Source organism: Notechis scutatus, chromosome 1 (genome assembly GCF_049901735.1).
Source record: "Notechis scutatus isolate UNSWTSFEM ecotype Mainland chromosome 1, rNotScu1.2, whole genome shotgun sequence".
In the NCBI taxonomy this organism is placed as follows: Eukaryota; Metazoa; Chordata; class Lepidosauria; order Squamata; family Elapidae; genus Notechis; species Notechis scutatus.
This window is the reverse complement of record NC_142009.1, coordinates 58587243-58721376: the sequence shown is the minus strand read 5'-3', so window position 1 is coordinate 58721376 and position 134134 is coordinate 58587243. Positions and strand designations below refer to the sequence as shown.

General features: G+C 38.4%; 4 protein-coding genes, 1 long non-coding RNA gene and 3 other non-coding genes across 8 annotated transcripts in view; 7 read left to right on the top strand and 1 right to left on the bottom strand.

Annotated features, from left to right (window-relative positions):
- The first annotated feature begins 12528 nt into the window (after positions 1–12528).
- PPP1CB (protein phosphatase 1 catalytic subunit beta) lies at positions 12529–47058 on the top strand. The gene is made up of 8 exons (XM_026681698.2): positions 12529–12672; positions 24250–24381; positions 27515–27745; positions 27941–28045; positions 39943–40014; positions 40816–40967; positions 41443–41577; positions 44118–47058. The coding sequence occupies exons 1-8, from the start codon at positions 12621–12623 to the stop codon at positions 44220–44222; spliced, it is 984 nt and encodes a 327-aa protein (XP_026537483.1). The 5' UTR covers positions 12529–12620; the 3' UTR covers positions 44223–47058.
- An 8878-nt stretch (positions 47059–55936) lies between these two features.
- SPDYA (speedy/RINGO cell cycle regulator family member A) lies at positions 55937–74404 on the top strand. The gene is made up of 7 exons (XM_087965278.1): positions 55937–56057; positions 61981–62233; positions 62801–62859; positions 63900–63985; positions 69654–69825; positions 72966–73254; positions 74199–74404. Exons 2-7 carry the CDS (start codon positions 61999–62001, stop codon positions 74270–74272), a joined length of 915 nt encoding a protein of 304 aa, XP_087821404.1. The 5' UTR covers positions 55937–56057; positions 61981–61998; the 3' UTR covers positions 74273–74404.
- TRMT61B (tRNA methyltransferase 61B) lies at positions 74334–82319 on the bottom strand. Its single transcript, XM_026681726.2, has 7 exons — positions 80762–82319; positions 79622–79724; positions 78232–78422; positions 77834–77925; positions 75630–75850; positions 74710–74778; positions 74334–74560 (listed from the first exon to the last, which is right to left on the bottom strand). The coding sequence occupies exons 1-7, from the start codon at positions 81566–81568 to the stop codon at positions 74457–74459; spliced, it is 1587 nt and encodes a 528-aa protein (XP_026537511.2). The 5' UTR covers positions 81569–82319; the 3' UTR covers positions 74334–74456.
- Positions 82320–84511: 2192 nt separating this feature from the next.
- Positions 84512–116229, top strand: WDR43 (WD repeat domain 43). Its single transcript, XM_026681738.2, has 18 exons — positions 84512–84909; positions 89184–89318; positions 89763–89881; positions 92732–92852; positions 94097–94236; positions 94760–94862; positions 97165–97229; positions 98039–98210; positions 98537–98623; positions 107169–107291; positions 108179–108319; positions 108682–108768; positions 109443–109474; positions 110188–110251; positions 111104–111217; positions 112728–112797; positions 114980–115032; positions 115124–116229. The coding sequence occupies exons 1-18, from the start codon at positions 84538–84540 to the stop codon at positions 115268–115270; spliced, it is 2145 nt and encodes a 714-aa protein (XP_026537523.2). The 5' UTR covers positions 84512–84537; the 3' UTR covers positions 115271–116229.
- On the top strand, positions 91026–91103 carry LOC113423534 (small nucleolar RNA SNORD53/SNORD92). Its single transcript, XR_003372394.1, has one exon. It is a non-coding gene; the product is annotated as a small nucleolar RNA SNORD53/SNORD92 (small nucleolar RNA).
- On the top strand, positions 92963–93047 carry LOC113423513 (small nucleolar RNA SNORD53/SNORD92). The gene has a single exon (XR_003372392.1). It is a non-coding gene; the product is annotated as a small nucleolar RNA SNORD53/SNORD92 (small nucleolar RNA).
- On the top strand, positions 99005–99079 carry LOC113423538 (small nucleolar RNA SNORD53/SNORD92). Its single transcript, XR_003372395.1, has one exon. It is a non-coding gene; the product is annotated as a small nucleolar RNA SNORD53/SNORD92 (small nucleolar RNA).
- Positions 116230–130456: 14227 nt separating the features above from the next.
- The window catches only part of LOC148132816 (uncharacterized), a 6367-nt gene continuing 2689 nt past the window's right edge, over positions 130457–134134 (top strand). The window contains exons 1-2 of the long non-coding RNA XR_015749510.1: positions 130457–130572; positions 131324–131408. This is a non-coding gene — a long non-coding RNA (uncharacterized LOC148132816). The remainder of the gene's footprint in view (positions 130573–131323; positions 131409–134134) is intronic.

Genomic DNA, 134134 nt, shown 5'->3' with positions numbered 1-134134 from the left:
TTGGTGCGCTTATGCACGCCCCCTACAGACCTCTTAGGAAAGGGATGAGGTCAATGGTAGACAGTCTAAGGTTAAAGTTTTTGGGGTTTGGGGAAGAGACTACAGAGTCGGGTAGAGTATTCCAGACATTGACTACTCTATTGCTGAAGTCGTATTTCCTGCAATCAAGTTTGGTGCGGTTTACTTTGAGTTTGTATCTATTGTGTGCTCTTGTGTTGTTATGGTTGAAGCTGAAGTATTCATTGACAGGTAGGACATTGCAATGTATGATTTTATATACCATGCTTAAGTCAGACCGAAGACAGCGTAATTCAAGGTTTTCTAGTTCTAGAATTTCAAGTCTGGTGGCATAAGGTATTCTACAACGAGTAGAAGAGTGGAGAACTCTTCTTGTGAAATATTTCTGGACTTTCTCAATTGTGCTAATATCAGATACGTAATGAGGGTTCCAGACTGATGAACTGTATTCGAGTATTGGTCTAGCAAATGTTTTGTATGCTCTGGTTAGTAGTGTGATATTGCCAGAGAAAAAGCTACGTAGGATTAGGTTAACAACTCTTAATGCCTTTTTGGCTATGTAGTTGCAGTGGGCTCTAGCACTCAGATCATTAGAGGTGAGTATTCCAAGGTCCTTTACAGAGCTTGGGTCATCAACAAGGTCTTGACTATTCAGCTTGTATTTTATTTTCTGATTTTTTTTGCCAATATGTAAGACAGAGCATTTATTTGTTGAGATTTGAAGTTGCCATTTGTTTGACCATTCGGATACATAGTCAAGATCTTTTTGTAGGGTAGCAGTATTGTCTGTAGTATTGAACAGCTTTACATCATCAGCGAAGAGAACGCAATTGCTCTTAATATGATCACAGAGGTCGTTTATGTAGAGTATGAAGAGAGTTGGTCCTAGAACACTGCCCTGAGGGACACCACTATTGACAGGTACTGGATTTGATAGACTCTCCCGATTTTGACCATTTGTTGTCTGTTTGATAGGAATGCTTCTATCCAGTTATTCAGTTGTCCAGATATACCATAGGATTTTATTTTTAGGAGTAGTTTGTCGTGTACCACTGAATCAAAGGCTTTACAGAAGTCTATGTAGATTGCGTCTATTGCTTTGCCCTGGTCGAGTTGTGTCGTCCATATGTTTTTGCAGTGTAAGAGTTGCAGATTACAGGATAGTTTTTTTCTGAAACCAAATTGTTTATTGGAGAGTAGGTTGTTTGTCTCTAAGTGGAGGATGATGGATTGGTTAATAATTGATTCCATGACTTTGCAGGTGACGCAGCATAAGGAGATTGGCCTGTAATTTTCAATTAGGCTTGGGTCTCCCTTTTTGAAGATGGGGATGACTGTGGCTTGTGACCATAGGTTAGGCAAGGAGCTGGTCCTGAAAGATTTTTCAAAGATTATGCTTAGAGGTTTGGCTATGGCAGTGGATAGCTTTCTTAAGAAGTGGGCACATATTCCATACCTTTCTTAAGAAGTAGGCACATATTCCGGTCCAATAGATAGGGATGGTTTTAGATTGCGTAGTGATTTTTCAACATTTTCTTCTGTGAAATCGATATGTATTAGGTCATTGTTGTTATCTGTGGTACGGTTAGGAAATACTGGGCAAGATCCATTGCTGTTTACAAATACTGAGCTGAAGAATGTGTTAAAGATGTTGGCTTTAATGGTGTCGTCGTTGCAGTCTTTACCATCAGGTCCTATCAAGGGAGGGATGGACCTTGAGTCTTTTAGTTTGTTGTTTACAAAATTGTAAAAAGCATGGGTGGAATTGGTGCTTAGAAGGTTTTCTTCTTGTTTAATGTGATAATTGGTGCATTCGGTCTTTATCTGGTGGCATAAGTTTTTGTATCGGTTTTTGAAATTGGCAACGTGACCAGATTTGTTTTTCCGCCAGAGTGATCTCTTTTTGGATTGAAGTTTCCTTATTGATATGGGTAATCTTCTTTTTTGTTTTGTTTTGGGAGTTGTTGTTGGAACATATAGTATGATGACTCTTTTGATTTCAAGTAAGAATATGTTGTAATGGTCTTCAACGGTATTGCATCCAGAGAATAGAGATTGCCAATCAAGGGATGAGAGGTCGTTGTCTATAAGTTCAAGAGATCTTGTGTTAGGTAAGGCTAGTTTAGAAAAATCATTGGTATGAATCACTGGCTGTGAGTTTCTGAATTTGTACACTCCTTTTTTCCTACTATTGATACTTAGATAAATGATAGTTGTTTAAATAACTCTTGTTCATTGAAATGTGGAAAGTACAGTAACATGCTTCTTTTGAACATTCCTTTATTAATTGATAATTATGCTCTAGGAAGCTTGAGACCAAATTGATTGATGTTGTCATTATAGAAAACATAAAAGAATTGTCATATATTATACCTTTTACAGCTTTCAAGAACGATCAAATTGTTGGTTTGTAATATATTTAATATATGATTAACATTTGCTAATTTTAATATATTAATATTTTTATCACAATATAAAGCAAATAAAGTAAGATGATGTCAAGCTTTACTTGATTTATTTAAACTCAGGATTAATCATGACAGCCATTAAGAATTGATTCATGGTGCAATTTTCAAATCAATATTGACTTACTAGGGATCAATGAGCCAATAACAATGAACCAGAACAATGTGATGATCTCACTCTATTCAGCTGAGAGGTATTATTTGTCAGCAGGAGCCATATATTCTCCCTAAAAAATTAATGAAAATACCAAAAAGCTTTTATTTCAATTTCCTGCTGATACCAAAAAGACATCTGAGAGATGACTATGTATCTACCCCTCTGTTTAGGCAACTTCCTCTGGTCCTGTCTACATGACATGGACAATTGATGAGCCCCCTCCTAGTCAAAACTCAAAGATGCTGGGAGAAATTCATTTCCTATCATTCTCTCTCTTTTGCCTCCAAAATGTTTTTTAAAAACACAATTGCACATTTAGTATTAGCATTACTGTAGAAGCTATTTAGCTAGTTGGTTTTGGTCCTTTTTTTCACCACTTGTGTGGCTGCAGTGTATATGTGTCTGCATGTGAAAAAAGGAGGAAGAAAATACTACCCTGACAAGAGATGGACTGCCTTGAGAACCCGTTTTTGCATGTTCTCTACATGTTTTTATTAGTTGCAAAGTCATGTCTGACCCATCGCAACCCCACGGACAAAGTTCCTCCAGACCTTCCTGTCCTCTACCATCCCCCGGAGTCCATTTAAGCTCAATACAACAGTGTTTCTTAATTTTGTCAATTTTAACATGTGTGGACTTCAATTCCCAAGCCTGCTCCTAAGGAATTCTGGGATGGATGGATGATTAAATCTTCCAAGTAGTTCTCACAACATGGGAGTAATTAGTTGAACTTTAGGCAAGACTGGGTCACATAATGTTGATCCTTACCCACATCACAGTTTATGTATCCTGCAAATAGGACCAATATGCCTGTTTGATTTGTGCTTTTCAGACTAGTAGTAGGTTTTTTATGATGGGTCTGGAGTCTGTTATCTCACATCAAGAATGAAAAGGGCACTGTTCTCTGCTACACCACCAGGTCTAGTTACTGACATTATTTAATTCCATGGCACCATCGTTACCGAAGATTTGGTAAGTAATTCTTCTGTCTGACTTGTGAAGGTATAAAGCAGTTAAGCAGCAATGTATACACTTCATATCACAGTCACATGTGAGATGTATGCTTCAGTTGTGTGAGTTGCGACATCACAAGCAACTATATCATTTGTCTCTCGAAAGTATCTTTCAGGAAGCATATTCATTCCTCAGACCGGCAGCACCAGGGTATCCAAACTCACTGTAATCTTACAGTACTACCAAAGTACTTCCAGGCAGCATGTTAATAGTTCCAATCCTCTGTTGTTTTTTACAGGACTAGCAAAATTAAGGTAAAATGCTTACAGACTGACAGTATCTCTGTCCCCCCCCCCCAAAAATAAAAAAAAATAAACTGTTCTCCTGTTTACAGAGCCACTATATTCCATTACTATATTCCACTATATTCCATTCCACAATGCTGTGCTTAACTGAGAAGCATGTGTGGGAAAAGAGCTTTGTTTGTTTGCTTTTTAAGAAATATTAAATATAACTTTAAATATAACTTTTTCAGAAACTGAAATCCCATAGCTCAGCTAATATGTCTTTCTGAAATATAGGCTATAACTGGATGATTCACTTTACTCCTACATTTCCACACCAGCAAAAATCAAATAAGAGTTTATTAAACTTGCACACCACTGAATTCTCAATCCCTGTGCAGGGAAAAAATGAAAAATTTAAAAAGAAATAAATTAAGGCAGCAGTTATTGATAAACAGCTAAGGTAGCAGCAGTAGGTAATTCTTGTACCTGGGAGTTATACTTTATTTTTTAAAATCTTCAGTTACAACCAGTGATGATGTCACTAAAATGGGGGTGTCACTTTTGCTGAGATGGGTAATTTAAAAATAAACTTTTGTCCCTTAAAAAAATCCTAAAAATTATCCTGAAACAAACAAACTCTGAATATTTTGGTTCCTACTAATTCCAGAGGGCTTCATGCCAAAATGGAGTGCTGACAAAGTACATGAAGGCTGTGGGTTGCAAATCCCTGTAATGGCAACAAAACTTATTCCAATGTAATGCATATTCCTTCCCAACTAAGTTCCTTGTTGGGAAGAAGAGGTTGAAAGTACTTGCTTTTATTTTGTACTCAACTATAGTTTATTATGTCTGAACTTAAGACAATGTATGTTGAACTGTGATATGTCAAAAATACATTAAATTAAAATTGGGGTCCACATCCTGGCTGGCTAAAATTAATCATAACTTAGTTTTGGACATGGATACCTGAAATAAAAATGAAAGCAACTCTTCATTCTTATAAGAATATGAACCAATAGGAGAGTCTAGCACATGGCCATAAATGCTATGTACAGTAGGACCTCATTGAAACTGGATAGATTCTTCAATCTTCCTCACCAGCAACCATTATGATACTACTGGCATTATGATACTATTATATTGCATTACAACAAAATAAACTTCATCCTCTCTTTTATTTGTGCCTTTCAGTCAGTGTTGATTCCTGGTGACTGCCTGGACAGATCTGTGAAGTTTTCTTGACAAAGGTTTTTTGGTGTTGTTATTGCTTCTTTCCTAGGGCTGAGAACGAGTAATTAGCCCAAAGCCACCTGGCGGGATTCATGTCAAAAACAGGACTAGAATTCACAGTCTCCCAGTTTCTAGCCTGATGCTTCATCGCTACACCAAACTGCCTTCCATTTATCCCCTATCAGATAGTATCTAACATAATTATATGAGCATATATTGTAACGGTCTTCTGCCTTATTTATTTTCAGACTTTCCGCCAAATAACTCAAGGGAAATACCCGATTTCCTGCCTTTTTCCTCTAGTTACTTATGGAAATTACTCATGAAACAGGTGTTTGGAATTCAGAATTTTAATTTAATTTTAAAACTTACGGTTCCATGAGAACTTGATAGGTTCTATGAGACTAAAAAAAAGTTCACTTGAATGCAGCAAATTTTATTTCCCCCCTTTTATTGTGTTGCTTGATACATTTGACTTCAACTCAGACTTTAATACATCAATATTTGTATGATTAAAATTATTAAGATTCTATTATTTAAAAAGTGTAAAGTACTTTTTTTTAAACTACAAGTAATCCTCAATTTACAACAGCTCATTTATTGACCCTTCAAATTTACGATGGCACTGAAAAAAGTTACTTATGACCATTTTTCACTTACAACTGTTACAGCATCCCCATGGTCACGTAATCAAAATTTGGATGCTTGGCAATTGGTTCATATTTACAATTGCAATGTCCCAGGTCACATGATTACTTTTTGTGACCTTCAGACAAGCAAAGTTAATACCAGATTCACTTAACAATCGTGTTACTATGCGGTTGGAAAAGATGATAAAACAACATATAGAGTTAAAACCTGAGATATTTTTGTTAGGGATAATTGATACCTGAAAGTTATAGCAAAGAAAATACATATTTAATTATTCATGTATTAACTGCAGCTAGAATAGTATTTGCTCAAAACTGGAAAAGTGAAAAGATTCCAATAGAAGAGAATGTGATTAGGAAAATATTAGAATGTGCAGAAATGAATAGGTTAACTGGCAATTAATGGATTGTAACTACAAAGAACATCCAATATTGACAGACCACTTTTGTATTGTTGCTATGAAAACTTGTGAAGTCTTGTGAAGTCATTAACAATCAAGTTGCCTCAAATAAGTCTCTTAGCTTTATGCCAATTGGGCTCAAGGCTCTAAAAACAGAATGAAAAACAGGGAGCCTTCCGGTTTGTCGGCTTCGCGAGCGGCAGGGATTTGCGACTCTGAGCGATCCCTGCCGCGCTAGCCGCTTTTGGTGCTCCGATCCGGACGGGTCCGGAGCTAGGCTACCCTGCAGGGGTAGCTGAAGATAGGGGGGATCCGGAGAGGGGTTTGGGGGTGTTGCAGACCCCCTCCCCGGCCGGCAGAACTCCCTTTTCCCAAGATGGTGCAGCGGCGGTCCGCAATGGCCGCCACAAAGAAGCCGGCAGCTGGGCAAGTATGCGCAGGAGGAAGAGGAGAAAGCTTTTGAGAGTGAAAGTTTTTTTGGTTGATCCAGGACTCTAAGATACATTTAATATAATTCCTGGAAATGATGGCTTTTTGGATGATTCTTTCCACAAGAGAAAATAAGCGGCAATTTTGAGGTGCTGAAAGGAAAGTTTATTCTCCCTCCCGACGGAATTAATAAGTGGATATTGAGAAACCTGTTTGTTTCAGGTAAAACTAGCTTTATGGGATAAGTCGGAAGGGAGAGGACAAAAAATATATTCATCTGGTTTGATTTTGTTGGAGGAGATGCCTTAAGGATTTGAAGACAGAAATATAACTCCAATAAGGCTTCAAAATATAGATTTGGACTTTCTTTTTTCTTTTGTCTGATACTACCCCTGGAAGAGAAAGGGAGAATTTTGTCTTGGCTTGGATTGATTGAGGATTGTGGATTTTGGGATTGTTTTACCTTTTGTTTGGAATATCTTGGTTGGTGTAAGAAGAAAGAGGGAAAAAAGAAAAGAAAAGATCTATAATGGCTTTTTCTTTTGAGGAACTGAGGGAAGAATATGAGCAAACAAAAGCAGCCGGTAAAGATGGTATGGAAAAAGCCTTCCTATTTTTAGAAATGGCGCTGGTTAACTATCAACAAACAATACAACAGATGGAGGCAGAAGAACAACAAGAAGAAGAAGACGAAGACGCCATCTTTAATGAATTCCAAAATTTAACTAAGAAAGAAGGAAGGAAGAAAGCGAGGAAAATGAAGGACTTAAGATCTAAAAAAACATTTAAGAAAGAGAAAAATAAGATGCAAAATAAATATAATGATAGTAAACAAAAGAAAAAGGGAACACAACAGAGAAGGGATGCCAGCAAGGCAGAGGCTAGAAGAAGGGGGGGTAGGAGGATTTGGTGGGGGAAGAAAGAAAGGGGAAAGGCGGAGAAAAGCCACAATGTTTTGAAATTAGATGGGAAAAGAGGAATTTTTTTTAGGGACAAAGGGTAAAGTACAATTTCCTTAAAAAAGATTTTGCAAGGTACATAAGATGGTATTGTAACATCTGTATTAGAAATAGAAAACTAGAATGGCTTAAGAGTTAATAAGAAATTAAAATGTTGAAATGTTTAATAATGATTGATTTTAAAATGTAATAAAATATTAAAGGGAAAGGCAATGGGAATGTTATAAGATTTAATATTTAGATTTATTATTTAACTATGTATTTAATCATTTTGGATTTATTACTCTGTTTTTATTGTTATTAAAAGAAAAAAATTAGTAGATAGAATGTACCAAGCAGAATCAGATTGGGTATTAGGTGTTATTTTAAATGTTAATCTAATTAATTTAGGGGGAGGATAGAAAGGCATCATACTCTGATTAGTGATTTCAGGAGAAATTCTTTTTTTTTTTTTTCATTATAAGGAATGAGATAGAGGGATAATAAAGAATGGGCAAAAGATACAAATATAATGATTTAAATTAAGATGGATTAAATAAGATAGAATTATGAAGAGTGAAATGTGTAGAGAAGTTTATATAGAAGATATAGAATGGTAAACAAAATAGGTAATGATATGTAAGATGAGCATGAATATAATTGAAGCCCATATAAAGAGAGGTACCTGGGGCCAAGTTACTTTCCTAAAAGAATTTTTATATGTTTGTTTGTTGTGTGTTTATGTTTTTGAGAGTATTAATAAAACCTTGTAGAAATACAGAATGAGAATAATGGTAATCAAGTCAGAAAGAAATAGATGAAATAATAATAGTGAAATTGAATAAGAGTAAAGAGAAGTAAAGAGAAATTGGATAAGAGGTATTTTTATGCTCATATGGAAATGGCTTAAAATAGAATTGTATTGTATAAAATAAGGTTTTATCTGACTTGTAAAATTTATAATGGAAAAAGGTTCAAATATGTAATGGTTGATGATGATTTGTTTGTCTTTGAAATTAATAAAATTTGCTTAAAAAAAAACCAGAATGAAAAACAGCATTTACTTTTCTCCTGAGTTGAAGGATGACTATTTCAATAAAAGCCGAATTAGATGAAGGAGACTATAAGAAATTTAAACATAAACTCACACAAAAGCTATTCAGTGTCTCATATGTGATAAGCAATAAAAACTTGGCACACAAAGGTAAGAAAAAGATAAGAACACCTTAATGTTTATGTAGAAAAGAACATTATAATTACTGTTTTAATAGTAATGAGAAAAATCATTCCAATAAATATATTTTCTATTCAATTATTTATACTAATCAAAATTTCTTACTCATTTACATTACTTTAGTCACATCCCAACTTACTGGTCAACTATAGTTGTAACTAACTATAAACTTAGTTATTTAGGCCTTTATAGATGTGACAACTATCAGCTATATAGAATACCTTCCAACTCTGTTATTTTGTATTCTGTATCTACTATTCATAGGCATTGAAGTAGTAAAACCTATGGCCATCTTATTTTTTATTTAGTAACTTATTTTCTTTTCATTTCTCTTTTATCATTCATGTTATTTACAGAATTAGTGAACAAAGTATGTTTTAGACTAGCCCATATCTGTAAACACTGCCACAAACTTTCATATATTTATGTATGTCCACTAAGATTAATATGAATTACTGTAGTTTAAAAATGAAACTGATTTCCCCCCAGAAACACAATTCTATTTATGCCATTACAGCATAGGTAAGACAAGGAAACTCAAATATGTAAATCAATCTTTTCAGCCCTCATTCGGAATTAATGTGAAAACTGTTCAGAATTCTATATTCAAAATACATTAATTCAGAACTCCCAATATTAACCTAACATTGTCTCTTAAAGAATAGATCTCACAATGAACTTGGATAATGCCTTTTGTAAGAATATAGTATGTACCATTATTTTTGGGAGGGAAGAGAAATATTAAAATTTGAGTGTTATTCTTACCCTTCTAGGTTCTGTGCCCTGACAAGCAATTGTATAGTCCTTCTAAATGTTGGCATACTTTCAGTGCTTTTCTGTGCCTATCACAATTCTTACTCTCAATCATCATCAGCAACCTTAAAAAAAAAACCCAATGTAGCAACATCAACAGTAATACTCACAGGATCCCCAATGATCCTTTTGTCATCGTAATTGTGCAGATTTATAGTGGGGCCATTGTAGTTTCTGGTTAAGTCCAGCCCCTAACATGTGTTCATTTGATCAGTGCACACATAAGGAGCCTCTGTCTATCCTGTACTCTTTGTTTATCTGATACATGTGCACTGTTGGCTTTGGTTGTGCAAGGATAAATGAGTCTTGACTAGCTGTGGCAATAAATTGAGTGCTTTATATTCACTAATAAAGTTAGCTGTGCTTCTCATGGTCTTGGATTATATGTAGTGATATCATGAAGCAAAGGGTTTATATCCTGCAAAGACTCTATTTCTGCAATCTTATTCAGCATTTCTTGTAAAGGTACAGTGAAATAAATATTAAACGGAAACATTATTTCCTTATATTGCAAAATGAGGAAGATTATTTTGAAGTCAAGATTGTATGGACTCTCCCTATCTCACAGAATTCAAAGTATGGGAGAGTTTGCTTGGCAGTTCAGTCAAGAAGTCAATTGCTTCACAGAATCAGATCTATAGGCTTCAAAGTGCTCTCTTCTCTTTTGCAGGCATGTTATAGGATTATTAAATCTGAACTACAAAATCTGAAAAATTGCTGGAAAATTGCTGGAAAAAAAAAAATTGCTGGAAAAAAAAAAAATTATCTGTAATTCTACCTCTTTATTCCCATTCAATGGATGTCTGAGTTTGCCCAAACTCACAGTTTTAGCATTCACTTTGAGAAGAATACAGATTAATATAATTCTTTTATTTCTTTTCTTCTTCAGCCATGCTTTGTCACTTTTGCTGACAATGTTTTACAGGAACTATCTTGTTTTGTAAGTTTTTCCATCTGCAATTAAAAGGGGCTACCAGATAAGATAATAAATCTGGGTAAGAAAAAGAAAAAAATGTTGGAAGATCTAAATATGCATCAAGTATTTTGTACACAATGTTTTCCTATTTAAGATAATTGGAGGAGAAATAAGAGCAACATAACAATGTGAGTGGATAATTCGGCTTTCAAAGTAGTGCTTGTCTCTGTCCAATTAGAGTTCTTGTGTTTCACCTAGTTGCATTGTTAATAATTGTTATTTTGCCCAATGGGCTTCCTGACAATAAGAGAATTTGTTCTCAAAGAACTATTCACATAGAAATCTATTGCCAGAGGTTCTGAATTCCTTGTTTTTTTTAATCATTTGGTCTATTGTTCCATTTCTTTTGTGTTAGAGAACATTAAATGCTCTGCATTATTGCCAGATTTTCTTAAAGCATCAAATGGGTATTTTTTAAAAAAACAACTTGGTATTCAGTGCTAAACAGGAAAGCAAAGACAAACTACTTGTTTTATTGCCAAAAAAGCCAAATGGATGCATCTCTGAAATCATCAGAAGATAAATTCATCAGAATAACTATTGTTATTGGACAGTGGGTGGACTCATGGATTAAATGGCCTCTTTCTAGGATTCTAGAGGAATTTAGAAGAATACATTTTAATGTTACTTTCCTGTAAAATGGGTTTTCTTAAACTCTCCAAAATTCGATTGAAATAATTTGTACCTGTTTTTTGCTTAAAATTAATGATTTCTTATACTCACCCTTACTTTTTTGCAATAGAAAATATAACTGTTTTTATAAAAGCTGTGCTGCCAATTTGGAAAATGCATCCTGTTATCCATCCTGTACTGAGGCAGAATTTTGATAAGGTCAGTTGAAAAACTACAAAACTATTTAAATCCATGAAAAAGGTGGAGTGGAAAAGTGTATCAGATTTGCTTCCTCTAATGGTGGAAAATCTTCAAATGTATAAATTGCTCATATCATGTGCAGGAGTGGCATTACACAACACTAGATATGTTTCCAAAGCTTATAGGGAAGAACACAAGCACCTACCGATCCTCATTGTGCACAGTAGTCCCAACCAGTTGTTGCACAACTGGAAGCCTTGAAATGAAGCTTTACTTGGTACCCCAGTAAAAAGAGCATGCGGCATTTTACTAATAAAGCAAATAAAGTTTCCACTTTCGAACTCCAAACATCTAAGATTTTGTAGCGAGCCCATGAAGAGCTTTTTCTACTTAACCAAGGTTTCATCCAAACCATCTCAGTTAAGTTTGCGCCCATGTAAGAGTGCCTCAACTTTTGAGCCATTCTCCCGAGAAGCCAGAAAACAAGACCCTATTCAAAATTCTTTCTCTCTGAAAATACATCAAGGGTAAGGAATATTAGTTACGGGGGTGGGGCACAACAAAGAACATGTTTTTGAGCGATCAAACCGAATCAACAGCTGCGATTCTGCCTCTACCGAGACTAACACCTCTTTCCGAAAAAAATTGGAATTAGAGTAAGGATTATTGAAAAACTGTAAGCTCCTCTGCAGCAAGTAGGCATTGTAGGAGCCAAGTACAACTCCACTTCGATGTTTTAAAACTCAGGCCCGACCTTCCCGTTACTAGGATATTAAAACCGAGGGCAAGAAGGGGGAAAGGTAGTCCAAAACAAGCCGCCTCCATGAGCGGCGGCCCTTGAGCCTGTTGCGCTTGCGCAGGCTCTTCTGGGGGAGGTGGCCTAAAAGCCGCTTCAGCCTTTCGGAGCAGAACCTGATACTCCCGCGCAGTTGTTGACAAGAGGCGCGCGCTTGTGGAAAGGAACGAAAGGCGCTTGCGCGGAGAGGCCTAAAACCAGGCAGGAGGGTGGGGAGGAGGAGCGGCGGTCTCGCTTTCGCCTCCTTCTTTGCTCCCTCCTCCCTGCTCAGCGGCGCTAGGGAAAGAGAAAGTAGGACGGGGGTCCCCGTTGGGCTGGGCGCTTTCGGGGGCTGCGCTTGGAAAGGCTGGAGCCGCGGCCGGGAGGGAGGGATCTGAGAAGGAGCTGTTGCTTTCGCCGACGCCGCCTCGGTGAAGCGCCTTCTGTGTTTCCGCCCGGGACGAGTCCATTGGTTACAAAATGGCGGACGGGGAGCTGAATGTGGACAGTCTTATCACCAGGCTTCTAGAAGGTGCGTGTTGGCGGGTCGGAGGGAACGCCGAAGGGTGGGCGGGGATCTGCTTCTCCTGACTTGAAAGACGAGGGTGCATTTTTGGCAGCGCGGGGAGCGAAGTTCTTCCTCGAGGGTGGAAGCGAGGCGGGGAGCCTGGCGAAGGGCAGCGGGAGGGGGGTGCGGGTGCGGAATGCTTGTAAGCGGACACATGTATTCTGCCTGCGGGAGGTGGCCGAGAAGGTGGTTGGATGGCCCTGTTCCTCTTGTGAATGCTCTCTTGATGGAAGCCTCCCTAAAATCTTCCGTCGCTTTGCTGGAGCGCGGATTAGGAATATAGCTTTCCTTAACTCGAAGGGCCGTTTATCGCACACCCGCCGCCTCTCCCGAAGCGAGGCTGGGGGTGCAAAACCTCCCAAATGGGCAAGATCCCCCACCTCCTCAGCGAGCTTTCTAGGTAGCAGCCTTCGCGCTCTCCTCCAACCGCCACCACTACTACCTCTCGGTTCTTCCAGTTGCTACGACGAGTCCACTAGAAAAGCGCAATATAGGTAAAAAAGTAGGAGCCGCTTTTACAACAACAACAACAAAACAAACAAAAAAACGCCGGCTTCTATCTCGCCACACCCATTAGCTGCTGCCGACCTTAAAAGTAATATGTAGGCCGTGGTTGAGGGGAGTTACCCTTTAATGTAATTCAGACTGCTATACACTAATCCCCAAAGAATGGGTGGTATTATCTGGCATCCAGCACGTGAAATGGACCTCACTGTATAAAAACTGAGGCTGTAATCCCAGATGCTTTATAGTACCATACATGCACTACAACAATACCATCACCGGTGTACAGTATTGATAACATTAATCATACTTTTTATGTTGGTAGTGTGTAACCACCACCTAAGAATTTCTTTCTATGGTTATCCAATATTTTACTGTACTGAGAATTTATATTAACTTTTTTTTTCACTTTACAGCAACTGAGTATATTTTTATATATATTTATACCTGACCCTTTTTTACATGCCATGTCATTCACCTAAAAATTCTGCTTTTTGCTTAGATGCTTTTACATTAAATAAAAAATACTTAGAGGACTGTACAACATAGAATAAAACTGGTCATTTGAATTTCAACCAAAACGTTTATAGTAATTTGTACAGTAAAAAATAAACATTTCAGTAGAATTTTTTTTACAATATTCACTTTTCTTTATTGCATGATATACTTTAGTGCAATTTAAAGCATAGCATATCTATATTGTAGATTTTTGGTGCATTTCTAGTTAATCTTGGTTACCTCCCAACTGGTAGTGATGAGCACAGCCTGTGAGAAAAGGCTTCTGTGCATGAGTCTGCTTAATATAAGGTTAGGAGCCTGCTTTGCAGATGCAATTTTCTATATTCTGTAAGCTGAACTATTTGATATTGAGGTAACAACTTTAGCACCACCTATATTTTGTTATTCTAAATAGTGTTACTTAGAAGCCTAATTCAGCTGTTCTGAGGTTACAGATAGGGATGAGATGCCATCTACTGAGGACAGGCATCACATAGCACATGATTTAGACATGAGTAGGCTAAGGAAAGCAGAAAAACAGAAGCCATGCTAGCTTCCCACGGCTATGAGAGAAAAGTGATTATATTATCAGGCATGCAGCAGTCTGAAGCAAATTAAAGGATTGGTTTTGGATTGATGCAACAAAATGTGTGATTTAGGATACTAGTTGTATTTCTTGAATGAAAGGTAACGTGTCTACATTTAAAATAAAATGTGTAGGTTGTCAGTAGTTACTGCTAACTGAAGATACTTAGCAAGATATTTTACCTAACAAAAGACGTTATTGTAAGCTTGACTTAGATAAAGAATTTTTTTTCACTTTTTAGAACAGTGAATCTACTTATTTTCTATATTTTATTACTATTTACATTCATGGCTGAATTTATTTATTGGAAGATGCAGTCTGAGAAATTAGAAAACTTTTTTTCAAGGAACTCCTTATGTAAGGAAAACCAATGATGCTCTGATTTGATATTTATTATTGGTATTGTATTAAGATACATTATATCTGGGAATGACTTCAATATTTTTTGTTTTACAGTTTTGATTGTCCTATTTTGGAAGAGCACAATAAGACAATCAACATGCATGAAAGACTGAAGCACACATGTCTGAGGGTAACTAAAGAATGGAGTGTTGTAATTGGGGGGCGGGAAACAGGTAGGTAATAGGGAGGAGCATAATGAGCATATCCAGAGGGAATTCTCTCATAGTTTTAAACTTGAAATACCATGGAATTGTTAAAAGAAAAATTAGGGGGGAAAAACAGCTTCATAGTTCATGGTCACAATACATGTCAATAATGACTAAATGGCCTTTAAAAAGTTAAATTCCTTAGAGGGTAGTTTTTTTAAACAGCTATTAATTCTAATTGGTTTGTGTAGTTTTTCTTTTCATGGGCAGTGTTCTTTTGGCCATCATAACAAGACAAAGCTATTACTTGATTTTGGTCTTCCCAGCCCCATTTAATTGATAACCATAAAACTACATGCTGAGCTAGGGAGATTTCTGGTTTGATTCAGCAGGGCTATTTTTAAATATATGCCAGATACAACATATGTCCTATACCAGCTTTGTTTTTTTTAATAGTTCTAGGCATAACTACAACAATTGTGTTCAAGGAAAATAGAAAAAAAAATCCTTTTTCCATTATGCTTTATAGGCTAAATAGCTCAGGCTTACGTTATTTTTTGAGTCAGAATATTGAGGTGTTTAGATTTTGGTTAGTTTGGTTCTTGAGAAGGGAAATAGAAGAAATGGTGCCTCCCTTGAATTGGTCTAGCTGCCTGTATATTTTATACGAAAGCAAAAGAACAATTTTGTTTTCACAGTTAATATTAGTGGTTAAACTATACTGGCATTTTTTTAAAATTAGTCTTTCTACTTTCAGAAATTTGTTTCAATTTGATAGGTTAGGATTCAAATTAGCTGTAATTCTGACTTCTAAAATTATAAATTATTTCAAAGTGACTAATGAACTTTTTAAAAGCTTTATTGCCATTTTTGTAAAGTTTGTACAACCTATTGAGCTAATTTAAGAACTAAATATCAACAAGGGCAGTTCATTGAAGTTTCTAGGAAGCAATGCATTACTGCAGGACTCCAAATGCAACATAATTTCCTAAGTCTAGTTTTTTTAGCTTTCATTACATTTGTTATTCCTACTATTAAGAGGAAATAAAACACACTTTTTTGCAGAAAAGACGGCTAAATGTTTTATACAAATCCAGTGATTATCTGAAATGTCTAATACGTAAACTTAATCTGAAATCTTCTTTCATTAACATATGTTTTTCCTGATATGTGAGAAATTAGCTTTGAAAGTAAATTTGTATTGGTTAATAAAATTGTTTATACTTTCACGGATACATTTTATACCTCATGTCCTCTATAGCTTGTAGTATTGTAAATATTTAAATGCTGTGTAAAAAACAAATCTGCTTTTATGCATGAACTTTTAAAATGGCAAAACTTCCATAATCAAAACAAGTGGTGGATTCTAGTTTAGAAATATTTAGGGGCAATTTTGCTGTTTACTTCATAATATAATTGATTCAGCATTTTTTAAAAAGAAAATCCCATTTTGTATTGGAGAAGAAGAAGTAGGTGTATAATGTCTTCCAAGTGGACTTCATCTTCCATTCTATTTAGGAGCAACTGGAAGTTATTACATACAGTATTTTGTCTTAAAACTATCATGTTTTTGAGCAAGGCAGTCAGTTGCTAGTTCAGATTTTCTCTCCCTGTAAATTCTCATAGTGGTACTTAAGTGTTTTCTGTGTCTTAACTCTTCTGAAATACTGGATTTGTAATAAAATAACTGTTTCTTGTAAAAGTGAACATATACAGTACACTGAATCTTTTTTTAAAGAAGCCAATTGGGTTTTTTTTTAATCTGCAGAAGAATCAATAGTCTATTATCAAAAGTGACTATTCCTGCCCAATATGTCTGGCCCTGTTATGCTAGTGCAAGATTTTGGTACTTAGTTGTGTACTATATTCTCAGAAATATGCTCTGAAAAGAATGAGATGTCTTTCAGAATATCTATGGGGTTGTGTTTTCTTTGTAGTCTTGTGGGTGGGATGAAGAAGCACTTAGCTTACATTGGAAATACTCCGAAGTATCTAAAAGTATTGAGTAGTACGCATGTTTTTCACATTTTAAAATCAATTTTGCTCAAATTTAGGACTAGTGTATTAGTTTTAAAAATTCTACCTATACAGGGCCAGCCTGAACAAAACAATTCAGTACCTGCATGAGTTCCACAAAGTAGCATAATTAGCATTTAGAAAAGAAAAACCATGGATCTGTGAACATCTCGCCAGTGCCGTCTCCAACAACAGCATCTGAGTTGCTTCCGCTTTTCCTCCGTCCCTGTCCCCGCAACAACAGGGGAAAAAAACATTTTGAGGTACCTGGGAGTGCCGCGTGCTGCATTTTTGTTTAATCCTGAGCAGCTGGTTGGGCGTGAGAAGAACCGAGCAAGTGTCTCTACCGCTGCTACCCTTGGTGCTGCAGCCTCGGGCTCTGAAGTTTCCAAAAGTTCCAGTGTGCAGCCTGTTCCTGCATTCCAAGTGTGCCCAGGCCGAGCTGCAGCTGTCCCCCTCTCGCCAGCACCATCTCCAACAACAGCGGCGGCAGCGCCGGGAACTATGGAAGTTACAGAGGTGGCTCCGCCGCCCAAGAAGCGGCTGGACTGCCATTTGTCAGAAATGGTGTAGGGTCTCCTGCTTGGGCAGGAGGTTGGACTAGATGACCTATAAGGTCCCTTCCAACTGATTATCTGTTACCTGTTATACTTTTCTTGAGCATTTAGTGAAATTTTGCTCAATGTGTATTGTTGGTTTTCTGCTAGACTTGTTTTTTTTGGGGGGGGGGTTGCTGGTTAAACTCCAATTTCTGTGTTTTTGAGAAAATAATGTTCTAAAATAGTCTATTTCAATGTTGAATAGGGGATTATTATATATATAGATTTTGAATAAACAACTATTTTTAAAGAATGTTAGTTGAAAATCAGAATAGCATGGACAGAATATGGAACGGGAGTGCACAACATATACTGGACAACAAACATGCATACAGTGGAGTGCAAACTGAAATGAGGTATTGTGACCATGAAGAACGTTCCCAAAAAAGAGAGTTGTTCGTTTCTCTTCGATGTTGGCTCTGTCACACCTAGAATATTGCATACAGTTCTGGCTATGTTATTTTAGGAAGGCCATTAATACTGGCATGTTCAGAGGAGTTCAAGATGATGAGGGGCTTTAAGTAAAAACTTACAAAGAAGAGTAGAAAGCATTGGATATTTTTAGCCTGCAGGAGATAAAACTGAAACAGGATAGAAGAGGTAGACTTCGTGAGTGTGATTTTAGGAAGCAGGCGAGAAATAGTAGGTTTGAATTGCAAAGAAAGAATTTTTTATTGAATGTCAGGAAAAAATGTAATGGAAAAACAATTAGAATAGGGTAGTGGTGGTTTCTGTTTCATTAGAGGTGTTTAAAGGCTGGAAGGCAGTTTGTCAGGAAGCCATAGTAATGACTTCTTTAGAAATTGTCTTCAATGAACAAAAACAATAGTAATAAATTTCATCCCAAAAGCTGAACTCACCCAAAGAAGCTTTTTTCTAAAAAAAAATAAAATAAAGGATAATTTGATGTTGAAGATGTAGTTTTAAGAGAGAATTACTTAAAAGGAGCACTTTCTGTGAAATGTTCCTAAAATCTATTTTGCAATTTTTTTTATTGCTATTGTCAGATAGAATCCAGTTTGAGAAATTATACTTGACAGTTTCCCTTCAGGTTTGTTTTTATGGAAATCTTTTGTTGCCTCCCTGAAACTTAATATTTAAGCTTGTGATAAAAATGCTACCCTCCTTAACTCCACATTGTGCAGGAGCCTCAACTTGCTGTACTCCCCTGAGATGGTTTTTTTTTCTTTACTCCTACTTCAGAATATATTAATTTTGGATATAAGTCAGGTTTTCATTTTAGGACTCATGAACAGTGTGTTGCTTATAAAGCAGATTTTTTTGGCTTTATTTTCACTTTTTTTCTATAACTAATAGCTCAAATTCAAAAATTAGTCTTTGTGCTATATGTGAAAGAAAAGAATTAAGCCTATATTAAATTGCAATTATGAATGGCAATAAAATACACCCTCATCAGTATAAGTATTTATGAAAAGGGCTAATATTGTTAGCAATAAGAACTTCATTGTGAGTGTTTTATAGTAGTACATTAATAATGATGGCTTTTGTTGAAGTAGTTTTTCTTAGAGAGATTGGAAGGATGAGTTGGAGATACTAAGTAACGATAGTTTATGGATATAAAACTTACATTTGAGTATATTTTTTATTTCAACCATTGTATAAACAAGATGATTTTTTCTGTTGACCGCTGCACACGTTATTTTGATGGGCAAGATTGCATTCATGTAAAACTAACAAAATATCGTATTTTTCGGTGTACAAGGCACACTCCCCCCCCCAAAGTGGGTGGAAATGTCTGTGCGTCTTATACAGCAGATGTTGCCAAAGCCCTGCCCACCCACCGGCCCCCGCCTCCCAACAGTTTGCCTCCTTGCAAACAGCCTGGTCAGCTTTAGCACAGCCTGATTTAGCACAAGCAGCTGATTGTCGGTTGGATCTGCTTCCCAATGATCAGCTGTTTCGGGCTGCAGGGATCACCATCATCTATTGCCGCCTCCGGGCAGCGGGATCAGAACGGGTGGAAAATGGGGAGCGCAGAGGCGGCAATAGGCAAAGGCAATCCCTGCCTTTTTGTTGGCTATTAGTTATTAAACATACAGGTAGCCCTTGATTTAAAACAACAATTGGGACCAGAATTTTCGTTGCTAATGAAGATGTTGAGTAAGTCACACCTGACTTTACAACTTTATTTGCCAGGACTGTTGAGTGAATCATTACTTGTTAAATGAATCATGCAGTTAAGTGAGTCAGGCTTCCCCCATTGACTTTGCTTGTCAGGCTGTCTGGGAAGGTTGCAAATGGTGATCACATGATCCTGGGATGCTACAACTGTTGCCAAGCGTCCGATTTTAATCATATGACCATAGGGATGCTGCAATGGTTGTAAGTGTGAGGACCAGTTGTAAGTTACTTCTACTATGTAGTGAACATTTCATCTTGACAACTGTCTGTTTTTCTCAGAGAGAAGTGTGAAGTTCTTTAATTCTGCTATCACATTTAACTTCATAGGCAGAGTAGTTTTTAACATACCTCTGTTGTTGATTTATCAAGGTCAAATTTCTTATCTGACTGTCTGCAAAAACAGGTCATTACTATTAGTAACTATGCCTACAGGAAGATTTGGAGGTGGTGGAACCTCCCTATATATAAACCATATAAAAAGCTAGTAAAGGGTAATACTTAGCTACACTGTCATATTTTCTTGAAGTACACTTTTTAACTCCAAAGCCAGTTATTGCATTACTAGCAATGAAACATATCTTATAATCATAGTTTCTTACTTTTAAAAATGTGTATATTTATAATTTTGGATTGGTAATAAAATATAAAATACACCATTTCCCCTCAATTCTTTTTATTTTAAAATTGGAAAGTCAAAGCCTGCTTAATTCATTATTACTTTCACAAGCTGGAAAATAATGGTTCTTTTATCATCTAAAAGTTTTTTTCCTTTGGAATAAAGTTAGTGACAGTATTTTTGTAATTAAACTTTTCGGTCTTACCAAATATTAGTCTCCTCTTGGAAACCTAAAATGGAAACAAGTACCCTCCCAGGATAAAAGAATTAATAACTGTACTTATTGCAGAAAAGCTAAGAATTCCACTGACAGTTGTGTGTAAATGCAAGTCCTGTTTACAGTGAAATCAATGTTCTTGTTTCTGTTTCTCTTGTCCACACTACAATGTGTAACAGTTGAAAAACCAGGATAGGGGTGCAGGAGAGATGGCTTTCACTTGACTCTTATTTGCCCTTATTTTGATAGTGGAGTAATCTGGTATTAGGCTCTTTACTTATGACATCTGAGAAATGTTTCTTAAAATATAAATTGAGTAAAAAGAACAGAAACAACTTTTTTTATTAGTTCAGACTCCCATGAGGCAATAACTGTATTTGAAATTTTTGATATATCTTGGATGCTCCCAAATACCTACTCTGATGTGTTCTGCATAAAAAATGTTCCCCAAAGCAATATTCTAGTTTATAGATTGGCAAGATTTAAAGAAAAATAAACTGTCTAAGAAGTGTTTAATGTGAAGCAGAAAAGGCTATGAGTTCCAAAATAGAAAACACTATGGATCCTATAGTATTCTATTTCTTCTGCCCTTTTGCATAAGTTATATTTTGTTTAGATACTGGATAATAGCAGAAATGGGACCTCAGATATATAATCATTTTAATCAACAATATATTAGTTTAGTCTAACTTTTTATTTGTATACAGTTTTTCAATAACACTAGCATTATTTCACATGTAATTTGAAGCTTTTAAGTAGTTCATTCCACAGGAAAAACCACTGGTTTTATATTCTTTTCCATGGCTTGCTATTAATACACTAATTTTATGAGATTTACTTTTATTCCTCTTCTCCTTTTCCCCATATCAGAAGTAGGGACCTCCTCTTTGGTCTTCTGTGGTCAAATTAAAACAAATGGTAGCTTTTGCTAGAAAAAAATGACATGGATTTATTTGGAAACAGGAGTTAATTTTTAAGCATTATGTAAGATCAATATTTAATATAAAGAATAAAAAACATTGCATTCAGATTTATGGGTTACAATAATATCTCTACTGTTAGGCTATTTAATGGTGTGAGAGACCAGACCCACACTGTTGGGTGGAAAAGAAAAGGCAAGTGTTTAGAATAATAGTTGATTTTGAAGCCAGGATATAAACATTAAACAGACATTACTAAGTTTTTTGGAAATCTTGGTTCAAAAATAGTATGATTTCTGCAGAATTGTGTTTCCTCCAGCCCAGTAAATCAAAATTTTACCCAAATGACTTGGAGTTCTGGAACATTTGAGTTAGGTTAACATCCATACATGATATTCTTCCGACTAAAATCGGAATTCCGATTTTTTTCATCAGCGGCCGGCTCCTTTTGCATCTGCCTTCTTCGCTCACTGTCCCACAAAATGGCCCGGACTGCGGGAGCTACATGCTTCCCTTTTTCCTTTCTTGCAGCTTGAACTACCTGGAGGAAAGGCGCCGAGACACCTAAGGTGCCAAGACGCCTCAGGCTCCGCCTGCGAGGGAGCCTCTACGCACTGGCTGTGACAGGGCTCCAGCGAGCTTCTCCCGCTCTTTGCGGCGGCTCCGAAGGCTTTGCGCCCCTCCCTTCCCATGCGGTCCTCCTGACCAGCTTGTGACTCACTAGAGCGCGAGTGGGGTTGCGTGCTGTGTGTGTGTGTGTGGTGTGTGCCGGGTGCGGGGACGCTGGCAAAGGATGACGCATCTTTCCGTTCGTCGGGGCCAACTACAACAGGCGGAGAAGCCACTCTTCCCCCTTTGTTGCCAAAAGCAACAGAGGCGCCAAGGCTCGCTTCCTGTTCCCGCCAATATTGCCCCACTTTCACTCTTCTTTTCCCACACACGCAGCCGGCTTCAGGTGATTTCCTCCACCCCCTGGCCCCGAAGGAAGCGTCTTTGGAGGCAGGGCGGGAACGAAAATGCTCAGCTGAGTGGAAGAAGAAAAGCTTATACTTTCCCAGGAGTTACAGAGTGCAGAGACAAAGGCTCGGGAGGAAAAGAGCTTCGTTCAGCTATTGTTAGCCAACCCTCCATTGTCCTGAGGGAGGCGGCCAGCGACGAACTACACGGATTACTAAGCAACTGAAAGAAATGCTGCTTCGCTCAAGTGACAGATTTCTTAAGGCAGAGGGAAGGCGGTTTCTCTTTAGGAAGTTGGATTTCACTGCTCTTTGTGTAGCTGTGTGGGATACCTGTAGCGAAGATTTGGCCAACAAGACTTAACGTTGATATTACTTCCTCTTCTGTGACTTTAAAGGTCAAATAATAGTTGCAGCCCCCAACCCACCATCATAAAAGATAAGGCATATTGCACTGCCTGAGCTTCCTACTTTAACATGTGTGGCACCTAAGTTTGTGGCACCTTAAAGAACCAGAAAAATGTTATAGCACCTTTCATAGAAGAATGCTTCATGGTTGCAACTACTCCACATTTCTGCAACATGGTCCCCTCCAGCTGTTTTGGATTTAAAAGCAAAGAGGGCCAATCTGGAACTGAAGAGGAAGACAACTGTAGCCAAAAGACAGGCCAGACTCAAAGTTATGCTATCAGCTCAACTAGCTAGAAAGAAGCATAGAGAAGCAATGCTGATCAAAGGAAAGGGAACAAAGAGAAAGTCCAATTAGAGGTGAAGCATTGTGGCTGTTTTTCTGTCTGTTAAGCAGGGTTTGTTTGTTGTTTTTGTTTGTTTGTTTTATTTTTTAAATGTGAAATCCTTTGCCCGAGAGCATTCTCATGGTGTTTTTTTATTATTATTTTTTGTCAAACAATAAAACTATCATGCAGACTCACCTTGAAAAATCACTTTTGATTACTTTACTCTGCTAAAGCTTCAAGGGGGCGTTGCCAATTTAATTCCCACTGGGGCGCTGCGCGGACAGTGGCGGGTGCTTAGGCAACCCCTGCATCCCTGGCTACTTTTCAGATTTTTTTTCCAGAGGGGAATATCATGCCTGAACATCTGAGACAGGAATTGTACCAGAATGAAATTCACAAAGTGGTGGTTTTTTTCCTCCAAATTTGGGTTGTGAGATTTGAAATCAAGTATTTTTCTCCATTTTTATTTGTGGGAGTCCTCATAATTTTATTGTGAAAATGTGCGAATGCCAAAAGCTTTTCTTTTAAAAATCGAACAGTATTTGTGTCTATAGTAGAAGCTTCTGCATTCCGGCAGCACTTTGAATACTATATTTGCATTTCCTCGAAACACCATAATCAGGTTGAAGATAATATCGCTATTAGTATCACTATCACAAGAATTAACTCAGTGACTGCAATAGTTGCAGAGTCAATAAATCTTGATTAAGATACAATTATAGAAACTCTACATTTGGGGTGGTATGGTTTCTAAAAACCTCATTATTTCTATATCCATATGCCTGTGGAAATGTAGAGAACATAGCAGGTATAACTACCTGGTTAAGCAGGGGATGTTGACTTTTAGGCAGTCCCCAGATGAGGAACTTCCGAATTAGACAATTTCTAGCTATGAACAGACTGCCTATTACTAAAAATTTCAGCTTGTGTTCTCCTTAAACTGACAAAGCACTGAAGATGTACAAGAACCACTGAAGCCATGAGTTTCTACACACAGCCTGTTTTCAACAGTTCCTAAAAACATTGTGTCTTCAGTGCTATCTACCTTTTTTTATTAATAGGCAGTGTTTGTAAGTACAAGTTCCAACTTAAATAACCAATTTGGGTTAAAAACAGGAAACAACTCTTGACCTGAGAACTGTCTTTTTCCTTGACATTTTAAGAGATTCAGAATTTAAATGTTTTAATACTTTGACTTGCAGTGCGAGGATGTCGCCCTGGAAAGATTGTGCAGATGACAGAAGCTGAAGTTCGCGGTTTGTGTATAAAATCACGAGAAATTTTTCTTAGCCAGCCCATTCTCTTGGAGCTAGAGGCACCACTGAAGATCTGTGGTATGTGCTGATTTCTTTCATTTAAAAAAACCTTTAAATTGGATGACAAAATTTATCAATGTTGATGATGGATTTAAATTATATAAAGAATAAACACAACAAAACATTTCACTTAGTTTTAAAATTAAATACAATCATTGGAATCTGAATTAAAAGGTAAATTAAGAACTAAAATGTATAGCATTCTGTGCAGTTATTTTGCAGCTATGTGTTTGGGATCTTCTGAATACCCTCCTCTAAAGAAGCTCTTTGTCTTTTGATCAAAATATCAAGAATGGCAGACAGTTTTGAGACTTGGAAGGTATGACAGAATGTCACTATAATAGCTCTCACAATAAACTTCATTTTCCTAAATTAATACATAGTACAGAGAAATCTGTTACTTGCATTCATCTTTGTAAGTGGTCGGAATGATTGCGGTGTAGAGTGACATAGTACAAATAAAAATAGAAAGTAGAAATATTTAATCCTAAATTGCATTTAAAATATATTGGGTTTGCTGGGCTTGTTTTTTGTTAGGTGTAACTAAATGCTAATACCATAAAATATATTTACTATTTTGGTTGCATTATGGAATGTTAATTTTAAAACTTCTGTTATTTATTTACTATGTAAAAAAAAATCCATAAGTTTAGAAAACAAAACTCAGGGAAAAAGAGGTCCCTTAAATTTAATCAGATCTTTAAATCTCCATTCCTTAAAAAAACCTACTTATGATGAAAGTTAGACCCCAGGACTTTCAATAAAAATTTTAAAAAGTTTATTAAGGGTTTTTAAAAATAAATTTACAATGTCAAGAGGATATGACCCAAATCAGCTGGTGAGCTCTAATGGTAAAGGTTCATGTTTCAGAACTTGACTCACAAAGAAGCTGGAAAAGGGGGGCAAATCTTATGGCTGTTTTTCCTACTCTCACGCCTTTTGGAATCTTTATCTCCATTCTGGGATAATTAGCAAATGGAAATCAATATTTGTATTTGAAAGGAAGAAATTACAAGAAAGTAAGCATACACACAATGGGGAATAAATATTGAAAGGAATGCCTTGATACCTTGCTTGTGGCTGCTTAGATATAAAAGAAAGCTTTGGGGTGAAATTGATTAAGACCTGAGTACTAATCAGGGGTGCAAAGCTGCGCTAACTTTCTGTTAGCACCTTTCAGGGAAGTGTGCAGCCTGTATGGCAAAGAAAAGCAATTTAGAAAGCAAGAGTTTATCCAAACAATCTCTGTCCCCTGCAAGAGAGGAAATTTTGGGAATGGGGAAAAGGGGGAAGGAAAAAAAAAACAGTTCAGGCAGTTAGGCACAGGATAGCCACCTTGAATTACTTATAAAGTAGTAAAGGCAGGATCAAAAGACTAACAAGTAAATAACCACCACAAGTCCACTCTGACTCAAAGGCACAAATAAAAAGGGAAGGATGAAGTTTATTTTGTTTGTAGAATGAAGTTGTAATGCCATTATAATGGCATCATAATTATTGCTGCTGGGGAAGATTGAAGAATTGATCCAATTTAGATGAAATCCTACTGTCCTTAGTATTTATGGCCATCTGCTGGCCTCCCCTATTTTTTTCATCCTCTTATGAGAAACAAAATGAGAAGAAATTGCTTTAATTTCCAAGTAACTATGTCCAAACTAAATTATGATTAATTATAAATGGGTTATCTTAACCATCCAGGATGTGAGCCATAGTGTGAAGCTGATGTGCTTCAACACACCGTACATAGTTCAACATACAATATATTGTCCGAGTTTTTTTATTCTAGTAAATTGAGTTGATTAAAAAATACATGTACACACAAATAAAAATAATAGCATGAGCAGCTGTATACAAGAGTATAAAATACTGAAGTTAGTATGATGTAATTATGAACAATTATAACATGTCAAATGCTAAGTGAAACCTGAAAATACCTTAGCAAAAGGATTGCTTATAATTGTTATCTGAAGAATGTGATATGAATGTGAGAAATACATCAAATTCAAAATCAATTATGGTTTGCTTATGTTCATAAATAGATTCTATTTACAATTTAATATCACAGTTTTGATTATGTAGATTTGATTACGTGCTGGTATTGCAAAGGGAAAATTGACACATCTTATGTATACGGTTGATGTTAACTGATTAGCAATTATACACAACTGAATACTCTTATGAAAGCTTCTGTAAAAGGGGAAAGGAAGATGTTCTATTTTAATAATTTAGTAAACTTGTGTGGTGCCCAACTAAAGACTGAGGCTCACAACAATCAAATTATAATAAAACCAATGAGACATCAAATAATGATAAAAGATGGCAAGTTCAGTGAAGCAAGGGGTCTCTCTTTCCCTTGCCGAAGGGCTTGGTAAAAAGCCAGGTCTTTACAGCTGTTCTAAACAGCAACAAAGTGGGGCTATCCAGGTCTTAAGGGAGCATCATTCTATATCCAGTCTAGTGAGCAAAACAATTTAGAAATTATTTGCAAGATAAAAATTCAGATAAGCAGAGTCTTGAATTGCCCTTGGAGCTTGTTAGGAATGTAAGTCACCTAACAGCTATTTGGGTTGGAAATATATAAACCAGGATAGACATTTTAAAACTGTATCTTTAAGAAAATGCAAAAAACTGTAATTGGGTGTGGTTTCTCAAAAGGCCATAAGGTGGAGCCAGAAACCTGGGTTATTTAGTCTTAGTAGAGAGTGTGAATGAGTCTCTGTTTCCTTCTGTTGGAGAGTTTTGCTGTTCCTGTATTGACTGTTATTCTTGGATTTGATGTAAGTCTGATACTGAACTGCTTTTGACACTGGACTTTGTTATTAGATTATCCCTGGACTGAAAACTGACTGATCTAACCTGTGAATGACTTTGGACTGTGTTTGAACTTTGCTTAAACCTTTCTGGAAGTAAAAACCTACATTTACTGTACAGTGTATCTGTGTGCTGTGTGTGTATTATTCAAACACTACTCTCAATACGTCTCCCTGTATGCGCTCATTCTCCTAATGGGGAATTACCTCAACAGAGCTTATATTAATTATTGGAGAACTTGAGAAGCAAGATTCTGATTTTTTTATTTCCAGTTGTTTAGATAATTGTAACCTGTACAGCCTCAAGATACTTGTAATACAACTTTTCTTAATTATTTTAGGTGACATTCATGGCCAGTATACAGATTTACTTCGATTATTTGAATATGGAGGATTTCCACCAGAAGCTAACTACCTTTTTCTGGGAGATTATGTGGACAGAGGCAAACAATCCTTGGAAACTATCTGCTTGTTACTTGCGTATAAAATAAAATATCCTGAGAATTTTTTTCTCTTGAGAGGAAATCATGAGTGTGCTAGTATAAATCGCATCTACGGATTCTATGATGAATGTAAGTAAGACTTTCTGTAAATGTTTCTCTTCTTTGAAATAATTGCAATATTTTGAAATGCTTGATGCATTTATGGTTCTTCAAGTTTGTGACGCATCCTCCTGGAACAACACATTAGTGAAATACTTGAGCAATTCATGTGATATAACTCTGAATGATCATGCTACAGTGTAAATATTCTTCCAATTTTATTAGGTAAACGAAGATTTAATATCAAACTCTGGAAGACATTTACAGACTGCTTTAATTGTCTGCCTATTGCAGCGATAGTAGATGAAAAGATTTTCTGCTGCCACGGAGGTAAGGAAAAATCCACTTTTATATTGATGAAATCATTTTGTTGTTGAAAGTTTAATAAAAATATACAGAAATGTTTGATTTCTTCTTAAACAAAATGTGAATTATATGATCACCCTATCCCTTAAAATACCAATATTTTCCAAGAACTTGCCCAAGAAAATGTGATAAATCAGAAATTCAACTACCTCCACGGGGAACATAAAGCTTGCAAACAGGGCATGGCAGTTTAATTCATTTTCTCAGTTGTGAAGAAAGGTAGAGGTTATAAATTTGAAAAACCAATAAGATATGTTGAACTATAAGCTCTTAATATTTGCTGTATCATTTACTATTTGTTCTTTCATTTTCCTTTAAGCCAGGGGTCGCCAACCTTTTGGACCTCAGGGACCACCAAACTCATAATTTTAAATCCCGCGGACCAGAGACCCTGGGAAAATCCCCAAAAAAGTCTGCAGGAAAATTCCCCATCCCATATTCCTACCAATCAATCATTCTTTATTTGGGATCGCAGGATATTGTCTCCGTTCTCAGGGGGGGGGAGAGAGAGAGAGACTTTTGGCTTCATACAAGGAAAGCAGCAGAAGTCTTTCTTTCTCCCTCAAATTCCGCCAGAAATGAGTCTTTGCCAGCGCAGCCTCTTGGAGCAGGATGCCTTGCAGGGTCCCAAAGACTCATTTCTGGCGGAGTTTGGGGGAGAGAAAGAAAGACTTTTGCTGCTTTCCTTGTGTGCAGCCAAAAGCAGAAGAAAGAAGTGGAAAGAAGCAGCCCAGTGGCCAGGCATGGCAAGTTCCCCCCTCCACCCTTTCCCCCCTCTGCCCTTTCCCCCCTCCCCTCACCACCTCGTGGTGTTCGCAATGCAAGTGACGCAGCCTTGTGTTACCATGCAGCCTGGATTAATTGCTTTGGGGGTGACAATTCTCTACGGACCACCAAAATTTTTCGCGGCGCACCAGTGGTTGGCGACCACTGCTTTAAGCCACTTTGCAAATATTGCAGCTAGGATTTGTGAGGCAAAAGGATATGCATGTTCGCTTTGTTTCAGAGACCCACCAAAGTGTATGTCAGTTGAGATGAGCTAAAAATCCTAGGACAATGTAACTTTTGCTGTGACCTGAAATTTAAATTATCGAATCCCATCTTAATAACTATAGTATTTTGATGATATTGCCAGTTTTATTGAATGCTTCTATAATTCAAGAAGGAGGAGCATTTGCTAGGCTAGATCAAGTCTTGTATGCTGAGATAACATATTTGTTCAACTTTATGACTTCTTGAAGAATACAGATAGTGTCCCTAAAATCTTTCTGGAAGGGGAGGTAGACTTCAGCAGGGAGATTATGAACCTCTAGAAAGAACCAACCACATTTCTCATGGGACAGTAAACACGTTTCTTTGTGTTTACCATCCCACAGTAGAAGTCTGAATTTAAAAAGCCACTTAGCTCAGAGGGAAATGAATATGAAGAAATAGATTATAACCTAATATTTGAAATTAAAACAAGCATATTCCAAATAGGCTTATCCTTAAAATAGCTTGATCAGAATTCCAGTTTCTGATATATTAAGTTGCTTGATGTGAATTTGTCTCCGGGTAGGTGCCCAGCAAATGAGGTTTAACTACTACATTTCTTAACACTGACCTTAACTGGATAGGAAATTGTAGATGAAGTTCATATACGTGAACATGCAACTAATATACTGTATAATAACAATTTCATTAAAGATGCAATCTTTTAAAAATCACCAAGTATTGATACAATTGGATATTTTACACAATATAAACTGGTTAAAAGAATAAAATACTAGATTTTCAAAGATCTTATGTACACTTTTTAAAAAAACTAAATCTCTGGGATTAAAATGACCATTAAACACTGTTACAAGGAATACATTTGTTTAATGCATTTTTTGTTAAAGATAATTTGTTGGAGAAAAATCAGATTCCATGCATACTTGGGGGATGGGGATTCCTAATGTCTTGCACTTAGTTCAACTTAAAGATCCCAGTGAACTGTCATCCTGCAAGACTAACTGGATATCTGTGGACTGTTCTTTCAAAGGATATGTTGATATACCAAATGGAGGTTTATTGGACCATCTATCATAATGAGGCTAAACACAGCCTATGAAATTCTATTCAGCTTCTGGTGACAAACAATAGCCAGTAGATATTTGAAATAGCTGTTTTGTTTCTATGTCTACCCATAGGACGCTCATACTAGCTTACACTAACAACAAAATAATGGAAAAGTGTGATCATGATGATGCCATCCCAGTTTTATGAAGTGGTAATGAGATAATTTAGATAACCGGTCCTGGGTTAAGTGGTACAGCAGTAGGCATTTTGTTTAGTATTTGTTCTACTGGCCTACACTTTCCTATCTGAAGAAAAAAAGCTTGCACATGTACTCAGGAAGATAAAAACTTACCTTTAAGATACCATACAGTTGTTTTATATTAAAGAGCTGAATTTGGAATGAATATGTAGAAGACAATATTTGTTGGTAAAATGAAGATATCACATTAGTCTCTAGACCAGGGGTGGGCAAACTACGGCCCGTGGGCCACATCCGGCCCGTTGGTCTGTCCAATCTGGCCTGCCCCTTAAAAAAATCGCTGGGCGTGGCGTATTGCCCTGTGCCGCGTGGCCCCCAAAGCTTCAAAACAGTGCGGAGCGCTCTCGGGGTAGGAAAGAAAAGAACTTTGCAAAGGCCTCGGCTGGGAGTTTGAAATCACCTTCGAGTGCGACCTCTCCGAAGGTGAGTCCCCGCCGATCCCCTTTTTTTTCCGGGGCTTCCAGGCTTAAACTTTGCAAAGGCAACGTTTGCAGGCTGGAGCGTCTTCCTGCCGAGGAGCGGGAAGGGTTCCGCCGGGTGGGCGGGCTGCTTAAACTTTGCTCGGGTGGCACTTTAAAAGCCTGCTCCCAGCACCCGAGCAACTTCCCAGCAACTTTCGGCTTCCTTTTAACTCTCGCGGGCGCTCGCGCCTGGCCCCGAGCCGCACGGCAGAGGGGAAGCCGGCGGGCGGGCGGGCTGCTTGGAGGAGGCAACCGGCGGTGCTCCAGCAGCAGCAACAGGCAGTTCCGCCCGGGCTCCGCTCAGGTGTCCGGCTGGGGCTGTCAGGAGTTGCTACCGCCGGTGCAGCTCTCGCGGCTCCAGTCCCGCGTTGCCTTGGGAAGGAAGAGGCAAAACCAGGAGCCGCTGAGCCTGAGCCTCCGGTGCCGCTGCTCCTGTTGCAAAGCACCGCCGCGGCTCTTCCTTTTTGCCTTTCCCTTCCCGAGCAACGCGGGACTGGAGCGCGGAGCCGCGCGGCGGTAGCAACTCCTGACTCGGGGGCCTCCGAGGGGAGCGGAAGGAGGAGAAGAGGGGGAGGGGGGCGATTCCCAAAAAATCTTGTGCTGACCCGGCCCGTCTGTCAAATTTTAAAAGTCAATGCGGCCCCTGAGCCAAAAAGTTTGCCCACCCCTGCTCTAGACTGAACTATTTTCTCAGTTCATTATCAGTGGATTCTGTCTTGTTTAGTGCATGTTTTTATGTAGGCACAGAATTGTATGCAGTGGTCTTATTTCATGAGTAGAATGGAGATAGATTGGGCGTTGGTTCTTACCTGATACGCCTCTTCTCGTGGAACTGCGTAGAGCATCCAGAGAGTGGGAGGTGCTTCAGTCTTCATTTCTCACAGGCTGAGTTATAATTAGGGAACGCTCCTCCTTCCTCCACGTGACTCCTCCTTGCGTTTCCCCAGTTTTGCGAGCAGAGGACAACAACACCCTCTAATCTTAACGATAATGCAAACTCAACTATATACAATAACGTCATTGGCGAAACAGGATTCCCCACCAGACGGACTAAAACGGGTGAGGATGGATGCTCTCGCAGTTCCACGAGAAGAGGCGTATCAGGTAAGAACCAACGCCCATTCTCCGTAGAACTGCTGCGAGCATCCAGAGAGTGGGACATACCAAAGCATGTGTCCTACGGGCGGGACTCCATCTGGGCCGGAATCTCCTGGGTATCTCTCGCCACCTGCTGCAGGACTCGCCTGCCAAAGGATGCTTCAGCAGAAGCCTAGGTATCAATCTTATAGTGGCGTATGAACGGTGACAGGGAAGCCCAGGTGGCAGCCCGGCAAATGTCAAGAATGGAAGCCTGAGTAGCCCAGACAACTGATGTAGCAGCACTCCTGGTAGAGTGAGCGGTTATTCCACTAGGGACCGGAAGAGCCTGAACCAGATAGGCCTTGGATATGGTGGCTCTAATCCAACAGCCCACTGTGGATGGGGATACCTTACAACCTAACATCTTTGGCTGAAAGGACAGAAACAGAGACTCCGATTTCCTGATGGACCGTGTGCGATAGATGTAAATACGCAACGCCCTACGAACATCGAGGGTGTGCCACTGTCTTTCCCTTTCATGCAAAGGCTTTGGACAGAAATTAGGGAGGACCAACTCCTGCGCCCTGTGAAATGCTGAATTGATTTTTGGTAAAAGGAAGGGTCTGGTCTCAAAACCACCCGATCAGAATGAAAAATACACAGATCCTGTCTCACGGATAGAGCTGCAATTTCAGATATCCTTCTAGCTGAGGTTATTGCCACCAGGAAAACTACTTTAAAGGTAAGAAATTGAAGTGTTGCTCTCTCTGAGAGGTTCAAATGGAGGCTTAGTCAAGGCCAAGAGAACCTTGTTAAGGTCCCATGTCGGGTATCTGTGTACCGCTGGAGGACGCAAGTTGGAAGCCCCTTTAAGAAAAGCCTTAATTCGAGGGTGGTGGGAAAGAGGGCCGAATGGGCCGCCAGCCACCACCGTTGAGAGAGCTGCGACCTGCCTCCTCAAGGTATTGGGTGATAAGCCTCCATCTAGGCCGTCTTGCAGAAAGGCCAGGATCTGGGCAATGGAAGGAGAACGTGGATCGACAAATGATTTGTGACACCACTTACAAAAACTGTTCCAGGTTGCATCATAGATACGAGTAGTAGAAGGTCTCCTGGCAGCCAAAATGGTATTAATGACCTGTGGTGACAAGCCCTCCTCAATTAGTCTTTCCTGCTCAACCTCCAAATGGCTAACTGAAGCCATTGCGGCTCTGGATGAAGGAGTGGGCCTTGTGACAGAGAGATCTGCTCTGGTGGAATCCTCCACGGCGGGACTATCGACAGATTGCGCAGGTCCGCAAACCACGGTCTCCTGGGCCAATACGGAGCCACCAAGAGGACCTCTGCTCTCTCGAATATTAGTTTCCGAATCACCCTGGGAATCAACGGAAATGGAGGGAAGGCGTACAGCAGCCCGGGAGGCCACGGGCAACGCGGGGCATTGTGGTCCTCCGCACCATTGGAGGGATAACGGGAAAAGAACCTTGGTGTTTGCGCGTTGAGTGGCGAAGCAAAGAGGTCTACTAAAGGCTGGCCGAACCTGGCTGCTGCCTCCTGAACAGGCGTGGGTGTAGATGCCACTCTGCTTGGTCCAGCGTGGCCCTGCTGAGCCAGTCTGCTTGGACGTTGGAGGTTCCGGAGATGTGCTCCGCTCTGATGGACAGCAGGTGTGCCTCTGCCCACCCGACACAGCCGCTCGGCCTCCCTCATGAGGAGAATGGAGTGGGTGCCCCTTGACGATTGATGTGGGCCTTGGTCGTAGTGTTGTCCGTAAGGACCAGGACATGCGCCCTCTCACCTGAGGAATGAAAGCTCGGAGGGCCAAGTACACTGCGCGAAGCTCTAACCAGTTGATGTTTCGGTTTCGCTCCGCAGGAGACCAAACTCCCTGGGCCGATAGCGATTGCAGGTGAGCCCCCATCCGGAAAGACTTGCGTCCGTCGTGAGAGTGACCCTTTGAGGCTCCTTGAACAGATGTCCTGAGTTGACAGATGGACGAGTCCACCAAAGGAGAGAGGCGAGGACCCTTGGAGGCACTTTCACCACCAGGCCTGATGTACTCCTTCCTGAACGCTGGTATGGTAGGAGGAACCACTGCAAGGATCTGGAATGCAAGCGAGCCCAAGGGATAATAGAGATGCAAGAAACCAGCTTCCCCAGCAGCTTGGATAGACTGAGCAAAGATGCCTTCCCCGTTTGCCGGATAGCCCTGATAGCTGCGTGGATACTAATGAGCCTCTTCTGAGAGAGAAAGACTTTCCCTTCCACAGAATCAATCACAGCCCCCAGGTGGGCTATACGCGTGGAAGGACTAAGCTGACTTTTCTCCCAATTGACTAAAAACCGTGTGCCTGGAGAACCGAGAGGGTAGTGCTAGTATCACTCTCGGCTTGATGTCGGGAAGGGGATGCGACAAGGATATCGTCAAGGTAGCAATGGATACGTATGGGAACCTGTCTAAGATGAGCTGCTAGAGCCGCCAACACCTTAGTGAAGGATCTCGGGCCGAGACGAGACCAAAGGGAAGGGCCACATACTGAAAATGCTGATTATTATAGCAAAATCTCAGATATTTAGAATATGAGGGATGGATGGGGATATGGAGATAAGCCTCGGAGAGGTCGACAGACGTAAGCCAATCCCCTTCTCTGATGCTTTGCAAAATAGACTGTAAAGTCTGCATTTTGAATTTATGGTGAATAACAAAGCGATTGAGCCTCTTAAGGTCTAAAATGGGTCTCCAACCCCGGAATGCTTAGGCACCAAGAATAGGAGGGAATAGAAACCCCTTCCTCGTTGTGAAGTTGGTACAGGTTGGATGGCCTTAATATCAGACAGATGTTTGATTGCGGAGACCATGAGGGCCCGCTTAGTAGGATCTCTGGAAATGGGTGAAATCCTGAAATGTTCGGGCGGGAAGTACGAAACTGTAGGACCAGGCCAAAACGCACGGAGCTTCTGACCCAAGCATCTGAAGTGGATTCCTCCCATTGGTCGGCAAAATGCCTGAGGCGGCCGCCTATGGGATAAAGACCTGTAAACCTATCTGGGTCGGCGGGACACCCTGCCCCCAGCCCCCTAAAGGGCCTTCTGTAGCTGCGCCCTCTTCTGCTTCTGTCTCCCGAATCACTCCGGTCCTGGTAGGATGACCGGAATGACGGGGAACCCTGAAATCTAGGGGTGAATGATGGCTGGAAGGGGGAACGAAAGGAGCCCTCCGAAAGGGCTGGGATCCCCTAGATTCCTGCCTACTGAAAAGCGAGGCAAGAACTTTTTTCTTGTTCCGAGTTTCCAGCAATAAAGGTTCAAGCGCGGCCCGAACAGTTTTCCCTTTGAGACAGGAGCTGAAGCCAACTTGGACTTATTTTTGATGTCAGGTTGCCAGTGTCGAAGCCAAAGTAATCTCCTGGCAGTTACGTGGGAAGAGATGGCTCGGGATGAAAACTTAACAGAATGAAAGGTGGCGTCAGCTGCAAATTCTGCCGCCGCCGTGATTTTTGCAATATCCTGATGGGCCCTGGTGTTATCTGGGGGATATGCTGCTTCAGCTGCCTAAGCCACCTAATGGAAGACTGGGTGAAGAAGGAGGCGGCAGTGGCTGACTGAATGGCCCAAGCATCAGATTGGTGCGCTCGTCAGAGTGCCATCTCTGGTCGCTTGTCCTCCGGCTTCAACGCTTCCAGTGCATCGGTAGGGTTGGAGGAAGAGGCTAGTCTTACAATCGGGTCATCTACCTCCGGGTATCCAACATAGCGGAGAAATCCGGGTCAAGATTAAACAACCTCTTGTCCTGACTAGAGGGGGGGGGAAGGACCCACTGAAGCCAACTGTCTGGCCACCAAATCTGAAAAGATCGGGGGTCGGAATAGTGTCAGCCTCTACCACCGGCTGCCTGAACATTAGGTCATCCGGATCCTCTGGGTTCGATGGAGGAGGGTCAGAGGGAGACTGAGAAGTCAGACCTGAAGCGTTTTTAGCCTTGAAAAGTAAAGACTTAAATAAATGAGGTTTAAAAGACCCACAGTAGTAGATTGCTCGGGAAGAATGCCTCATCTTCTGACATCTCCCTTCCATAGGTTCTGTGTCAAGAAAAGGTTCGGAATACTGTAAGGACCCTCTATCAGAGCCTTCGTCTTCCTCGAAGGGCTCAAAGCCCGCTGCCTCCTCCTCGTGGGTATCCTCCCCTCTGGGAATGGGGCATCCATATGGGAAGGTACCTGACCATGCTGGAGACGCTGGTCCGAGAGAGACCTTCCAGATAAAGAGCCAACCTCGGAGGTCCTTTACGGTTGTCCGGTCTGGACAGCTGTTGCATTCCTTCGGCTATCCCTTGACGGATGGCGGACTGCATCCATTCCTTAACACTATCCGGGATGATGACTGCAACAGGATCTTCAGGGCGAAGGCCTGCAGCGGTTGGCGTGAAGGTCGCTCGGGCGACGGGTGGGCTGGCGGCCCTGAGTGTTACCGCACCTGGAGGAGAAGATTGACTTGGCAGAGGGGGCGCGGAAGTAGAAGGTAAAGGCAGGTGTAACAGAGTGATTCTCTAGCCCGTTTGCTAAACTCTTTCTCTAGGGCCTTATGGCGTCTTAATGCGTCTCTTTGAGCGGTACTGGAAGAATCCTTGTCCCTTTTGCGAAGGTAGTGTGTCTTAGATTTGGCCTTCAAAGAAGAGCCAGTAGGATTAGCCTCTGCCATGTTATCAAACAAATAATTGTCAATAAGAAAGGCGGTTGGCACGCCCAGGAGTTCGGCCTACTGCGCAAGCCGGTTTTCCCAAGGTTGGGTCACGCCCCCTTTTGGAATAAAAAATTTTTATTCTCTTAATTCTAACTATTAACTTATTTAACTATCTATTAATTACTAAAATTATTCTTATTAATCTAATTCAAAAAAAAATTTTTTTAAATAAAGGAAGAAAATCTATCTAAAGCTATTAACTGTATAAAAATGAAGCCAATTAAACCTTAGCAGCAAAAAAAGGCCTTCTACCTCAAACCTGAAACCCAAATAAATCAAATGAACGCTGAGGCCAAATTATGTAAATATATATATAAATAGTAAACAAATAGTGAACAAATAGGCCTCCTAGGCCTCCCCAACAACAATGGGGAGTACGTGCCAGCGCCTCTGAAAGAGCTGCGGGCAAGGAGAGAAGCCAACAATAATAATTAAGAAAGGCAACAGGGCACGTAGCCACAGTACTCTTTAAAATGAAAAAAATTGGTCCACGCGGCCTGACGGTCCCGCTAAGGGCCTGCAAAGGCCACGCAGCTCAACGAAAGGAAAAGAAAATTCGGTTTATTCTTTTTTTAAAGGAATCAAAATGGCGCCGGCCACGAGGCGCGCTCAAAATGGCCGCCCGGCACTGAGCGCACGTTTCAGAGGCGCACCAGCCCAAATCAGAAACCAAGAAAAATCCAAAAGCACAAATAAAGGGCTGGGAGAGGAAGCATTGCTTCCTCTAAGCCGTTCTGGGGGAAGACGCAATCTACACGCTAAAAATAGCGCAGCGCTATTCAAGCGGCTGAGCCCAGCACGCTTGAAACGGCAGAGGAAAAAGGGGAGGAGGGGGGGGCGAAAGGCTCCGTTCCCTTACCTCCCTCCTGAGAGCGAAAGAGCTCTTAAACTAAATTTAGAGCAGCTACCAAGGCACAGGGACAAGGAGAAAATTGGATTAATCAAACCTGACACAGCGAAAACGAAAGAAACCTGAAACGGCCAAGGAACAGTAAATTAGCAGCCTGTATTTCTCGAAGGCTGAGCGAAACTGGGGAAACGCAAGGAGGAGTCACGTGGAGGAAGGAGGAGCGTCCCTAATTATAACTCAGCCTGTGAGAAATGAAGACTGGAGCACCTCCCACTCTGGATGCTCGCAGCAGTTCTACGGAGAACAAATTCTTCATCTTGTACATCCTTCCTATCCTTCAGACCTATGCTGTATAATTAAATTATCTAGAACTAGGTCCATGCATATTTGCTTTGCACTTGAGGAAGTCTATTAGCATAACATTAGATTTAGCTTTCTGTACAAAATGTTCTACTGACTTTTAATATGGCTTACTTATGGTTGGTTGTTTTGCTTCTTTTCACTCATTTGTGAAACAGACCAATTATTGTATTTCAAGTCTTGTTAATTTGTCATAAGAGTCTAGTAGCTTCACTAAAGTATTATACATCTTGGTGCCGCTTTTATAAATCTTAGAGTTTGAATTTACAGGCTTGATTTTTAAAAATGTAATCCTTTTAAAGCTTTTTCAGTAACAACACTCATTGAGTTTGATTTGGGTGTAGTTTGTTATTTCCTTGTGCAAATTCTTCCTATATCATAGTATGTCCAATGAATATTTTATCTGCTAATTTCCTATTCTAGTAAATTTTGTTGTTCTATAAATCTAGGTATGTAGTGTGTTACTTGGACTATGCTAGGTGTTTTAAAAAGAGTTAGGATTTGACAATTGGGAAGCAGTGTTTTGTATCCCCTAAGTACTATTCAGGGTGATTTAGAAATACGATGATTTTTAAAAGTAGAAGTCATAAGATCCATTACTGCATTTCCCTCCATAAGTATATTTGTAGGGATGCTAGATTCCTATAGTGTTTTAACTTTTTTATTGACTCTTGTTCTTAATCACTTTGATTATAGGAAATTGTATGTTTTAGGGTGATTCATGCATTTTCTGGATAATAAAAATGTTTTATTCATTTGTATTGTGCCTTTATTATTTTCACAAATAATTCAAGGTGGCAAACATACCTTTGTCCTCCTATTTTCCTCACAAACAAAAAACCCTGTGAGGTGATTTGGACTGAGAGAGCAGCCTGCCCAAGGTCATTCACCTGGCTTTCATGGCTTAGGTGGAACTAGAACTCACAGTCTCCTGGTTTCTATCCTAGTGCCTTTAGGGGATTTTTTTTTAAGTTTTAGGATTGCTGACATTTTTCTAGAGAAATATAATTCCAACCAAGCAGATTCATTTGAATTGTTTATGGTGGAAACTGCCTACTAAGTTCATTCAGAATAAATTCTTAGGTTTTCTGCGCTCAGCATTTTTCCCATCTTGAAAATAGTCAGTATGTAGAGATGACTGTACAGTTTTTTTAAGTGTAGCATATTTTCAGTGTGTTGCAGGTACACAGATCACATGTTTCAAGACATTTTCAAGACATACCAAAGTATCAGAAAAACTTGAAACAAAACAAAATATCTATAGTCTAACCCTACGCTTGCTGACTATCTGTACTCCCTCCCTTGAATTGTTTTTCTATGCTGTTTTAAAATGATGCTGTTGCAGCTACATACCAGAACTAAAATCATCAGAGGCAACCTTTTACTTACTAGCGAAGTTTGAATGGTACCAATAACTCGTGTCTAGTCACAGCAGTCCCTTGCAGCAGTACAAGTCCTTTCTGAGATTCAGAATGCCACCTGCAGCTTAATTCTGCTTCTCTCAAGATCACCTCACATAACGTAAGCAGATAGTAGCAGAAAATAATCTTGCTGTTCTACTGTGGCACAGAAAGAAAATTTAAGATAGCATTCTGGTCTCATTGCACAGAGCACTTAACCATACAGTTCAAAAAGGCTGGGGTTGTTAAAAAGTGCTTACCAAAAACAGTTCTTGAAATGCCTGCTCTTTGGTTTTGAACATGGAATACTTATATGTTCTGAGTTTTAAAATGTTGAATGGTTTTATATATGCTTATAAAAAACTAATCAAATTCCTACTGTTATGCCGGATCATTGAACCACAACTGTTCTCTGTCAAGAATTTTGTCTTATATTTATCTGTAAAGTATTGGAAATGGGCCAGTTAAGAATACCTTTCCTGTTATTCAGACACTTAAAAAATGGTGGTAGTGTTCTATTTAAAAGTATAACATCAGCATTAGTAACATTAGTTATGAAAGTATTACAAAAATCCTATAAGGCTGATTAGCTCCATTGTCTTTAACTGAAAAGTATAGGGAATAAATGCTGTTCATCATTTTTACAGTAAACTTAAAATCTCTTGTTATAGGATTGTCACCAGATCTGCAGTCAATGGAACAGATCCGAAGAATTATGAGACCCACAGATGTTCCTGACACAGGTGAAATCTTTTTAAGGATTAGGAATACGCTTCTGCAACTGGTGTTTTAGTAGCATATTCTCAAAGTACTTAATAGTCTGGTCCTGAAACTATAATGTTTAGAAATTAATGTACACCACCTAGAGTCTCATGGGAGGGGGACTAAAAATGTTATTAAAGTTAAAACTTTTAACTTCTATAAAGCTAATTATAGAAAATGCACTGTAGACATTTTCTAGTAATTAAATGCTGTGGCTTGACAATGGGAATTTTGTCCTGCTGGGTTTAGTGAGTACTAATGATGACTTAGTCCCACTCTCTGTATTAAATTGCTTTTTAGAATTTAAAGAAATTTGGGGTAGGCTATTTGCATATGAAAACTAGTCAAACCTTATCATTTATCAATTTTGGCTCTCAGGGTTGTTTGTGTCTTAACTAGCTTATTAAATTGTATTACTTTTTAGAATTTGAAACCAGTGAATTATAAACTAGTGCTTAGCGATTGTAGCTTTGGAAAAGAAATTAAAAATACATGTCTATGCTACATATATAAAAATAAATTTAAATACAATAACAACAGCAATAATCAAAAATTGCATGACACTTAGAATATTAAAAAAAATTCCATCTGTCAATTACAAAGGCAATGTTGCTTGGATCCACACATACATGCCAATACATTAGAACACCATAGGTTCTTGGGAAGAACTCAGTGCAAATGAAAGCCGACACCAACTAAAGAAATGGTAACTGTGAGTTCATTGTTGCATATGTAATGTTGTTTATAAGTCTTAATGAATGTATACTTTCCTCCTTTTTAAGGCTTGCTCTGTGATCTGTTGTGGTCTGATCCTGACAAGGATGTGCAAGGCTGGGGCGAAAATGACCGTGGAGTTTCCTTTACTTTTGGAGCTGATGTGGTCAGCAAATTCTTGAACAGACATGATTTGGATTTGATTTGTCGAGCTCATCAGGTATGAGAACATTACTGCTAATATATATATTTTATTTTTTATTCTCAGGGTTTTGTTTTGTTTTCTTTTTTTTGCATTCAGTGTATTCTGGCATGTAGATGAGCCAGTGTAAATTGGATTGCAGATGACTATCACTTCTGTTAATACAAATACCCTGTTGGCACTCAAATTGTTCCTGTGAAATAACTATACAGGACCATAGTTATTGTCACACTATATGCTCATGTATGCATTCATTTTAAAATGTAGAGTTTTTGTATAGGCGGTCTTACATACATACAAGCAACATTGACTTTGTAATACGTACATTTTATTTTATTTTCATTGTTTTGCTATCTAAATTTTAAAACTCAAAATCCTGATTTTTTAATGTTTTCAGGTATTTTTAGACAAATATTTACTGCTTAACAAGCAATTTAAAATTATAAATATATTTATAATTATATTGATCATGGCTCTCTGTTCTCACTGACAGGTGGTTGAAGATGGCTATGAATTCTTTGCTAAACGACAGCTGGTTACTCTATTTTCTGCTCCTAATTACTGTGGAGAGTTTGACAATGCTGGTGGCATGATGAGTGTGGATGAAACTTTAATGTGCTCTTTTCAGGTAGGTGTTTTTGTCTTAAGAGATTAGCCATAAGACATAATTTTACAAGCATTAGTATGTGCCTAAAACTAAAATAGTAAAAATTAATTGGAATCACTTAATATTTAATTGAATGTTGATTGAAGATTAGGATTTTGGATTGTAAAGGCTAACCTCCCTGTTGGAAGTACTAATTATTATGTCAATTATATCAAACCAAAATTAAAGTGCCTGAAGATGTGAATCCAAGTTTGAGCTCTGTCAGTGGAATCTTTTGATAATGTGGGTAAAGTAATACCCCAAGTAGTTCAAAGCACAAGTGGGATTTGGTGTTATGTTCAGAGATTGTTATTTATAAAACACTGAGCTCCCATCTCTTTCTGATACCACATCGATCAGTAAATGCACTTATTTTTTAAATTTCACTTTAGCAATAACATGGGCGGTTATAGAAATTGAATGAATAAATGGGTATTTGTAAACCTAGCTATTACAAAATGTTTTTACATACATCTACAGTTTCGCTGTATGCAGCTCATGTATAAGAGATAAAAAGTAGACTTACTTCCATGCTAGTCATAGTATATTGGAACATGGATCAAATCAGCCTGATTTGTTCTAAGCTCCAGATAAATTTCCAAAATGCTTGATGTTTTTTCTACAGTCAAAAACTTTGTTCTGTTTTGTTTGGCAAATTGAAAATATTCTTAAATAATAGTTTGCGGATAATGACAGCTCCAAAGTCCTTTTAAGCAAAACTGAATTCTTGTTTGGTATTTCCTTATTTGTATATCTAATGAAAAAGGAAATAACACATAATAAGTTTTGTAACAGCTCAGACCTTGTGAATGTATCAGCCCAGCTCCTTGTTTCTCAAATTTTCTTCACTGAGGGAATCAGTCTACAGTTAGTCCTCACTTAACAACCATTGATTCTATGATGACCTGGGGTATGGCACAAAGGCAACACAGTCAAATAAGCAAGAAGTGTTCCTTTAGTACTTCCAACTTTACCCCAAATGTCCAGGTTACCTTCGGCTGGAGAAAAAACTCCCAAGAACAGTCTTTAAGTGGAGGAAAATCAGTTTGAAAACAAAGTACATACAAACTGTAAATAAAAATCCATACAAACCACGCTGCAGTAATTAACTTGACAGGGCAGGAGAAGGAATTGCAGACTTGAAAGCCCAGCAAAACACACACAGTTGGGAAGACGTCAGGAACCCAGATAAGACAATACCAGATAATTCATGATTTGCTCCCAACAACTTGCTGTGCGCAGCTTCCCTTTTTAAACACTGTGTTCTCAGCTGCAGCTAATGAAAGGGAACCAGGGCCCTTTCCTCCCCCGTAAGCCACGCAACTCAGGTTGCTCCCGTCTCCGTTCCTCCCTGCGTGCCTTAGAATGAAGACAGGGTGAGCCTGGGTCTTCCTCCAAATTCCCTCTCCCTTGCTCTACCTCTACCCTACCCTGCCCTGCCCAACCGATTTTTGCCCTTCCCCAGTTTCTTCCTCAGCCAACAGAGCCACACTCCCACTCCCTGTCAGCTATTTGGCCTTCCTCTCTGAATCAGATTCCGACAGGGGCATTCTGACACATTCAGTGGCTGTTTAAAATTACAGTGGTGCTGAATGAATGCTTACAACCTGCCCTGGAAGTTTTTTATTTATCAAATTTAGACACTGCAAAACTCAATATCAAAGGGATTCTGGGCAATTTACAGATTTTAAGAAAAAAAGGCTGCTACAGCACTCCCTTGGTCACATGATGGTGATTTCTATAATCACGGAGTACATTTCAAGTCTCCTGCCCCATTTATCTCTTCCAATCCGTTTTTTTTTAACTACCCTGTGTTCTCTTACTGCCTTGCAGCCAACCCTGGCCCATTTGTGCACCCTCTGCCTCCCAGCAACAGCCATCCCTGATTCAGGTGCACTCCTGCCAGGCTGCAGCAGTCCCATGCTTTCTGCTGACCTGCTTGCAAGTGCCCAGGACTTGCAAGTTCCTGCCATTTTCTCCATTGACTCTGATTGTTGAAAACAAGCATTCATGAGGAATTACTGTGACTAGGCATTATGGTCATGTAACATCAATCACGCTTTATGACCTTATTGCTTAATGCTGAAAATTCTATTCCCAATTATTGAGTTATCAAAGGACTATCTAGTATTTTAAAGGGATTGGTTATATGCGTTTCTGAGCACCAGTGTCTGCAAAATGACTTCTGCATAGTAGAACAAATAATTGTTGCAGATCTGGTAGTCATAATTTAGCAAGGCATATGGCTGTACAAAGTGAGAGAAGTTTTAAGATTATATAATCTCAATTAAGGGCATGTAGATTCAAAATAATGGGTTTATATTCAGGTCATCTGTCCTTCTTTTTGCAATGGATTTGTTATCTTGGGCAAGTTATTTACTTTTTATTCTTTTCAGTTTCCCTAAGTGAAGATTGGTATAGCTAGTTCAGTCATGGCAGCCATTTTATAGTGACAGAAAATGCTTTTTTGACATGCAAAATATTTCCCAGCTCAAAAAGACTGGACTCTTTTTTCTCTTAAGATTCTGAAACCTTCTGAAAAGAAAGCGAAGTACCAGTATGGTGGCCTAAACTCTGGACGTCCAGTCACTCCACCTCGCACAGCTAATCCACCGAAGAAGAGGTGAAGAAAGGAATACAGTAGAAAATCATAAGATCTGTAAAGGACAAAACACCATATATACAGTATATAATAAGTGTGCACTGTAAAACCATCCAGCCATTTGACAACCTTTATGATGTCACATCTTTAACTTAAAGAGACGGGTAAAGGATCCTTAATATTTTCTAGTTGACAGATGTGCAACACTGTATTGTAATAAATATACACCAAGTTCCAGTAATCAACATAAAGTAAATCAGATCTAAACAAATTATTTTGGTTGCATACATGTCAGTTTTAAAGTTGACCAACATCCCAATTTAAGCTTAATGTAATAGTTAAATCAGATGAGAGCATGATGTTTCATTTGTGTAATGTGGTCTTACTGTTGCTTGATTGCTTTTATTTCTATTTTGTAGCTAGAATGATGGCAAGGTATCTTAGTAATGTTCCCTGGCTAAAAATGAACTGTGGAAGAGATTTCAATAGCCAGCTGTTGGTGTTCTTTCTCTTCCAGTAATCTTGCTGACTAAGTATTTGCCCCTCTTAATAGGAGTCTGGTGATTAAAGACAAACCAAGCTCAAGCTAGTTCCTACAGTAATGTTCCTTTTCCAAAGAGACTAGAAATCAGTGTTTTTTCATGAAACAAAACTTGTTACTTAGTCTGCCACTTCGTGCACTGCACCATTTTAAACTAACATTATACTCACAAGAACACTTCATTCAACTAAAATAGGTCAAAAGTTGTATTTCTTCTTTGTTGGTCATGGAATATCTTGCATTAGATTTTATTAGCATGAAACATTTTTCAGCATGCTTAGTTTCTTGATAATGCCATTCTTGCATTAAAGTGCATTCTGCATTTCTCAGAAGACGTGAAGATTCTTCTCTGAAAGGCCTTAGAAGTGCTATTTCCTTTTCTTCCCTGCCAACACTCCAGGAGGGTTTATTTAAATGTATATTGATAAATAAGCAGTATGGTAACTAAGGCTAATGGTGGTTGAACTGCCTAATATATCTACATGATTGTAAGGCTTATGTCACAAAGAATGATATCTTCTGGATTTTCATGATCAAAATTCATATTCATGTAGAGATTTCTGCTTTGTAGTGTACGTATAGTAGCAATAATTTCTGTACATGATCAAGAGTTGATGCAGTATTTCTTTTCCTGCTTTCCTTTTTTAAGGATTCATATTAATGATAAGTGTAAGGTCATGTGTAAAGTTTGTAAGATAATAAAAATTGAAAGACAAAGATTTCATTGAATAGGATTACAAACTTTTACTGGACACTGACAAACTTGCAAGATTTAAGAGATAAGGTTACAATTTGTACCATTCTGTGTGCAACAATAAATGTAAAACTTTAATTTTGCGTTTGCAAATGTTACACTGAGGATTTGAAACTTGCATTTTATTAATCGCACGTAATATGCAAGTAATTTCTGCTAAGTGAAGTTCTTTAAATTTAAGCCTCTTTTCTAATTCCATTTTGTTTTAAACATTAAATGTTTTTTTTTCCATTTAGTAAAGTTGTTTAATTCATTTGAAGTCTGACTGTTTATTCCAATTCTTTAAAAAAAAAATCATTAGCTCTTAATGACATGCATTAATTGCTATGTGGGTAAAAGGTTGATACTAATGCTAATATAAACATTCAATAAGGGTATTTAAAAACTGTTATTTTCCTGTTTTAAAATCACAGAACTCGGTAATAAGAATGGTGCAGTGCCAAGTAACTGAACAAATGTCACTTCCAGAACAATGACTGATTTTCAGTTAGTTATCCAGCACAGTGATAAAAAGTTCTCATCTGACTGCAGAAATGTGAACTTGAGTCATTAACTGGATGACAAATTCATGCCAATAACAACATTAGGAATTGAGAAAATGGAAACAAAGCTTAGCTTGCTGGTCAAACAAGGATCCTTTTTTTTTTTACAGGTGAACTCTTATTTAATGTTTTAGAACATTAATTTGTACAGCTGAGTTTAACTTTGTTTAAAAAAAAAATGCTGTTACATAACTGCCTATTTAAGCATGGAAAACCTTATTGAAAGATGGTAACTTTTTACTTATCAGTACCCTGTAACTGATATCTCCCTTGTCATTTCTTAACATCTGGTAACAGTATGATTCTAGTTATCTTTGCAACAAATAATATAATCACTAAAATCACCACTTACCATCTTTTTCTTACAAACATTATTTCTGAAAGAATTTATTGCAAGCATTTAAGGCAGATCATGTTCAGTCCTTAGAACTGGTCAATGAATATGAAATCCCCATTGATATATGAGCTTTGGCATACCATAAGTTTACTTTGAAGATCAGTAATGTGTCATTTGCAGTTCCTTAAAAAATATTTTGGCCATGGGTGCATATCCTTTCTGTATAACCAGAATGGAAGCTGTAATGTATTAAGCATGATTTTAAACATTATTTTATTGTCTTGTCTTCCCACCTCTTTTCATTCACTGCTTGCATAAAAGGAACACAGTTCCTTTTTCTGCAATCTTTCTGTAAAGTTGGTGTCACTTTCTAGTAGCATTTTTCCACAGTTTTATTTCTAAGCTTCTACTTAACTGTGTGGCGTTTTCTTTCCTGCCATTGTTCCATCAAAGCAATTTGCTTAAAGACAATCTTGTGCAATGTGGATGGACTGCTAGAAGATTTCGATATGAAAGTAGTTCACAGGATAGTTTTTGAACAAATGTATAAAAGACTTTTTTCCACGTGTGAATGGACATTGTTTAAAACCCATCTTGTGGATACAAAATATCATATCCAAGCTGGTTGTGTCCTGCCAACTTGGAGGAATATTGAGTTTTAGGAATAAATACAACTAAACCTCTTGATTCTGTATTCATGTCTCTTATTTGCACATTAATGCGTTTCAGTTGTATACATTGTCTATCTGCTGTTAAATCCGTATCTGCTGTTAAATCCATTGCAGACATGTTTTGAAAAAGAAGAACACCTTTAAATGCCACTAACTTTAGAACCCAGTGAATTTCTTCACTTGGTCCCAACTTGCTTCACTAGAATAGATTGGGATAGCTTTCTGTGCAGCATCCCAATATCTGCTGAATTTTGGGAAATGTCTAGAACAGGCTCTTGGAGGAGACATTGCGGACTAACCAATATCCATATTTCATAGTTGTCAGTATTGTAGAGATAAGCTTAGACAATTAAAAAGGCAGAAGAAAAAATGTTTCCATGCAGAGCAGTTGCTAACACACAGCCAAACATTTAAGAAGCATGGAAGCTCAAAAAAACAGTGCACTGTATTTTGGATGAGCAAAAGAATATGAAATGTACAAGTGACCCTCCCTTTCAGATAGAAACTTTATAGAAATATTAAAATATATACATATTGCAGATTTAAGAAATCATAAATTATTTTGTAGATATCCATCTTATGTAGACACAAAAGATTGGGAGAATTTTGTTTGCAATACTTCTAGTCTATCTCTGCAATTAACCAAATACTTTGGAAAATGAAATACAAGGCTTTCCATCCTTGAACATGAGTTCATATTGTTTATATATGAATCCAGATTCATTTCTCTTGTTGCAGAATTTTCTTTTACTTTGTACTTGCTCACAAATGTATTAAGAAAATGGACATAAACATTTTTGGTTGCTTTAGTGATTAAGAAACTATGATGGTATGACATTTACTCTCAGGACTTGGACATCCAAAGTCTCATCCAACCCCATGATTCTATGATTTTATTTTATTTTTCCAAGTCTGGTAGAATCCCCACATCTTGTCAGACATTTTCTTTACCCTCACAAATAGATTTGCTGGGAATGCTAATACCAATATTTAGAACGGTAGAGTAAAAATTAAAATTGTGAAATTAAGTAACAAGTACCTGATACTAATATTGTTATTTTGTTTGGAAGATACAAGTATGCACAAGCTACCAGTTTCAAATAACGCATATTTGAGAGAGTGCTCTGATTTTTGTTATTTGCTTACTATGTATGAGGTAGTATTAATTTTGTATTTTAGGTGGAGAGGAAAGATATAAAAAAAGGACCAGATCAGACCAGTAACTGGAAAATTAATTAATTGTAAGTCGAGTATATGAGATGAGAAAAAGAAAGGAAAAAAATATTGGGGGAAAAAAAAAATCCCCCACTGCATCAGTATGGAAGAAGCAGCTAGGAAGCTACTCAAAATGTTAGCAACTACTACAATTTAAGTTGTCTTCCCTTCTGTTCACTTCTGAAAATAGAGTGTGTGCAGCCTGCCCCTTGCTTTATCTGCATGTTCATATAAAAATATGATCATTGCTACAGTAAAAACGTTACAACCTTAGAAACTGTTCTGCCTGTTTTTCTTACCTTGTTTTAAAACCATAATAGAATACACAGAAATAAACATTAAGCATACCTAAACACTAAGGTAGTTCTTAGTGCGAGTTTTCAAACAAGATTTTGAGTAGACTCCAACTGGAAAAAAATACTGGGGTGATGAACTGTAACTTTTCCTCTCATCCTAATGAGCAAATATCAGCAGCTGTTGGATGTATTTATCATTTAGATGGATTGATTATATGCCACTGAATTATCTTCCTTCCACTTTTCCTGGCATTACAGACTTCTCAATAAGATTCAACTTCCAATAAAGCTTCCTTGTCTGTTTTCCTTTGAACAAATACCTGATGATGCACTGGAATAATAATCTAAAATTCTTATACACAACCTACCCCATTATTTGGATTCTGACCATAGAATTTAGGAGTCAAACCTTTAGGTCCAATACTATTGCACATCTTTGAATTCCAATGTATAATAGGCCAGTAAAGAGAAATTAGCATTGAACAGATGATGAAATCTTCCTTAAATCTCAATTTTATCATATAATACCTATTGGAAATTGTATGCATTAAGAGGGTATACATATTTATTTGTGAAAACCTAGGATTGGTTGAAAGAAGAAAGAAGATTCAAATCCGAATAACTGCTACTATTATATACAGTATGTCTTTATACTAAGAAGTAACTTTTTTCTGCTTGCTGACAATCCAGTCCTATGTTATTCAAACATCAACTTAAAATTATGAACTATCTCTGTTGGAAATCTGTTCATGTCTCAAACAGCTTTCAGCTAGGTTGTGATTAGAAAAATGATCACTCTGCATGCATTATTTGGGTCAAATGATGGCAACCAATGGATAATTTCACCAAGGGCATTGTAAAGAAGCAGGAAGAGGCTGAGTTGACATGTCTATTAAGTCTGACTTCAGTGAACTGTAAAAGTATACGCAAGTAACCCTGGTTTTCTTGATCCTAGCCATGCTTTTTTTTTCAAACAATATATTAATTATAAATGTGCATTAAATTTGGTTAAATTCAGAATCTAAAATTCAACAGTTTTAGAAAGGTTCAAAATGTCCACAGAAAATTGGACTTACAGCTTTAATTTCTGAGCACTTTAAATGGATTTACCAGAACTCATCAATCTCCATGCTCAAAGATGGGGACCCAACATTGCAAGGAAGTGCCAGTTTTTAATGCTGTATAATTCTGTCATCCTGGGATAGGACTGATCTATGGGATCTGGGATAAGATTAACATTGGGTGCTTTCTTGGAAAACGCTGGATATACAATTTATCAGTGGCAAAATAAATAAATAAAAATTCAAGTGTATTTGTTAATTGTTATTCCTGAGTCCATGTTTTTGTCATAAAAATCGGAGAATAATCACTTTTGTATACATTGCCAAAATATCTATGGAATGGAGAGAAAAGGGAGAAAACTTTTTCCTCCTCAAACATAAAGCTTTGTCGTTCTCAAAAACTTATTTAAATAATCTTAAGTAATCTTCCAATGTTAATGAGCTGTGATGGTGCAGTGGTAAGAATGCAGTACTGCAGGCTACTGTCAAGCCCGAAATTGACATAAGTGTAGCCATTTTAGTTTGTCTTAGTATATATTCTTTTTCTTATTTTCTCTGTGGCAGTCATGGGGGGAAGGGTTTCGGGCTTGACACATTCCTAAGTGGGGAGGAGTGGAGATAAAGAGGCTGTTATGGCTAGGTGATCTTTCCCATGGGAAACAAGCTGTCCGTGCTTGGGCCCTTAGAGGTGGAGATTTATGACATCAAGCAACGTTGAATTCTATTGGAGAATGACTTTTGGGGGTTGTTTCTAACTTCTAATATTGTGGGGTAATTCCAGTTTAGGTCAGATCCGGAATTACCATGGACTTGGTCAATTTGATGCTTTCCTAAACAAATCTTTTTGAAAGATGGACTTTGTACTTTTTTTTAAAGTGGATTTCATCACTTGGAAACCTGACAGCTACTTCTGCTGACTGCCGGCTGACTGCAGTTGGGCAGTTCTTTTCTCACCGGCTCAAGGTTGACTCCACCTTCCATCCTTCCAAGGTTGGTAAAATGAGGACATTGGGGGCAATATACTGATTCTGTAAACTGCTAAGAGAGAGCTGGAAAGCACTGTGAAACAGTATATAAGTCTTAAGTGCTATTGCTAATCTATCTGAACTTTTGCAAAAATCATAAGCTGTAGATCATTGATGTAATTCCTACCATTTTTTCATTTTATATTATGGAATATTATGAGTCCCAACAGCCCTGACCGATGGACTCATCTGAAATTTGAAAGTTATTTCTTGGAAAGGGACTACAGAAATAATCTAAATTTCTCAGTAACAGTAAAGAACTACTATTTCCTTTTTAAAAAAAAAAAATCTAAGTATCTGGTGGAAAGATTAAAGACTGTCAAATGCTACAATGCTTGCTATTTTCATTAAATTCTTTTGAGGGGAAAAGATCATATAAGTATAATGCAATGCAATGCAAGGAACAGACCAAGGTTAGGAGGAAAACAATATCAAATTATCTAGTTTTCTGCTGGCCTCTTGCTGTTACTTTTTTCCCCCAAGCTTCTCCAAAGACACTTTATTTTCACATTAGGTATCTACAGTATAATACATAAATCTGGATGTCGGTAATTTTTATTAGTGTTTCCGGTGAGCTCTCTGGTTTTATTTCAAGGAGTATTGAATTATTTGTTCTCTTTGCTGTTCAAGGCATTTTCACCACCATTCAAAGGCACTGATTTTTCCCAGCTTTTCTTATTGGTTTTTTTTTCCCATTCAGTTTTTATAGCCATACATTATATGTAGAAAACCCATGTTCTTTGTATTACATATTTTGCCATCTTATATCTTTGGCATTGCGACTGTTTCTACATGTAGATTTTTTGCAAAGATTTGTCATTTCCCCCCATGAAACAAACATCTATACAGCATTGCATGGTTACAGTAATAAACTTTTAGAATAAAAGCTTGTTACTACTTGAAATTCTATTTGCATTGGATTGGAGTTGATGAAGTTTGATTATTATTTTTCTCAAGTATTCAGTTGGTTCAGTTTCATATGCTGCACTAAACCAAACCCACAGTGTTTTAATTCAGTATATAATTAAATTATATACTTCAGAATAAAGCATATTTGCCAAAGTCCATAATGCAAAAAGCAAATCCTATATAACTACTTTTGACTATCCTCATTTCTCTTAAATTCACAAAAACTGCCTCCCAAATTGTTTAGAAGCTGTCCAGCAAAATTTCTGGAAATTTATTTCTAACTAAACCATAACAATCCTGATAGACAATATACGAATAAAAATAAGTATTGAATTTGGTTCTTATGTAACATTAAGATACAACAATTTACATGAGTCACAACGACCAGTTTCATGCACTGCATCATACCAAATGGAAATGACCTCATAATATTTAGAAACTTAATTTATGTAATGTGTGTAGTATTTGCAATCTGATTCTGCAAGAGAATTAAGGGTTTGATTTTGACAGTGGATGTCTGCTGCCCCCTGCTGTCCAGCTAATTATGAAAACAAAATACTTATTGTGCAATGAGACACAAATTAGTGACCAAAATTATTTTTGGCTAAGATTACTATTTTCCATAAGCATGTTGCTAGTTCTTAATCTGATATGTACTTTTCAAGAAAAAAAAGCTTTCCTTATATTTTGCATACTTCTTACTTGAAGAAATATAAATTATAAATACTTTTAATGATTTACCCCAATGGAACAAAATCCTATCATAGTTAAAATTATCCTGCTTAAAAGAAGAATTGATTAATAAACAAGTAACATCACGATTTATAACTTCATGCCCCCCTAACCTTAAAAGCTTTGAAAAGGGATCAATCCATCAGACAATGACAAATATAAAAGATGGGGAACAAAAGACCTATAAAAATGGGTTAAATCAAACTAATATTAAATGCACAGGTTATAAATGGGACATGTCCTTCTAGTTTTGTAGACAACAAGAGGACAGTACATAATAAATGACAACTAAGCTAGTGACCTATATGTAGCTTATCCATCCTAATGGGGAATTAGCAGCAAATGCTGGTAGAACACAATAACTGACTAGGTATGCTCCATAATAGGAACATTTCAAAACACAGATGTTATTCCACAAGACTCAGAGGTGGTATTCAGCAGGTTCTGACCAGTTCTGGAGAACCGGTAGCAGAAATTTTAAGTTATTCGGAGAACTGGCAAATACCACCTCTGACTCGAAATTTTACAGTACCCTCCCCCTGCCATGCCCACCAAGCCATGCCCATAGAACTGGTAGTAACAAAAATTGAATCCCACCACTGGCAAGACTGTAGTGATCAACAGTCCCTCACATTCCAATATACTGGCTTTGAAGATAGTGTTATGCTGAAAATAAAGAATTAAGGCAGGATACTTCTCAATAAATTTCAATTCACCAATAACATAGTCATTGGTTTGATATGGGAAGTGGAACAGCATGTTGTCTAGATAGGCATTTGGCAAGGAGAGCAAAAGATAGTTGTGCCCCATGAGTAATTATAAAATTTCTTAGGAAGAAAATTGTGTATAAATGTATCCTACAACACAAGAAGACTTTATATCAAATGTCTCTTTGGCATTCTCGCCTGACACCATAGATTCTAAAGGCACATTGTTCTGGAAATTGGTAAATGCCAATTTGGATGAAGTTAAGAATGCAGAGATTTGAGTGACCAAAAAGGAATGAGTTATCTATATATATTGGATGGCTCCCCATCCTAACTCCAGTTAATCCTCCAATTAACCTAAAACTTTGTGACACTATACCCTGGCTCACTGTCTCTTTAAAAGAAATTGAATATCTGATCCTGGTATTGCCATTAGGCAAAGTGCCCAGAGAAGAATATATCCCTGGTGATTTAGTAAAAGGTGTTATTGTCTCATGGAAGCCTATTTTGGCTAAACTAATTAATAGCAATAATTCTTCTGGATTACTTTCCTAGGCCTGGAATACAAGGATAATAATCCCAATATACCAGAATGGAAGAATGGTACTTTCCCCAAAGAAGTATAAACTAATTAGTCCGATTGACATCATAGCTAAAATATGTGTAAAATATATAGCTAATAAATGATCTTTGGATCTTTGATAACAATGTGCTTGCAGAGGAACAGGCAGGGTTTAGAGCAGGGGTCCCCAAACTTGGCAACTTTAAGACTTGTGGACTACAAATCCCAGAATTCCTCAGCCAGCATTCTAGGAGTTGAAGTCCACAAGTCTTAAAGCTGCCAAGTTTGAAGACCTCTGGTTTAGAGCAAGATATTCAACAATTGATTATTGTTTTGTACTGGAGTATCTGATAAATAAGAATATAAAACACACCCACAGGTTGCATGTTGCCTTTGGGATTTTCATGTAGCTTTTCATACTATTGATAGGAACAAACCATATATTAAGCTAGATCAGCATTCTAGGAGTTGGATTTTGATAGAAAGCTAATATATACAAGTACTCACATTTAGTTTAGATTCACCCCAGCAGGGCACCTGAAAGATATCAAGACTTTTAAAGTGGTAAAACAAGGATATGTATTAAACCTTTAATCTATACTTTGCAAAGAAAGAATTGTCTCCCATAAGTCTGTTTAAATCACAATCTGAGCATTTTATATTCTATTGCTATTTTGATATTTTGACATAACTGTGCAGAACTGTAGATAACATGTTTGCCACCCTTATTTAATGGCTAATAGTATTAGCATAAATTAGCACACTTTTACTGCCTAAGTGAAGACCTAAGACTGGGAAATAACTTCTTTCCTTCTCTCACCCATCCTAGAAACAAGACCTGTTTTAGTTCATTATTTAATATTCTGATTATGTTCTACTTCAGGGGTGTCCAACCTTGGCAACTTTAAGACTTGTGGACTTCAACTCCCAGAGTTCCTCAGCCAGCAAAGCTGGCTGAGGAACTCTGGGAGTTGAAGTCCACAAGTCTTAAAGTTGCCAAGGTTGGACACCCCTGTTCTACTTTGACCCACTCTCTTAAAACTAAGCCATTCTTAGTCTGGATTGGTGAATTCCTTCTGTTTCAATTGGCTGAGAATTATAATGCCTGGGTCCTTATTGGATAGAAATTTAATGGGGGAAGGATGTTAATAGCTCCTCCCCAGAAAACATTGTGCTCCACACTGAAGGAAGAAGTCAGTCTGAGGAGGAGATTTTTGATTGGCTGAAAAAAGCGGTGATTCCCTCCTGATTTTCCTTTCCCATGTAGGGCATTTAAGCCTGAGGTAAATGTAGCATGCAGGAAGTTTCATGTTTTCTTAATAATTACATGCTGCTAAATATGAATCTTTGTTAGTCTTTGGCTCAAAGACCATCTGGAGGAAAAAATAAATAAAACTAAAAGAAACACACCACAAGCCTCATGTCAGCATTTCAAGTCAAATATCTTTATTATTTGGGGAAGGCCACCATTTTAATGTATAGTTTTAGGGCAGAAGGGGCCACTTCTGAAATTATTTCTGTCCCTTTCAGCACTTTTATTTCTACAGTACAAAGAGGAATATTTTTCTCTTTAAAACATTAGGGAGAGCCTGTTTTGTAAGGGAAATTCTAGGGTGTCATTACTTATAAATAATACTAAATACGTATGCAGGGTTGGGTCCCTGTGCGTGTGCATTAGGCCATCTTTTGAAATAATCTGTGTGCTTTTACGAACAAAGAATAACCACAAGCAGCAAGCTGCATCCTCAGAGGCCTTCACAAGCCTAAAAGATACAACTTAATACATTTTATAGCTTCATACGTTTTTTAAAAAATAGCTGGTTACTACTCCCAACATTTTGAAACCCACTTGAAAAGGCAAACAATGGCTTTTCAAATTAGCAGTCATAAAAATGGTACAGGGTGAGATTCTTTTTTTAAAATCCTATGAGGATACAATTACGTTGTAGTATATTTTCATTATACTCTCCTCCCACTTAATTTTTTTTTCTGCTGAAGGATTAAAAGGCACTAGAGCTAAAAAGATTATTAGAAAAATAAATTGTCACTGAGAATGTCTTATTTCGTTCACATGGGATTTAGTTGGAATAGAACAAAAGTGTTCTGTAATAAAGGCAAAGTCTTACTTTGGGGAGTGCATTTCTGACTTAGTAATGTCATTTTAATACTGTTGATATCCTTTTTCTTATCTTTTTGCTTCTAAACTTTTGTTTAATTAATATTAACACAGAAATGAGAACCTCTGCTTTTAAGAAAGTTAGTAAACTACAATTCCCAGTTTTTAGTTCCAAAACATGTCAGGGAAATTAGCTGTTCCCTTTTCTGAAATTAAGAAATTAAAACTTTACTGCAGTATGAAAGACCTCAAATTAGAAGAGAAATAGAGAGACAGTATAAAAGGAGAAAAATTTACTTTTTACTGGATAAGAAACAGTTACATATTTATCATGTTTTAAATCTGCAGGCTTTCAATTACCCAGTGGTTCAGTTCCATTGTCAGGATATGAGGTAAGCTGGACATGAAAATCTTTCAACTTTCCTCTCCTTCCAAAACCTGTAGGAATCTATCCCAAGCATTAGTTTTGGGCCATGACAACATATAGACTTAACCCTAACCTTAACCCTAGATTCATTTTTAGTTTCAAAAGGGATTTTCCCATGTATTTTACTGTGGTCCACAAACAACTCCAAACGAAAAGTTATCAGCTTTCCTTTTCTTAAAAACCTCGAGGAATCTATTCCTAGCATTAGGTTTGAGCTATGACACCATGTAGAACTAACCCTACCCCTAAATTCATTTTTAATTCAAATGGGATTTACCTGTGTATTTTACTGTGGTCCATAAACAACTCTGAATGAAAAGCTTTCAACTTTCATTTCCTTCAAAAACCTCAAGGAATCTATTCCTAGCACTTGGTTTGGGCCATGACACCAGGTAGAACTAACACTAGCCCTAGCCCTAGCCCTAACCCTAAATTCATTTTTAATTCAAATGGGGTTTGCCCATATATTTTACTGTAGTCCACAAACAACTCTGAATGAAAAACTGTCAACTTTCCTTTTGTTCAAAAACCTCAATTAATCTTACTAGGATTAGGTTTGGGCCATGACATCGTGCATACCTAATCCTAACCCTCACCTTAACCCTATATTCACTTTTAATTCAAATGGGATTCACCCATGTATTTTACTGTGGTCCACAGACAACTCTGAATGAAAAGCGATCAACTTTCCTTTACTTCCCAAATTTGGGAAAATCCCATTTGTATTCAAAATTAATTTAGGGTTAGGACTAGGGTTAGGGTTAGATTTAGGATTCAGGTAAAGTCTACATATTGTTATGACCCAAAACTAATGCTCTGGATAGATCCCTACAAGTTTTGGAAGGAAAGGAAAGTTGACAGCTTTTTGTTCAAAACTGTCTGTGGACCATAGTAAAATACATGGGAAAATCCCTTCTGAATTGAAAATGAATTTAGGGTTAGGGCTATTGTTAGGATTAGTACTACATGGTGTCATTGCCCATAATTAATGCTAGGAATAGAGTCCTTGAGGTTTTTGAATGAAAGGAAAATTGACAGCTTTTTGCTCGGAGTTGTTTGTGGACCATAGTAAAACATGGGAACATTCCATTCGGGGGTGGGTTTCTACCGGTTCTGTCCACCTCTATAGAACCAGTTGCTCTGAAGAGCAGCATACATAGAACCGGTTCTATGTCTGCTGCTGTTGTGGCCCACTCCCCACCGGGGCTCTTACCTGACCTTTATTTCCTGCTTTTTCAACTGCACGAGACAGCTGCAGTTGAAAAAGCAGAAAAAAGGGCTTTTCCAATTGCTGTGCACTTGCACGCAGTGCTGCTCAGCTATCCGGGCAGCTCAGCAGGTTGTAAATTGCACTCGCGTGACTTGCGTGACTCACGCATGCGCGTGTGATGCTAATAGAAAGAACCAGTAGTTATACCAGTTGGATCCCATCCCTGATTCCATTTGAATTGAAAATGAATTTAGGGTTAGGGCTAGAGTTAGAGTTAGTTCTACATGGTGTCGTGGCCCAAAACTAATACTAGGAATAGATTCCCCAAGGTTTTTGAAGGAAAGGAAAGTTGATAACTTTTCGTTCAGAGTTGTTTGTGGACCACAGTAAAATACATGGGAAAATCACATTTAAATTGAAAATGAATTTAGGGTTAGGGCTAGGTTTAAGATTAGTTTTACATGGTGTCATGGTGAAAAAGTAATGCTAAGAATAGATTCCTCGAGGTTTTTGAAGGAAAGGAATGTAGTTCACAATCAACTCCAAATGAAAAGCTGTCAACTTTCCTTTCCTTCAAAAACCTTGAGGAATCTATTCCTAGCATTAGGTTTGAGCCATGAGACCATGTATCCCTAACCCTAACATTAACCCTAGACACATTTTTAGTTTCAAATGGGTTTTTCCTGTGTATTTTACTGTGTTCCACAAAATGAAAAACTGTCAACTTTTCTTTCCTTTAAAAACTTTGATGAATCTATCCCTAGCATTGGAGTCTTAGTGGAGAATTGCTTGAATATAAGCCAACTGTGTGGAGCAGCAGCAGCCAGAAAAACTAATGCCAACCTGGATTGTATAAACAGAGGCATAGAATCCAGATCTCGTGAAGTATTAGTGCTGATTTACAAAACCCTAGTAAAATCACACCTGGAATGCTGCAAGCAGTTTTGGTCACCATACTACAAATAAGATGTTGAGATTTGGAAATAGTTCAGGGAAGAGTAATTAAGATGCTCAAAGACCTGGAGATTAAACAATATGAAGAATGGCTGCAGGTTTGGGGTCTGGCTAGTCTAAAGAAAAGAAGAATTAGGGGTGACATGATAGCAGAATTCTAGTATGTGAGTGTCTATCAGAAAGAAGAAGGGGTCAATTTATTTTTTAAACCACCAGGGGGCAAGACAAGAAACAATGGATGGAAACTAATCAAGGAATTAACGAGAAACTTTCTAACAGTGAGGATAATTAACCAGTGGAACAGCTTGCCTTCAGAAATTGTGGGTGCTTCATCACTGGAGGTTTTTAAGAAGAGTCTAGACTGTCACTTGTCTGAAATGGTATAGGTTCTCCTGCTTGAGCAGTGGGCTGGACTAGAAGACCTCCAAGGTCTTTCCATCCATATTGTATTCTAATTATTAATCATGCTCTTTAAATATATATGGCTATGTTCCATAATGCTATATGCCAAAAAAACTGATCAGTTAATGAACAGTCATGCTGCCAGGTGTGTGTTTGCTTGGGGAATGTTGATGGTTTGTGATTCTGTAGTTCTGCTTCTGAGTTTTAGGGTTATGGTGTCATCCAGATTTGAAATCATTTTGAGTTATGAGAATCAAAGTTACTCTTTTTGGTTTGAGTTTGGATGATGCTGAAAATTTAAAAGATTTGTAGCAATTGTAGCAGAAGGTAGAGCACATTTGTTGCTTTTGAGCTATTATTCATGCCAGTGTAGCTTATACAGGTTGTTCTCATGTTATGACCACAATTGAGCCCATTTGTTAAATGAGTTTGGCCCATTTTACAATCTTTCTTGCAACAATTGTTAAGTGAATTATTGCAGTTGTTAAGTTAGTAACATGGTTGTTAAGCTAATGTGGCTTTCCCATTGACTTTGCTTGTCAGAAGGTTGCAAACCGGGAAATGACATGATCCCAGGACATAAATATCATAAATATGAACCAGTTGCCAGGCATCTGAATTTTGATCATGTAACCATGGGGATGCTGCAATGGTCATAAGTGTGAAAAATGGTCATAAGTCACTTTTTCAGTACCATTATAACTTTAACAGTCACTAAATGAACTGTTGTAAGTCGAGGACTACATGTATAATGATTACTATTTCTTATTAAATTAATCTTTTCCTTATGGCTATAATGAAATCAGTATTTATATTTAAGTTAACAATTTTTAAGCAACATATATGCTTTATAATCTATTTTCAATCTTAGTTTAAAACTACTAAGATTTGTAGAAAGGACTGAGCATTCCATGTGAAGGTTCTTTCCCAGTTTGGTGATACCCAAATATATTGGAAAGGCAACTTAGATTTTGAGTAGGAATTCTGGAAACCACAGTCCTGAGCTGTCCAGGGGAATTACTGTCTTCAGTTGTAACTCTTAAAGAGTATTCTGGCCAAGGAATGGGCATGTGTTAAGTTTGTATATAGGAAGCTAAAACATATAGGATAAAAAGAAACTTAGATAAGATAGGAATCAATACTTGGCACAACTTTACTGCTTTTCTGATTAGCTTACTAGTTAGAAGAGTTAGAACATATAAATGAACCTATCTAATACAAAAATAAGTTAAGAACTAAAACATAAATCAGAACACAATATAGAGCAGGAACAGGCAAATTTCAAGTTTATGGGATATGCTTTATCTACTACTCAACTGAAATCTAGTGCAGAATACATAAAATTAAAACATAGCATAAACAGTATTGTATTATGAAACCAGAAATGAATGGGATTCACAACTCTTCCACCTATGAATTTATTTCTGGGATAATTTTGGAGCTGCACCTTCTACCAGTACCAGTGTAAATGCTTTGTGCAGCAATTTCCTTCTCCCCTTCTTAATTGTTTGCTTACACAGATAAGAAAAAAGGAACAACAGAAGACAGTATAATTATCAATGAAAGATAATAAAACAAGACAATTGTGTACAATAGTCTAGACGTACCTCTAAACCAGTGGTTCCCAAACTGGGGTGCTCGCACCTCCTGGGAGTGCGAGACGATATTCCAGGGGGTGCGATAAAAGTCCAGGTAAATAGTAGGATATTGGCTATATGTTGGCATTTTTATTTATTATTTATTTCAGGGGGTGCGAGGTTCGAGTGAAATTTCTTTAGGGGTGCGGGGCGAAAAAAAGGTTGGGAACCACTGCTCTAAACTGTTTTACTAGAAGTGTAATGTTGTTGCTATTATTCTAAAGTTGCTATTATTCTAAACCACATTGGGTTTTAGAAATTCTTGCCATTTCAATCAAAATCCACATTCTCTCTCCCTATTATAGAGAGTTCAGAATCTCTGAACAAAAGAAGCTGAAAAAGAAAGAATTGCAATACAAAGAGAGCTTTGTAGAACTCCAGCTTATATAGCATGTAGAAAGACGCAGTATGTACTGGATAATTTTCCCATGTTACTTTCTTAAACTGTTTGCCAGCTAAATTAATCTACAATTTGGGAAGAAATATAATTGGTGTTTGTCATGTGCAGTTCATATCTATCTGCCTTCGCTTTCTATCAAATATGTAAATTAGTTCAGTCACTAAGAATGTTTGAAGATAACAAAAACACAGGGAATAGAGGGTTATTTCAATGAAGGCAACTATTTATTTACCTAATTTCTAAAAAAACCAAGTAGCTTAGAGTACACCAACAAACAGGGTTAATATTTATAATAAAATCTGTCCATAAAAATTGCAATAGTCCACTGCATCACCATTGTTATGATTTTATTCATCCACAAAAGCCCTTCCAAAGAGCCATAAAAACATGGTTCAGTGGATGCTAAATAGTCAGTCTGGGTATCTACAAATACACTGTTCTAGAGGAAGGGATCATCACCAAGAAAGAGGGTCTATAAGATTCCTGGAGATGGCAATTTCTTCAGTGGTGAAACTCACAGCAATCTAGTCTCCCTGATCTTACTGGGCAAGAAGTTTTAGCCTGGAAAAGGTATCCTAAGGGAGAACCATGTGAAGCTTTAAGGGTTATGGCTAGTACCTTGCATTGCACTTAAAAACTAACTGCAGCCAAAGCTGAGAATGGTAGGAATGAAATCTCAGTAAAATAATGTATATCATGAAGCTTATGCATTATCAAAATTTAAATTTCATTTTTAAAAATCTGCTCTTATTTGAATGATTTACAATGACTGCATTTTATCCAAAAATATAATTGCATAGAATTACCACTACCAAGAACAAGGGTAATTCTGCTTTTAATTTAAAATAGTTAATTGAATGGCAAATTAGCACATATCAAGATAGTATTGATAATATCAGTGATGTTATACATTGTCCAAACTGTTGATATGAGCAATACAATTAGTTTAAGTTACTGAGTGACTTTTTATACATATTGCAATAACATTTTAAAACACCAAATACTGTGGGCAACTTGCAGAAGTGAGACTAATTTTATATATATATATATATATATATAGCCCCCCCCCCCCTCCCCCCCCCCCTCCCAAACCCCAAAACCCTCCCATATATATATATATTCAATTAGATTGTACTTTAGGTAGCAAAAATATTGCAAAAATATGGAAAACATACATTTGCTCATATTATATGAATAAAGATATAGCATGTATGCATAATGTATTTTTCATGATATCCTTTCTATAACTTCAATTTCAGCTAAGAATTTATTTTTATTTCAACAGGTAACTTCATTTAGGAAAATGAAACATAACCAGAGCTGCTGTCAAACACCTCCCACTATTACCATTCATGTAAAACCAAGTGAATCTAAATCATATCAGCAAAAAAAGACACTTGCCCTTAAGCGCCCAAAATTTAAAGACTGCCGGGGGACCTCTGGAAAAAATATTAATCATAATATTAAGCCAAAACAATTAAAAGGTTCATGTTTAATTATTCAGCGTCAGGAAATGACAGCTTTCTTTAAACTATTTGGTAGGTTTTTTTGTACGTTAATAGAATTTTACATCTATGTATACACACACATATGCATATAATACATAGTTTTATACATATGTATATTGATTATGTGCTATCAAGCCATTTAAACACATTTATATGAAAACACATACATAATATTTCATATTTCAATAAAATGTGCAAACTAATTGTATGTGCTTGAGAGGTAACTCAGAAACTCTCACAAACTTAAAACTCTTTAGCACTCTCATTTTATTCTCATAGGAACCAAAATATAAATAAAAATCTCCTGTTCTTACATAATTCAATGATAGAAATGACTGTTTCATCAGCCTTCATATGTGTGGAAGTTGGCCATTAGATAAGGCTCATAAATCTACTATAAAGAAGTTGTTTATGCACATACCATTTTTCCCATGGTTTTGGTTTTCTTTAGAAACAACATCCTTTCTCTCCAAATAGCTGGTGATTTTATAGTCAAATCAGAAATTAGGAAAAATATAATTTTATTGTTAAAAGGCTGTTTTCAAAGAATGTGTCCTGAGATTATAATTAGTTTACCGTTGCTGCCTTATTTTATAGATGATGATTTGATACAAGATTTTTTGTGGATGGACTGTTGTTGTAAAATTGCAGACAAGGTAGGCTTATTACTTTTAAGTCAGTATAACTTTAAAAATCAGAGGATTTATATTCTGTTGTCATCTATCAAACCCTATTGTTTTATGCTAATTTCAATTTAATAATTCAATTATTGTTTTAAATAACATGAAAATTTAAAATATTGTGATTAGATGTGATTGACTCACATAGATCAATATTTTAATAATACAAATCAACATTTTATAAATCTAAATAAAAATAATGTATTGTACCTCTTTTGGCTCTAATTCTTAATACATGCATACTGGACATTACTATCTAATAAATAGGATACTCATTTTAATACGGTCTAAGCCACTTGCCTGAATAACCTGACAGCGTTATTTATTCATTTGCTGAATTAAAAGTCTGGAAAAATATTTATTCAAAACCCAACTGTAGGCATTAAATGATTTTAACTCTGATATTAAAATGCTGCAATGAATAAAATATTATTGGGAGAGTTGAGTTCTGCTGCATGACATCTGTTAGGGCTTAGAAAACAGCAAAGAATTTGAGAGCAGTGGCTGTAGGTTTTGATACCCAATACAACACCACAGGATTGTGCAGAAAGTGGCACACTGCATGACATACTAACAATTTATGTGACAGGCTATTATGTAATTAACAGCACTTTACCCTGCAGCACAAGGCCAGTAGCTGCAATTTATTGGCCCATTTTTCTCTATATCAGTTTCCTGTTTTCTACATTTCCAGTATAACTGAAAAATTACTTGATCCTTAATACGTTGGTTAGGAGCGATATCTCTGGCCCTGCTTTATGTCTTACTAACGAGATTAAGGCAGTGAGAACATGACGCAAGTTTCTGTGACAGAGTGTGACTGAAAAATCCAATTGGAGGTGTGATTCACCTAAATTTAAAAACCATTCTGTGTTTGGCAATTAATTAAAAATAATGATTTTCTTTTTTTTGCTTTGTTGATAATTTTTTTTCTGTTGATTTTATCAAATGACTGTTTTGTCATTTTTAGGCCAAAGGGAAAAGAGGAACATTAATATTCTACTTTCTTTCAACAGTATCTTTTGGCAATGACTTTTGTTTATTTCAAGAGGGCTGGCTATAGTATAAATGAACACACCAGGCTTAATTTCTTTGTTGCTCTGTAAGTAACTCTAAACTTTATAGTTGTGATTAAAATACAAGAGAGAGCATTTATTACCTGAGAGAAGAGTAGTTAGAACAAAGCCTTGCTGGCTCCAATAAATAAATATTTATATTTATACATTTAGGATACTTATAATTATATTTATAATATTTATATCTTGAAGCATATTAGGACTAATAGGCTGATAGAAATTTAATTTGTAAAATGGTGTATGAACCCAACATGTTGTCAAAGCTAAGTAGAGGAGTGGCTGATTTCTGCAGATTTCTAATATTTTAAAATGAAAGTTAAGAATGGAAATATTTATATTTTATGTTCATAGAAAATAAACCCCAAAAATATATAGTTGTGCTGTAACCCCTTTTTTTTGGAGGGGGGGGGGGACCAGGGACAATAGAGCCCTGTTAATTCTCTACCAGAGTAGTTATCTAACTTTCAATTTCTTTTTCAATACATATTTTTGGAGTTCTGTACTCCTGATTTGAATAGGCTTCACATTTCAGCTTAAGTATAAGGCGAAAACTTCATTTAATTTTCTAAACCTTTAGGTGACTTCTTCAGTGGGAAACAATAATAAATGTTTACAATTTAAAAATGTTAATGAAAATTGTTCATATCCTAAAACTAGAAACTACTAAATTTTAGGAAAATAAGTACATTAGGCAATTATATATTTAAAAACCTACTATTTGGACCAAGTAGTATTTTTGCTCAATTTGCTTCAGTCTAAGTGAAAAGCTATGAAGTCAGATTTTGGCAGTAATTATTAAGCATCCTTAGAATGCTATTTGGTGGACAAGACTCATGACTGTGTTATGGGATTTGCTTTACCATAATTTATTAAATAGGAACAATTGCTGATGTTCATGCATAATGCTAAATCAAGATACAGTTTAAAACTTTTTAAAAGTGATAATTTCCCTTTATTAAGGAACAAATCTTAATTATTAAGCCATCCAAACCTGGCAGGGCTGGAAGATTTCATCCCTGCATTTCTCTCAACTGTGCCATTAAATAGCTCAAGAGGGTTGTATAGCCACCAGTAAATGAGAATGTTGAACTCATCTTTAAGTTGTCCACAGTAAAAGCAAACTATTGATTTGATGTCAAAACAGTATTTTATTAAGAAAAAAAAAATCAACATTCTTGTGGAAACTCCTGAAAATTACTGAGAAGCTAAGTAAGCTTTATTCTTCTCTCTAATAGTTTAACTCCTTTAAAGAGGATCATCCAGATAACTATCATCCAGATAGCAATAAAGCTGCAACCTTAGTACACTTTATTAGACATTCAGTAAATTTTGGGTGTGTGTGTGTGTGTGTGTACACACAATCATAAAACGAAATAGTTAAAAAAAGAGATAAAACATAAAATACAGAAGAATCAACAAATAATATATCTTGGATCTTATGACTTCTGGTATATCATTAATTATAAATAACTAACTATATTTGTGGATTTATTCACTTTTATATTTCTATATATTTACCCATATGGGCTGCAACAAATGAAGGACACCAATTCATGTCTGACCAGATGGTGTCTGACGTTTCAGCCATATCAAGTGTAATATTGTACATCAAAGGACAGCAAAACCCATTATTGACTTATCACTGAGTGGTAAAGATGTTGAGTTTACATTAACTCCATGAAAAGGAAAAAAAAATTAAAGACTCTGTTTTTTTTCCTTTCAAAAGAGATGGGATTTGTGCACAAGTAAGCTGTTTGAAAGAATTGCAGGAGTCTATACTGCCTTCTTTCCTTCCCATCTCAGTTTTCCTTTAGCATCAGCACAGCAAGAGTTGCCAATAAAACTGCAACCTTGGCAGAGGTATGGGAGTTTTGAAGCTCTGCAACCAAGAGTAAACAGAATAGAGCAGCCAAATGAAAGAAGGTTTTTCTTTAGAAGCAGTGGATGATCCAAAAGGAGGAAATGAAGTATAAAGCCTCAGGAAGACAAAGCACAATGTAAGAAAAGGTGCAAGAGCTCTACATGCTGACTAGTAAAAGAAAAAGAAGAAATTTCAGAGATAGTTAACTTAAGACAAAGCAGGCTTAAGAAAGATATGTTTATACATACTAATAATAATTTATAGAAACTTCAGCAGAAGATTTACAATGCATTGGTTAAAAAGGGGGAATTCTTTCTGAGGGACTAGCAAAATTCAGTATTACCCCAATTGTTTTGGGTTTAAAATGAATATTTCTAAGACAAAACCAGAAAAGTACTATGTAGCCATTTCATTTGTTAGTTGCGAAGTCGTGTCTGGCCCATCGTGACCCCATGGACAATGTTCCTCCAGGCCTTCCTGTCCTCTACCATCTTCTGGAGTCCATTTAAACTCACGCCTACTGCTTCAGTGACCCAGCCACTTCATTCTCTGTCGTCCCCTTCTTCTATTGCCCTCAATCTTTCCCAGCATTATGCTCTTTCCAGTGAGTCCTTCCTTTCTTCAGATTTGTAGAGCCATTTCACACGGCTCTGCAAATCTGTCAAGAGATGCTTTGCAATACACAGGGGTATTTGAATCAGCAAAACAGAAACATCTTTTTGGGGGGTTCCTTGCTTGTTTCCTTGCTTCCAGTTTCCAACTCTGCCTGTATTGTTGAAACATTTATTTATTGTATGGCACATTCATATAATATTTTGATAAAAAGAGATAAAATATGAAATAAAAAATATAAAATACTATAAATGTATGTCTAGATTACATTTTTTTTTATACTTCATTTGTCACAGCCAGGAAATCAGCAAAGTCTCCATTATAGCCTCTATTTTAGCATTGTCACTATATGTTGGCTAGATTGTTTTTTTGGCCCCGCAATCACAATTTCATGATGGTATTTTGCCTCTCAGTTATAGAGGGCATCAGTCATCTACCATGGCCACTATGAGAATCCGGTATTCTCCATATCGCATGGTGTTTGGCACATCCAAACTGCATTTTCAAAATGCAAGGCAAACTTCAACATTTTAGGGAGCGATTTTGTTTTACATATTGTGTATATCAAAATAATCTTCTAAAGTACTTTAGCAAGAGAAATAGCTGGATATCTGGAACTCAACCTGTTTTGCTCCAGGCAAGCTACATAACTCAGTATTAGTACCTGAGAGTGATAAATAATCTTCAGGTATTTGTGATGACCCGGTGCTGGGCATGGAAGCAACACAGCCAGAAAAAAGGCTTAACTCCCCTTTATTGCACCAACTTTCTCCCAAATGTCCCATTGTTCACTGCAAGTCCAGGAGCAAAGCTCTAAACACACACCTCCAATAGTTCCTGGCTGCTATTAGTCCAGAGGAGCAGCATAGTTCTGAGAGCAGCCGCAGTTTAGAGAACTAGGTCCCAGGGAGTCCTCGTCACAGGAAGAGTTCACTGGGACTGCAACAAAATCTGGAGCAGAACTGTGTTGCTGCGAACTTGCACATAGCCAGGCCAGGCAAGCAGAGCAAGGCAAGGAGGGCATGGGACCGATGGGACCACTAGAGTATTCTTGGAGGACCACCTTTTTTCATCTTATTTCTGGGAGTCGTATGTGGCTCAAAAGAGGCAGCCAACATGTGGGAGTACTTCTGATCATCCCAATATCAATGTGCATTGACTCAGGCAATTATGCATCAATCCTATTTCTGTGGGAGCTATTAAACCATACTGTGGCACAATACTCTGCTGCTGAATAAACTAAGTTCAGTGCAGGATGACTATTCGTATCCATGACATTCCCTAAGTCACATGTGTCCTCTGGATGGTGCTAAAGAAACAGTCACTTCAAGATGAAACATCTGAAACCTTCAAGATACAGCAGCTATGGGGACAACCTAGCCCTTGGCCCTTTTTATGAGGGGTGGCTTAGGGTTTTACATCAAGCTGTTGGGTGAGGTCAAAATCAGTACGGAGTGTAGTATCATAAGTATACTGATGATATTCAGACGTACATCTTTAGTGCAGGCTAGATTAGTGATGTGGTTGAGGCACCTGGAGATTGTGAGCATCTGGAGGGGTTCATGTGAGAGTCTGGAAGACGGGTATTATACAACCCTATGAAGATGGTGTTTTTAAATTTAATTTTTTACTTTTAAAATAGTAATAGAAAAAGAAAAAGAACAAAACACAAAGATAATTATAATGGGTACATTCTCAAAGGAAAAAAATGTATAAAAGATGCTTTAAAAAAGTGAAAAATACAACAGAAAAAAGAAACAAAATATATCATTAGAAAAGATTCTATACAATTCTATATGTACTTAATGTAAACACAATACAAGTCTGTATATTTTTATTTCTAATATACAACTATCATTCTTTTTTAACATACTATATTTTGTACAAATGAGTTCCATATTTCATTATACTTGTACATATAAAATCTATATTTATGTATAATCTTCTCATAGACGTCAAGTGTAATCAGGTCTTCAATGCTATGGGTAAATGGGGCCATACTCTTATCTTTTCAATGCTGCAATACCAATCTTTTAGCCATAGTAAGGGCACAGGGACTCCATTTAGATTGTTTGGTTGTCAAACTCCTTGTAGTAGGTATGTAATTCAAGTGAATATTTTCTTCTGAAAATGTTAGCTTTTGTTACACATATTTATATAATCCACTACTTTATCTCAAAACCATGAGGCCCTATTCATGTTCATTCATCATCTTTTGATTTTACTGTTCAATCCAAGACTGCTCTTGAAGACCCTCCTTCCCTACCCTACAGGTTTACTTGGTCCAGCATGCACTGGTAGGTTCAGTTCTGAAACTCCAAAGTTTCCCAATTTTGTGTGCACTCTAGTGGCTCCCAGTTCAAGTACAATTCAAAGTGCTGATTATCACCTTTAAAGCCCTGAATGATACAGACCACTTTATTTGAGAATCCACCTCTCCTTGAGGCTGTCTATTCAGCTTACCAATACCAAATCTAAAAGAGTATGTGTGTTCCAGGTCCACTCTATCAAACAATGCCATCTGTCAAGACTTAGGAAGTGTTCCTTCTCTGTAGTGGCACCTGTCCTAAGGAAAAATTTCTTCCCTGAAATCCGAAGGGCTTCCACTTTCTTTGTTTTCCATAAGGCCATAAAGACCTAACTTTTTCCACCAAGTGCTGGGCCAGGATGTGAACTCAACTGGTGTAGGCAGCTGGTTGTTATGATACCTTTATTAGAGTAGAGCGATTTTTAATTTTGTACTTGTGTTTCTGATCTGATTGTTTCTCGTCTTCTAGGGTTATATTTCAAGATGACAGCCATATAAAGCTTTTCAATGCATCTGTAAGAGAAATATCCATTATACAAAGCCAGATATTTTAACTTGTTTTGTATTCAGCATTGTTTCTATATTCCGAAACTGCAAGACTTTCATTTCTTTAAAAAAACTGAGATTTTTAGGATGCCTGAATTTATCTCTATTTTTGTATTTTGGTTTTTGAATTTCTTTGCTCATATAGCTCTGAGTTTGGTACTCTGAATATTAAGTTAAGATAAGCAAAAGTTGGAAATTATATTCTATTTTCCTAATATGAAAAATAAGCTTAGGGATGCTTGTCCAAACTAAATTGTTTTGAGCAATCTGTAATGACATGGGGATGGGGGGGGTAAGAAAAAGATGGGAGACAGTGCTAAACATTTGATCAAAGTTATGTTTAATTGTCATATACATGTTATTGTAGATACCTGGCAAATACAGTTGAAGAAGATGATGAAGAGTCAAAATATGAGATTTTCCCATGGGCTTTAGGAAAAACTTGGAGAAAACTCTTCCCAGATTTCTTGGCGTTGAGAGATGAACTGTGGAGTAAGATGGGTTATAGAGCTATAGTAAGCAGACGTTGCTGTGAAGAGGTGAGAAAAGTATGTTTCATATTATTAAGAGGATAAGGTAAATTATAATAAACAACTTCTGTTTTCTAATCTTTCCTTGTTTTCAAAACTCTAATAGTTATTTTTAAATGCTGTCAAAATTACTCACTTTAATTGCTAGATGATACCATGTTTTCAAAATACTCTTAATGAATAATTGACCTTCATCAAAGTGGGTGTATGTTTTAAAAAATATACTAGCATTTCTTGGAAAATATGAAATAATCTATCAATACAGTGTACACTATGTAATTAGATACTAGCTATTTTTGTTACACCAGTTCACCAAACATTCTTTTTCCTTGCGGTAAGCACCCTCATTGTTATCTTGAATAAAGCTCGCTATCCTTATATCATCCTCATACTTCACAATGTGGTTGGTGGCAAACCTAGCACAACAGTCATGAGTCAATAGGGTGAAGAACAGCAGATTTAGGAAACTGCCCTGAGGAGAACCTGTGCTCAAGAAAATGGTGTTAGAAATATTAGTCCCAATTCGCACATACTGGGCCTATCAATAAGAAAATCAAGAATCCAGTTGCACAAAGCCTAATAGGTTCAGTTTGTCTACTAGATGCTGAGGAATGATTGGATTAAGTGCCAAACTGAAATTGACAAACAGCATTCACACATGAGCACTTCTTTCCTCTAAGTGCGCCAAGCTAAGATTGGGAACAGAATAAATAGCATCCTCTATAGAGCAATTTGGACGGTAAGCAAACTGAAATGATCAAATGCTGGAGGGAGGCTGGATACAATAATGTCCTTTATCAGCCTCTCAAAACATTTCATAATGTTGGATGTAAGCACAACTGGATGGTAATCATTGCATTATAGGTTTTCCACTGCTACCAAAGAGGGGTTTCTATTTTTTATGGTTTCTATTATTTGGGAATTTGTTTGCAATTCAAAGTGAGCAGCAGCTATTTTATTGCTGACCAGTTTCCAGCCAATGTGGCTTTGTTGCTCATTCTCCCAAAACAAGGCCAACCTTCATGTTCATGCCACTCTTCATGGCCTGCATATGATGGTCTTACCATTCCTATTAATTTGGCTACTCTCTATCCACCTGATCTGATTATACCTAAGATGTCTAGCTTGTAGTCATCAAAGAGCCACAGAAGTTGAGCAGATTTTTCAACCTGGTGTAGCATTTTCACATTCCATGTCCCAATTCTTGTGTGATATTTTTAGCTGAGAAAATCATTTTCAAGTTCTGGCACCAGACTCCATGGCCAGTTTGCTCCAGTGTTGTCCTATAAACAATATGGCTTGAAACAGAACTCTTGCCTGGTTGACTAAATTTTCTTGAGATTATTCTTGCTGTCTTAAGTTTCTTTACCTTATGAAACATCATAGAACAGTGCATTGACATTCAATGGCCATCAACTTTATCGATTTTAAGAAAGCATTTGACAGTGTCCACCAAGAATCTCTCTGGTAGATCCTACATCTATACGGCGTATTGACAGTCTTCATTATTATTTTTAAAACTTATGAAAATGGCCATACAGACTTCTTCAAAATTACTATCAGAGTTAGTATCACTGCTCCTCTTCTGGCCCTCAGCTATGTTATGCAACAAACATCATGCATCAGGAAAGGCATACATTATTCTGATGAAGATTGTCTTGGCAACCTCGAGTTTGCAGATGATATTGCCCTAAGATGAACCCAAACTATAATAAGTGATGGCTGCCTTAGATGAAGAAGCAACCTAAATTAGCTTCAGAGTAAGTGCTGAGAAATCGAAGATCGTGTATGAGAGCTCCACCGCACAGATACAGGGAATCACATTTAGATCACATTCAGATCAGTGACTTGAGAAGGAAGAAAGGTTTACCTCTTTGGGTAATGTAATTGCCTGAAATGGAGACGCAGAGATGGACATCAAAAGCAACAGCTGGTTTCCAGATGGTGAATAAAATCTGGTCCTCATCACTGAAACTTAAAACTCTGTTTGCTTGCTTCTATAGTGATTTATGCTAGCAAGATTTGGAAGGCACCGGCAAGTATTAACAAGAGACTTGATATCTTCCAGTAAGATGCCTTCACTGAATCCTAAAGATATGCTATTTTGACCATATTACTGATGAAGAAGTGCTCCAAAAATGTTTACCACCCAAAAGACTCCAACTTGCAGGTCATGTTCTCCATGCAGAGAAAATGACTTAGCGAAGAACATTCATGGAAAGCTTAGACTCTAAACATCACATGGGAAGATGCTGAAGTACTTGCCCAAGACCAAAAATGCTAAAGATCCCTTGCTTCCGAATATGCTACATAGCACAGGAGGATCTAATGCTAAAAAAATAAAAACTTGGAAAATGTGCTACTCTGCCTACAGGTAATCCTCAAATTATGAATGTAATAGAGCCAGCCAATTATATTCATAACCCAAGGATTCGTTAATTGGATCACATTAAATGAATGTGATCCCTTCCTGCTTTCCACAATACACTCGTTAATCAAATGCACAGGTTGTTAAGTGCACATGAGGTATCTCAGAGTGGAGAAGACCATGAGAGTATAGTGCTGCTGGAACAGGCCACCTACTTCCAACCACCCAAGGTCTCCCCTCATCAAGATATCTCACTCTCTGCTTACAATCCCCTGGGGTACCCATAGTTGTTTCCTCTCCCCATCCTCTCCCGCTGGGTCTCCGCAGGCACTGGGCCTGCTTTGCAAACCTACCAGATTGCATTTGCTCCACCCCACCCCATTACTGATCGCTCGCTTTTGAAGATCTCCAGATTCCAGAACAGGCTGACCCATGTGGCAGAAAAGCGGCCGCCTTGTACTTAGATGCTGGTGAAGCTGTCACAGATAAGAGGGGCATGGAATGAAGCTGTCAGGACTGCCCCCAGAGCTCCATGCAACCTCTCTTCTGCACTTTTGACTTTTTAGTTCAACATTCATCTGAAAATGGTGCCTGCCCTTTCACTTTCTCTATACTTATTAGACCAATTTTGCTAATAAATAGCGATTTTTTAATGTTGCATAGTTATGTCTTGTTAATTAAGAAAATTAATCTTGCCCACTAGCCCTTATAATTTCTGTGCACTGTTTGTTATATGATAGCTCTGATGCAGTCCTTTCTGAGATAAGAGTCTTTGATACAGGTAATGGCAATTGCTTCAACACATTATGTATGGCAGCGAGAACGGTCTCTTTATCATAGTGGAGCTATAAGAAACAGTTGCAGAAACAAAGTACAGTTACCTCGAGGACCTAATGCCACACCTGTAGACTGTTCACTTTGTGGAAAAAAAACACGATATATAAGGCTGGGATTATCATCTACCTCCTCCACTGATACTCTGGAAGTGGTGGAGCAACATGTCACTCCTGGTTTGCTTGATCCAACAGATAAAATGCTCCTTGATCCAGCTTATCATTGTCACTCCCAAGGTAAGTTAAGTGAACATAGAAATAAAATATTACTGTAATGTTTAAACATCTAGTCTAACTATAGACAATAAGTCAAAAGGGCTGTATGTTTAGAGATCACATATATGCCTCTTGCTGGCAATGTTTTGTCAGAGGTGGTATTCAGCAGATTCTGACCAGTTCTGGAGAACTGGTAGCGGAAATTTTGAGTACTTTGGAGAACTGGCAAATACCACCTCTGACTGGAGATTTTATAGTATCCTTCCCCTGCCACGCCCACCAAGCCACACCAGCAGAACCAGTAGTAAAATTTTTTGAATCCCACCACTGTGTTTTGTGTCTACATGAAAGCTACAGAGTGGATTTCAACTTAATGAACATCCTAATGCACCAAAAAATTAGAGTTAATGAGCTGAAGGGAAGAACAATAGAGAGTATTCAAAGCAATTATATATTTCACTGGAAAGCCTTTTTACAATTTTATTTTGCTTGTTGGGGTTTTCATTCTATTATTCCTATTTATGTAATCTGTTCTGAATTACAGGTAGTTCTAAACTTACGACCACAACTGAGCACAAAATTTATGCCCCATTTTACGACTTTTCTTGCCACATTTCTTAAGTGAATCACTGCAGCTATTAAATTAGTAACATGGTTGTTAAGTGAATCTGGTTTCCTCATTGACTTTGCTTGTCACAAAAGGCAATCACATGACTCTGGGACACTGCAACCATCATAAATATGAGTCAGTTGTCAAGCATCCGAATGTAAATCACATGACCATGGAGATGCTACAATAGTCGTAAGTGTGAAAAATGGTCATAAGTCACTTTTTTCAGTGATGTTACTTCGAATAGTCACTAAATGAACTGTTGTAAATCAAGAACTATCTGAATACAAAAGCATAATGCTTGCTTATCCATAATGACACTCTAAACTTCCAAATACTTCTATTTTTTTGACAGGTGACCAGCCTAGGAATGGGAAAAAAAGTAGTCGAGATAAATCCATGGACTGGTTTACTGGAAATGAAGAATAACAAAACTTAAGTTTCAAAATTAATAGCAAATTAAATACAAAATACATGTCAAAATATTTAGTCTCTAAATTTATTTTTTCTTTTATTTGTTAAACATATTAGTATATTGAAACATATTGTATCTTAGTCAATGTAAACACATCAATTGTTTCCCAAATCATACTCATATCAAATAAAATTTCTTCTAATGTGTTATTTCTGATGAAGCCCGATCTTCCAATTGGCACATACCATCTGGAGCAGTGTTTGGATATAGTGAATTAAATTTCCTCAGCTTGACAAGGAATACTATATGAAAGGGGAGAAAAACTAATGTTTTAACAGTCATTAGCATTTTGTTTTATTATTCATTCCTAAAAATGCTTTCACGGTGCTTATGAAAAACATAGTAATAATGAAATGTGTAGCTTATAATATTTTTGCTAAGTCATTCTTACCTGTATAACCAACTTGATATGGGAAAGGCTTAGCAATGTAAGGTGTTCTTATATTGGCAGAAGCAAGAACTGTTGAGATAAAATAAAATATGTAAACGACTAAAATTCTTTAATTCAAATTTGTTCTTGAAACAAATCTGTTATTGAACTACTCATCCCTGTGTCAATTCTGACCCCCCCACCCCACAGCCTTGGGCACCTTAGCAACTTTCCCTGTTTGTTTCCTTTCCCATAAGAGGAGGATATGACTTTTATTTCATATTGTCATCCCTGAAGGAAAACAATTATCAGATATCAGGCTGAGTCCTAATTGAGTTTGTTTTATTGATAATTTCAATGGACGAGAATGTATGTAGCTCAGGGTTGAATGCTAGGAAATTCCTGAAAGCTTGGCATTTAGACAAATCAACCATCAATAGACAGAGAAATAAATAATATATTTACACACTATTCAAAAGAGACAACCAAAAGCTAAGATGGAAGCAAAAGGGGCAGAACACATCCATATCCTCTGGCAACCAAGATTCATAAAAACAGTGATTAACACCAGGCAATCAAGCAAACAAAAAAATAATACCCCAATCAAAGAACTACCAAGGAGAAAAACTACATCTCCACCAACACTGACAGGGCAACAAGCTATGTACAGTATATAAACAGGGAACAAACTTCAGACTCACTAGCACTGATGTTGGGTAATGAAATGTCTGCAAGCAACCAACCACGCTCAGAGACCATTTAGGTTTCCATAGTTCATTCATAATGTGTGATTCAAGAAAGTTGTTGTTTATTCACCAAACTACAGTTAACATGATTTAGTATGCATAAATCCAACCTATGATTTACCTCTTCTGAACAAGACATATCACTAGGTTACAATATTTCAGTTATTATTACAAAGAACCCAATTTATTTCCTACCTTCATTTCCTCTCTCTTCAGCAGAAACATCATTTTCATGATGACAAACAGTTTCATCATTGAGGTTTAGTTCAGATGCTATGTTTTTAAGAACATTTCTCTTTTCCCATGTAGCTGGGCATATTAGCCAATCTCTATGTGTAACTTCCAAAACTTTCTCACAAAAAAGGGCTAATTTTCTGATCCGGATAGCTTCCATCAATTCAATAACCTGAGTGATACTGGTAGAAAAATAAACAATTATGTATATTGCAAATGAATTTCTACAAATATATATTAGAATTTATGTTGTAGCCCAATTTTAATGCATATTTATTCAATCTGTTATTAATGATATTCATTTTTCAGTAATGTTTATACAACTGTAAACCATAATGCGGATTATATGCTTTGTCTTAGAGTTAGACTATCATGTAAATCCAGTCATTATAGTTTATTAAACAATGGTTGAATCACGTTTTAGCATGATGTTTCAACAATACTTGTCACTTTGGTTAAAGACAGAATTATAGAATTGGAAAGAATCATAAGGATCATCTATTCCAAACTATCTGAAATATACAGAAAACTAATTAAACCAGTCTTGAGAGGTGTCTAACCAGATGGAGAATCCACAACTTCTATCAGTATTCTGTTCCATTATTATATCATACTGATAGGTTTTTTACTATGTTTGAAATCTAAGAATAGGTAGTCCTTGAGTTATGGCAGTAATAGGTACTAGAATTTCTGTTACTAAGTGATATGGCCATAAATAATCCCGGCAGTTCCCATTACGGCTGTTAACCAAACCCATTGGTCATTAGGTGAACCCCAATTCAAGCAATTCTCAGTTTGGTCTTCCCAGCCCTAATTCTTGGTGAGTTCAAGGTTTGCCTTCTCTATCTCCTTTCCAAATACTCTCATTTGCCTATCTCTCCCTCCATCTCTGTCCTTTTGGCTGTTCTGCGCAGTGGAGAGGTGGTAGTGCTGGTGCTTCAGCAGGCTTGGCCTCTCTTTCACTCCCAATACTACCAAGGAACGCTACCTCATGTTCTGTGTCATAACTAGCCACCCTAGTATCACAATGCAAAACCCCAGCTGCCCCTACGACCTATGTTCCATAGGTCTTGTTATTCCTGCTGAACTTTGCTGTCTTATACCTCAGCTTGACATGCTGACTCTATATGAGGCAGCCGCTGGCCATGCCAAGCCTTCTTCCTGAGGCTGCATGTGCCATTCTCCAAATAGCATGAGGAGAACTAATGGGCAGAGCTCTCAAAAGAGAGCTAAGGACAGGTTTGCTGTTAGCGCTTTTCAGCAAAATTTATTTGAAACAGTATCTAAGAACCTCCAAGGAAGAAATTAATTTCAAATTAATATGTTAGTGCCAAGCATACAAACATATACCATATAAACAAAAACTCTTTTTTCCTAAAGTCTTTATTCCTACAATCTCTTTTAGGAAAAAGACATTGCAGGAATAAAGTGTATTCCCTTTGAAGAGAAAACAAGATAGACAAGGAGCAATGTTGTCCAAAATAAAGAGGCCTGCTATTTTACTCCAAGATATTTGTAGAACATGTCTGCTGTATTGGAGCACCTTTAATTGTCATACATACATCCTATAGTATTGTAAGAATATTTTTAACTTTAATTACAAACTGTTCCTTTACATAAAAGGAAGCCAAAACAACAACCCCCCACTCTCATTCTCAATTGGGAAACAGCTAAAATAACATGTCTGCATTTTACAAAGCTGGAATTGCAGGATCTGCTAATATTGGGGGTTAATAACATGAGACATGACAATCTGAATATTGAGTTAATATACAGACTGAAAAAGAGGGTTAAACAAGAGGTCTTAAAAGAGTGAAAAAAGATCAGCCAAGATGGTAAGGGAATTGAAGGTTAAATCCTATGAAGATTTGTTAAAAGAACTGGGTATAATTAGCCTAATAAAGAATTTTTAATGCAATTTCTGTTACTATTTGATTCCATATATAAGTGCATCACAGCCACTTCGCTGCATTCTTTCCTGCAAAGTTGAAATGGCCCTGCATGTACACATACATGAAGCAACAAGGTATTAGGACTATTAGTCTGGGAAAATATTTGTCTGCTTGAAAAGTTTGAAAGGGGTGCTTCATTCATGCATGAAATAAAGTTTAAAATATTTTGCATACTGAAAGCAAAACCTGGATATTTAAGGAATGAATACTTACTTTGCAAAGTATGCAACACAGACCCCACCTTGTTTAAGACTTGGGAAAATTACAGGCAAAGCATTCTGAGGGGAAAGCATGTCCAGAACTACCTATCAAAAGAGAAAGAAAAACATTAATATTAAAGTAAAACACAACAGGGATTGATTTTAATGAGTATTTGTATTAGAAGTACTTATTGTACTATAAGACTTGTGACAGTGTCTGTTTTTAGCATAACATATATCAATGTTTTAGCAGCACACACTCACAAACCATAATGTCAGACTGGCTGGGTAATGGATTAATGATAAAAATAAAGGTGTTTGCTTATAGTGCTAATGGAATTATCTGTTTTAAGTCCCCAAGCCACTTTGAACAGGAAATTCTGACTTTAAGAAAAGAAATACATTACTTACAGCATCAAGTGTTACAGATTTCAAATCCTCAGCTGCAGTCAAAATATCTTGATTAATGAAATCTACATTATTTGGCCACTCTTTATCATGTCCTATCTTCCATGCATTACGCCACTGGCAAAAATTCTCCTCTGCCAATTTGTGATGTTGTTTTATGATTTCATAACTTATAACATGACCTTGTGACCCAACTGAAAATAGAATACAATCAAGTTGACTTATTTTTATATTTTATATAAACAATTACATAAAAGAAAATACTTAAATAGCCTCCTGCAGGGAAAGATCTACCACCACTCTTCTTCCTGTTTGACTTATATTCTCTCCCTTACCTATCTTTCCTAATTTTAGCTGTCCTATCATTCACCTTTCACTAGCTACTAGTCGGGTGACCCTTAGTAGATTTAAGGGGTCCTCGTGGCGATATATAGTAAAATAACCAATCTGCATAATATCTGCAGGATGGCAAGTTTGTGCAGGGATGTTGGCAATAGGTGACTACCCTTGAAATTGTCATTCACTTTACTTCAGCCCTTAAAGAGCTGCTGTATTCCACCAAGCTGTAGCACTGGTAAGAAAAAAACAAATAATAGAAAAATGTGGGAAAGTTTAGAAAAATATGGCAAATCTTAGAAAAAGCCTATAAATAGAATATAATTGCATGACAGTATTATCTGAAAAGCATCTCATATTTCATCTCAAATACTGCATTCAGTTTTGGTCACCACTGTGTTGAAACTCTAGAAAGAGTAGAAAAGAGCAACAAAGATGATTGGGGCTTGGAGGCTAAACGTGAAGAACTGTTGCAAGAACTGGGTATGTCTAGTCTAATGAAAAGGAGGACTAGGGGAATGATAGAAGCATTCCAATATCTCAGGGCTGCCACAAAGAAGAGGGAGTCAAGCTATTCTCCAAAGCACCTGAGGGCAGGACAAGAAGCAATGGGTGGAAACTAATCAAGATTAAGGAGAAATTTCCTGACAGTTAGAGCAATTAATGGTGGAACAACTTGTCTCCAAAAGTTGTGAATTCCAACACTGGAAGTTTTTAAAAAGGTGTTGGATAATCATTTGTCTGAAGTGGTGTTTCCTGCCTAGGCAGGGGGTTAGACTGGAAGACATCCAAGGTCCCTTCCAACTCTTCTCTTCGTGGTTTTACCACCAAAAGGTGCATAATTTTCTACTTATTACAGACAGCATTAGTGGCACTAAAATGATAAAGTAGCAGGAATGAAATCATTTTTTTTCTGCCTGAAGCCTGGTAAAAGATTAGCAATTATATACATTAAAATGTCAAAAAGTTTTATTTAGTATAAAGAAACAATAAAAGATGGAAACTCTTGTCAGCTGACACCAATAATGAAAACCCTATCCAAAAACTCTCATTTTACCTGCTTTCGATAGAAATAAACTCATGCTGCCAGAACCAGAACCAGCTTCCAATACTGTGTCCCCTTGAGTAATATCCATTAACAGCAGCATTGTATTGGCATCCTATAGGTTAAAAGAACAAAGATGACATATTTCAAAGCTACTATTCAAATAGTATTGAGAGGGATGTTTCTTTAGTCTGTCCAGTTTCAACGCAGATCAAATTAATATTCAGTATAACTGAACAGCAGCTGGGGCAGATGTTCACATGCAATTCCTGCAGAGAACAGAAGTGAGTATAATCTTATATGTATAACAACAGAAATAATTCCAACCAGAATCTGGAGGTCCCACTACAATTTCTGTTTATACTAATAGCACTAAAAAAAAAAATATATATAATAAAAAAAAAAAAAAAAAAAAAAAAAAAAAATATTAAAAATTTTGTTATCCTTTTTCTCCTTTCTTGCCCCCCCCCCCCCCTCCCTTTTTTTTTTTTTTTCTCCCCCCCCCTTTTCCCCCCCCCCTTTTATTTTTTTTTTTTTTTTAAAATATAGATATATATATATATTGCATCACAGTGCTTTTACAGCCCTCTCTAAGCTGTTTACACAGTCAGCATATTGCCCCCAACAATCTGGGTCCTCATTTTACCAAAATTGGAAGTATGGAAGGTTGAGTCAACTTTGTAAGTCTAAATTACCTTATAATCTAAATTAGGTACTTTCCAAATAAATAAATCAATTCTGAATTTCCAGCAATAGCTATGCTTAATGATAAGACGAAGCAGTAAATTTGGGCCCACTATTGCAGTGTTTCTCAACCCCATTAACCTTAATGTGTGTGGACTTCAACTCCCATAATTCCCCAGCCCAGAAATAAGTTCATTAAGTTCAAAAAGGTTCATTAGGCTAAAAAGGGGGGCTAAAACATGGGGAAAGTGAGATGTGGTAGCAAAGAAAATAGGAAATATATACAAAAGGCATAAAAGTTTAGGTGGGGAGTCTTGTTGGGTCCTAAAAAAAAAGCCTATTTTACCAATTCTGTTTTCAAAATGAGCCCACAAGATCTCAGTGGAGCCCGTTGAAATAATGGGAGCGGTAACATACTTATCAGTCGCCAGAATGGGAACAGGGGAGTGCCGATCAACTAATACATACCTTCGGAGAGATGATGGTAGGTTTTCGATCCATTAGCAACACATATTCTTCTAAGGATGGCCTCCGAATCATTAAGATTTTACCCCGGGACGTGTGGAACAGCTGTCCGGGGAGTCTGCCTACGATCTCAGAGAATCTAATGAAACCCACATTAGTATTACACGTTCCGGTACCAGTGAGCAGGCATTGGATCTTCCAATTCGTGCCGTGCTTCCCATGACCCTCTATTAGAATCAGCTCCCCAACTCGGAAGGGGCAGTTCCTCGAAGACGCATTTTTCATTTTCTCGGCCAGCGAGCCTCGATCCAGCTGGGAATCTGCTCCAGGAAAGACTCCCTCCTCTGCGACGCCCGTGTCGCACCCCAGAGACTTGGATTCCTTCACCTCCGCGCTTCTCAGAGCTCTGACCTCCGCAGAGAGGAGTTCCGCGGGAATCATCCGGCTCAGCCTTTCTAAGGGCGACAGCGACCCTCTCCGAGCCCTGCTCGTCTCCCTCAACCGAAAGGAGTCCGGCTGAGATTTAGCGCTAACCTGTTCTGGGAGCTCATCCCTTCCGTCTCCGTCCCCCGCCGAGGTAGAAGACACCCGGCGACTAACGCCTTGGGGATCGGCTGTGGGCTTTCCTTGCAGCTGGTGCCGGTGAGCTTTGGAATGACCGACGACCGTCCCTGGCACTCCAGCCCGGAGGTGCAGTCCTTTTCGCCCAGCGTCTCCTATGGATCGATCCTCTCTCATCTTGTTCCGGAGCGATGCCCAAATCCTCCCTTGCGATGCCCCCAGACCCAGCCTTTGCCAGCAGCTGCCCATCACGGCTTCGGTCTTTCGAGGAGAGCAGACGCCGCCAATTGGCCAATCGCTTTCTTTTATTTTTTATGCTTGGCTTAACGGAACCCGCCGTTGTTCTACAACTCTGCCAAAGGTACCCAAGCTGGTTGCAAAGCGAACAAGGACGCAGACGCGGCTTTTTCTTCCCGGGCGAGCTGCGGAGCCAATCGCAATCCAGTCAAAGGGGCCTTTCCGAAAAACTACCGTAGGTTTCCTCTTCAGCTTCCGGTTATGAATGGATCAATTGGAGGTGAGGGGGGGGAACTAAAGGCAGCGAGGGCACATATTAATAGAAATACTAAGCGGAAGGAGGAGGAGGAGGAAAGGATGTGGTTCGTTACGAGGCTTGGAACAAACGTGAGTCTTTTCATACAGATACAGATTCTCTCAGTATCCCTTGAATTCTGTCCCCCTTTATCCTTTTCCAAGAAAAGCAGAGGTTTAACTGGCTTTGCTTTCTTCATTAATATCTGCATCCCCGTGACGGGAAAATCTGCCTGCTGGATTTCATACAGTAATAATCTAAGAACCGTGTTCCAGTGTTTCCCAAGAACGAATCTAAATTGCAGTACCCGGATCCTCAGAATGGAGAAAACACAGCAAACTCAATATTTTCTTTCGTTTGAACTTAACCTATGCATAACCTGCCGGAGTGGCAGTATCTGGCTTCTGCTTTTAGACCTAGCCAACAACTAAATGTTAAGCATTTTATCTTTTTACCTTAAGCTCTACGTATCTATAGTGGTCCTGCCCGCATATGGAGACCTGCTATACTGCAGTTGAGAACCGGATGTTGGGATATAAAACCATTGGAACTTAGCCCCGTGGAGAGACAAGCACAAGGAATGATGCACATGCCCTGCGCCGGCTTAGTCTCACGTGGTTCTCTACAGAAGTCGTGTTGGGAAGCGTCTTGATTCTTCTACTGTAATAAATTATCTTTGGGCTTGCCTCTCGTCCCATTTTCTTTTGAGCATTTCCTTTGATTGATTTATTATTTATAGGAGGCTAATTATACTCGCCTCCCCTTCTTGTGTATAGTCCAGCTGTTGACTGCATAAAGGAAATTTGACACTCTGCTGAGACACTATTGGCCTCGAGATAAAGCCCTACAGGCTTATCTGTCTGTCTTGATTAGAAACATAAATCTCTATGTGACTATATCTTTACACACACATTTTTGTTTTCTCTCTCTGTGTGTGTGTGTGTATGTATGTACACACACACACACACACACACACACCACTATTATATATATATATATATATATATATATATATATATATATATATATATATATATATATATATATATATATATATATATATATATATATATATATATATATATATATATATATATATATATATATATATATATATATATGACATATACCTACATATACCTATACCTATCTATATATATATCCACTGAATTGATGTAATTGATGCACACAAAAGGAAGAAGTAAACAGCTTTGACAGCTCATTCCGTTGAAATGAAATATGACAAAGAGCCTTGCAGCTCTTATTCTTACTCTGGCCACAGTATCAGTATGTAATTCAATTGTAAAAAGATGAAAAGATTCCTACTGATGTCTGTCTTTGCAATTTTTTTCCATAATTGGGACATGTCAATTGAGTCAAAGGCAGAAGTAAAATTGATGAATGAGACAGAGTTGCTTTGTATGTTTGTTGGTATATTTCTGGATAAAAGCCTTTCAGAGTGGCACAATGATCCACTGTGCTTTATGAATCTTGCCTGACTGGAAAAAAATTCTTCCTCCCAATCGTTCAATTTAGTCAAGAGATGAGCATAACATTTAGAAGAAATATCCAGAAGACTAATTGGATGGTATTTGGCCGGCTCCTGCCTGCTGCCCTTTTAAAGGACTGGGTCCTTAATATTTAATTTCCAATTAATAAATACAATATAAAGTGTTATCTATTTCTGAGAAAAGTCTAGAATTCTTTATGTAATTCTACATTTTGTAAACTTTAATGCATTTTTCTTTTTCTTCATTCTTTTTTTCAGCTTTAACTCTTTAAGGTTCTTTAAAAAGGAATATATATATATTTAAATACAGAAAAAATAAATAAGTTGAGTTTAAAGTGTGTTATTTCTTAACAATAAAGAAATAACAGGGATAGCATGTTTTAAATGTGAAAGGATATCTTCTAGACTAGAGGAAGAACAGTTCCACTATGATACAGTGGACAGAACATGGAATTAAAAGCATATTCCTGTCAGAGTCTACTCATATGCACACCACCAATTGAGATTTACACATCCCTCATATTTATTCCAAACAAGTGAATTTAGAACTGTAACAAAAACAGGCAACATGGAGGAATATGGCTAGTTTATGGAACCATCAAGACATTTGCATTGTCTTCCTTCACATCTTTATTTCTCCAAATTGCTGATTGTTTAGGACAGTGCTTTTAAGTCTTTCATGCTTTTTGAACTTAATTCTCTTCTTGCAGACGTTTCATCCTATTAAACACCTAGTTGGGTAATAAAATGTCTGCAAGAAAACCACCAAACTCAGAGAGCACCAAAGACTAAACAATTCAACCTTGAACTACAAATAATTATCTTCTATAGACCCAGTGCTTTTCAACCGAGGCACCTTTTAAGATCTGTGGACTTCAACTCCCAGAATTCCGCAGCCAGCTGGTTTCGGCCGATTGCAACCGACCTCTGATTTATTACGATAAAACGCTATGAACAATTACAGTCGGATTCCAGGAGCCCAATTCAAATATGAGGCTTGTCCCTGATCTCTAAGTCGGCTTCTAGATGTGCTGCTCCAACCCTGGGCAAGTTCATTTGGAAGAAAGCCGGCGCATTTATCAGCCGGAGCTTACAGAAACCGCCTCCCGACGTCAACCCTCAACCTTTGAACCGTGAGGATGACGGAGGGCAGCGCGTCGGAGGTTGCGAGTGCGCATGCTCGGGGGGAGGCCGACCACGTGGCCGCGCGCCTGCCTGGTGGGAGCTGAGAGGGTCGGGCCTGCAGCGAGGGCCATGGCGGCGGCAGCAGCGGCAAGAGGTGGAGGAGAAGGCGCTTCGGCCGGCGGGCGGGAGCAGACGGCGGCCTTCGAGAGCCCCCTCTACGTGACAGGAAGCCCCTGTGCCTTTTCTCCTCACGAGCGGCGCTTGTTGGCTCTCTCTGGGCCGGACGGGCGGCTTCGCGTGTGGGAGACGGCCAGCAGCCGTCTCCACCACGAGTACGTTCCTTCTGCCCACCTCAGCGCCGCTTGTACCTGCCTGGCCTGGGCACCGCCGGGCGTCGGAGGAGGCCGACCACCTCCCAGCAAGGTATTCAATGGGTGGACTTGCCCGGCGGCGGCACGGTCGCCAAGACCGAACATGCTGGGTTGCGTTTGCTGGGCCTGGGCCTCCGTTCCCCGCCATGTGGGAAGCGCCCATCCCCAGCAGCGAGGCGGGGCCTGTCATTAGGGACGGGTGGGGGGGAAAGAAAATACGGTACGGGGGTGGGGGGGAAGCCTCTTCTGAGATAAAATCACAGCTCCCCCCGTTTCGCGTGCAAATTGGAGCCACGTGCGAATGGGACCTCCGCAGCGCCCTGCTTTTTCTTAAAGGACGGAGGACCGTCCGAGGACGGATCCCGAATCGCGTCGCCTTCTTGTGCAGGGGGCTCGGGCCTCTCCTCAAAGCAGCCCCGATTTCCCCACACCCCCCCGGGCCGGGATTCTTCAGGGTCGGGAGCAGCACATGTGTGCGCTTCCTGGCTCCGCCCCTGCCCGACGCAAGGAGGCTTTTGAAGAGCCGAAAAGAAGGCGCTGCTGCTGTTGCTGCTTTGAAATGCGTCAGGGTTCACGCCACCCGTGACTTGGCGGGCTCACCCTTCTCTAAAAAGGGGGTTTGCTTCTCTTTCTTCTAATTCGTTTTCCCCAGCGGAGGCATTGCGTAGAAAATTCGGAAGAGAAAAGCATCGATCGTAGGAAAAGGAAAACCACGTCGAAATCTAATTATTTGAGCATCACCAAGCACATGCTGTGCTTCCGATCTGGGAGCCACCTCTGTTCTTAACCAGTTCATAACTTTGGCTTGGCATCGGACTCTGCTTTGGTGTGGCACATATGTGGGCACATATATGCACGCAACATAGTTCCATTTCCCAGTACTTGGTGCCGACAAGAAATGTATAGCTAAAAGTGGGTTTTAGTTTTAGACTGGAGTTCCTAAAGGCATCTGTTAGGTTTGATCTCCATTTCAGCTAAGTGACCTCTTCAGTACTCCAATTTAGATGGAAATATTTAGAAAGCCCAATATATATTTATACTATGATTTATGATACACCCATATATACACATCTATTTCAGTTGTGCTCTTTTATTTTTTCATAAAATATATGGCACTTTGAAAAGGATTTTACATTTCCCCACTCCATCAGACTTGAAAAGTCTATAGAGTTAATATTAGGCTACAAAGCATTTAAAAGTAATTTATAATATCTGTTTATAAATCCAGACAAAATGCTTTTGAATATTTTTAAAGCTTATTAACAATCACAGGTAGCCTTTTTAGTTTTTCAAGAACCTTATGCATCTGTTTTTATTTCAATAGATATAAATAAAATGGCAAAATAAAGTATTTGTTAATAGAGTGAGAATGTAGGAGTACTGCTTTGTTGATATTGCAATCCTGTAGGTGTTGCTTGAAAGTGAATGAAAATGTGTAAATTGTTACTGATCAGAGAAGCTTGCTGGTTTATCAAAGGGGATTTAAACATGTAAATGAAAAAGAGCATTTGCGGAGTAAACATTCCTGAAAAGGAAAGGATTGTAAGAGAAAAGAGTGCATATTCCTGCATTGTATCCCATTTTTTTCATTTGAACTTTACCTGCGTATTACCACTTTTTTAAAAAAAAAGTTGTTGCAGATCTTAAAAGTTTATCCAATTACTGTATCATTTCAGGCTTGCAAAGTTTATGCTACTTGCAGAAAAAAATTAAAATCAGAATTTTAATTTTGTATTCACGACTCAATATGATTTTCATTATACTTAATAGTCAGTATATTGGCTTTCATTTACTTTTGGATTGTACTTATTACAGCTATCAAAACTAGGAGATACTGTAAATTTTAACATTTTAATGGAGAAAGATCTGGCGACCTCTGCAAAATACTCGCCAAGAAAATTCTATGGAAAGAGTGTCAAACATCTAGATAACAATGCCCAATGATTGAAAAGAGGAATCCCAGTTGCTGAGGCAGCCAGTGGCAAAAATGAATATCTACATTGTACAGAGATACATCAGAAGAGTGAGTCAGTAAATTAAATATTGTCCAACGTGAGATGATCAGTTTAGAAATTGATCTCCTAGGTGTTAGTGAGCTACTGTGATCAGATGGCTTTTTTTCCAGTCTGGAAACTTTAGTCTTACTCAGGATATGATATCAGGAAAATGGAGTGGCATTTATTATAAGTGGGAAATTTGCTAAAGCAGTGAAAAGCTTTTCAGCTGTCAGTGACAGAATTATGATAATCAGAATTTGTGCCAAGCCCCACAACATCACAGTTGTCCAAATCTATGCCTCAACAACTGCTGCAGCAGAGCTTGAAATAGGGCTTTCATGCCATGGTCCAAAAAACTATGAAACAAAAAAGACATCATTTACAACCTGGATGATTTAATGCAAAAATTGACAAACAAGCAGAGACAGGCATCACTGGTTGTTTTATACTAGGTGAAAGGAATGATGCAGGTGATTGTTGGTACAATTTTGCCAAGAATTGTCAAATTTAGGATCACGAATGTATGGTTCAAATAGAACATTCGCCACTTATACACCTGTACCTCACCAAATGGACTTCACCATAATCGGATTGTCTATATCCTATGCCATATCCAAGTGCTGATTGCAGTTCAGATCATGAACTGTTGATGGCAAAGATTAGTCATATTATGCAGCATCAAAAAGGCATTACCTCCAAAGAAGTTTGATGTCTCCAAAATCCCTCCTACATATACAATTGAGATGAAAAATATGTTTGATCTGTTGGACACAGCTGAGAAGACGCCTGAACTATGGTAGGAAATTCAATCGACCATTATTGGAATTGCAGAACACATACCACTCAAGAAGTCAGAGAAAAAGTTTAAGTGGCTCCCAGGTGAAAGCATAAAACAGCTGAGCAAAAAACAAAACAAAACCACCAACTAAGGCAGCAGGCAAACGGGAAGAAGTAAAACTAAATACAGCTTTCCAGAGGGCAGCAAGGAAGGATAATGAAGTTTACTGGGACAAGCGATGTAAACAGTTTAAAATGCACTACATGAAGGGTCACACCAGGAATGCATTTATGCAAGTGATAAAGATCTGCACATCATTTGTTGCCTATAAAGGCATAATTAAAAACAAGCAAGGGAAAAAACTTGTACCAACAAGGCATCAACAGATGGCAAAAATATAGTGAAGAGTTGTATGCAGGTAGCAAAGAGGCATTCCCTCAGGAAGATGGGGAAAGAGAAGTAGAAATAGAACTGGCCATCCTTGAGAAAGAGATCATGTGGGCTACCTATGATTGTGAACCAACATTTTGGGCATTTTTAAAATCACAATTGAAAATGCATTTCAAGTTGTGGTTTCCAATTCTTGATATGGAGGTAAACTAAAGTAGAGATGCCACTGAAATGAGCAAGATGTGAAATCAGAAGATGCTGACTTATGTTTGTAACACTCAAATTGAGTGGGAAATACGTTTGAAACAGATTAACGTTATGTATTTTAGCTTAGAGGTTAAATTTTGAATGAAATTTGAAGTGATGTATATGAACTTTTATACATGTTCATTATCTAAGATTACTGAAGTCAGATATTGTAGGTTTTTTTTTGGGCAGGGTGGGTTGGAGAAATTACAATTCTTGTGGTTTCCATAGTTTTTAATTCCAAAAGTATAGTAAACCATATAAGAGTTAAAGAGCTCGAACTGTAACTCAGAGACAGAAGTAATTTTAATTTGAAACATACAGGAGATAAGTATATTTGCAGTGATCAGTGCAGGGGGACACATTAAAGGGCCTTGTAGATTTGTGGTGAACAGTAGCAGGAGGAAGCAGTGTCAACGAAAGATACACCTGGAGAATTAATAGGTTCTGAAAAAGAAGGGATTCAGTTAGATATAGAAGAAGAAAAAGGAAATTATTTAAAAACTCATTAGACAGCTAAAGTTGCAGAAATAGGTTTCTATTACTAAAGCAAGGCGCCTTGGTTGGAAAAAAAACGAGTTTGAGTATTTCGAACTGTGCCTAAGTACTATTAATAAGACTATTATTATATCAGATTAAATCAATATTTATGGTCACTGATCACCATGCATGGTGAATGTTCATGTTTGCTCAGCAGAATTGAATGTTCTTTATATTAGCTCGATTTTAACAAGATAAAGATGATTGTTAGGGTTGAGCTTGGATTATATCGATAGAGCAATTCAGCACTCTTTTCAAAGTGTACAAAGGAATGAGGATTCTGTCTTTATACTCCCTGACAATTTTGAATATGCTTTTATTTTATATCTCTTGTAAAATTGTTATTTAATATCCAGACGATTGTAACTTTTACAGGAAGGTCCTCAAAGGAAGAAGAGGAAATCTGAAATTGTAGAAGCAGCTGAACAGTTAGATCTTTTGGCTATTGGTACTGCTGTTGGTGGCATTTTATTATACAGCACAGTGAAAGGAGAATTACAGAGTAAACTAGTAAGTATGATGTAGAGCAACATTATTTTTATGTTAAGAGACAATTGACTTAACGTTGTTCAAGAAAAGCTGAGGTGTACAATGTTTATCCATCTTGGGATAGCAGTTTTTTTTAAAAAAAATATCTGAGTGGTTGGATTTATTTATTCCTCCCAATGTGCTAGGGGTATCAATGTAACAATGTAAAAAAGATATGCAAAGATATTTTCTCTGTCTGGGGGAAGTTACAAGCCATAAGGTGTAAGTAAAATTGGTGCTTTTCGAAATAAAGCAGCTTAAAGATAATAACTTTGCCTCTTAAAATCTTTCTATATGGTACAAATGGGAGGGCAATTTTAGGAGATTCAAAGATAGTTGTAAGTCAAGGACCACCTGTAAAGCATTTTGGTCACAACTGGTTTGATGAAAGTATGAAACTTGCTGATAACTTTTCTTTTTACCTAGAATGGGCATGACAATAAAATAAACTGCATACGGTGGCATCAGGACAATGGTTGTTTATATAGCTGTTCAGATGACAAGCATATTATAGAGTGGAATGCGCAGACATGTAAAGTGAAATGGTGAGTCTGGTCAATTTTGAGTGTCTCAAAATTTCTGTTTTGCTATCTATCAGATCAGTTTATCATAGGTAGAATTGAGTAACGTGTAAAGAATGGGTAAGATTTTTTTTCATTTCCGAATACTAAAATGAATATTATTTGCTTATTAAACAATATTAAAAGTAAATTTACAAATCAGTGTGAAAGTAACATTATGGACCTTATTAATGTTAAGAAAATAACATTAAGGACCTTATTGCTGAAGCATACAGCAATCCCATTAAGAGATTGCCTCTCAAGCTAACCCAAGGCCTGTGTTAAGAATCATTTGAACGACAAGGCCAGGTTAGGGGTAGTACCACTTCTGAGGAAGGATGTTATAGAGGCAGGCTTCCTAAATCCCATCAGATGATAAAGCTTAATTGAAGACCCTGAAGCATGCCAATCGAACTCTGTTGGATAAACAGGATCAATGTATACTACAGGAGATAGGTAGTCCCTCAGAATCTCAGAATTGTTGAAATAAAATGGAAAGAAATTACTTATGACATTTGCAATCATCAATGGAAATTCATATATAGTTCTCTTTTCAGATAAACATCCATTCATCATGAATAATCCCATACACATTCTTATGGAAATTTCTGAATTAGTAAAATTTGATTGCTTTTTCATTTAAAATGCTTGGATCCTAACTTAAATTCCTTTATTTAAATTTAGAAATGTTTTCAATCCAATGGAACAATTAACTATAACAGCTTGCATTATAATATGCAATTAATTATCTTGTGGGCTATTAGAATATATCTGATACTTGATTTTTAAATCAAGGTGTAATGAATATTTGCTCATAGTTTACCTTGTGTGGGAAAAATATCTTAAATTTGCAAGAGAAAAAAAGCCACATTGCAAATAACATCTTTTTGAGATGTAATGTAAAATCCAGGACTAAAACTTGAACCCTTTCTTGGGTATATAAACCATCTGTTTATTATCTTTACTTTTTGTAAGCAGTAAAGGGGGAAAATTGTATCGAAATGATTCTTCTAACTACTGGTTATATATGAGGAATAAAACAATAAACATCTTGTATAAACAAGCCAGCCTATTTCATTTATTAATTTCAAAAGTGCAGTGTTCAAGTAATTTCAAGCAAAAATATACCCTGCTGTGATGATTTCCAATTGGTTTCACTCACTACTGATACCTAGTGAGGATAATTTTCTCTTGGCTGTCTGAGCAGGTTGTCTTCAAGTCAAAATTTAATAACTTGAATACATGCTAGAGTACATTAAAGCTTATTTGATAAGTTAAAGCTTATCAAATAGTATAGTAAGTACATAGATGCAAAAGTCCAGAATTAAGCACATTTTTTTCAATTTCTCAATGTTAAAATAAGAGCTGGTTGGACAGAATATTTTTAAAGGTAGTGAAAGTAGACACATCATAATACTTTTCAAACCTCTCTGGATATAAACTATAACATAAACGGAATTAAACATTCCTAGATGTTAGAAATCCAATTACCAGACTTTGGTATCACATGTATTTCCAGAAATGTCTTAGGACCCTACAAAGTTCTCATTGAGAAGAATATCACCTTTAGTTAAATGGAGTGGGTGTTTGTAAGAGTCATTTTGTGAATAAGCATAGTTTCCAAGGCAGTCATATTGCGTACATGCTATCAAAATGATAAATGTCCTTCTTACCCAAATATTTTTGTCGTGGAAAAGCAGCTTAACAGGTACCTTCAGTCTGGTTGAATTTTTCTGGCTGCTCAGAAGTTGCCAATTCAAGGAATCTTTTGGATTTACCATATATACCGAGTATAAGCCGAGTTTTTCAGCCCATTTTTGTGCTGAAAAAAATCCCCTCGGCTTATACTCGAGTCAGATTCCCCTCTGAAAAAAAATGGTGTGGAGTTGCTGCCGCCGGGCGGCCCAGTCCCGCCGCCTCGGGAAGGAAAGGCAAAGCACTTTTGCCTTTCCCTTCCCGGCTGGGGCTGTTGGGAGTCGCTGCGCCGGCGCGCCCCAGTCCCGCCGCCTCGGGAAGGGAAAGGCAAGCGCTTTTGCCTTTCCCTTCCCGGCTGGGGCTGTTGGGAGTCGCGCGCCCGGCGCGCCCTGATCCCGCCGCCTCGGGAAGGGAAAGGCAAAGCGCTTTTGCCTTTCCTTCCCGGCTGGGCTGTTGGGAGTCGCTGCCGCCGGCGCGGCCCCAGTCCGCCGCCTCGGGAAGGGAAAGGCAAAGCGCTTTTGCCTTTCCCTTCCCGGCGGGGCTGTTGGGAGTCGCTGCCGCCGGCGCGGCCCCAGACAGGCGCGGACCTTCTCCTCAGGGCCCGGCCTTTACCACCCCCCGCTCTTCAGCGCGGCCTGCGGGGCGGGGTCCCTGCGACACGGGGTGCAGAGGGCGGGCGGCCTCCCCTGCCCGCCGGGGCTCCTTCTCCGGTACGGGGCTCCGGGCACTGGGCGGGCGCCAAAGACCCGGGGCTCGGTGAACCGTCCGCGCGCCCGACCGGCGCGCCCCGCCCCGCTCCAGCGTGGCCTTCACGGCCTTCCTTCCCAAGGCCGCGGGACTGGGGCCGCCCGCCCCGGGGCAAGCCCCTTCCCTTCCAGCGCGGGGAGTGGCGCTCCCAATATTTTATTTTTGAATTACCAGAGCGCTGCTTTCCACCTCGGCTATACCGAGTCAAGTTTCCAGTTTTTTTGTAAAATTAGGTGCCTCGCTAATTCTTACGAGTAAATTCTAAATCAAAGTCTTAGTGATTTGAAGTCCCATTTTCCAACTTACAGAGTTATATATATTTATATGTATTTTCCTTTAGTCTTTAAGTCTGTATTACAGTAATTTTTAATTTATTTTTCTTAAATTCCCTAGTAAATGGAAAGGAGATAACAGCAGTGTAAGCTCATTGTGCATCAGTCCGGATGGAAAAGTACTACTTTCAGCAGGTCGAACTATCAAACTGTGGGACTTGGAGACCAAAGAAGTCTATAGAGTATGTATTGAGGGACACAGTGAACCTAAATGATCTTAATTCCTTAATCAATTGCTTTACTTCATCTTGTTTAATACTATCATTAGCATAGTTGGAGACTGCTGGACAGTTTGCTGTGATGATACTTATAAAAGGTGGTTTCAGCTGGCTGACAGTTGAATGAGGACATGAAATTCCTTGGCTGTGTCTGAGCACTGCCCACAGCAGTATTTGACAACATTAATTTGAGTTGCTGAAACACTATTTCTGTACACATCACAGGAATAATGTCTGGTTTGGTGTTCATTAATTATGAAGCACTAATGATTGTTAAACCCACTACTTTGGAAAATATAATTATTTTTATCTTTATAGTATTTTATGAGCATACTCTATATCATATCATTGGGTAAAAATGTTTACCAGTTTCTTATTCTTAGACATTTAGTTGATTTTTAAATCCAAATCCTGTTTAATGTTACCTTCTATGGAAATCTGAAGGAATAATTAGTAGAATCAATTTATCATATTATTTAGTGATAAAGACTGGGTCTACTGAAATTCAGTGTTCAAAGTCTTGTTGTAGTCCAGGAGAAGTAATTGCATTCTTTGTGGTAGAAAATAAATTATCTGTCAAGGTTCCCACTAATGAACCCAACCAATTCATCACTCTGAAACTTTCAGCTTTCTCAAAGAACTGTTTCATTTCACGAATGAAAACAAAATCAGCTCTAAACAGTTCCTGTTGTTTCAGTATAATTAAAGAATAGATACTTCTCTCCCTCATGGTCACAGGACATATTGTATAATTAGGTATAATTAGGTGTTCTGTCATCTCTTTGGCAACTCCCCTCAGTCTCTCTGGCCAGCATCTGTTGAGATGACCTTGGTTCCCACAGAATGATCTGTTATTATCTGGTCTGACATTCCAGATTTCCCTCCTCCCACACTATGTGGCAAGCTGTGAAACTGGAAGATGGCTGCTCCATTCTGAAGTTGAAAGTATCAGTTTTTCACTCTTCATTTAGCTCAACAGAAAACTTAAATTCCTGATTGTGACTATGTTTAAAAAGAGTTCCCTTCCATCTACACTACTTCTACTGTGAAGCTAAATTCATTCCCTACTTTAGGAAAAATGAGTTTCTTATGTGACACTATTTTGGGGCTAATGGATTCTTGTCGGGATACAGAATCTCAACTTCAAATTTTTCTATGCATTTTAAACACTGTCTTCCTGATCAATCTAAATGACATTTCTTGTTCAGCATTTCACAGGACATGCTACAGCAGTCTCAATGCTTAGGTTCATCACAATGTGGCCTCCAGCTGAAAATCAACCTTTTGATGGAATTACAGGCCTCTATTTCTTGTCTGGAGCAATGCATGACCGGTTACTCAGTGTGTGGTATGTATTTTTTTCAAACTGTTAACAATCGCTGTTTGATAATAATCATTAGTCCCAAAGTAAGAAATAAAAATATGAGATAAATGAGGTTTGTGGATCACTGCAGTGCATACATAAAGTTAACCCATAGACTTTTGCATAGCATTGTACAAGAGAATTTCTCAGCTATTCTGTAAGTATTCTTACATACTGCTTCCTAATTATTTTATTCATAGCAAGCATGAAAGCTTCTTTGAGAAGTTAAATTCTATAAAATGGACAAGAAGAAGCTACTTTCCCTTTCTAAAATGCTAAAACCAGAGATCACGCAGTGAAATTTGATCTTGGAAGAATTGGGACAGACAAAAGAAAACAATGTTTTACATAATTCGTTATTTGTTCGTGTCCTAGGTGAACAGACCGCAGTACTAGATTGGCTAGAGGTCCAATCTAACAGGGCATTACTTGTCTTATGTTTACCAAAATAATTTTTATTTATTTATTTTATTTTCATTTTTTTAAAATCTGTCCTGCTTTTTTCAAGGCAGGTGAGATCAGACAGGAAAGAAAAGAATGCTGTGATAAATTTCACAATAACAGATGAGCCAGTCCACATTGACTTGACAATATCAGAAAGCAAAGAACAGGTAAGAAATGTAGCTTATTTTTTCAACATTTATGTTCTAGTGCAACAATTGAAACCACTTTAGATAACTATGGAGGTAAATTAAAAGTTGGTGATTTTTAAAAATCGGGTTTAATGGCAAATGAAAATGAATTAATGACCTCCGTTTTGTGCCACTTCTAGATTTGGTTTTCTTCTCCATAGAACCGTATTTCTAGATGATCCATAATTTTTACTATTGATTTTATATACAGGTAATCCTTGATTTATGACCACAATTGAGCCCAACATTTCCATTGCTAAGCAGCAGTTATTAAAGTGAATTTCCTCCTTTTTATGACCTTGCTTGCTATAGTTAACTGAATCACTTCCGTTAAGTTGGTTATAAGTTGAAAACTACTTATAATGGTTTTTGTTTATAGTTCTGTTCATGATTTCTACTTGTTTCTCAAAGGCCAGTTTGGAAAAACAGCGTTTGGGGTACCGGGCGGCGGGTGACCTTGGGGGGCCGGCCGTCTTCTACCCACCCCTTCTTCTTACCAAGGGTATGTTAATCAGTATATTCAATTTAAAGTTCAACGGATAACACTTCTACCTTATCTTTTGCTTTCTTTTTTGTTTTTATATTTTTTTACTTTAAATTTATTTCAAATTTATTTAATTTTTTAAAATATTTAAAATGATGAGAATGAAAGAATGAATTATCTTTCTCAACACAGTGATTTAGATCACACATAATGTTGTGGCAATATTGTTGGTGACTTTCTGGCTTTCATTCTGGAAAAGAATCCATAGTCCTTTTTTTAATAACACACAATCATAGTCATAGTTGTTTATAAATTTCAGCTTTTTGCATCTGAAAGGGAATAATAGTTTATTTCTGTTTTCTTATATACATTGTCCCAAATTTGAACAATGCAAGGAAGAATGAAAAGGAAGTTAACCAAGAATTGCCGAAAGAATTTGTAGCTATAAAAATTCTTTACTTGGCTTTACATATACCCATCTAAACTGGTATTTTTGTTGAAATGAATCTTAAAGAAAAGTACTTGAATGTCACTTTTATAGATATGCATGAAATTGTGTTTTGTTTCATGAGCATAAAAAGTGTTTTTTCATAATCACAGCAAACCTCTCAACATGTTTTGTTTCATTTGCTGACAACAAAAGTCTTGAAGTGTGTTTTGTTTCTTAGAATATTCAAACTGTCTGTTTTAAGTCTTGGAACAGACTTATGAGGTATCATAAGCACTTTTCATCTTATTGTCATACATTGTGTTATTAACTATTAAGCTTGCTGTACACACATGCACAATGTATAGATAGCATTTATTGGATAAAAACTAAAACAATTCAATCCCATTTTTTATTATTTTAGTGGGACAAAAAGTAACCAGGAGAGCAAATTAAAAATAGTGATTATAATATGAAAACATATATTTATTACAGTTTTATATACATATACATACACACACATATAAAATATTTACATGAATAATAATTCATAGTATTTAATATGAAAACAGCTAATTCAATTGCTAAGCTAATAATTAAATCTGGACTACATAGCAAATTCCATATTTTAGGAATACTGCATCACATCAATATCCTTAACTATTTTTCCAAAATTTTATTAATATTTGTAGAAATGGGGAAAAATGCAAGACTTGTAGAACAAGTCCAAATTATATGTGTTAAAAATTTTTTGAATTTCTTATATCACTAGCATAAAAAATTGTTTTGCATTTTCTAAACATTATCTGTGGGTCAGTAAACAAAAACTGTTATGATTAATGATGTTCATTTTTCAATTTTAAGTATATTTTAAATTTTTTGAAATACGACCTGAATCCATTGATTCTCCATAATGGAATAATCACATTTTTCACTCCACAGTTGAAATATATAATATTGACTCTCTTGTCATTTTTTTTAATACTTCATAAAATTATTTGCTTCTGATTAAGCCCGTATCACTAAAAGAAGCTAAAATTGCCTTGGAGGCTGCTGGTCCATCCAAATTTTACTGGTTAAATTGGTGCATGTTTTAATTGCATATATTAGCAGCGTATGTTGTAGGTTAGTCAGATTCAACATGCAGTGTCTTAAATATGTAAACAACATGTGGGAATCAGTTCATTTAAACTGCTGGGCTCAAACATTCCAGTAGGCATGGCCACTTCCATAACACCATTAAGTGGAAAGTATCTTCCACTATTTTACCTAGTTTATTTTAAATCTAATTCTGTTTAAGATAAATGAATGGTTGGATATACTGAATTATGGCATTTTTTAACTTGATGGTGAAATTACGTTTTTTTCAGCCAGTGAAGATAGCAGTGGTATGCAGGGATGGACAACTGCATTTATTTGAGCAAGTTTTGAATGGGTAAGTTAGCATGAAAGAATCATATGTTTAATCTGTTTTAAAAAACAAACAAGCCTGTAGAAAGAATTACTGAGACAAGTTTCAATGGTAATAAAATTGATCCAATAACAACCTTTCTAAATGTTTTCCAAGCTAAAGCAGGTGACCTATGGGTTCCATTCTTTATAAATCAGGTGTGGAACTCTATTCACATAAGGATCTTTTCTTTCTTTCTTTCCCCATTGTATCCACTAAGTGTCCTTCCCATACCTGTACCAGAAATTCTGGACTCTAGCAGGTTATTTTGGAGGGTGCGTGTGTGTGAAGAGTGTGAAACAAAGCACAGAAAAAAAGGCATTTTTTCTCAATAGATTCAAGTTCCTGTGAAACTGGATGAAACCTTGCAAAATTTGATTATTTGAGTTTTAAAATTTTCAGATTTATCACTTTGGCCCAATGACTTTTTATTAACATATTAGAAATTATATTAGAATTAGTGTTTCTAGTTTCAGTCAGATCATGTTGACTTCCAGGTCCAGTTATGATTCTCACAGTGTTGTTAGTATATGAAGTCCAAACAATTTTCTTAGTTATAATATGATCTTAGCCTAATTTTCAGCAAGATGTGTGTGTGTATATCTTAACCAAGTCCCCATACAAATACTTTATATAACTTATTGCATCATACAATATTAACTGAATTCACATAAGCTTGTATCCAAGCTAATCATACTGTGGTTATTAAATATATAACTCAATTTCATAGTAAGTGAAATCATTAAGGTATACAGTATAACTGTTTATATGTTCAACCAATTGTTTTTCTGTAGCTATTGCAAAAAGCCCTTGACATCCAAATATACAATCCAGATAGCAACACCTGGAGAAGAAGAAAATTCCACACCAAAGCCAGTCCCTATCCTAGCAGCTGCGTTTTGTTCAGATAAAGAATCATTGTTACTTGTGTATGGGAATTCCTTACATCCTGTTATTGAGAAAGTGGTATGTATGGCTTTCTTAAATTCCAAGCTGGTATTTTAATTTTTTTTGAAGTTCTAGATAAAATTCTTTTTTTCTAAGTAACATGCATTTTAAATAAATTTTATATTTTATATGTTTTCTTCAAGAAATGCTGATTTCAGAATGAACCCCCCCCCCCAAAAGTAAATCTATATTCTTAACTCTGCACGCTATATGCAGTTACTTGTTATTTAGTAATGATATTTTGCTAGAACTATTAGGGCATAGATTAAATGTTTAAACAACTTAAATGTGCTTTAGAAAAAAGAACACCTGCAAAAGTTTTTTCCCCCACTCTCTTTTAATAGACTTTGAATACTACAGAAAGACACATCTGCTTTGTAAGGGACATTCAGAAGACACTGACCCTGAAAGCAGAAATGGCTATAACAAAGGTGAGATTTGAAATCAATATTTTATCCCTACGTAGATATATCAGTTATTATGAAATGAGATGGACTTCCACAGGATTAAAGTATAACAGTATCCCAGTTTTTTAATATAAATATAGATGTTTTGTAAATGAATAAAACCTAATCCAGTTTGCCTCCTTTACTTCAGTGATATCCAGCATATTCTGGGCTTGGTTGATTTAATCCAGTTAAAAAAAATCTGTATTGCACTTAAGAACGCATACAAGATAGTTTCCTGCTTGCTTTACTCGTATTTTGTTTACCTGCATGCTTGCGTGGTTGAACAAACCAGTGCTACAAGTTAGCTACATGGTTTATGATACGCTAATCCATGGAATAGAGAATGCTTATGGATCCCTGGATGTGCTGTGATGATCTCCTTATTGGTTTCACTCATCACTGAATTTCTCTGATGACACCTCTTGGCTGGCTGAGCACATCGATTGGATAGATTAATGGGCAGAAAGAAATTTCTGTCTAAACTTTTGCTTGCTATTATAGAACATAATTCTTTTCCCCCCCACAATTTTCTGATTGTATAGCAAAACTTCAATGGATTATTTCTTGAATTAAAAATGTGCATTAAGTGCTTGGACTGATTTGTCAACGCCTGACTTTTCTGTTATTTAAAGGTGAAGTCCATAGTCAGTTTTATTGGTTTTGTCTGACGTCTCTTAAATATAATCCATAAATCATGATTTTATTGTATTCATTTATTCTGTAGATAACTTGCAGCATCTTTAATAATATTAAGATGCAGGTCCTCAGCAATTACACAGCAAAAGATGAAATTTTAGGGACATTCATTTCTTATGAAAACTATATTCATTTAGATTCATAGGCTATATTTTGAAAATATTTTCTGTAATATACATAGTATGTAAATTATGCCAATCATGGGAATCAGCATCTCCCTCCCTGCCTCCCTCCCTCCCTCCCTCCCTGTCTGTCCTTCTGTCCTTTCCTTCCTTCCTTCCTTCCTTCCTTCCTTCCTTCCTTCCTTCCTTCCTTCCTTCCTTTCTCTTTCTTTCTTCTTTCTTTCTTTCTTTCTTTCTTTCTTTCTTTCTTTCTTTCTTTCTTTCTTTCTTCTTTCTTTCTTTCTTTCTTTCTTTTCTTTCTTTCTTTCTTTCTTTCTTTCTTTCTTTCTTTCTTTCTTTCTTTCTTTCTTTCTTTCTTTCTTTCTTTCTTTCTTTCTTTCTTTCTTTCTTTCTTTCTTTCTTTCTTTCTTTCTCCAAGCTGCATCGAGAGCCCAGGATGCGTTGACTCCTTCCTATGACGTCATTTAGCTGAGTCTGTACTAAGATATAAAAGCCAGGCCCCGGAAGAGACCCCAGCTTTTGACTCAGCTCCTTTCAGTCAGTAGCTGTGTCTCTGAAAGCTTCTGTTAGATAACACTCACCAGCGATCTTCAGTACCGTTTTTCCTTGTTTCAAGCAGCTCCCAGGATCTGGGTAGCTGCTCTTCCAGGAGAGCAGGGCTCGCTCTCTCTCTCCTGCAACGTTGGGAGCAGTGTTGCCAGAGAGCTGTTCAGGCAAGTTGGGCAGTGTCTGTAGACCTCCCCCATGCCTGCGGTTTGAGTGGTCATAAAAAGCGATCCGCAAACCGATAACAGCTTCAGCCAGCTGAGGTTCTGTAGATAGCATTCACCAGCGATCTTCAGTACCTTTTTTCCTCGCTTCAGCAGCTCCCAGGATCTGGGCGGCTGCTCTTCCAGGAGAGCAGGGCTCTCTATCCTGCAGCGTTGCCAGAGTGCTGTTCAGGCAACCCCATGCCTGCGGTTTGAGTGGTCATAAAAAGCGATCGGCAAACCAATACCAGCGTCAGCCAGCTGATCGTGTGGCCAGCGGCTGCCCTTTCCTTTGCTGACTTCACTCGGGGCTCTTTATAGCCTAAGGAGAGATTCTTCGATCTTGGAGCCTGTTTCCCATAGTCAGCGGCCATCTTGAATTGAAGCCTTCCACCATGAGGTGAGCGGCCATTTTGTAAGCCCGGGGGCCAATTTATACCCTAAGGGGCTTAATACAAAAAATTTACAAACAGTTTCTTTCCAACGCAAGAACCTTTATTCTTCAAATGGAGCAAGATAAGGGTCAGGCAGAGTTCCCCCCCCCCCAGTGGAACAGTCTCTTAAGCCCAATAAGAGAAAAAGTCGTAGGCAACGCACCCAATCAGTCCAGAGGGAGGTGGCTGCTAAAATGAAAGCTAAGGCTCTAGCCCTTAAGAAGGCAACTCAGGCTGAGTTGAGGGTAGAAAAGCGCAGACATGCAGCCCTAGAGAGGTAGTTCAACAGAACTATTCAACAGAAGGGAGTGCAACTAGAGCATGTTTCAGGTGGTACCCGTGGGCCCCAGCTAAGCCCTCCCAGGGGAGGAGAAGTTATCTATGAGCCTTTCCATCCTCCATCCTGGTCTCCTGAGGCCTTTGCAGTACAATATGATCCTCAGGATTTAAGCATATCTGGGCCTTATTTCCAACAGGCTTCTGGGCCCTATGCTTCTCCCCCTCCCTCCAGGCCTTGAACCTCTTCTCAATCTAGACCTCAAGCCACCTTCACTCCCACTCCCTTCGGCCTTCTGCCTCTACCTTTGAGCATAGACCAGGGAATATCCAAGATGTTGTCTCATTGGCCATTAGGCAGGGATTGGCTGAAGGCTTCAAGCAAATCCTTCGACCTCTGGAAAGGGTTCAGGCCCTTCTCCCTTCTCAATCTATAAGTTCCTTGCCTCATCACCCTGATTTACATAGGCCCCAGGACTTCTTCTCTACCAGAATGGGAGGAGGTTGATGAGGAGGGAAGGGCTTCACCATCTGAATCCAGTTACTCCTCTCATTCAGAACGTGAAGAGGGCGAGACCTTTGACCAAAATCTTTCAGAGGAAGAGGACTCTCACCCAGAGCAGACATCCTCTGCATTGGTCTTCAATTCTTCTCTCTTCAGGCCATTACTCAGCAAGGCCTTGGTCACTGCCAAGCTGTCGCCAGAGGAAGTGGCTCCTGAGCCACAAGGAATTCCCTCTAGCCAGGGAGACTCACTCTTCTCCAAGCCTGTAGTGCATGCAGGGGTTTTGCCTTCTCCCACTTTGTTCCTGGACATGGTCAAGGAACAGTGCGCTTCCCCTTCGGCAGGTCCTCGCCCATCTTCTCTGGATAAGCGTTTCTACGTCAGCGCAACCCTGGCAGTGCCTTCTGTTGACATTCCGGTTCTGGCCTCATTGTTATCTCCTGGCACTCTCACGTGGGCATCCATACGGTGGCTGCACCAACTCCAGATTAGATTGACTAGATCTGACCTTCGGTCTCACCAAGGCCTCAATAAGATTATCGCAGTGGCGGAATTCACTGCAGATGCCACTCTCAGTTCTGCCAAATTTGCATCTCGGGCCATGGCATCTTCAGTAGCAGCAAGGAGACTGTTATGGTTCAGAAATTGGCAGGCGGAGTCACACCATAAATGGAAGCTGGCTTCATTTCCATTCGTGGGCGATAAGCTTTTTGGCGATGCTCTGGAACCTTATCTCATCGAAACCAGAGATAAACGTAAAATTCTCTCTTCCTCTGGGAAGAAAGCCGACTATCGCCCAGCTCCTTATATTGGTAAACAGCCCTTTCGGGAGGGTGGAGGTTGTTCCTTCCGTCGCTCTAAGTAATCCCTTGTTCTCCCCACCCATCGGAGGTCACCTAGCCTTCTTTGCCTCCAAATGGGAGGAGTCAACGGCAGATGCCTGCGTGCTCAGCACTATTAGGACAGGATTACAATTGGACTTCCTAATGCCACCCCCCCCCCCCAATTTTTTTTTATCTGTCCTGTCTCAGTACATTTCAAGGCAAGACCTCATGAATCAGGCCATTCAACTCCTTCTTGAAATCGGAGCTATTCAAACCTGTTCCCCCCTCTCAACGGGGACGTGGGCTTACTCTCGCCTTTTCATCGTTCCCAAAGCCTCAGGGGGGGTAGCGAACCATCCTGGATCTAAAATTTCTCAACTAATTTGTAAAATACAGGCAATTTAAAATGCAGACTCTGCATTCTATTTTAGGGAGCGTTCGGGAGGGTGATCTCCTCTCTTCCTTTGATCTCATGGAGGCTTCCTCCACATCCCCATTTGGCCTCATCATTGCCAGTTTCTCCATTTCTGTTATCAGAATACTCATTACCAGTATCGAGCACTTCCCTTCGGCCTCTCATCGGCTTCAAGGGTCTTCACGAAGGTTCTGGCAGCATTGATGGCATCTCTGCTTTATGTTCCAATGAGGATCCAATGCTACTTGGACAACATTTTGATTCTGTCCTCCTCCATCCATGCAGCCCGTCGGGATCTGCAAATTACCCTGTCATATCTCCAGAGCCACGGATTTTTCCACTCCCACTCTAATGGTTCCCGCTTCCCTACCAACGGGCAGGAACCAGCCACTCATCCATCAAGGTCCCGCTCCCGCCACAAATCCGGAGATCTCTCAATTGGTGGTGTTCCCCGTTAATCTGGAAGGGACTCCTTTTCAGGGTCCCAGACAGGCTAGTGATAACCACCGATGCCAGCCTCCCGGGTTGGGGTTCCCATATGCAGGGCCAGATAGCTCAGGACCTTGGTCCTGGTCAGAGCAGGCCCTTCCCATAAATTGGCTAGAGTTCAGAGCCATTTTTCTAGCTCTCAAGCATTTCAGGCACTCAGTGACTGGCTCTCATGTTCTAGTCCTTATGGACAACATGGCCACCATGGCTCATGTCAACCGGCAAGGGGGGATGAGGTCCAGAGCCCTCATGGGAGAGGCTTTACGGTTGGGGTTATGGGCAGAGAAACACCTGTTGTCGATCTCGGCGGACCACTTCTCTGGGATCAACAACTCCCAGGCCGACTGGCTCAGCAGGAGTCTAGTCAACCAGGCAGAATGGTCCATTCCTCCGTCTCTATTCAGGGACCTTTCCCTCAGATTCGGAACGCTGGAGGTGGATCTCTTCTCCACTCCTCAAATCACCCAGGTCACCAGATTCTTCACCAGGTTTCCTTGCTAGGGAGCGGAGGGGACCAATGCCCTTCGGTGCAGATGGCCCAAAAGTCTCCTCTATGCCTTTCCCCCGCTCCCCATCATTCCAGCAGTAATTCGGAAGATGTTGGAGAAATGAGCGGAGCTCCTCCTCCTGGCACCCTATTGGCCAAGGACGCCCTGGTTTGCGGACCTGGTCAACCTATTGGTGGCTTCTCCTTGGAGGATCCCAGCCCATCTAATCTCCCTTCATCAGGGGATTCTGCTCCACCCGGAGCCCCAGTGGCTCAAGCTGACCATGTGGCACTTGAGCGGCAGCGGCTAGAGGTGGCTGATCTTCCTGAAAGGGCCATCATCACTATCCTGGCATCTCGCAAACCTTCCACAAGGCACATCTATGATGCCGCCTGGAAGGCCCTTTCCCGATGGTGCCTCAGGGAGGGTCTCTCTCTCCTGCTTTAGCCCAGTTGGCAGAGGTTTTTAGATTCCTTCAGCAATATCTGGAGAAAGGTTTGGCCCCCAACACCTTACGCAGGCAGGTTGAGCCCTCCTCGGTTCTTTCATGGGGTTCGCTTCCTTCCTTATCCCACCACCCTTCAGTCATGAGGTTTTTGAAAGAGGCTTTCAACCTGCACCCACCGGTGGTTCACAGGTATCCTTCCTGGGATCTTCATGTGGTCCTTAATGCCCTTACAAAGCCCCCCTTTGAACCCCTTAGAACAGGGGTCCCCAACCACCGGGCCGCGGACCGGTGCCGGGCCGTGGAGCACTCTCTACCGGGCCGCAAAGAATTTTTTTTAAAAATGGCGGCTTTCTTCACCTTCGTTGAATGCTGCTGGGATCGGGATCAAGGACACAAATGAAAGAAGGGGAGGGAGGAAGCAATCGAAGCCTGTCCTTCTCTCTGGGTCAGCTCTCTCAGTCGCTCTCTCGCTCCTCCACCAGCACAGGAAGAAACTGCTTCAAAGAAGCAGGGGCTTTTCCTGTCGCCGAGCGCCTGCTTTCTCCCCACCCCACCCCGCCGCCCGCCCAGCGCTCGCTGGGTTCAACCAGTGCTCCGTTCTGCCTGCCTGCCTGCCTGCCTTCGTTAATGGTTGAATCGGAACAGCTTCGCTGAGTAAAAGAAGCAATAGTTATTATTCTCAGCCGAAGCTGCTCCCAAACAACCAGAAACTAAGGCAGGCAGGCAGGCAGGCAGAACGGACACTGTGGATTGAAGCGGGCGGGCGGGTGGGGGTGGGGGTGAACGGCGTTCTGAATAGCTGCGGCGACAGGAAAAGCCCCCCGGTCCTTGCAAAAATTTTCTGCTTGAAACCGGTCCCTGGTACAAAAAGGTTGGGGACCACTGCCTTAGAAACATTGTCTCTCCATTTCCTGACTCTGAAGGTAGTGTTCCCCGTTTCCATCACTTCAGCCAGGCGGGTATCCGAGCTCGCTGCTCTTTCCATCAGACACGACCTTTGTTCCTTTCATAATGATAGGGTTGTCCTCAGTCTGGGCCCCTCATTTATTCCAAGGGTTAGCAACTTTTTCACAGGTCCCAGGACATTATGTTGCCTGGCTTCTGCCTCCTCCCGCACCATGACTTAGAGCAGCAGTGGCACACGCTAGACGTAGGTAAGGCTCTTAGAATATACATTAAGCGCACTTCCTCCTTCAGGAAGTCAGAAGCCATTTTGTTTCCTTTTCCCTTCTCACTTGGGGCACAAGGCCTCTTCTACTATTAGCAGGTGGGTCAGATCTTGCATTGAGTAGGCCTACAAAGCTGCGGCCCTTCCGGTTCCTCGAGGTCTGACGGTGCACTCTACCAGAAACGCGGCCACTTCGGCTGCCTGGGCAGCCCAAGCACCCTTGGAGGAGATCTGTCGTGCGGCCACGTGGACATCTCCGTCTCCTTTCATCAGATACTACAGTCTGGATGTCTTTGCTTCGGCAACTGCAACCTTCGGCAGACGGATGCTTCAACGAGTGGTTCAACAGTCGATGTAATGAGCCGGACGAGGACCCGCCCGTGGACATGCAAGCTTTGGTATGTCCCATCCTGGGCTCTCGATGCAGCATGGAGGAGAATGGGCGTTGGTAAAAGTTACCCTGAACGCCCTTTCTATCTATGCTGTGAGAGAGCCCAGCCCCTCCCTTGATTCGTCCGGAGAGGGTAAGTCATATTTCTATATTCATTTGTGCTTTCAGAGACACCTTTCAGTCTGTCAAGTATCTTCGCCAAAGCTGGGGTCTCTTCCGGGGGCTGGCTTTTATATCTTAGTATAGACTCAGCTAAATGACGTCATAGGAAGGAGTCAACCCATCCTGGGCTCTCTTGCAGCATAGATAGAAAGGGCGTTCAGGGTAACTTCCACCAACACCCAATCTACCTTACCTATCCTATCTATCTACCTATCCTATCTATCTATCCTATCTATCCATCCATCTATCAATCCATCTATCAATCTATCTAATCTACCTATCATCTATCTAATCTAGCTACTCTGGACCCCTAATTGAATTCCATAAGTGATAAATATAAACGTGTTGTGCTTCTTTGAGAATAAAAGAAAAGGCATGTAAATTTCAGGGAACTTATTTTTTCATAATTTTTCAGTGCATATTAAATACAGGTAGCCCTCAATTTGCAGTGGCTGTTCGAAGTTAACAGCGGCACTGAAAAAAGTGACGTATGACCATTTTTCACACTTATGACTGTTGCAGCATCCCCATGGTCATGTCAAAATTCAGGTGCTTGGTAACTGATTCATGTTTATGTTGATTGCAGGGGTCATGTGATTGCCCTTTGTTAAATTCTGACAAGCAAAGTAAATGGGGAATGTAGATTCACTTAACAATTCTGTTACTAACTTAATAATTGCAGTGATTCATTTAACTGTGGCAAGAAAGGTTGTAAAATCAGGTAAAATTCACTTAACAGATGTCTCACTTAGCAATAGAAATTTTGGGCTCAATTGTGGGCATAAGTCGAGGACCACCTGAACAGAAAAATAATGGAAAGCCCTATGAATTTAGCTAAAAAAGGCATAAAATATTTGAAAAGATGAGGCATATTTTCATCAGATTTTCACCCCTTTAATCAATATACATCTAAAGAATTCCATCGAAGTTCATTTAGATTTTATCTCCTTATTGGAACAAAACCATTATTTGAACTATGAAATATTGGTCGTATGTTTTAGAAGATGAAATGTACAATTACATTCTCAATTATTAATTATTGAGTTTAACGTAAGTGAGTGTAAGTGTTGATGATCAATTGATGAAGAATTGATAGCAGCTTAGTATTTATGGATGCCTTAATTGGGCTCTCAAATTTATGTTTATGAAAAATATGCACACTACTAGGGCAATTTTTGGAGAATTTCTCCAGGGTTGTAAATTGTCATATATATGAACTAGTTGTTCAATGCAATTTTTACAAAAGAAAAGTTTTGAGTTTTAATTAAATTATTTATTCAGATGTTGAGTTTGATCAAAAAAAATAAATACAGAATATAGTGTGGATACATATAAATATCTTTCTTTTCTTTAAAATTAGGTGAAAACTCCCATAATCAACTCAGAGGTCAAAACATTAGTTCCTGGGATTCCCGGTCATAGTTCAGCTGTGAAATCTTCAGTATGCAGGGATAAAAATAAAAGGAAGACAGATGGCAAAGAGGTAATTGTTCTCCATTCAGTATTCTGTATTTAATCTAAGCCAGTTGTTGAATATTAATCATTTGTTTTGTTATGTTTCGTACTCTGAATTAGTACTTACTGATTTTTTTTAGTATAATTTTCAGGCTAGGTTCTGAGAATTTTTATTTTCCTCAGAGAGGAAATACAGACTTTACAACACATTGATTTTCCTGAAAGAAAGTATTCCCACCACTGGAGAATATTAGGTGCATTCTAAACATTGTGTTTTTTTTCATGTAGGCAGAGGCAAAGCCCAAGGATATAATTTCACATGAACAAAATAGGTGGCCCAAAATATTGAGAGAAACCTCTGTGCCTGTTAAGTCAATGCCACCCCTTTCTCCAGTGGGAAGAACAACATTACTCCTTTTTTTAATCTTCTGTTAATGGAAGGAGAACAGTAGAGTAAGTTTAGCTCTAGATCCAGTCATTGTTTAGAATAAGAAATACAAAATACAACATACATAAGAAAGGTACTATGTAGATCAATAACTGAAGAGTCAGAACTGATTTTTCTGTTAGTGATGGAAATGTGCTTTGTGATGGAAATGAGATTTGTGGCAGCAACGCTTAACCAAACCTCTTCCCTTTGTATGTATTGGATTACAAGTCTCATTACCTATAGTTAGAGTGAAGATTGGATAAAATTGTTGAACATCTGCCATTGCTCTTGTTTTTGAGGATTGATTTTCTAAGTTCAAACATTTAAGCTCCATCATCTCTGACTCTGGATTTTACCATGCCCTTAAACCTTGAAGCACAATGAGCTATTGATTTTGCTACATGCAATTATAGTATAAAGGAGAGATGCTCACCACAAATAGTATAAAAATGCTAACTTGCTGTGTGATTATTTTTAATGTCTAGGAAAGTATTGAAGATCGCCTTAGTGCTATGGATATTGATGTGATGAAAGTAAAACCGCCATCCGGTGGCCTTCCACAGACTGATAATTTTGCAGTGCTTTTGGTTCAGGGTTTGGAAAGCAGTGATTCTGTGATTTTAAATGTAAGTATTAAAAGTAATATGGCTGGGGAGAATCTCTATAACATCTCAAAATTATCAAAACTATTTAGATTGTTGCAGTATTTTGTGTCTTTATGACAATGTAGTAAATACTATATAATTATGACATAGAAATCTTTTAATAAAAGAATTTTGAAGGACTTTTCTTACTTATCTAAATGACCTAAATTAGACTTTAAAATTTTCAAGCTCAACTACATTCCATTTTTTGAAGGAAAGCAAACTACATTTTATATCTGGGTTAGGATTAAAAAGTAGTCTCTTCTGAGATCCATAAGGCTTTGGTAGATTGGGTGTCTACTTATAACATGGTTCCATCATTGACCCCTTTCTTTTTTTAACAGAAAGTGCTTCAAACCAAGAAGGAAGCAGTAATAAAGAAAACTGTAGCCAGGATTCCTGTATATTCTGTTATTCCATTACTGCATGAGGTAAAAGATTTAATATTGACTACTGTAATTCTCTTGAATACCAATTTGAAATAGTATAAGCTTCCAACATCTGTCCTGCTTTTACCCCAAATTTTGGTGTTTTTTTTAATCATACTAGAAGTTTGTTTGAAATTGAAAACGATGGTTTCTTCTGGGTGCTTATATTAATTTGAATTAGTTCAGATTATTTTCACACAGCTTTACCTCCTTCATGAAAATAGACACAGGATTCAATCTGGTATTTCAAACTTGAATAGATATCAAATATTCTACTATCAGAAAGTATACTATATTACAAGCAATCATGTTGAATAAGCCTAATGTTCAACCAAACTCTTATGTAAATGTGAACAAACTTGGTGTTGAATCTTTATTCAGTGATGTCAGTCACAGAAATACCTGATTTGCTGTATGCATTCCTGGTTGTATGTCATCTAATAAAGTGTACTTTTGTGGAAATAATAGCAATAAACTTACATTGCCATCTGTTCTAATGCATAATGCAACATCATTCACAATGAAGTTTAGTCACTACAAACGAAGTTTAGTCATTACAAATATTTTGAAGGAGTTTAGACTGTTTGAGAATTCATATATCTGCATTTTGCTGAAGAACATAATTGATATAAAAATCTAAATGCATCTCAGTCTTTACATTCTCACTTCTGTTTTAGCTCACAAAAAGGCTACAAGGACACCCATACAGGTAAGCATAGATTACCTAAAATTCTGTCTGATAATAAATAGTGGACCGGGGTGGATGGGTAGGTTGGCTGTAGCAGGCACTGTTTAAAATATTGAACTGGGTTATTCATTTGAAAGCCATTTGGAATGGGGCACTCTTTGTTTATCTGATTTGTTTATTTAATTTTAACTAGTATCTGGTTCGAATATGGCTTGGAAAAAAATCCTTAGCATTTCTAGAAGTGCAGCACTTGCTGTTCATTAAAGCAGATTAATGCTGTCCATTAAATGAGACTTTTGCAGGAGCCTAAAAAGAAAACATGCCACTGCTTTAAGAGACACATTTACTTTAAAAAGTGGATTTACTTTAAAAAGTGGATTTCTTCAGATGTAAATCCGTATTGGATTAGATTAGAGCTGCAACAATAGCTTTATACCTGAGATTGTATAAGGTTAAAAAAGACAGAAGTTCATATAGTCCTACGTTGTACATTGATCTGTTCTAGAAAAATAAGGGGGACCCTAATTTTCTTTTTGTTGCTACCTGTGAACTTGTAGCTGATGAAAGTTATCCCAAGGATACTTCTGTCTATATCATTTATCATTAATGTGTGAGAGTTTACCCATCTTTGTATCTTTATAGATGCAGTTTAAATTTATCATCTTGAAATATGATTTTTTTTAAAAAAAAAATTCTGACCCTCTGTAATAAATGATTTTGCTGTTATTTTCTAGTGCTTCACAAATGGTTCGATGGTTAAAACCTGTCCTAACTATGCATGCCTCCTACCTTTCAACGGTAAGTACTCTGATACACAGGGCTTTTTATCATCTTGGTTCCATCTAGTGGATGCATGAAGAGAAGGCATTTCCAGACTGATAAAGGAGTATATTTGTAGCTCAGGGTAGAAATGAAAAGTCCCTGGTGCTCTCTGAGCTTGGTTGTTTTGTTGCAGATGTTTCATTTCCCAAATTAGGTAATATCAGTCCTAGCACCGATGATGTTGTCTAGTTCAGGTAATGAAATGTCTTCAGGAAAACAACCAAGCTCAGAGAGCACTACAAGGGTTCCTAATAATTTTCAGACCATCCAATCCTTTCTTGTCTGCTTGCTAGTCTGATGGTATTGCACAGGCTTGCTAAAGTAAAGGAGAATTTATTCAAATCTGCTAAAAGGGCCAAAAACAGAGAGGAGAGAAGAGGAAATTAGATTTCATCAATTGCCCTTTGCTTCTGCAGTCATTGTATACAATTCTTTCTCCCCTTCTCATGTTGAATTTATGCTTCTTGAATTCTTTTGTTTCAAGTGAATTCCTTCACAGTTGTCATTGTATAACATTTCACTCTTGTTCCAAAGTTCACTAATAATACTAAGTGAATGTCATGTTAAGCGATTAACGCGTATAAGTATAATTTTTGCCTGTAAGATGAAAAAATTGACAAAATTTGAGGTAAAGTGCTTAATTGCTCAGATGACACATTTTAAAAAATATGCAGTAAGATAGGTGATCGTTAAACAGGGCAGTGTTTAAGCAAGATTTATATAAGTAAATCTGTATGTTTAATATAGAAACTGCCTAGGACTTCATTTGCATATGTTTTCATAGTTCTCTGTTGACTGTTGTCTCTTTTCTCTTTATCCCCATCACAGTTGCCAGATCTAGCCTCGCAGCTTGGAACATTATATGAGTTAATGGAAAGCAGAATAAAAACTTTGCAAAAGCTGTCTCGCTTGCATGGGAAACTATATCTTATTATCACCCAAGTAAGTTAAAGTTGATAATCTTGCTCCACAGAAAGTGTGTTGTTATGAACATAGAATGAAGGTATGTTACTAATAACAGTGAGATTTTCTATCAAAAGTGGGAGGGTTTGCCAGTGTGCCAGAATTTATAATACGAAAGAACTCTGATGATCCCTCTCAAAGTGATTTTGGGGGAAATGAAACTATACATGATCTTTGCTGTAGCAGTCTTAGAAAGTTTTTCGTGTATGATAATTTTTTTCTGAAATAGAGCAGTTGTCATGCATAATTTTCAAATATAGAAAGTGATTCCCAATATTAAGGGTAGCTTCCTGTTGACAATTTGAGGCTGCAGAATTTTTGTGTGGTTGATAATTCAACAATTCTCATAAAAGATAAACCAGTTTTGGAAAAAGAAAACATTTATAAATGTTAAGACATCCAGGGAACTTCCAGTCTTTAATTGAAGGCATTGCATCAATAAGTTTTTATCCCATTAGAGACCTGTATAATTTTGTTTCGGTAGAGAAGTTTTACAGATTCACTGAGAATACAGTGATGAAGACGCACAAAATTTATTTGTCCTAATCTTCAGGGATGGGGTTATAATAAATTTAGAGTTATCTTCCTTTCAGGTGGATGCTAAAGCACAAGAAATATGTATTCATGTTTTCATAAGGCTACCTAATTATATATTTATTGATATAAAGGCAGAATATAAATCTAATAAATTAAATAGAACAAGTCTATAATGACATTTACTTGGAAAATAAATAGATTAAAACATTTTTATCTTCAATGGTCATTGTTTGTGTAATTTAGTAGCAGCTACTGTTTCTTTTCTCGATGCCAAAATTGATTCAGTTCAGCTCTTGTAGTGAAATACAAAACTTGTAGTTTGTTACAGATGTTGCAGAGTCCTATTAATGCAGAAACAATTTGATTTTTTTGAGTAGAAAAACAATCTCTTAATGCCAGCAAAAAGCAAACACATTTAATATTCAGGTTGGAGCTTCAATTTTCTCTTTAAATATTTTCCCCCTGTGATACGTACTTGGTTACTATCTTAAGCATAAAACAGCGCTGGACAGAGTGGTTGCACCATCGCTTAGTTGGAGCCTATTTTGTATAGAAGATAATGTGGATTCTAGTCATAGACATTAAAAAGTTTATGTCAAGTGATATCATTACTTTGTAAGATGCCTTCATTACTTGTTACAGACTAATAGATACTTAATAGTTTTTGGAAAGGTATATTTGATACAATAGTGCGTAATAATATTTTTACTCAAAACATAGAAATGTTGCTTTTAGAATGTTACAAGTTAAAAAGGGGCAGAATCAGGTTATTACTAAACTTGTCAAAATGTCATTTAAAAATATTTTCATTGGAATTAAAACTGTTCATTATTTGATAAATTAGCAATAGTGTACAGAATAGCACTTTTCAAAAATCATACATATCGTATCTATTTGATGTAACTTGAATTCCTAGCTACAATCTCTGTTGATACCAAATACTCCTTTTTAGGTGGCTGCATTAGAACAGGCTCAGGATGTGCCTGATATTGATCAGACTGCAAAACTAGTATATGAAGAAGGTAAGCAAAAGAAATTTTGTACTAATCAATTTGGATAAATTAAAAAATAATATAGTATATTAACAAAGGAGAATATTTGTAACTCAGAGTTGAAATGAGGGAGTCCTTGGTGCTCTCTGAGTTTGGTTGTTTTCTTGCAGACATTTCATTACCCACACTAGGTAATATCAGAGGCCACAAAGGACGCTTCTCAAGATAGTGTATTCTTTTTTATGTTCTGGCTCTATTTTTTAATTGAGCATCTTTTCAGTTGAATGCTTGGGGAATAGAGAAGTCTTGTACATTTTTAATCAGACTTAGCAGGAAAACAATCAGAAGATTTCTTTAGATACTTTGCTTGTAGTTTTTGTCCTTACTTTCCATACAGTACTTCCTGTCCCTGTTTCCATGCCCGCAGTGGGATGTCTTAAAGGGGATGTGTATCAGATGTTTCATGAAAAGTTCAGATTCTTGGCATGTGGTCAGTAGACACAAATTTTCTGTCCACAGCCTGAACATGTAGAGAAAAAAATAAGCATAAACCTTCTAGGACTGACCTTGCAAATGTTGTTGACTCTGAACTTCCCCCAATACAGCAGGTGATTGATTACACATACCGTGTTTCTCACAAAATAAGGCCGGGACTTTTTTTTTTTTGACCCCCGAAAAAAAGGCTAGGCCGTCTTTTCGGGGGTGACTTAATTTCCTCCCCCACCTAGAGCGGCCCATACGCACGTACCTCGCTGCAAGGCCGCTTCTATCGGCCAACGAAAGCTCCCTTGAAGGCAGAGTCCCCAGCCGCTTCAGGGCATGGCATGACTGCCCGTGTCCCCTCGCCATTAGTCAGTCTCTTTCGGGCGATGGAAGCTCCCCAAGTGCAGTCACCAGCCCCTTCGATCGGCCGGTAGAAGCGGCCTTGGGGTGGCACACACACACTCCCCTCGCCGCGAGGCCGCTTCTATCAGCCGATCGAAGTGGCTGGTGACTGCACTTGGGGAGCTTCCATCGCCCGAAAGAGACTGCCTAAAGGCGAGGGGACACGGGCAGTCATGCCATGCCCTGAAGCGGCTGGGGACTCTGCCTTCAAGGGAGCTTTCATCGGCTGATAGAAGAGGCCTCGCGGCGAGAGGAGTGTGTGTGTGCGCTTGCCCCGAGGCCGCTTCTACCGGCCGATCGAAGTGGCTGGTGACTGAACTTGGGGAGCTTCCATCGCCCGAAAGAGACTGCCTAAAGGCGAGGGGACACGGGCAGCCACGCCACGCCCTGAAGCAGCTGGTGACTGCCTTTGGGGAACTTCTATTGGCTATCGGGGTATTCTAGCCTAGGCTACCTGCAGGACACTCCTAAAGGCAAGTTTTTCTCCCCACAACCCCCCTCCCGCCCTTCCCCCCCATTTCTCTTCACCTCGTGTAGTTTCTAACGAACGATGTGAGAAATGGGAAAACGTATGGATTAAATAGGCCTAAATTTTGGGGGCGGAGCTTAATTTCACCTCATGCCTAGAAATCATGCTAGGCCTTCCTATTGGTGGAGGCCGTATTGTTAGAGAAACACGGTAGTCTTTGCTTTTGACCACTTTGTTTAATGGCAGTTTGAAGTTAACAATGGTTGGGTGGAAAAAACAGCTTTGCGATTAACCCTCTTATTTACAGTTACTTCAGAGTCATGTGATCACCATTTGGGAACAACTGGTGAGCTTTTATGGTAATTGTAGTATGCCACAGTCATGTGATTGCCATTTGCTAGCTTCACAATGAGTCTCCAACAAGCAAAATTAATGGAGAACATGGACATAAAATTGGAAGTCATGGTCATGTGATGTATCCTTCACAGCCACGGTGATTTGCTTAATGACAAGCATGGCCAGTTTTCCCATTGACTTTACTTGTCAAAAGGTTACAAAAGGTGATCGCATGACCCTGGGATACTGCAACGGTCATAAATATGAGTCAGCTGCCAAGCTTCTGAATTTTGATAACATGATCCTGGGGATGCCGCAATGATCATAAGTATGAAATATGGTCATCAGTTACCTTTTTCAATGCCGTTGTAACTTTGAATGGTTACTAAATGAACTGTTGTAAGTCAAAGATGGCCTGTATTAAGCAAGGTGTAATCTGTAGGTATATTGGTAGTGCACTCAAAAGATATACTAATAAATACCGGTAAACAAATATCACACATTGGTGTTCTTTATCCACAGAATCATCAGAAGATGGTTCAGATGACGAGATGGCTGCAGAGAGAGATTCAGATGTAAGTAAAGTTAAGTGTCTTTCTTAACATACTTGAGAGGTTAAAAGAGATTATGCCAAATGCATATTTTGTGATGCTCTCTCTCCTTCAGGAAAATTGGGATGAAGATGAAGAGAAAGAAGATGAGGAGAACAATGAGAGAGATGAACAGTCGGACGATGAGCAGGAAATGGCAGTAGAAAAAGAAATCAACGGAGAATCAGATTTGGATCCAGAAAATGAAAGTGAAGAAGAATAGCATACTGGTTTAAAGAAAGAAAGCTTGTTTTGGAGCTGGCTACCAAAATGTGTCACTTCTGGACTGCCATGCTGGAGGCCACTTGGATCACACAAGGATTGCACACTTGACACCTAATATACCTGATGGCATATTGGAAAACTTTTGTTTCCAAATCTGTACTGCACAATGATGCTATCATTCTTCAATTCTATATCTCTAGGGATCACAGTGAAACAACTTTCTTCCACATAGCAAGCAAATTATCATTTATTTGGATATTCATTTTACAGCTCAGATCTAATAGCTTATCGATCCCCATTGGGTGATGACCCTATTGCAGCTTTGTTTTAAGTTCTGATGGATTGAAGACCACTCTATCTTCTTAATTTGCTTTAGTTAAATACTTTCCTAGTTGGCATCTTGCTACAATTTTTTGGAAGAAAATATTTTTATAAGACTCAAAAACATTACTTTGAATTTCTTGGTAGTTCTTCCTCTTTCCTCCACAACAACATCCTTTTTCTCATAAGAGAATTATTCATACCTTAGCAATGATACATTGCAAACCAGGTTTTAAGACTAAACTGACTTTTTTATATTTGTGTGTAAATCAGTCATTTTTCATGTACTTAAAAAAAGAGACTCATGCTTAATCCTAACTTTTTGGTTTTTTGTGCTTGTATATATATAAGTTTACTGTTGACCCAGAGAGTTCTTTGGAGGGAGAAAAATAATGAAAATGGGAAGGCAGAGATTTGTGAATAATGTTACACAAACTTATACATTTATGATTTTTAATCTTTGAAAGAAGGGGGTTGCTATTAGCTCAATTAAGCTGAAGTGATATAAACAATTGGGTAAAGTTTTTGAGCCATTCACCAGTATAATGTACAGTTTAATTTGTCTATAATTACAGCTGTTGCAACTTAATGCTGCTCTCCTTTGTAAAGTGAATAAATATACATTGTCTTTATGAAGTATTAGTCTGTGATACACGGAATATAATGAAATGCTTATAACTGGAATTTTGTACTGAAGATGCACCAAGCCCTTTTTTGCTATCATGGAGCAAGTTTGGAATAAATTCTAGTTTTTTGAGATGCCTTGTTGCATTGTAAAGGTAGTTGTCCCAATGGTAATTGGAACTGGGAACCCCATTGTTAAGTAACGCAGTTGTAAGGCACAATGTCATTTGGCTGCACCAACTTAACAACATGAGTTCTGGTAGTTGCTATTGCCACTGTTAGGTGAATCCCATGTAGCTGCAGCATCTCACAAGTCATGTGATGTCCATTTTTGACATTCAGCTGGCTTCCAGCTGTTAAGGTTGCAAATGTTGATTGTGTACTTGGATGCTGTGTGTGACATAATTGTGAGACAGTTGCCAAGCACCTGAATTGCAATCCATGGGGAGATTGCAGCAGCTGCAACTTTGAGGACCTGTTGCAAGTATCCCTTGTTCAGCGCCATCACTTCGGTTGCTGAACAAGTGGACAATAAACAAACTACTTGTTCTTTTTCTGCAACTTGCATTTGTTCATATTGTTTGTCTGAGTTGCAATATGGGTTGGATGGATTCCCATGTAAGTAACCAAGCAAACCAAAGAACCTTTATACAAATATAGTTTTAATTGAATAAGGCGGAGGTACTTTACAAATATATCAACATGGCTGGTTGAGGAATTCTGGGGGTTGAAGTCCACAAGTATTAAAAGTTGCCAAGTTTGGAAACCCCTGAGATATATCATGGAAACTATCTTATACCATTGCAATGGCATTTTCAAACAATGATATTCCCCAATATCCCATTCCTTGCCATTCAAATTAGGGAGATAGTAGTCCAAAGAGCTTCAACTACAAATTTCATTAATGTTTATTATAGCATAAAACAATGAAAATAAAGATTAAAAGGGGGGGTTAAAAACGGAAGAATAAAAAAAAGTGTTGACTTCTGACTAATGTAGTAAAGTACTAATATATTTACAACCTCAAGTCAGTTCTATATCTACACAATATTACATTTTCAAACTAAATTCTGAATTTCATTTTTTTCTATTTCAAATATGAAAACCAGAAGTAATATCCCAACAGAAACAAGATCAAATAAAATATTTGTTTAAACAGTACATTGCAATCTTAGCCAAATCCATTCCCTCCCCACCGCAATTATGGGAAGTTTATACAGTTGTATATTTCTATTTGCAGTTATTAATTTTTCTAAACTACCATATTAATCATTATTTCAAATTTACCAATTTTTATATTAAGACCAGCATTTCATCTTTATAACTAAAATACATTTTAATGCATCTTTTTAATATGCTTTCAAATTCATTTTCAATAATCTTTTACAAACTAGAAATCACTAAAGCATTTTAGTCTCTGCGTGTGTGAGAGGGAGAGAGAAAAAAAAACCATTTTCAAATCCACTATAAGCACAAAATGCTTTGAAATTCTCTGAATTACATCTGTCAAACTAATAGAAAATCTCTCCTGGCCCCAATTATCATACTAAATTTAAATCACTCCCTCCAGCTTGTCCTCAAATATATTTTTCCTTCAGAATGTCTGTTAAGTAAATACAAACTTTTTGTCGAGATCTGTCTGATACAATTTTTAAAAATATGTTAATTCCATTTCAATTTTGAAGTAGAGTCCCCAAATATGTTCTCTTAAGAATTATAGATTTACTGCAGTTGTCTTTGAATTGCAGTGGGGTACTTGTAATTAAACCATCTTTGTAGTAGGCACTGTTGGAGTCAGGTTTATATTCCAAAATTAGGGTTAAGTCCTTTGCATTATCAAATACTTATGCAGTAACCTCAATAGTTTGATAACTGTAAGTAGTTGCATCTCTGGATCACTCATCTTTTTTCCCCGTTACTTGGCTCATTTGTTCCTCTTGCTCCTCTTTCATGACTTCTTTTGGAACATAGTTGAAGTGAATGCTTTTGTTTAAATACTCCTCCAAAATAATTTTGCAATCTTTGGTTTAGATGGCTTCTACTGTGCTTCATTGTCTGTTCTTTAAGTTCCCTCTTGTGGTCAATTTTAAAAAAAATAAAAAACAACTTTATAGATAAGCTGGTAAGGAGATATCCAATCAAAATCCATTAAGATCAGAAGATGTCACCCTCCCAGAACAAACAATCCAAAAACACAAATTATAACTCTCCATGTCAAAGATGGCAAATGACGAAAATGAAAGAAAAAAAATATTCCACACTTCCTTATTTTAGCTCACCTCTTAAAAAACCTCTTCAACAATAATAATGTTCCTAAAATAATCTTCAAAAAGAGTAACAGGCTGTGATTGAAAAACCCTCTTTTAGCTTAGTAAATATAATAAATAGAGATAGTCCTTGACTTATGATCACAATTTCGCACAAAATTTCTATGGCAAAGTGAGACATTTGCTAAGTAAATTTTGCCCCACTTTATGACTTGTCTTGCCACACTTGTTAAGTGAATCTTACTAATTGTTAAATTAGTAAACACAGTTAAGTGAATCTGATTTCCCCATTGACTTTGCTTATCAGGAGGTCATAAAAGAGGATCACAATGTCCCCAGGGCTGCAACTGTCATAAACATACGTCAGTTGCCAAGTGCTTGAATTTTGATCATGTGACCATGGGGATACTGCAGCGGTCGTAAGTGAAAAGCAATCACAGGCCATCTTTTTCAGTGCCTTTGTAACTTTGGGCAGTCACTGTTATAAGTTGAGGACTACCTGTGAAGCGTTTAAGAAGGGAAAGGCTGAACAGTCTGTAAAATAAATGGATGCTTTTTTAAATACCTATCAGCTTATGTGACTTGCCTGGCTGCTCCTAAGTGTTGCTTCAGAGACTCCTTGCAAATTGCCACCCTAAGGAGGATTTTGAGTGACTCTGGATCTCTCCTTAACCTGGAGGTCTCCATACTTGGCAACTTTGGACTTCAACTCCCAGAATGCCTCAGCTAGCTATGCTATGGAATTTTGGGAGTTGAAGTCCTCAAGTCTTAAAGTTGCCAAGTTTGAGGACCCCTGCCCTAAACCCAAGAGACTCATATAAATTTAGGGAATTCAGTTTCTTTATTTATAAATTTATAAGACATAAATCTAATCCAAGCAAGTACTAAGTTGACTTTGGTAAATGTTGAAAATTTCAGGAGGGTCTAATTTAATTAATATTTAATTAGTAAATACTAATTTAGTTAGTATTTGGATTGGAGACTACATGAATTCTCAGGATGATCAACTAGAATGGAAAATTAAAACACGAAGACAATGTCCAACCATTTCTGATTGCTGCAATAAAAATTACATTGATGTGTTCTGCGGTCGGTAAGAGTTGAACTTAAGAAAAATCTTTATCATCAAAGCAAAACCAACCAACAGATGAAATATAATCATTTGCATTCAGAAATTGTCACAGATTCACATCCAGCATTATGACAAATGGGATGTGTATCCATGGGAGAAAACATTTGGTTGCATTCACACATTTATATAATGTATCTTGCTTTCTAATGCAGGCATATAGTATACAAATCTGTTTACTTTGAATACATTATGATGCATTGTGTTGTGTGGTTTTTCTTTTTGGGGGGTGTTTTTCCCATTTATTCACTTTTGGGGAATTCGTTTTTAATATCCAGGTTTGTTGATGCCCAATGGGTGCTCAAAAATCTTATTAATGCATTAGAAATATAATTCTAGAAGTGGCCATTGGATGTCACATATGTGCTGCAGAATAATAGTAAATAATTGGCAAATGATACAAGGCGACAGTAACAGGATGTACATTGAACTGGTTCTTGCAACATTAATATATTCTGTTTTATATTACTGCTTCTTGATAGCTTTCAGAATACACTGTGGTGCGAAACCCACGAGAGGACCTGTATAAGTCAAATTGCAAGTGATACCTGATCAACTTAAAATGTTAACCTGTTAATATTGCCATCACTGTGGGAAGAATTTTACATTTAAGAGCATTATGGTCCAAATATTTGAGTGATTTGTGTTCCATAGGGAAAAACAAAACGAAACAGTGTTCATCTATAAACAGAGTGGAAACATAGTTTTTGATTCAGCTTTTTCTTTATTGGTTTACAATCCATATTCCATAACACGATTTTAAATTTAAGCTCTTTCTCGAAGGGCCAAAATGCTGCTTTTCTCCACAGAGAGTAACCACAGCTTAACAAGATTTATACTTTCAGAGGCTGGTACATTCAAAACCGAAAGAAGTAGCTTCTCTGTGACTTCCTGCTTGCATACTTTGAGCAAAAGAAAATCAGGATTGGGACACAATGGTTATTTTCTATAGTAAACAATTGGATGCAATCTTTTGTACTTAACTCGGGCATCTACAGATTCCCCAATTCATCTCCGTATGAACTTGGGAATTGCACTAGCCATGGGGTCAGACATTTTTCCGGCTGGCCCTTTCTTGGCCTTGTTTTTGTGGTGCATGTGTGCGCATGTATTGTCTTTTGAGTCAGTTTTGATTCCTGCCCTGCAGTTTTCCTGGCAAGGTTTCCGAAGTGGTTTGCTCTCGCCTGCTTCCTAGGGCTGAGAGAGAGGGACTGGCCTCAGATTGCCTGATTGGCTTTGTGCCCAAGTCAGGAGTAAAGCTCAAATCTTCTGTTTTCTTCACCACCATACCAAACTGGATCTCCTTATCTCCTTTCCTGGTCTTAGCTTTTTCCATTTTACTTTCCACTGGACATTAAAATCTCTTTCTATCTGATCGGCACTATTTCACAACAGTGTAGGCATTCATAGCCATCACCAACCCTTGTATTTCTGGTGCCTTTTCCTGTTTTCTCCTCCATTTTCCCTCTTCCCACCACCCTCCTCATTGACCCAATTTATGACAATCGAACTTGAAGTCTCCCTTTTGCAAGTAACTGCCTCAATGCAGATAGACTGTGCCAGCTGCCTGAATCCCATATTCCCTACATTGCTATATGCTCTACTGGTCATAATAGGGCTAATATTTCTCCAGGTATTTATTACGAAGAAATGCTTTTGCTTTGGTTAGTTCATCTGGCACCTGGATTTATTGTCTTTTGAGAAAGGCTGCAAAGCAAGGGTCACAGAGCAGCTAAAAGCAAGAAGATCTGGAAATTGTATTTTAGGCTTACTCATATGTAACTGAATGTAGGAGTGCTATGTTCTTTTCCGAACTGAGCTGGATGGGTTTTCTTCTGAAGTACACAAAGTTTGGGAAATCTGTCTTCTCGTGTTTCTTGAGCCTCGCCTCATGAAGTTGCCTTTAAACTGATCAGACAAAATGATGGTGGAAAATGAGATCTAATGTTCAAAGCATTCTTGGCACTTAATTATTTAGTAAGTTCACTTTTTGGCTTTTGGTTATATTTCAGCAAACTCTTGTGTTCCAAATACCTCTTCCAAAGATCTGTCAGAAGCATGGCTTTTTAATTAGGTGAAATCCAGGAACTGGCTGGGAATCCAATATTTCAATTCAATCTCCAGAATCAGACTAAAACTTCATTCTAACTTTGCTAAGAATCTAAGAACCTATCAGGTCCCTGTTCTGTTCTGTTTGCTCTTCCTTTGTTTAGTCAAGGCTATGACTAAATTCACACCTATTGTTTTAAGCTGAGTTTTTTTTGTTGAATTGGCTACAGTTGGATAGCTCTTATTTTGAAAAGTGTTTGATCTGTAGTGCAGATAATTTTAGCTCTTTTATTGTTTTCCCTTATTTTTTCAAATTGCTTTTTAAAAATTGCTTTATCTAAATTGGATTTCAAATTTTAGTTCTCTGTACCGAGTAGCATATTAACCTAGAAATGCAGGGCATCAAAGTGTTAAAATCAAAACTCAGACATACTTTTACAACTTCTTATATAGAAATAGGACAGAGGCAATGCATAATATTTAGAGTATAAGAAGCAAAATTTGTTTCCAAGACAAAATCTCTACATGGATTTTTCAGGTGATGGCAGGGATCCTCAATCTTAATTTGGGATTTGCCTGCTCTGAAGATTAATGAATAGAAAAATATATATTTGTATATATATATTTTTTCTGTAACTAGTAATATTTGAAACACATAGCAGAGGTGATATTCAGCAGGTTCTGACCGGTTCTGGAGAACCAGTAGCAGAAATTTTGAGTAATCCATAGAATCGGCAATTACCACCTCTAACTGGCCCCACCCCCATCTATTCTCTACCTCCCGAGTCCCAGCTGATCGGCTGTGTCTTCTTTTGTTGCCCTGCACAGGAGAATGGAGCTGGAAAGCAGGTTAGTGGGCTGGGGAGGGAATGTGATTTTGCAGTATTTTTCCCCCAAGAGTGGGGAGGGGATGGGGATTATGCAGTATCCTTCCCTTGCCATGCCCACCAAGCCACGCCCACCAAGCCACGCCCTCAGAACCAGTAGTAAAAAATTTTGATTCATCCCACTGACCCATAGATTACATTGACTTACTTTTTTATTAAGTACTCAAAGTTGTGAATACCTGTGCTTGTTTGGTTATGAGAACAAGACAGAAATTGAACCCCAACAAGAAAACTACCCTGTTATAGAGCCTAAATCAGAAGCCAAACATCCTTCTTCAGAACTGTTTTAGCTTTATTCGCAAATGTCAATATCTTCACAAGTAAAGCAAGCCTCTTGAGTTTTTCTGTTATTTTTACCTGTCAACCAAGTCTTACTCTTCATATATTCCATGCACAAAGAACAAGGGAAGTAGATGTCAAATCAGGAATTAAAGAATCTTGCGGGCTGCATATACTTAAATATTGCTTGAGCCTCTTTTACTCATAAATGTTCAATTCAAAGGCATTCTTTTTCTCGTTCTTTGCAGCCACTGAAAATGTTCTGGTGCATTTAGAGCAACACTTACCTTCTACGTGCACCTGTATAAACAAATCACATGTTCTCTCTTACCAACTCGGTCCTTTGTGTACTACCTTCAGGGAATTTTAATCTTCTATAACTAGTTCAGCTTTTTCTCAATTTAATACTCTCCTGCTCTACAAATATTGGTGTTTTTTTTTTTTTTTGCTACTCCTCATAATCTAAAGGCATTAAGGAAACAAACAAGAAGGAATACAGTACTCTGCTTAACAGATTTTGCCCCTTTTCCTTACCTCCGAATTGATATTGGTTTTATGTATTGCTAATTCCCTGGTGCTTCTCATCTGAGTAGCACCATTCTAGCTGAATAAATGGGACTCCTGGGTGTGCACCACAGGAGAGAGACAAATGCAATCGAACCTCTGGTCAGAAGCAGACATTGTCCCACTGATTTTATAACTGCATAATCTGAAATCACCATAAGCCATCCGGAATGAAAAAGCAGGGATCTTAACTTTCTTGTGGGAGTGGGAGTGGTAGCAAGGTAGGTTAATCCTCCCTTGAGTTCTCCTGTATTCATCCATCATTGTAATTATGTGCAAATCACATTTTTATGGATCCAACCTACATTGAGACAGACCACAAGCGCTTTCATTTTAAAATGCTGCTACTGACTGATTCATATTTATATTTGTTAGCTTAATCTGTCAAGAAATCATCCTGGTTAGTGCAGAAACTCTGCAGGTGAGAATACGGAAGTTGAGCAGATTCCTGGATCTAAAAATGTTTGCTTATATGCTGTGTTTCCTTGATGACAAGTGTGATGTTTTAGAAACATGATTTAGGGTCTCCACTGCACTACATTCACATTATCAGGTGGTTCTGCCAGTGCAAAATCCACATGGATTCTCACCTGGAGTGTGTGAATTTCAACTTCCTTTCAAGTATGTCTAATCATGGTAGTAAAATCAGGGCAGACTTGAAAGTATTTTAGGAATGGCTTCGCCTTCCTTTTCTTCATACAATGCTGTTACTTTAAGAAAATGTATGTGGTGACCCGTAGTCTTTCAAAATAACCCAAAACCCAAAACATACATTAAAGTCCGGTAAAGCCTTCAACTTAACTTCACTGTTTTAAGTACCCCCCCCCCCCCCCCCCCAACCTTTACTTCCCCTCCCCCCCCCCCCCCCCCCCCCCCCCCGTATAAGCCGTGGAAATCAAAAAAAAATTGTACTATCAGGTTTAAAGTCACTCTCCTTCCCACATCACCCCACTCCCCTCCCCCTTTCTCCCCCCCCCCCCCGTCCCCCCTCTTCCCCCCCCCCCCCCCCCCCCCCCCTTCTTCCCCCCCCCCCCCCCCCCCCCCCCCCCCCCCCCCCCCCCCCCCCCCCCCCAACGGGCCCCCCCCCCCCCCCCCCCCCCCCCCCCCCCCCCCCCCCCCCCCCCCCCCCCCCCCCCCCCCCCCCCCCGCCCCCCCCCCGCCCCCCCCCCCCCCCCCCCCCCCCCCCCCCCCCCCCCCCCCCCCCCCCCCCCCCCCCCCCCCCCCCCCCCCCCCCCCCCCCCCCCCCCCCCCCCCGCCCCCCCCCCCCCCCCCCCCCCCCTCCCCCCCCCCCCCCCCCCCCCCCCCCCCCCCCCCCCCCCCCCCCGCCGCCCCCCCCCCCCGCCCCCCCCCCCCCCCCCCCCCCCCCCCCCCCCCCCCCCCCCCCCCCCCCCCCCCCCCCCCCCCCCCCCCCCCCCCCCTCCCCCCCCCCCCCCCCCCCCCCCCCCCCCCCCCCCCCCCCCCCCCCCCCCCCCCCCCCCCCCCCCCCCCCCCCCCCCCCCCCCCCCCCCCCCCCCCCCCCCCCCCCCCCCCCCCCCCCCCCCCCCCCCCAAAAAAAGTAAATAATGAGGCAAAAAGAAAACCAGAACAAACCGCATTGAGGAGAGTTCCAAAGCAAGCCAAGATAATTAATCATATATTCCAGGAAGATAACTGAGTAGAGTCCATGGGAAGAACGCCAGCAAAGATAAACAAACTTTGACTCCAGCAACTCTGACTAAGTAGTTACAAACTTATATACATAGCTCCCAGCTACAAGCGACAAGGAGGATCATGGTAATCTCCTCTTGAGTAGACCTCACTTATCCCTGATCCTCTCCTCCCTGCGTGCCCTAAGATGGATAGGGGATGGGTCTGGGTCCTCCTCTGACTGTTCAGCCAGCCTCTGCCCTTCCCCAGCCTCCTCCACCACCTCTGGAGCCACACTCCCACTCCCTGTTGGCTGTTCCTCCTCTTCCTCAGAGTCAGTCTCCACCAGGGGCATCACAATGTAATAGCGGAAACATTTCGTAGCACAATGCTGTTACTTTAAGATAATGTAATAGTGGAAACATTAAAAAAAATAATTTAAAAAGTCCAAGAAATTAATCAGGCTAATAAAACTCAAACAAAATGCAACATTTGATGCACATTCAAAGAACCAGGGCTTTACATCCATCCATCATCTACCAGAACCTTTTTGACCTGCTCCTATAGTCATCCCTGCTTCCCATCCAACCTCTTTGTCCTTGGTTCACTCAAATGACCATCTCCACCTTTCCCTTTATTGTATACCTACTCTTGCAGGTGCAACGGCTTAGTAAGGTTCAAAAAATGTACAGAGCAGTGGTTGCCAACCAGTGGGCCGGGGACCACTGGTCGTCCATGAGAAAATTTTGGTGGTCCGCAGAGAAATGTCACCCCTAAAAGCACCCCTCAAAGCAATTAACCCAGGCTGTGCAGGAACACAAGGCTGTGCCGCCCACATGGCCCGTGGGAACAGAAGGTTTGTGTTGCTTGCATTGCGAACAATGTGAGGTAGTGAGGAGAGGGGAAAACTTGCCCCACTCGCCCCACGCACCTTGCCTGGCTACCGGGCTGCTTCTTTCCACTTCTTTCTTCTTCTGTTTTTGGCTGCATGCAAGGAAAGCAGCAAAAGTCTTTCTCTCCTCCAAACTCTGCCAGAAATGAGTCTTTGGGACCCTGCAAGGCATCCTGCTCCAAGAGGCTGTGCCGGCATGACAAGTCTCACAAAGTCTCATTTCTGGTGGAATTTGGGGGAGAGAAAGAAAGACTTCTGCTGCTTCAGCTCCTTTCCATGCATGAAGCAAACATCTCTCTCTCTCTCTCTCTCTCTCTCTCTCTCTCTCCTCTCCCTCTCCTCTCTCCCCTCTCCCTCTCCCTCCCTCCCTCCCTCCCTCCCTCCCCTGAGAACGGAGCTGGAGACGGTATCCTGCAATCCCAAATAAAGAATTCCCAGGGTCTTTGGTCCGCGGGATTTAAAATTATGAATTTGGTGGTTCCTGAGGTCCAAAAGATTGGTGACCCCTGGTACAGAGTACCACTAGTGATGGCCTGTATTCCCCTTCCTTCCAAAGGAGTAGAGCACAGTACAAATACTGATAGGCTTCCCTGAAATTCTAGATTTCCTTAGCATCATAAAATACAGGATTATCTTCATGTTTTCTACTTAATCATCCCCAATACCTGCAATTTGTACATGTCCTTTGTTGTTCTGTTTAATTCTATTTAAACAATAAATAGAATTAAATAAAAATAATAGATTAAGAACACAAGACTATATCTCCCAGGGTTAAGTATTCTTTCGCATGTAATCAAATTAGGCAACTGCCCATTCACTACCTGTAGTAAAATAAAAACGTACTTTATGTGTCTCATAGAACATGTGCATTCTTTTTCTTCCATTTCCCTTACCAAGTGTGCTGTTTCTTTCATGGAACAACAACTACAGTACATAAGCTTCTTCATTCATATTTCTGTAGATGCTGATCTGTTGCTTTAGCTTCCATTATATCTTTTTCTTATATATATACAGTATATATTTACTGGCAAGAAAAGTGACTAGAGTCTATTACTATCAACTTTCACTCAGAGAGAGGAGCCAGCCTGAGTGTGCTCACCCAGTAAATCCATTCTTAATATTTTGTTACTGACCAGGGAGGGCAATAAGAAATGATTTATAACCATGACAACAGTTGCTGTGAGAGACTGGGATCAACAAGGATCTCTTTCATGCCTGCATCAATGAGTTTGGGATAAAGAGCTATTCTATCCATCTGGAAAGTCCATGTGTGCCACTTTTACATTTTTATCAAGGTAAGTTCTACTGAACCGGCCATGCACACACTCTTAAATAGCTTTCTTGGGGACAGAGGCTTTGTGATTGCATTAGAGCTGTATCACTCCATGAGGTTTCTTGATCCCCTTGCTTTCTTCATTGTAAGGCTAAGAGAAATTGGGTGGTTGAAGTGGTTGCGCTTGCAGAGAGAAAACAGTTACTTCTCCAGTTAGACCCAGGTTCAGGAGAAGGAGGACTTTCCTGTTTCATGTATTATTATCTGAGGTCATGAATTTAAAGTCAAAATGTTACTCTGAGGCATGAAAATGACTTGGATTCATTTTAAAACTGAAAAAAAAAATGCCGGAGTCTTTCTTCCTGTGATTTTACAACATAGAAGAGATTCATTGCAGAAGTATGGAGGACTATTGAGGAAAATTGGGTTCGTTAGGTTGGGTGGGATTTGGGAAATCATCTCGCACAATCCCTGAATCAGTGTGGGATCTAAACTTCAGGCTACCTCTTCAGAAAGATTGGATAGTGATAGTGATGATGATGGTGGTGGTCTGATTCTAGTTCCAGAGCTACCATGTTAGGTTAAATTATATCAGAGGTGATATTTTAGGGAAAGGAAGTCTTCCTTATTGGGATGTCACCAATTTGTGGGCAAACAGAGCAGATACTCATAATTATCCCACTTGCCACACTCCCTTCCAGTGCTATAGAACAAAGTTTCTCACCCTCAGAAACTTTAAGATGTGTGTGGACTTCAACTCTCTGATTTCCCCAGCCTGTTCACACATTTTAACATTGCTGGAATTGAGAAACACTGCTCTCAGCATGAGACAGATGTCCCAGCCCTCTCTAGATTAGCCAAGGATTCAACCTTGTACACGAAGCACAATTCTAAGCTACAATTCTGCCTGTTAAAATGATGTCTTCAGCTGTAGGGGAAAGGTTAATATCTGAAGCAACTGAGAATGAAGCAGAAAGAGCTTTTTCTCTTAGAGGCGAGGCAATTCCCTGGTCTCCTGCCCCTTCACAAATGTTTGAAGACCTGGCTTTGCCAAATCACTTGGAGCCTGCAGAATATAGCATGCAGCCATGGGGCTAGTTAGACCTCTGCAGTCCTTCCCTCGCCTTTTTCATTTTGATTATGTTATCCTTGCTTTTATTATCTATTATATAGATAATCTATAAAGGAGACGGCTGATTTCTAAATATGATAAATAAACAAACAAATTAAAAATTAAAAAATTCTTTGTTAGGATGGAGTATGGACCCCATTTTGATCTTGAACACAATCAAGTCTCCATGTAAACCAAAATACAGATTTTTACACATGGACTGTACAGCAAACAATGTTCAGCAAACTTCCCCATACATTACAGTTTAAAGTCACCAGTAAGGACTGTTTTCCTTGAGTGGAAATTAGCACTATATGAATTAACCATTTTGAAAGAGCTTTATAACACTCTTCCTTTTTCCCTTTCCAATGAATCCTTGAATAGACTGTGCCTGACAGATTTTTATAACTCTGAAGGTGTCATGATTTATGGACCCTCTCTATCTAATTTTTGGTTAGACATGGTTGATTGTATCATGATGCAAGGTAGATTACTGATTGCCACTGCTGTTCGAATCAGTATCTACCCAACTCTGCCTTTGGGGTGTTTATCTGATTATAGAGTTGCTGTATTTTGTCAGCCTTGTTTATGAAACCTAGTGAAATTAAATGTTATTGATTGCAAAGCCAGAAGTAACTGCAAGATCAGCAAGAAGGAATTTAGTGAGAGATTTGTGAAGAGGGAGACTGCAGTAACTAAAATATAAACTTCTAATTTAATTAAAATCAGACATGGTGGACTTAAATTTCTGTGAGTAAATCCAGGATTGGGATGATACGGTAGGCTGGAAGTGATCAGATGCATTTATTCTCATTGTGAAGTATTTGATCAGCTTTTCTTAGCAATTTCTTTCTGTACTGGGAGTTGGCCTGTATTTTGAGGTAAACTTCAATCTCCTGAGGTTTGGAGATGATAACTCCCTTAATTCCCTGCCAGATCCTGTTGTATCAATGTCTTTGATAGTTTGAAACTGAAAACTTTAAATCTTTTATTGTGTCTGTCACTAAACCTTCTGCAGATTATGGATATCACCAGTCTATTACCTATTTCTGAACTAAACCATGGTGTCTGCTTTGAAATGATGCTTTAAGCATTGTAGCTCTTGGAAGCCCACCAGCCAGGCAGTGTGCTTGCATGAAGAGTAAGTACCAAGGATCACTAACATAAAGGCAGTTAGTGCCAAATTCTGTGAGTTGGCCCTACACATGTGAATAGGAGACTTATGAACAGCTACTTGGCAGATTTGTTCATAAGGAGATCTACAGTAGTCAGGAACCAGTTTTCTATGAGGTATTTCAGCCAAAATATTTGCATCTTCAATGTGTACCTACAAGGCAAATGTATATACTAAATTTTTAGTCCCATTCTTCATTTCATAATTTGAATTGACACAATTCAACTCTGCCTCACAAATGTCCTGAAAAGTAAACTAAATTTGCAGTCTACTTCCCAGTGTATTTGATGTTTGGCTAAAGAGCTGAGTTCCAGTTTCTAAAAACCAATCACTGGCCACCAGCACACCAATTAACCAATAGGAAGGCACCACATCAATAGAAAGCATAGAATAGTCCAAAGCAGGGGTTGCCAAGCTTTTGGACCTCAGGGACTACCAAACTCATAATTTTAGATCCCAGGGACCACTAACTGTTTCTGTGGGTGTGGCCTAATTTGTGGGTGTGGCTTGGTGGTCGTGACAGGCTGGGCATGGCTTGTATGTAAATATTATAAATATTTATATAAATATAGATATATATTTTTTAAAAAGAGCAACTTTTACTCAAAATCAGGCAAAGCAGGCAGGCAGATTGAGTTGCTCACAGAATCACAGATTCATTCAGAAAAATTTATCTATCTGCCATTGGCTAGCTCAGTCTGTCACATAAAATTTGCTTGCAAGCAAACTCATAAAATTTGCTAGAAAGCAAACTCACAAAATTAACTCACAACACACCATGTATGTAAATATTGAATTTTTTTATAAAAAAGAGCAACTTTTACCCAAAATCAGGCAAAGCAGGCAGACTGAGTTGCTCACAGAATCATTCAGTGATCTATCTATCTGCCATCGGCTAGCTCAGTCTCTCAAATTTGCTTGCTGTGAGTCTGCACTGAATTTTCTTGCAAGCAAACCTTCAGTCCTCAGGTATCTAAGGACTAGTTAGAAAGCAAGAAACCCAACCATTTCCTGCTTCTTAGCTAATCTAAATCTCCTGGCATAGCAGAACAGATGATGGTCAGAAAAAGGAAAAATAGCAATTTAGCAGGCAAGTTTACCCGGGTAAGGAGTGAGTGGGCGGGGAGGGTTCCTGCGGGCCATGTGGGCAGTGCCACCTTGTGTTTCTGCGCAGCCTGGATTAATTGCTTTGGAGGGGTGCTCGGGAGGTGAGATTTCTCTGTGGCCCACCAAAATTTTCTCGTGGCCCACCGGTTGGTGACCACTGGTCCACAGCACATATTCCCTGAGGATGGGCTCCAGCATGAATCTGAAAGTTTGGAAGACTAAACTTCTGGTCCTGATGACTAACCCTGATTGGATCTTGCAACATTATCCTGGGGCACATATATTTGCCTTCATTCTAAAAACCTTGTCCAGCATTCTAACCAACTGTAGTGAAAGTGGTCGAAAATCTCAAATTTCTTTTCAGAAATCCATTAGATCTTCATACCCTGGCTCCATTTTCTGTAAGGGCATGGTAATTTCTGCTACCATCGCTATTGTGAAAGATGTGTCCATGGAGGGAAGCTGGTATGATGGACTACAGTGAGCTGGTAGTTTCCCAGGAAGGAGGGAGCACATCCCAGAAAGGTTGTGAGGAGAAAAAAAAGAGGCAACTCAGCCCAGAGCTAGACAGATGAAGAGAATAAGGATAGCCACTCCTTAGAATTTTCCTGGTTATATCCATTAGGTTGAGAGTACTAAGGATTTAATCAGGCAAGATTCTGTCTATTATGTGTCAGCAAATAAAGAACTGAACTCTGGCTGAATTGTTCTACATCATTCTTAGCTTTGCTTGGCACCTATTTTCCAGGTGACACCCCTGGTGGTTTTCTCCTGTAACCCTGTGTATGATAAAAGTTGGACTGTCATAACCAGTGCAGCCTTTCCGGCAATGAGTAAGTTAACAAATGCCAAAAGTAAAATAATTTCAATATGCCACTTCATGGCTATATTAAATAGAGCACATGGCTAATGGACTCAGTCATCACTTGGGAGTCAAACTAACCACCAACTCAAGAAATAATACCAAACTATTTAAAAATAGAAAATGTAAAGTCTGCTTTAACTCTTAAGTATTAAAATGCAAATAGTGTTGTATACATACCATATCATACATATCATTATCATATCAGCTTTTTACAGCTGGAAACATAAAATGATTGTAGTGCAAAGCTCCAGGCAGATTACAATATGATGATGCTTCTGCTGCAAATAGATGGTGAAAATTTCCCATATTACTGCTAGATTTAGCAGAAAATTCTAAATGATATTCTAAAGAATATTCTAAATATTCTAAATACATTCAGGAACATGTAGCAGAAATACTTAACAGTTCCTGAACTTAATTAATGATTTAACTTGTATATTAGGAAAATATATATGGCCACCTAATGAAGATATGACTTTTTGTGGCTACCAGTGAACAGAATAAAAATAATAATATCCAAAAAACAAAATAATAAAAACAACACATTATGCAGAGAGTGCTCCCAGAAAATACTATAAAAATTAGACACTAGAGGGAACTAGAAGGAACTAAAGAAGAGAAATAAGGAGAAAACAAAAGCTCAATTCATAAATACAAAATAAAGCAGGATATTTTAACATTGGATATAATAAAGGATGTTTTTGAACAATAGACTCACAGTTAATTTTAAGAGTGCCTTCCTCTACAGATAATGTTTAGAAGCTATTATGGAAGAGGGACAAGTTTTACCTGAAAAGATTGAGACTGATCTAAAAGTGGATTTAAAAATTATGGTCTACATGAAAAAGATACTATACTGCCCCCCCCCACTTATGTTTTATTAATTAAAAGAAATAATAAATCAAGAAAATGATTTGGATAATTTTCCTATATTGCAAAAGAGGCTTTTTAAAGCTCTGAGAAATTTGCAAAAAGGAATAAAGAAACATGAAAACGAAACAAGTTTTGGGATATTATTTGAAGGGACTAAAATCAAGACTGTTGGAAGTAGGTGGGAATATAAAGGTGGTTTATTTAATCAAGGTTTAATAGATATGTTGTTATCACTGGAAATCTTTAATGGACCTTTGCTGACACAAGTACTGAAATGATGAGGCTTTAGGTATTTGTTTATACATAAGAGATGGGATATGGGAAGAAGAGATCATTTTTGTAATTTAAGAAAAGGTGATACATTACTAAAGTTGTTTATATTAGTGATGAAGGGGAAATCATTTCTTGACATACTTCATTTCTTTACTGTATTCTTGTTTTTTTCTATTTTTTTTCCTGCCCAGTGGGGGGAAAAATAGTTTTAATTATAATATCGGTAATAAAAAGATAATCAAATTTTTAAAAAGTAGATAGAAAGAAAGAATAAAAGGTTCAAGAAAGCAAAAATGAACAACAACAAAAAAAGATTCCTTGCCTCAGATTCCTTCAAAACTTTAAGAAGACTGTTCTGTAAGTATAGCCTGAAAAAAATATTCCAATTACTCCGTTGAATTGTCATTTTGATTTCTGTCTTTATTTTTAGAGCCAATTCTATTTTTTTTTATATCCAGTGATAAATGCTTGTTCATGTTGTTCTCTATAATCATTTCAGACAGGTTTTGTTCCATATCTCTTTCTATAACAGCTTCTTCTAGTTTAGCAATTTCTTCTGGGAATATAAACACACAATATAGCTGACAAAGTCGGTTCAAAATCCCATTGCCATTCTTCAACAATACCTCTGAACACTGTTATAAGTTGCTTATTCTATTAGGTCTCCAAATATTGAAAATAGCTTTTCTTTCCCATGAAGATGTATTTATTCTTTAAAGTTGTAATATTCAAAATCAAATATTCCAACCTTTTCTGAGCCCTTAATCTTGTCTTGCTTTTTGCTGTTTATTTTGAATTCATAAAGCTTTTAAAGATACAGTTTTATTTTCTTCTATTAAGGATCGAAGGCACTCACTTGGTGTTTTTAGCCTTGTGGTTTTTGAAGGTGTCTCACCTTTACAGAAGTTAGTTAATAGGCAATCTCAGAAGGTGGCTAACAAGGAGGTACAAACTTAATGTCCTTTAAAGGCTCTGACTGCAACGGGAGCAAGGATGGCAGATTCCTTTGTATCTTGATTTTTCCATTCTCTGAAGACTGCTGCTTTGCAATCTTGTCAGGAGGAGCAACCGTATGGAGTGCAACATGGGCAATCTGAAATCTTCTATTTCTTCAGAGATGGTTGAAAGAGAACAATCTGTCAGCTCCTTGTTCTTAGCTAAAGTTTTTAGCCCTATGAAACATGGAGTCACTTTCAGTCAGCCATTTCTTCCTCAGAAATCAAAGTGGTTTTTTTTTTATTTCTTCATTTTATTTCTTCATTATATACAGTATATAGCCACTAATTTTAGGTGACTTTAAGCCAGGGGTGTCAAACTTGTATCGTCACGGCAGCATCACGTGATTTATTGGGACTTTTTTCTCCTTTGCTAAACTGGGCTGGGCGGGGCCAGTATGTGACGCATCCAGCCCACAGGCTGCGAGGTTAACACCCCCTGCTCTAGGCAGATTGTCTATTCCTAGTGTGTGTGCATTATGTTAATTCGTACATTGGCTTTACATTTTATGCTTACTTGCTGCTTTTTTTTTATATTACCAAAACAGACAGG

Excerpts from the sequence above, each read along its gene's own strand:
- PPP1CB (XM_026681698.2), top strand. The coding sequence starts at position 12,621 with ATGGCGGACGGGGAGCTGAATGTGGACAGTCTTATCACCAGGCTTCTA. Across the intron at positions 24,382-27,514 it reads GGCACCACTGAAGATCTGTG|GTGACATTCATGGCCAGTAT; the intron begins GTATGTGCTGAT and ends TAATTATTTTAG. Across the intron at positions 27,746-27,940 it reads CTACGGATTCTATGATGAAT|GTAAACGAAGATTTAATATC; the intron begins GTAAGTAAGACT and ends CAATTTTATTAG.
- SPDYA (XM_087965278.1), top strand. The coding sequence starts at position 61,999 with ATGAAACATAACCAGAGCTGCTGTCAAACACCTCCCACTATTACCATT. Across the intron at positions 62,860-63,899 it reads GTTGTAAAATTGCAGACAAG|TATCTTTTGGCAATGACTTT; the intron begins GTAGGCTTATTA and ends TTCTTTCAACAG. Across the intron at positions 63,986-69,653 it reads CTTAATTTCTTTGTTGCTCT|ATACCTGGCAAATACAGTTG; the intron begins GTAAGTAACTCT and ends ATGTTATTGTAG.
- TRMT61B (XM_026681726.2), bottom strand. The coding sequence starts at position 81,568 with ATGGGCAGCTGCTGGCAAAGGCTGGGTCTGGGGGCATCGCAAGGGAGG. Across the intron at positions 77,926-78,231 it reads AATCTGTAACACTTGATGCT|GTAGTTCTGGACATGCTTTC; the intron begins GTAAGTAATGTA and ends CTCTTTTGATAG. Across the intron at positions 75,851-77,833 it reads TGTGTTGCATACTTTGCAAA|TATCACTCAGGTTATTGAAT; the intron begins GTAAGTATTCAT and ends TTTTTCTACCAG.
- WDR43 (XM_026681738.2), top strand. The coding sequence starts at position 84,538 with ATGCTCGGGGGGAGGCCGACCACGTGGCCGCGCGCCTGCCTGGTGGGA. Across the intron at positions 89,319-89,762 it reads GAGAATTACAGAGTAAACTA|AATGGGCATGACAATAAAAT; the intron begins GTAAGTATGATG and ends CTTTTTACCTAG. Across the intron at positions 98,624-107,168 it reads CAGAAATGGCTATAACAAAG|GTGAAAACTCCCATAATCAA; the intron begins GTGAGATTTGAA and ends CTTTAAAATTAG.